Genomic DNA, 144179 nt, shown 5'->3' with positions numbered 1-144179 from the left:
TACCAAAAAACTGCTCAACCAAATAATAGCTATAATTATGTTTACTGTTTTTCTCACTAGATTCTTTTCAGTATCCTGTATTCAAATTTCACCAAATTTCTATTTTCTAAAGAAGCCATGACTCTATCTGAAATGTCTTTTCTCTCTTCCTTACCTGACAAATATTTTCTTTTTAGTAAAGCTTCCAAACCATCATCGATCTCTACACACCCATCCATCTATCTACACCCCACCCATTGTCTAAAACTTCAAGCATTTGTTTATTACTTATCTTTTTTTGTCCAGAGTCTCATTAACATTTCTTAAGTTGGATTAAGGAAGAGAGGGAAAAGTGCTAAAGCCACAAGTTTTCAAAACTCCTGAAAGCTGCACTGGTTTGTTTGGAATGTAAGCATGATAACTGAATGCCAAGTACAATATATGTTAAAAATGCTTCAGTTTTTAAGAAGTAGGATGCTTACTTTTAAGAGCTCATAAAAAGTTGCCACATGAATCTCCAAGGAAGTCCTACCTGTGTGTCTCTAAGGAATGTATCTAAGCTGAGTGTTACAATGGGGAGCAGCATTCTGCCCCCTCTTTTCCTTATTCTCTGCCCCCCACCCATCCAGGAGCCATCCTCCACACCTGGGAGTGCATGCTGTCTGAAGCTCCCAAACACACACATCTGGGTCCACAACCCCACTGTGTCCTTTACACCTCTTTTAGCAAGCGTCACTCTTCTCCATCAAAAATTCCAATCCCAAGGGTCCTGTTCTCATCCATTTTAAATATTAACACCTTGATGACTAACACAACTCACAGTTTTTTCTCTGCATATATCCCCATCACATCATTTCAGCACTTGAATATTTTGAGGTAAGTCCTGGTTTGACTTTATAAATTCCAGCCAGGAATTTTACCTCATCCTTCAAATTACTGCCACCAAATAGACAGTGCCAATGATGAGAATATAAGCTTTAGAGAACACTGAGCCCAACTTTGTATAAACCTGACTTCATTTTGAAAAATAAAACACCAACCTAAACAGGAATCAATTCATATTCATTACATAAGTGAACCAAATAATTCTTAGAGTAAAAAATACCACTCCCAAGGTATATGAATCTACCAAGAATTTTTATTTATTTAATTTTCTGTGTGGTAAAATTTTCTGACAAGATTTTGGCAAATGTTTCTAAATGTTTTTTCCATTGAATTTTTTTCCATACCTCTAATTATCTAGTCCTTTTTTTAAATTAAAGATTAGTCTCTGACCAAAATTGGTCAACAAAGGATTAGAACGCCCTTTCCTCAACTGATTTTAACATTTAATTATTATTTCACATTGACTCCTTATTTCACTGAATCTTGATATCCCCTTTATTCAGGAAGTTGAAACACAATCGAATTTTAAAATCTATGTCTTTGTTTTCTCTGTCTTTATATGTTCAATATTGTATCTGATTATATAAACATATTTTCCAATTGCAACCTGAGTTAACTCCACAGATTCCCCCACTTCTTAACAAAGAACTTCCAGCCCCAGGCCAATTCCATGTTCCCAAACTCCCACCCTCCCAAGTGGCCCCAAGGCCTCTGATCCACAGGTAACCAGGGCTTCTGAGGTGATCTATGGGAGCTCATAAGACAATGCCTCTCTTTTACTTGGGTTAATTTCTAAAGGTTGGAGTATTTAGAGTTGTTTCTCAGACTTCACTATTTAATGAAATAGATTTTTCTATTTTTACTTCTGCTCTTTCCCTGTCAAAAGAGAAACACTCCACTTTTATATTCAGAATCATTTTCCTCTTCAGTGTCTAAGGCTTTATGGCTCAACTAAGCATAGGATCTGACTCTTTTTGGTTTTTGAATGAAGTTTCCACCCCGACCTGTTCAGCCTGTACAAACAGCTCTGTGAACTGCCCCAGGATCACATCAGACATCCACAGTGCCTGAGCCTTAGAAGGAGCAAAGCCCAGGTCCAAGTTGATTCTCCACTAGGGGAATTAAAACTAACTGAAGGAATAGGACAAAATGGGTTGTATTAGACCCTCTTATAGATTCTTCCAGTTTAGAAGAGAACATCTGAAAATGATAATACCTTAACCCCAAGAAATAAATGCTTTAGAGCAAAACTTCCAACAAGGGGACAACAGGTGAGGAAATATTTTGAGAGATTTCTGTCAAATCACAGTCTAAACAGGATCACAGAACAGAGGTAGGCTCCTCTCTTGCTCATACACAGGTTGACTCTTTTCCCTTTTTTTGGCTGTGCTGGGTCTTTGTTGCTGCACACAGGCTACTCTCAAGTTGTGTGCAGGCTTCTCAATGCAGTGGTTTCTCCCATTGTACAGCGTGGGCTCTAGGGCACCTGGGCTCAGTAGTCATGGCACACAGATTTTGCTGCTCTGAGGCATGTGGAATCTTCCTGGACTAGGGAACAAACCCGTGTCTCCTGCATTAGCAGGTGAATTCTTAACCACTGGCCCACCAGGGAAGTCCCCAAAAGATGGCTCTTGATGAGTACTACCAGCCTACCAAACAGCGTCAAGCTCTGAGTCCTGAGTAGTCCAGACGGTATACTTTCCTGTCTCCAAGAAACTCAAATATCTGCACTCAGACCTGGCCAACTGCCACCCACAGAGAAACCTTCACACAGGTTTATTGTGGGAATTTTCAGATCCAAAAACAACTTGACATTTAAGTTCTGCCACTAATTACTCTAACAATCAACCCACTGTTTCCCAGTACCACCTCGAGCTTCTTTCATTTCCATCCAAGCTTTTTTTTTTTTTTTTCGAAACAAAAATCTTTTCTCACTTGACTGCCTTTGCATTCTATCTTCACAGATTTGTAAAAATATTTCCTCTGGACTTATTTTATTTTTGAAGCCAGCTAAGGCTGCTCTCTACCCTACTGTAAGAAGGCTTCTTCTCAAAGTGTATAGACCGTGGTTGGTCATGCCGCTGTTGCATTTGCTTATGTGGAGAGGGGAGAAATGGGGCCTTTGACAGTTACAGAGATTCATACTGGATTCTTTACAGATGGGAAAGCCTCACAACTTTCTTTGAGGATGAATAGTAGTAACTTCATATTACAGATGGAGGAATAGAGGCACCAAGAGGCAAAGTATTATGCCTAAGACCAAGTACAGCTCTTAAGGCACAGAGACTGAGTTTGAGCCCAGGTCTGTCAAACTGTAGCTCCTATTCCTCATCCCCAAAAGCCTCCCATGGATCAGAAAGAGAGTTCCACCAATGGTCCTCTCCACACCAGGCAGGGTCCTGCCTTTAAGTTTAGCATTTCATTTCCCAACAGACCTTTTAATGGACATTTCCGCATTCGTTATGATAGAGGGGGCTTCCCTGGTGGCTCAGTGGTAATGAATCTGCCTGCCAGTGCAGGAGACACAGGTTCAATCCCTGGGTTGGGAAGATTCCCTGGAGAAGGAAATGGCAAACCCACTCCAGTATTCTCACCTAAGAAAATTCCATGGACTGAGGAGCCTGATGGGCTACAGTCTATGGGGTCGCAAAGAGTCAGACTCAACTGAGTGACTAAACAACAACAACATGATAGAGGAATATTTCTGTCTTGTCTTTGTCTCTAAATAGATGTCTCCATTATTTGTCTCATTTTGTGTTTTTTTTTAATATCACAGAGGTACATACTATCCTACAAAATATTAATGCATACTTTCTTACAAAGTCCTAGCCTGTTAATGTTCTCTGTCTCTCCTGTAGACTACACATTTGGATGAAATTACTTAGGGATAGTTAGCCAAATTATGGCTATTAGTAAGATATGAAATTAGACTGAAAGATTTAAATCTGAAGTCTCAAAAATCTTGCTTCTGGTTGATAGAGTTTTTACTTTCTTCAGTTAGTTGTAAAATTTCCTTTCTCCAAAGATGATTTTAGTATGATTGATTGGGGAAAAAATAGTGAGCCTTAAAATCTATAACAGATTGATAAGCTGCAATGAAGTAGAAAATCAATGTTACTACAAACTGGTAAATACTAGACAGATTAGGTGAAGGTTACATAGAGTCAAATATTTATATAGAACATGCCTAGAATTCTCAGTATTTAACTTTCCCTTTAAAGAAAACTTCCCTGAATTTAGATTTGTGTGGGTAGCTTTGCTAAAGAATTCTACATAAAAATGCTTAACAAGTGAGATCAGCTTAGTTAAATATTTGTGAAAAAATGAAATGTGTATGAAAGAATATAAATCCTTGAGTCAATACCACCAAAAGAAAACACAGCAGCTATGTGTAAATGAAGCAATGATTTTGAAATACTAAGAAATTTGCAAAATATTATCTGGTTACAATAGTCGATACCACCATCCTGCATGTAAAGGGCAAAGTGGCCAAGTTTCTTGATTTGGACAAAATTCATGTCACCTGCCTTGGGTGGATCCTCATTTAAAAGGCTGAGTTCTAAAGGTAAATAAGATGATATAAATTCATCTTTTCCTTATATTCAGAGCAGATCTGTGGTTTATCAGCAGAATCTGTTCTTAAAAAGAAAATATTAAACTATAAAACTTTCAGAAGAGCACATATGAAAAAATCTTCAGAATCTAAGACTAGGCAGAAATCTTGGTTCAGTTCAGTCCTTCAGTTGTGTCCAACTCTTTGCGACCCCATGAATTACAGCACACCAGGCCTCCCTGTCCATCACCAACTCCCGGAGTTCACCCAAACTCATGTCTATCGAGTCGGTGATGCCATCCAGCCATCTCATCCTCTGTCCTCCCCTTCTCCTCCTGCCCCCAATCCCTTCCAGCTTCAGAGTCTTTTCCAATGAGTCAACTCTTCGCATGAGGTGGCCAAAGTATTGGAGTTTCAGCTTTAGCATAAGTCCTTCCAAAGAACACCCAGGACTGATCTCCTTTAGAATGGACTGGTTGGATCTCCTTGCAGTCCAAGAGACTCACAAGAGTCTTCTCTAACACCACAGTTCAAAAGCATCAATTCTTCTGCGCTCAGCTTTCTTCTTACATGTAGGCAATTAGTATGCCAATAATAGACTATATAGTTCTAGGAGCAAAGACTGACCATTCATCTTTATAGTTTCCACACCTTGTAACAGTCTGTTATACCCACAGTGGGTGCTCCCTGCAGAGCTGCCAACTTACCTAGTACTGTTTGTTTTTTTTTAAACCAGTGCTATCATCTTCAATAAACATGAAATATTTTCACTAAAATATTCTGCAAATGTGGACAGGTGAATCAGATCAAGTTAATTTTTTAGTTCATGTATAGATATCTTTATCAAAATCTGTATGGACATATAATTAGTGCTGAGAGAGTAATAATTACACAATAAAAATACACAAAATCTAAGCATAAGTATTAAGAAGAGGTGGCAAGAATACACAGAAGAACTATACAAAAAGGATCCTAGTGACCCAGATAACCATGCTGGTGTGATCACTTACCTAGAGCCAGACATCTTGGATATGAAATCAAGTGAGACTTAGGAAGCACCGCTACGAACAAAGCTAGTGGAGGTGATGGAATTCCAGTTGAGCTATTTCAAATCCTAAAGGATGATGCTGTGAAAGTGCTACACTCAATATGCCAACAAATTTGGAAAACTCAGCAGTGGCCACAGGACTGGAGAAGGTCAGTTTTCATTCCAATCCCAAAGAAAGGCAATGCCTAAGAACATTCAAAACACTGCATAATTGCACCTATTTCACATGCTAGCAAAGTAATGCTCAAAATCTCCAAGCTAGGCTTCAACAGTACATGAACCGAGAACTTCCAGATGTTCAAGCTGGACTCAGGAAAGGCAGAGGAACCAGAGGTCAAATTGCTAACATCTGCTGGATCATATAAAAGCAAGAGAATTCCAGAAAAACATCTACTTCTGCTTCCTTGACTATGCTAAAGCTTTGACTGTATGGATTACAACCAACTGTGGAAAATTCTTAAAGAGATGGGAATATCAGACTACCTCACCTGCCTCTTCAGAAATCTGTATGCAAGTCAAGAAGGAACAGTTAGAACTGGATGTGAAACAACACATTGGTTCAAAAGTGGGAAAAAAGTACATCAAGGCTGTACATTGTCAATCTATTATTTAACTTATATGCTGAGTACATCATGCAGAATGCCAGGCTGGATGAAGCACAACCTGGAATCAAGATTGCGTGGAGAAATATCAATAACCTCTAATATGTAGATGACACCACTGTTATGGCAGAAACAAAGAGGAACTAAAGAGCCTCTTGATGAAGGTGAAAGAGGAGAGTGAAAAAGCTGACTTAAAACTCAACATTCAAGAAATGAAGATTATGGCTTCCAGGCCATCACTTCATGGGAAATAGATGGGGAAACAATGGAAACCATAACAGACTTTATTTTCTTGGGCTCCAAAATCACTGAGATAGTGACTGCAGCCATCAAATTAAAAGGCACTTGCTCTTTGAAAGAAAAGCCACAAGAAACCTAGACAGCATGTTAAAAAGCAGAGACATTACTTCGCAACAAGGGTCCGTATAGTCAAACCTATGGTTTTTCCAGTAGTCATGGATGGATGTGATAGTTGAACTATAAAGAAGGCTGAGCACTGAAGAATTGATGCTTTTGAACTGTGATGTTGGAGAAGACTCTTGAGAGTCCCTTGGACTGCAAGGAGATCCAACCAGTTCATCCTAAAGTAAATCAATCCTGAATATTCACTGGAAAGACTTATGCTAAAGCTGAAACTCCAAAACTTTGGCCACCTGATGCAAAGAACTGATGCATTGGCAAAGACCCTGATGCTGGGAAAGATTGAAGGCAGGAGGAGAAGGGGCAACAGAGGACAATATGGTTGGATGGCATCACCAACTCGATGGACATAAATTTGAGCAAGCTCTGGGAAATGGTGAAGGACAGTGAGGCCTGGCATACTGCAGTCCATGGAGTCACTAAGAGTTGGACACAACTGAGCAACTGAAAAACAACAAAACATAAAATTCAAGAATTATTAGAAATAAAATACTAGAACATGCCTTGAGAGATTGTCCATCGTCATTTTACATCAACATTAAATGATCTTTTAGCCATTTTGTATGTAAATGTAGTGTAAATGCTATAATGGTTTTAAACTGTTTAATGTATTATACATGTCATTCCCCAATAACTCTAGCATATTATTTTAGTTGTAATATTTGGGTACATGTTTACCCTTCCATAGTTGCCAGATAACTGCAATATAAACTTTTCTAAAGCTTTGAATCTTTCAGGTATTGGTTCATTTGCTACTTTGGCAGAGCTAACAAATGTTCTCTAATTTTATTATCCCATTTCCTTTCGAATGACCAATTCCTCTTATTTTTTATTTTTATATTTTGATATAGAAATTCACCTTGAAAAATCCATAAAACAAATGTATGATGAAATTGACAAACATTCTGGACCTTACCATGAATTCTGACTCTGGAAGGCAGAGAGGGATAAATACCATATCAGTACAAAAAATCCATGACAAATTAACTGATGATGGTGAAATTTTTCATTTTTTTAAATGTATCAATCTATAACAATGTAAGATTATAAAAAAAACTTCAAAGAAAAGCTGAAAGCCTGCCCCTATCTGTGTCCATTAAAACTTGAACTATATCCAGTCTGGGGAACTTGACCTTTATGCTCACTCAAAGCATAATCTCTAGAGACCAGTCCTAAAACAAACATGGTAGACTCCTAAAGACGAACAGGAAATCCAGCATTCAACCTGGTGACCAAATCCCTGCCCAGGTCTCCAATATTCATTAACCTTGAGTTCAGGCACCACTGCACTGAGAGACATTTAGGAAACTTCTGTCCTGCTGAAAATTCTGAGATAAGCCAGAACTGGAAAGAACATTGTGAGAGAACCTAACAGACAACTCTAAAGAACAAAAACGGCTTTCACAACTGAGCTACCAAGCCCAGGTAAATTGAGATGAGTGACAGGTTTAGCAGAAGAGAAATATCAAGAGAAAATTCCAGTGAGGAGAGGAGTGTAGCATGGGATGGGAAGCAGGAAGTGGAAAAAGGGGAGTAAGAAACTAAAAGGAAAACAACCGCAATGAAGATCAAATCTGAGAACTTTGTAGGACACAGGAGGGCAGAGAATCCCATCTCCCAACTTCCAGAAAGCCATTTCTCACCTCAAACTTTTTCACACACATGTGCACACAAACACACACTGCACACTCTAAAAAGGTTAGATTACAAAAGAAGGTTGATTACAATAAGTTACACTGAGATACCACAGAAAAGTGGCAGGAAAATATCCTTACCCTGCCTGGTGAAGTGGGGTGGGGTGATGGAGGCGGGGTGATCAAGACCAAAGAGGAAAACTCCGAAGGGGAGCTAGAGCGTGTACCAGAGCTCTGTCAGCATCTTCTTACCTGGCATCTGATTCCCTGACAGGTTGGAATAGTCCCAGAGCCCAGTGGTCGCTCAACATGACTGTAAGAAGGAAAGATGTTGGCTAGCAAGTGAAGATGTCTGTTTGAGGGGGAGCTCTTTCCCACCCCTCCTCCAGTTTAGATCAAGAGAGATATACTAGTGGATAGAGCTCTCTTTCTAAAGCCTTACTCAGACTTCTAAGCAAATCTTCCAAAGACTTATTAATATTGCTACTTTTTGTAACATAAAAATTAGAACTGACTTATTCCCAATTTATCTTAAATTATTAAATTTTTATTTCAGCATCCTTCTACCTGAGAAACAATGACTCCCAAACAATAGTGTCAATAACCTCCCTCCAAGGAGAGGATGAGGTGTATCAAGAGAGTAACATGGAAACTTACATTACCATATGTAGAATACAGATAACCAATGGGAATTTGTTGTATGACCCAGAGATCCAAAACAGGGCTCTGAATCAATCTAGAGGGGTGGGATGGGGAGGGAGGTTCAAGAGGGAAGGCACCTACGGCTAATTCATGTTGATGTTTGACAGAAAACAACAAAATTCTGTAAAGCAATTATCCTTCAATTAAAAAATAAATTTTTGAAGAATAAAAAAATAAATAACTTCCCACCAAAAAAAAAATGCTGATTTTAATCCAAATTAGGCGGAAACTTCCGTGGAGAGTGAAATTAAAGAAAAATATATTGCCATTCACGAGACAGAGGCTTTCACAGCTTCTTCAGACAGAATTCTAGGCCTTAATGATTATAGAAGATTTGTGAATAGGGAAGTTCATTAAAATCAAATATATGTGGTGTCACTGTGTGTATGTCTATGTATATGTCCAGAAAAAGAGAAATAAATATGGCAAAATGTTAGCAGTTATTGGATCTAGGTGGAAAACATAAGAATATTTAATATCCTTTCACCTTTTTGTATGCTTAAAAAATTTATAATGGAATGTTGAGAACTTATGTGTATAACCTGAGCACTCCCATTCAAATTATCCTATTATACTATAAGTGTTTTTCTGGTACCTTTTTTCACCAAGTATATCATGGCTACTTCTCCATAGCAATAAAGGTATGTGTGCAGTATTATTTTCAAAAGAAGTCCATTGTATGGCTTTGCTTTAACTTTTTAAGACTAATTCTCAATTACAGATGTTTAGATAGTTTCCATTTGTTGTTATGTTAAATTAATGCTATAAGCATTTTGCATACACATCTTTGCTTGTATATAAAGCTAGTGGAGGTGATGGAATTCCAGTTGAGCTATTTCAAATCCTGAAAGATGATGCTGTCAAAGTGCTGCCCTCAATATGACAACAAATTTGGAGCACTCAGCAGTGGCCACAGGACTGGAAATGTCAGTTTTCATTCCAATCCCAAAGAAAGCCAATGCCAAAGAATACTCAAACTACTGCACAATTGCACTCATCTCACATGCTAGTAAAGTAATGCTCAAAATTCTCCAAGCCAGGCTTCAGCAATACGTGAACTGTGAACTTCCTGATATTCAACCTGGTTTTAGAAAAGGCAGAGGAACCAGAGATCAAATTGCCGACATCCGCTGGATCATGGAAAACGCAAAAGAATTCCAGAAAAACATCTATTTCTGTTTTATTGACTATGTCAAAGCCTTAAACTGTGTGGATCACAATAAACTGTGGAAAATTCTGAGAGAGATGGGAATACCAGACCACCTGACCTGCCCCTTGAGAAATCTGTATGCAGGTCAGGAAGCAACAGTTAGAACTAGACGTGGAACAACAGACTGGTTCCAAATAGGAAAAGGAGTCTGTCAAGGCTGTATATTGTCACCCTGCTTATTTAACTTCTATGCAGAGTACATCATGAGAAACGCTGGGCTGGAAGAATCACAAGCTGGAATCAAGATTGCCAGGAGAAATATCAGTAACCTCAGATATGCAGATGACACCACCCTTATGGCAGAAAGTGAAGAGCAACTAAAAAGCCTCTTGATGAAAGTGAAAGAGGAGAGTGAAAAAGTTGGCTTAAAACTCAACATTCAGAAAACGAAGATCATGGCATCTGGTCCCATCACTTCATGGGAAATAGAAGGGGAAACAGTGGAAACAGTGTCAGACTTTATTTTTCTGGGCTCCAAAATCACTGCAGATGTTGACTGCAGCCATGAAATTAAAAGACGCTTACTCCTTGGAAGAAAAGTTATGACCAGCCTAGATAGCATATTCAAAAGCAGAGACATTACCTTGTCAACAAAGGTCCATCTAGTCAAAGCTGTGGTTTTTCCGGTAGTCATGTATGGATGTGAGTTAGACTATAAAGAAAACTGAGCGCAGAAGAATTGATGCTTTTGAACTGTGGTGTTGGAGAAAACTCTTGAGAGTCCCTTGGACTGCAAGGAGATCCAACCAGTCCATTCTGAAGGACATCAGCCCTGGGATTTCTTTGGAAGGAATGATGCTAAAGCTGAAGCTCCAGTACTTTGGCCACCTCATGTGAAGAGTTGACTCATTGGAAAAGACTCTGATGCTGGGAGGGATTGGGGGCAGGAGGAGAAGGGGACGACAGAGGATGAGATGGCTGGATGGCATCACGGACTTGATGGACGTGAGTCTGAGTGAACTCCGGGAGTTGGTAATGGACAGGGAGGCCTGGCGTGCTGCGATTCATGGGGTCACAAAGAGTCGGACACGACTGAGCAACTGAAATGAACAGAACTGATTTCCATATATAATCCCTAAAAGTAGAAATACCAGGTCAAAGAATGTACGTTTCTTTACATTTTGAGACGCTTGCAAGATTACTCTTAATACAATTGGCAGTTATATAATCCCTTCCATGGGCTTCCCTGGTAGCTTAGCTGGTAAAGGACCTGCCGGCAATGCTGGAGACCTGGTTCAACCCCTCGATTGGGAAGACCCCCTGGAGGAGGGCATGGCAACCAACTCCAGTATTCTTGCCTGGAGAATCCCATGGACACCAGAGCCTAGCGGGCTACAGTCCATGGTGTCACAAATAGTCGGACAGCACAGCATTACCTTCCACAGTGCATGAGTGGGCCCATTTCCTCACAGTCTTGCTGAACACTGGTTACTAATTTTTTAAAGCATTTTCTACTGATAAGGTGGTAAGCATTCTTTTAATTTGCTTTTATTTCATCACTGGTGATTTTAAATTTTATTTCATATGTTTATTGGCCATTTATAATTTGTCTTTTGCTTTTCTGCTGGAGTATTCACAATCCCCTTATTGATTTTATAAACCTCTTGCATAATAATCTCTTTTATAATAAAGCCACGTACTTTTTGTCTTTTAACCTTGTTTATAGTGCTTTCTATATCTCATGGAGATATTTTCACATAACCAATCTGAATTTTTCTTTGGATTTTGGCTCTAAATATCACTTTTAGGGAACATCCTTTTCCATCCCTAGGTTATGAAAATCTTGCCTGTATTTTCTTCCACTACCATTATGCCTTTTTTACATTTAAATGATAATCTATTTAGACTTTAAATTGACATTAAATAGCCATACTTTTTGTTTTGTTCTGGTTTTCACCAAACCAAGTAGAATAAGTACTTTTTTTCCCCAACACCATATTTCCCAAGCATCATTCATCAATAACCTCAGGATGATTAATTCTACATCTTAATTCACTTTCTCTCTACTCCTAAATTGTTTGCCAATCATGGCCATTTGAATTCAGAAAGTACTACTAACACAAATATTCACGCAATGATATTTCAGAACACTCATACACATTTCTGAAGTTCTGAAAAATCACTTCAAAACCATACAAGTTCCCCCAAAGTATCAGCTTTCCTGCCCAGCCACCCCCCAACTCCCATCTTCCAACACCCCCCCCCCACCACTGATAGGAAATGCACTGAGTCTCCACTCATTTAAGAAGTGAGCAAAGTATTCTTACCTGGAAAATCCCATGAACAGAGGAGCCTGGTGGGCTACAGTCTATGGGATAGCAAAGAGTTAGACAACTGAGTGACTAAACAACAACAGCTAAGGAAAAGGTAATATTTTTAGCAGTCTTGAGAGTTTATCAAAGTCTTCAACTCACAGAGGGGCTTCCCTGGTAGCTCAATTAGTAAAGAATCTGCCTGCACTGTAGGAGACCCAAGCTTGATCCTTGGGTCAGGAAGATTCCCTGGAGAAGGAAATGGCAACCCACTTCAATATTCTTGCCTGGGAAATCCCATGGACAGAGGAGCCTGACAGCCTACAGTCCATGGGATCACAAAAGTCAAACACAACTTAGCAACTAAATCACCACCCACTCACAGAGAAGGACGGAATTTTCTCCCAGGCCACTGCTGTTTCACTTGCTCTACACATGTGACAAGTCAGAGTGTAGTGTTTCCTTAAAAAGACTTTTCAGGTATTCTCTGATCACAGATGTGGAAGATAGGGAAACCTGAACCCAAGGGTAAAGAAAAAAAAGTCTGTCCAACAGTTTTTATTCATGTTTGTCTATGAAGTTTTCTTCCTCATTGTGAGTGTGGAGTCTATGTGTGTGTTGGGCAGAAATGTAATGAAAAGAGACATGTTTCTGTTTCTACAGAATAAAGTAGAAGGTCCTTTTATTTTTTTCATAAAATGGTTAATGAAGTACTATAGAAAAATAGATTTCCGTGAATCAGGCAGAATAAGCTTAAAGTGTTTGCTACTTCCAAATCACGTCTCCTCTTTCTCTCTCATCTGAAGCCAATAATCACAGTTTCACATCAATGAATTTGCTTTCTTTTAACACCTAACCTTGTTAGGCCTAAGGTTAAAAATTGCTCCCTGAGTGTTAATCACAACTTTATTTCATCTCTTCCAAGCAGGTCATAACCTGTCCCTCCAAGAATACCACCCTCCCCACCAATTTCTCCAGGGAAATGGGCATCATTCTTGCCTATGTTGGTCTTTTGTTGTCTTTTTTGCCCAACCACTGGAATAAGGATGAAGTCATCTGGTTAAACAGGTTCATTTCTTCCCAATCAAGAAAAACCAGCCCAGTTCCTTCCATAAGATAACACTGTAAGCTGTAGTCATTTAGAGATCTATTACTGAGTATGTGACCTATGAGACTGAACCAGAAGGCACCAGAAATGTAGCCCCATTTACTCACCTGTTATTCAATGATGTAAGCAAGTACTAACTTTGTGAAACTTAAGTACCTACCTTCTACAGTCTATTTGCACTCATGAAGTCACCGTTGGAGGATAGAAAAATTAGCATAAAATAGGGTATTTATGATTATTTTTGGAAGTGTGGGCTATCAGCCAGTCTACCACTGTGCACTTGAATGATTTTTCTCTCTTTGGTCTTTGCCTAAACAATGTCAGTCAGTCCAGATTATACTGAAAGATTGGCAAGATACAGAAGATAGTTGGGAGGTACCATACCTTTGGAAAAGGTATGATTTAGCCATGTGGAATCCACCCTGTTTCAGATAGGGAACATTCAAGCTTTGGCATGTCTCCTTGTGCTGACCTCCACACACTATGTTTTGAAAGCACTTCCTCCAACTGCTGCTGAATTGGCAGGGTGGACCTCCTGTGGATCAGTTTTTCCATTCTCTCAGTCCTACTTAAGCATGGTGATCTGTTGTCTGTCAACCTTCTATTCTAGACCAGGCCCTGCCCTTGGCCTGTTCAGAAATCTGGGAGCTGTTAGAAAAAAGAGCCTTATTAATGGTGTGTACCATAAAGCCAGGCATCTAAGCCTTCCCCACCTCACCAGCCACATACCACTGACTTTCAACAAGCCAAAGGCAGGGGCAGAGCCCAGGATATGTAATCATTTGGTTTGTTTTTAAACCACATTCTTTTACTGAATGCTCCCTGGTCTCACATATCCTGTGTGCATGTGATGTGTGACCAGAAGCCCCTTGGTCTTCATGAAGCCCAGGGGTCATCTCTCTAGACTCAGCCCAGAGCTATCAGTGACATCTCATGACTTGAACTTTTGATCCATTCCAAAGAAGGAATTTTACTTTAATCACCTTCCAAATAGAAAGTGAAATCAACCACTCTTTACTGAGTACCAGAGCTTTGCCCAGCATCATCTAGAACACTCCAAGATGGTACAAATGTGGTAAGTCATTATCCCTGACTTCAAGGTACTTAAAATTCTAATAAAAAGACAAGGCCACACCCAGAGCTATGTGAGAAAAACAAGTAGTGACAGAAGTATGGTTTTGTCTTAGTGACATGGGAGATTGGGATTTCAAAAAGAAAAGATGTGAGATGGAAAGGTCAGGGAAAACTTCATGAAGGAAGTTAACTTCAAAAGATGAACTGATACTGTTTTGCATTGTAGAAAAAAAATCAGAAAGTAGGAAAACAAGTGCATCATAATGAAAGGTTTTTGATGTTTTCAAGGGATGATTGGATAGGAAGTGACTTTTGCCAAAGAATACATCTTAATAATAGGAAGAGGTACCATTTAATGAGTGTATGTGTAAGGTACACAGTATGGTGTCATATCTGACATATATGAAATGGCATTTAATCTACACAATAAGTTCAGATACTATTGTTCAGTTCAGTTCAGCTGCTCAGTCATGTCTGACTCTTTGTGACCCCATGGACTGCAGCACAGCAGGCTTCCCTGTCCATCACCAACTCCTGGAGCTTCCAATGAATATTCAGGACTAATTTACTTTATGATTGTCTGCTTTGATCTGCTTGCAGTCCAAGGAATTCTCAAGAGTCTTCTCCAACACCACAGTTCAAAAGCATCAATTTTTCAGTGCTCAGCTTTCTTTGTGGTCCATGTCTCATATCCATATCTGACTACTGGAAAAACCATAGTTTTGACTAGACAGACCTGTGTCGGCAAAGTGATATTTCTGCTTTTTAATTTGCTGGCTATGTTGGTTATAGCTTTTCTTCCAAGGAGCAAGCATCCTTTTAATTCATGGCTGAAGTCACCATCTGCAGTGATTTTGGAGCCCCAAAGAACAAAGTCTCTCACTATTTTCGTTTCCCCATCTAATTGCCATGAAGTTATGGGTCAGTCAGTTCAGTCCCTCAGTCATATCCAAGTCTTTGAGACCCCATGAACTGCAGCACACCAGGCCTCCCCATCCATCATGAACTCCCAGAGTTTACCCAAACTCATGTCCATTGAGTCGGTGATGCCATCCAACCATCTCATCCTCTGTCATCCCTCTATCCTCCTGACCTCAATCTTTCCCAGCATCAGAGTCTTTTCCAATCAGTCAGCTCTTTGAATCAGGTGGCCAAAGTATTGGAGATTCAGCTTCAACATCCGTCCTTCCAATGAACACCCAGGACTGATCTCCTTTAGGATGGACTGGTTAAATCTCCTTGCAGTCCAGGAGACTCTCAAGAGTCTTCTCCAACACCATGGTTCAAAAGCATCAATTCTTCTGTGCTCAGTTTTCTTTATAGTCTAACTCACATCCATACATGACTACCGGAAAAACCACAGCTTTGACTAGATGGACCTTTGTTGACAAGGTAATGTCTCTGCTTTTGAATATGCTATCTAGGTTGGTCATAACTTTTCTTCCAAGGAGTAAGTGTCTTAATTTCATGGCTGCAGTCACCATCTGCAGTGATTTTGGAGCCCAAAAAAATAAAGTCTGACACTGTTTCCACTGTTTCCCCTTCTATTTGCCACAAAGTGATGGGACCGGATGCCATGATTTTCATTTTCTGAATGTTGAGTTTTAAGCCAACTTTTTCATTCTCCTCTTTCACCTTCATCAAGAGGCTTTTTAGTTGCTCTTCACTTTCTGCCATAAGGGTGGTGTCATCTGCATATCTGAGGTTATTGATATTTCTCCCGGAAATCTTGATTCCAGCTTGTGCTTCTTCCAGTCCAGCTTTTCTCATGATGTACTCTGCATAGAAGTTAAATAAGCAGAGTGACAATATACAGCCTTGACAGACTCCTTTTCCTATTTAGAATCAGTCTGTTGTTCCATGTTCAGTTCTGACTGTTGCTTCCTGACCTGCATATAGGTTTCTCAAGAGGCAGGTCAGGTGGTCTGGTATTCCCATCTCTTTAAGAATTTTCCACAGTTTATTGTGATCCACACAGTCAAAGGCTTTGGCATAGTCAATAAAGCAAAAATAGATGTTTTTCTGGAACTCTCTTGCTTTTTTGATGATCCAGCGATGTTGGCTATTTGATCTCTGGTTCCTCTGCCTCTTCTAAATCCAGCTTAAACATCTGGAAGTTCTCAATTCATGTACTGTTGAAGCCTGGTTTGGAGAATTTTGAGCATTACTTTACTAGCGTGTGAGATGAGTGCAATTGTGCAGTAGTTTTAACATTCTTTGACATTATCTTACCACTGTTAGCCTCATTTAAAGATAATGAAACTAAAGTTTAAGGTGGCTAAGTAGTTTGCTCAAAATCACAGGCAGCAGTAGTGTCAAGATTCAAACACAGTTCTGTTGGACTCCAGAACCAAGGCCTTGGCCAGGTTCACCCAGACTTCTGATGTACTATTATCACTCTAGGTGGCCACAAAATTCCCAGTCAGAGCCCATACTGCTCAAGGTTCCTAGAACCTCCATCCTTGAGTGATATTTGTTTAAAAACCTGTGATAGCAGTCTGCCTAGGAAGAGCATCAAACTATGTCTTCATGTGCTTTTATAATAAACAGACTGCAGTGCCCTGCTGGTGGAGAATGTGGATGCTCGGGCCTACAAGGTTACAGTGCTCCTCACTATAGTCAAAAGTAATCCCAGAGTTTATGACCTATCCTTACATAATTGGCAATCAAAAAATCCCCTGCTTTGTGTATGGACAACACTTTCAGTAGTCTCCCCTTATTCCAAGGATAGGTTTCAAGGCCCCAATGGATGCCCAAAACTGCAGGTAATGCTAGACCCCAAATATACTGGTTTTTTTCCTGTATATACATATTTAAAATAAAATTTAATTTATAAATTAAGTACTCTGAGATTAACAATAGTAGATAATAATCAAATAGGACAACTATATATACTATAATAAAAGCTATGGAAATGTAATTTCTCTCTCTCAAAACATCATACTGTACAAATGCAGTGCCTATTCCATCTTAACTAAGCATTTATCATGCACTGCAGCCATAACTTTGTAGTTTGAGCTGTGACAGCAAAACTAGAGCAAATTTCTTTTTCCTTCTTCACAATTTCAAAGATAGAAGATTTGTTCTTCCTGTAAATCATAGCAACCTCAGAGTACAATTTTTTTCTTTCCTTGTTAAGTCAAGAACTTACACCTTTTCACTTAAAAGAAGCACTTTCTGGCTTCTCTATGGAATATCTGAATTCCCAGCATCCCTGCTCTTACATTTTGAGTCCATTTTTAAGTAAAATAAGTATTACTTGAACACAAGAACTGCAGTGTTGCAACAGTGGATCTGATAACCAAGATGGCTACTAAGCGACCAGCAGGTGGGTAACTTACATGGCGTGGATACACTGGACAAAGGAATGATTCAATTCCCAGGTAAGAAAGGAGTGAGACAACATGGGGCTGCATCACGCAACTTGGAGTGGCATGCAATTGTTTATTTATGAAATTTTTCACTTAATATATTCAGACCATGGTCGACCATAGATAGCTGAAACTATGGGAAGTAAACCTGCAAATAAGTAGAGTAACTACTGCATTTAAAGCCCCCCCAACCCGGCCCGCCCACAGCAGTCTTACAGATTCTTTGACCTGCCTTAGAATAGATGCAAATACTTCAGGCCCACCTAGTCATGTCTAGGCCCAATCTAGATCTCTCAACTCCTCCACTGTGGGGCAGAATCCCTGCACCATCCACTACCTAAACTGTCTTTTACATAAACTGCAATAATGCCCCCCACAAATTCATGTTAGTCTTCTCCTAATGCTTAAGTAATAGTTTAGCAATGTGTCCATTTATTCAGTGTTTTCTTATTAAATGCTCACTAGACAGTAGTCCCTGTTCTGCCACACAAACAGTATCATAAAAAAATTTTTTTCTATTCCCCTTCTTGTTCTTCCCTATCCTACTCCCTAGAGATTAGTTAGCTAACCTTATAACATTAAAGTTATGCTATGAAAGATTATCAGTATTAGTAAATGGGTTGTTGGCTTGTAGGAGCTGCAATCTAATGATTATGGGTCTATATCTTAGTTTTTCTCGGACAGAACCAAAAATGGATTCTACTCGCCTTGAGTATATTTTGATGGGAACAGGATGGAGCCAGGAATGCTGTCAGAGGGATATAAAAGGAAGATAAGGAATTGTGGGGACAGATGGAAGAGGAGATTTCCAGGGTCCACCTGTTATCTGTTGCTACATAAAAAATTACCCAAAAATCTTTGTGACTTAATAATAAGTGGGCTTCTCTGTGGGTTCAGTGGTAAAGAATTCACCTGCCAATGCAGGAGAAATGGGTCTGATCCCTAGTCTGGGAAGATCTCACAAACCACGGAACAACTAAGCCCCCTTGCACCACCACTACTGAGCCTGTGCTCTAGAGCCCAGGAACTACAAAGCCCACGCACAGAAACCAGAGAGTGGCCCCACTCACCAGCACCAGAGAAAAGCCCATGCAGCCGCAAAGACCCGGCAGAGCCAGAAATAAGCAAAATCATTTAAGAAACGATGATTATTATATCTCAGATCTTCTGTGGATAAGCAATGCACAGGGCACTGTGAGGAAATGGCTTGTTTCTGTTCATAATGTCTGAACCTCAGCTGGGAGTTGCAAAGGCCAGGGGATAGATCATCCTGTGGTTTTTCCACATGAGCTTGGCTTCCTCACAACTGGGGGCTAGATTCCAAGAGCAAGTGTCCAGAGAGAGACAGAGGAGAGAGAAAAAAAGAAAAGCAGAAGTTGTATCCTTTTTATGACCTAGCCTCAGAAGTCACAAGGTATCACTTCTGCCATACTTAATCAGAACCTAGATTCATAGGATGGAGACCTAAGATCCACCTCTTGGGAGCCCCACCTCTCAGTGGTGTAAGTCACACTATAAAGAGAGAACAGGGAATTGAATAAACCTATTTGTATGGCCATCTTTATAAAATACAATCTACAGTGCCACTTAGAGGTAAATCTGAATGAACTCCTAGATGATACAATGTGTGTGGTAACTAGATGTTTTTGCAGTCTCCCCTACAGGCATTTCTTGGTAGTAGACTTTATTAACATACCTAATGTTAATATTAACATTATTAAGCTGGAAACCAAGGTCCTCAATATCCCCTTCTTTATATTGTTTCAGGTTGCTGCTGCTGCTGCTGCTAAGTTGCTCCAGTCCTGTCTGACTCTGTGTGACCCCAGAGACAGCAGCCCACCAGGTTAGAGTTGGCCAAAAGAGAAACGAGTATGGGCCCGAAGTGAAGCAGCGGGCATTACTCCATGAAGACCACTGAGGAGAGATACGGTGAGGAACAGTTGCTCAGCAGGTCCTGGCATATCTTTGCTCTCCTCCACCAGGTCTCCAGCTCTTCCTCGTCTGCCCATGCCCACCACCAGGCCTTTGGCTGTGGACCTGTAGAGGCAGCAACTGTACAGATCATCAGCTTTTCATAGACCTTACATAACTTCCTGTTCTCATTCCTGCTTCAGTGGCTGGAAATACTTTGATTCTCAGATTTTTCCCTATGACTCCAACTTATTCACCTGCATCAGTGCCTTGAGAAGATGAGTTAGCCACTTTTCTTATTCTCCAGCTCCCTCTTGTTGAAGTTCAATATCTCAACTAGTCCTACAGTTTTGTAAAGTCTAATTCCTACAATAAATCTGTGATTTGATAACACTCATAGTGTCTCTGTTTTGCTGTCTGGGCCCTGACTAATAGAATTCATATTGAAAAATCTTGGGAGTATCTGGATCAGTCATAGCAGCAAATCCACCTCCTTCCTGTTCAGACAATGTAAATGCTAGGGTGTGAAAAGAGCCCAAACCAAGAAGTCAAGAAGTGGAAGTGACAGCAAACCAAAGTAATAGTCCTCTGGACAAAGCCATTAAGTTACTGTGCCTCTAGCTCCGTGACGGCAACAGGTAGAGAGAGGTAGGGCCCACTTTTTTTTTTTTTTTCCTGTTAATAATGCCTGCATTCTGGAACCTGAGGCCCTATGAAGCTAGGAAATATATAGAATCATGAAGAGAGGAAGTGTTTCTTGGCAACTGACTAATCTATAACAACACTGTCACTCATCAAGCTGAAGTTCACAAAGCCACGCCTTGGTTCACACGGTCATCTAATACCTGAGTAGAAGAACACCCTCCAGACCTTGAGGGAAGGACCTGCCTGACAAAACAAGAACAGTGAGTGTCTGTTAGAAAGAGCTTCCTTTGTAATACCGAGAGAACAGAAACAGAAGGGCTTCTGTTTCAAGGCCAGTATCCCCTGGGGAGAGGACACGTTCCCCTTGGTTTTCCCACCTTCCCAATCTGGCTTTGCTTCTTCAGCCTAACCTCTTTGAGCCCTGCCAGCAGGCATCAATTAAACTGCCACCTACCAGACACCTGCCTGAGCACTCTGTATCATCGTTCCTTCTTATGAGAAGGTAGCAAGGGTCTACCACTCACTCCAACCTTAGTCTAGGACGAGAGGAGGTCATGTCTCAGCCCTTCACCAACAGGAGTAGAACTGCTCTTCTTTACTGCAAAATGTCATGTCAAAGCCAAACCTCAGTCTTAAATTTCCTGAAAGAATGTGTAGAGCTCTCAGGAAGGGCCAGTGAGCCCCTAATGCACTAAGTATGTTGCTTTTCTAGCCCACTCAAGCTGGGAGAAATAAAGAGTCTTTCACACAACAACCTCAGCCTCATGTCTTTTTCCCAAAGCCATAGCTTGACAGAATCATCCTATTAACAATGGGCTGGATATGAGTAGCAATTATTAAATGACACTATTTGTGAAAGTAATATTGTACCTTAGATGCAGTTCTGTCAGAGGAATTAGACAAGAAAATGTCAAGGACAAAGCGCAAGTATTCAAGCTCACTATGTTTTTGTGCTTCTGCTGCCCTCCAGAACATTCTTCCAAGTCACCATGATCTAAAGCCAATTAAGAGCAAAATCAGACAATACCATCTTGAAACTCATTTTAATTGAATGCATTGGAAATCCAGTGCTATAACAATACATACTCTAAAAAGGTAAGCTAAATTTTAAAAATCAGTTTAAATTTTCTTCACATATGTAAAGCATCAAGTATTGATTTTATGTAACCAAGGTTAAGAAGAAGAGAAATTCACAGACAAGAGCAGTAGTTCTCAGCTAGGAGTGATCTTGACCCCAGGGTATATTTGACAAGATCTGAAGATATTTTTGGTCATCACAACTGGCAGGAAGGGGGGATGCTGCCCCTGGCATTTAGTTGGTAGAGGACAAGGGTGCTGCTAAACATTTTATGATGCACAAGACTTCTCCTCTCACACTAATAAATAAGTATCTGGCCCAAAATGTTAATGTCTTAGATGGGAAAATCTTGGACTAGCGACACCAAAAAATGAACTTAAATTCTTTGCAGCAATCATGAATTTTAAATAAAGTGTAACACTTATAATCTAAGTTCACACTTTGAACCCCCTTTACCCTCCTTAAGCCTGTGTACCAATCATAGTACTGATAGATGACCTATGGAATGAGAATTTAAAAAACACAAAACTCTGCTTACAATCAAGATAAGCATCTCCATAGCACAGAACCAGACAGCAATGTGAAATGGAGTGCCTTCCACACTCTGGGTATAGGTGCAGTGGCAGCCGTGAGTTTGGTCCCTGTACACAATGGAGACATGGGAAAAGAAACCAAGTTTCACTGTATGAAAGCAGGTTTTAAGAATAAGTTCAGAAAAGCTCCTACACAGAACTCTCTGAAGCAATGTCTTGCAGGAAGCTGAATGCCCAGGCAGGTAAAGGAAAAATACATAAATATTGACCAGTACCTGAGCCTAGCCACTCAGTGCCTGAATCTGTGATATCCTTAATGTCACCATGAGATGGGGACTTGAGTCACCAACATAAGAACTGCTTCTGGTCTTTGAGCCGAGAGGGTCAGTGGTGGTGACCACAAAAGCACTGGACAGCAGAGAGGGTGAGAGAATAAATCTACACATCAAATTCCAAAATGCATGAAGAAAACTAACACTCAAAAAAGTTACCGTAAAAAATCAGCAGAGCATAAATTTACCGTTAGTTGTTCAGTTGTTTCCAACTCTTTGTGACCCCATGGACTATAGCCCACCAGGCTCCTCTGTCCATGGAATTCTCCAGGCAAGAATACTGGAGTGAGTAGCCATTCCCTTCTTCAGGGGATCTTCCCAACTCAGGGATCAAACCTGGCTCTCCTTCATTGTAGGTAGATTCTTTACCACTGAGTCACCCAACCAAGAGAGATTTGGCAATAGCCAGTGACATTTTTGATCATCTTAACTGGCAGGGTTAAGTGTACTACTGGCATCTAGCAGGTAGAAGCACTGGAAAATTCATCAGAATTCAGAATAGCATGATGAAACAATTATTTCTATGTGAAATAGTAGTTAAAAGACAAAAGACAAATTAACTAACAGTAGTTCCAGGAAGGGTATTAGAAGGAATGCAGTTGATACAATACTCAAAGATAAGGCAGATAAAATGGCTTAAAATGTGAAGAAGTCTATGAGCACTATTAAAAGAGCACTCCAAGTACAAGCAGGATAAACAAAGAGAAGTCTGCATCTAGACATCAGAGTAAATCAACAGAATATCAATATGTAAAGAGAAATTTTTTAAAAACTACCAGGGGAAAGGAGAGAACACCTAAAAGTAATGACAATAAACAAGTTTCTTAATGTTTTCACTATCAGTAGATTTCTCATCAGTAGCAATAGATGCCAGAAAATAACATAATGATATCCTCTAAAACCTTAGGGGAAGAATGCTGAACCTAAAATTCTATACTCAGCCACATAATCTTTCAAGAGAAGAGGCAAAATAAAAGTAATCTCAAACATAATAAAAATACCCATAGACTCTACATAAACAAGGCTCTTTTTGTGTAAATAGAGGCGAAGGTGTTTATGTGTGTAATATACATGTAAAACTGTATATAATCACATATATTTGTATAAAACACATGTTTATTGCATGTATACATGTGTACATGTTTATACAATTTCAGTTTCCAAATCACGAGAGGAACAAAAACAGGGAGTATGTCTAAAACTATCACAACAATAAAGAAAGAGAGAGGAAAAAGAGGAAGAAAGAAGGAAAGAAATGGAGAAAGAGACAGAAGGAGGGAGGGAGAAGGGTAGGGGCAAAGGGAAAGGATGATAACCAGAAAGCAGAGCTGAGATGGTGGAAGCAAATCCAGTAGTGCCAATAATCAAAATAAATGCAAAGAGAGTAACCGAACTGTGGGAGAGTGCTCGGTGGTGTCTGACTCTGCAACTCCATGGACTGCAGCCCACCAGGCTCCTCTGGCCATGGGATTTCCCAGGCAAGAATACTAGAGTAGGTTACCACGCCATCCTCCAGGGGATCTTCCCAACCGAGGGATCAATTCAGTCAGCATCTCCTACATTGACAAGTGGATTCTTTACCACTGAGCCCCTTGGGAAGCCCAAATAACAGAGATTATCAAGAAAGAAAAATATATAGTTTGCAAGAGACTTGTTAAAGTGCATAGAAAGTTTGGAAATAAAGGTCTAGGAAAGATATATCATGAAAATATTAATCGAAAGAACTCTCATGTTTCAAATATAAGTGTCAATTTCCTTTTCTGTAAAATAGCAATGATGGTGCATCATAATGCTAGTCTCTCAAGATTAGATGACATAATGTTCAAGTGTGTCACACAGGCCCAATAATAAATACTCAGTCCCTGTTGGATTTAAATCTCTTATCCTGAAACAGTGTTCTAAGAGCCCCCATACCAGCTAAAGATTGTTCCTCCTCTTATAAACAGACACCTTATCCTGGGAGTTAGCACCGCCTTTTTCTGGTGGCATGAGCTTCTGGACCACTTTACTTTTTCCATACTGGGAAACTGACAGCTTAGATTCAGGAATAAAGACTCTATATTAGGTATTAATGCCTTTCAGGGTAAGGTATTCAGGGAATTTCACAGGTGCATTACAAAGATATAGAGACTAAAATCAGAATTCCAACTTCCTGGGACTCTGGAGGGAAAGAAGTGTGTTTTATGTTCTATTCTCATCAGGGCTTAATACTCCTGGTAGATGAGTACACTAGGAGAAACAACTTCTAAGACTGAAAGAAGTTCTGAAAAGAAGTCTGATCATACTGTTATTTACCAAATGGGGTCAAATTCTAAAATCCTGCTGGATGAAAATGTACAAAATGTAAAATGTTATTATAGCTTTTAGAATTTTCAAACAGCAATAGCTTAAATTCAAAACAGTGTCTTAAAATTTAGTCTGAGGGTTTCAGCTTATAATCTTCAGCATAGCATAATAGTCCTATGATAGTAACATTTTCAGTTACACTTGGAAAGACAAAATTTGACCATAAATATCAGGCAGAGTTTGGTTTTGACTTTAAATTATACAAAAGCTACACCTGCTTAGATATAAGGGGTGCCAGACCTTCTAATAGCTTTTTTCCCCTTTCTTTTGAAAGGTTCCAAATCTTGTACTTTCATATTATACTTAGCAAGAAAATATTTTCAAGCACCTTATCCCAACCCAGTGTCTGAGAAGCTGCCACTCTGAATCAAAATTGCCCTAAATTTTGTAGCTAGTGTGCAGCGAAATGCCAATTCTCACCAAACCTGCGTGAAAATTTTAACAAGATGTCCTCTACTTTTATTTGATGTAGCAAGATAAAAAGACAATTTCTCTGCTAGGAACTGAGAGAAGTCAAAATAATCAAAGGAAATATTTCCAAAAAAAGCAACACATCACATTTGTAATAACTTCTTTCTTGCTAACCATAAGCTCCATAAAGACAAAAAACTATGGCTAAACTGGTAATATTAGTACCTTTGACAGTAAATAATGCCTTTGATATAAAATTAGCTATCATAGAGCATGATCCAAGAAGTGCCAATTGACTAACTCAGATGGGATTCTCTTGGAGCAACCCTTCCTTCTTGATTTTTATAATTGTTCACTTTCCCACTCTGAGTACCCCCCATCCCTCTCCTTATTCCCTCATTCTCCCTTTAAAATGCCCAGTTACCTCTTTATAAATTGAACTTGAATTCATTTCTGGACTCTTTTCTTTATTACAGTTATATATTATTGATGAAAATCTGTCTTTACCACTTTGACTACAGCCTGACTTTGTCTTCAATAGTACTTGTATATTAAAATAAAATGACTTTTAAAACTGCCAACTTTAAGAAATAGAACCATCCCAATTTTTAAGGACTGTTCAATAAAATCTATAAAGAATGGGAAAAATGAAAAGAAGAAGGAGATGATAAAGAAACCCATAATGGTTATTTTGACTTTAAATTGACTGACATGAGTAAGTTTATAAGGGAAATTTTGCTGCTAATAAATATGAATCTTTTTGAGCACCTCTGGAATGGAGAATACTAACATTGTGTCAGAAATAAATACAGAGAACCACTGCAAGCCTTCTTTCCTCCATTTATCCTTTCAACAAATTCTATTGAGCACCTAGTATATCAAGAACCAAGCAAGCAGGCAGAATAACCTGGCAGCCAAAAGCTATATGGAAACTAAAACTCAAGACTAATAAAAGAAAAGGAAAAAACAAAACAGAGTCATGCATGCTGCTGCTGCTGCTGCTGCTGCTGCTAAGTCACTTCAATCATGTCCGACTCTGTGCGACCCCATAGATGGCAGCCCACCCGCCTCCCTTGTCCCTGGGATTCTCTAGGCAAGAACACTGGAGTGGGTTGCCATTTCCTTCTCCAGTGCATGAAAGTGAAAGTGAAATCCTGTCCAACTCTTAGTGACCCCATGGACTGCAGCCTACCAGGCTCCTCCATCCATGGTATTTTCCAGGCAAGAGTACTAGAGTGGGATGCCATTGCCTTCTCTGAGAGTCAGGCATAATTTATTATTTATTATTATTATATCTTATTAATATTTTAGAAACTTGTAAGTACCAGCACTGTGCCAACCACAGACATTTTTTTTTTTAACTTTTAACTTTTTATTTTTTTTTAACACCAAAAACATCTTGTATTGTGGTGTATCCAATTAACAATGTTGTGGTAGTTTCAGGTGAACAGCAAATGGACTCAGCCATACATATACATGTATCCATTCTCCCCCAATAGAAAGACATGCCCAACCCCAGAACATTTTATCAAATGATCTGGGGATGGGCAGATCTGACCACTCAATTCTTACAGTCTTTCACATAGCTTCATACCCTATTGTTGCTCTCTTATCAATGAGAAAAAGAACACAGATTGTTAAATTGTTCCCATTACTGTATATCAAGTCTTGTACCATTCTGATAAAACCTTAGGTTAATCTAAATTTATCTGACCTGGGAAAGTCTTCTAATATTGTCATCAGATTCAAAAAATGAATAGCATGAACCCTCCATCCTCCACAGTTAGCTTTCTCCTGGCTATAATCTTCATTTTTCTTGCTGGACCATGCTCCTAGGAATGACACCACTGGTGCCAGTTTTCTGGAATGACCATCAGAGGCCAGGCAGCTACACAACTGTCCTGTGGTTTCTAATGCCAGAGGGCCACACTGGGGCATGGATCAGCTTTGCCACAGAGGATTCTCCAGTCCCACAACAGAATCTCTGGCTGCCACACTGAGGACCAGCAACTCTTCAAAGTTACTTTTCTGATTGCCCCCAAAACTCTCTTCCCAATAGTGTTTCTTTATATTTTTTGAAAAACATGTGTCAAAATCAATACAGTATAGTAAAGTAAAATAAAGTAAAATTTAAAGAAAAAGAAAAACATTGATATGAGGGATAAAACTAGAGGACCACTTGCTCAAGTTCCTAGGGTTTTCCAAGTTGACTACAAGTTTTAAACCTAAATACTAGACTCTTAAGTAAAATCTAGCATGGAGGTCATTGATCCTGCTGTCAGATCAGTAGTAACATGACACAGGCCACAAGAGAAAGCTTTGCAACATCACTACTTACCTGTCTAATGGGGAAGAAATCCTTGGGAAATCTCTAACTACCCAACATCTGAATTAGTACCACCAAAATAAGAACCCTTAGCAATATTTAGTGGCTTGGAGAAATTTGATTTACCTGAAGAATAAAATTAAGCTTAAAAAAGAAGTTTTTGAATAAAATGGTATTAATAGTATCAGACAGCCAAGTCCTTGGAGACCAAGAGAAATATATTGAGGTTTGAGGTCTGAGAAAGAGAGGCCATTCAAAGAAGAAATTCATGGGGATGTAGAAAGCTGTGACCACAGAGGAAAAATCAATCCAGCCCTCAACTTCAAAGAGGATAACAAACAAAGGGGAAATCTGAGAAGGAAATATGTAAGGGATTGAGAAACTTCACCATAAAAAATGACTGAATATGAAGATGTCAAGGGGAGGGAAAACAGATAAACTAACTCAAAAGAAATTGAGCTTTCTACACAGAGAAAGCACACAATTTTTTGGAGAGGTCCAAAATTTCACAAGGAAAACATTATTATTGTTGTTTGTTCTTTCCTATTGCAGCAGCCTAACTGGAAAGCAATAGAGTCAGCTAGAAAAACACAATGCAGGCTTCTGTTCTAGGGGAAATGGAAAAAAAAAAAGAGGTCCAAGGTTGCCTCCTTCTTACCCACTCTTGAGGCACATTTTTATACCATTGTTGCACTTTGCAGTTTTCCTCTGGTTGCCATGGCATCAGAGAGACAAATGCCCTGCTTCCATTTCAAAACTGAATTCCCTTACAAACAAAATTGTTTCCATTTGAGAATATTCTCACCCTCACACTCCATCAGAGCTGTTTTCAAAAGAACGTGTCTTTTAAAAATATGGATGAAAATTCATTGCATTCTTCTAATTAGGGAAGAAATACATAGCTCTTTTTTAAGAACTAGAAAATACAGAAAAATATTTTCTAAATGAAATTAGATGAGTTTGTGAGCTCTTCACCTACAGGTGACCAATGGCTCACATTAGGGCAAATCTATTTCAGGTATTTTCCCTATGTAAATTTTTTTTTTGTTTTATGTATTACAAAACTGCAGCCCCATTATGTATACAGTTGTGCATGCTTCCTTTTCATCACTTTATATCCTATAGATGTACCCTTCTAAAGCTGGGTTATAAAATTCAGAGGTGGTCTTTATACAACATTAGCATTTTTCTCATTTGCATCTTATATATTCTTATCTAAAGGAGAATTTAATAAGATGGCAGTCTGGCCTTTGTATCCCCATGAATCTAAATGTTTGAGAGAAGTTAGTAGCAGAAAAGGATGAGTTAACTGTGTTAGGAAATTCTTGGAAATTTTTGTTCACTTTCCATTACATCATGTCATTGAAAAGGGAGTAGGGATAGCATCGAATAAGGTTTGTTTGAACCAAAAAGATTTGAGAAAGTAACTATAAAACGTTATGGGTTTGTTTCAACAATACATGTTCTCCACAAGTACCAGAGAAATTTACAATTAGCAATTCTTTAACCTATTCATTCTTGCAAAGCAGATCAAGATTACCAGGCCAGTCCCATAAACCAGGAAACTGGACTCCAAAGGATATAAAAACCCCAACAAAGAAGGTGTAGTAGTGGAAATTACATCAGTTTTGCCTCGAACAAACGTGATTCAAATCCAAGCCCTGCAATTCAGTAGATGTGTGACCTAAAACATGTTGCTTTAATTCCCTAGATCTCAATTTCCTTATCTCTAATAATTTGGATTGAAAAACTACCCAGCCACAGCCCTGCAATAAGGATTAAATGAGATGAAATGGGGGAAATGCTTTAACATCATGCCTGACAGAGGGTAGTTGTCTGGTTCAAATTCATACCCTTCTTTCAATGGCAACCTGAAATAAACTTAAAGCTCTACTTCAGAATTACACCATTTCCGTAAACAATGGTGTTTATGTTTGTTATGTGAGTGATTAGTGATTCTACATTGTTTTTCTTACATTAACATTCTTGTTAACACTGCCTCCATTCTCCTTTCAGTAAAAGTTATGTAATGCAAAAAGTTTTCTGCTGAAATTTTAGAGTCAGGAAGAAAAGGAATGTTCGTATTTCCAACAAGTTTCTTTTTCTGAATTCCCAGCTCGGTAGAGGAAACAAGTTAATTTGTGTACTGTCAAAGTCAAAAGAGAAAAAAAGACTTCCCCTGTTCACTGTTAAGAAATCTCCTTAACTATTCTACCAGGACTTCCAGAATCAAGATTAAAAAGAGGAGAAAAAAAATTATGTTTCCACAGGTTTCATATCAATAGGAGGATGTTGAAATTGTGCCGGTAAACAGAATAAGGAAGCAAAAGCCTCGTTAGGACCTAATTATTTTATAATTAACCTACTGAAAGCAGATGCAATCCAGAGTTTGCTCAAGAGGTTTTTGAAGATTAAGAGATTAAATTAAACCAATTATTTACTAAACCTGAAAATATATGGCAGGCATCAAAAAAAAATTCTCATTTTTTTAATATTCCTAGGGTTAGTCTAAGTCCTAATAAAAAGTAAAAGTGTCATTATTTTTCTTTTGGATATTATCTTTATTTGTTTAGCATGTTTAAAAATCACTTGTATAGGTAAATCAATGTAACATTGGAAACGAATAGCTTACATCCCATATTTATAGTCACCCTAAGTACAAACTACTAATGCTAGTACTAGAAGACTGATGATTAGATAGATAGCAAAATACTACTTCTGAACCATTTTTAAAATTAGTACTTAGATATAAATCTGGCCTATTCTGCTGAGATAGCCTATAAGTTTCTATATAAGTCAATGTCATTTTACAAATGAAAACAATACACAGAAAAGTTTTGTGATTTGGTTAATGATCTAAAAGCTTGAAAAAATACAAAAAATAAAAAAGCTATAAAGACTTGAAAACTAAAATAAACATGTTTGGATTTTTTCCTGGGACAGTGATGAGTTATTGAAACTTTTTGACCATGAGGCTTACATCATCTCTAAGAAGTCTTAGGAAGATCATTCAGAAAATAGTTTGCAGAATAAACTTAAGGAGGAAGAAATTAGTGACAGGAATTTTAAACAAAATTTTTCGGCAAAAGAGAAATTTTAAAAAGAGACAAGTTTGCTTCAACTGAAAGTGGTTTTGTTTCAGTTTGCATTTGGGGTTTTTTGTCTCCCCTACCCCATTAGAAATTCCTTTTCTATTGTCTCCTTTTCTTTAGAGGAAATCTGGTCCCTGTCCCACCCCCTTCCTTCCCCAGTGCTTTCTTGGAAACTCCTGCCTTGTTACATCTCATTGTAGCTTTAGATTCCAGCCTCTGGTTGTAAAACTTCTCTGCTGCTGCTGCTGCTGTTAGGTCGCTTCAGTCGTGTCCAACTCTGTGCGACCTCACAGATGGCAACCCACCAGGCTCCTCTGTCCATGGGATTGTCTAGGCAAGAATACCAGAGTGGGTTGCCATTTCCTTCTCCCAAATCTTCTCTATTTGTAGCTAAAGAAGCAGATTTCATGATTGGGCATCATGTTTCACGTTCACCGCCCCCAGCCTTTCCCTCAGTACATATGTCTGAGTCCCTCAGAGGAGCTGCCTTCATGCACAGCCATAGATTATAAGTCCTTTGTGAGATTACATCTCATCCAAAGAGTTGCAGGACATCTGTCATCCAGCATTCCCAAATAAGTCTTGACTTTGACCCCCACAAAATGTTTCAGTCTGAGATGGATTTCTTTGCAGCGAGAAATCACAAATCCACCAAAAAATATATATATATATATATATTTCTTTTTAAAATACCCATTCCTGAGGGTTTTGAGAACTAAGGTAGGTTGGCAAGGGTTGGCAAGAGCAGAGTCTGTGATTTAGGTGTTGCTTTCAAGGCCCAGCCTTCTTATAAAAGGAACATGTTTTCTCGTTCTCATGTGGTATGCTGCCTACCTAAGGGAATATAGGGTGTTTTTCGTTTTTCTTTTTTTGCTATGAGAATCTTTCTTCTTTGGGATACATGTTTTTACTCGCAATAAACTGAAAAAATAGGAATTTTGATGATAAAAGGAAAATATAATGACATTTATTTTTATGTAATCAATAAGTAAACCTTCATGAACTAGTTAACACTCAAGAAAATGCCACATATTTGACAAAGCTCATTGACTTTTAAATTAAAAGAAATACTTAAGAATGTATCCACTAACTCTTCATTTTGAATACGAAAAAAAGGGAAACATTTCTTCACTTGGTAAGGGCATAATTCCTCGGTGAACGGAGTATAATAAAGAATATCCCAAAATTTATATAATAAAAAAGTCTTCTAAAATACCTGGCAAGTCATTCAGTTTAGGGATTATCTCACATGAAAAATATTCAATAGGGACATTACTTTTGGACTAATAGGTTTTCTATATTCCAGCACCTAGTTAGCATGCCTTACTTATTAACTTTAATATGGGAGCTAAAAATACTTTTTCAATCTCTGGCACTTTCTCAGAGTGCTTATCAAATTACATTTGAACTTGCCTATTGTCTTTATCCACCACTAAGCTGTCAGCTTGGAGAGGACAGGGACAACATCTGACTTGTTCATCATTTTTATCTCACTGACTAAAGATTGTAGGTTTCAGTAGCTCTTTGTTGAATGAAGTTAATGCTTTTAACATCAGAGTTGCTTTTTAAATAAACAGCTTATTTTTAAAATAATTTTGGGTTCAAAGAAAAGTTGCAAAGATAGTACAAAGAATTCTGATAGGCCCTTATCCAGTTTCAGTTTGCCCTAGTGTTATCATCTGACTGAGTATCTGTCTCAAAACTAAAGAACCCAACATCAGTGAATTACTCTGAAGTAAACTTCACTTTTTGCACATCTCAATAAATTTTCCCATTAACATTCTTTTTCTATTCCAGAAACTGATGCAGGATACTACATTGTATATAGTTGTCATCTCACGTTAGTGTGACAGTTTCTCAGTCTTTCCTTATTTTTCATGACTTTGAGAGTTTCAAGGAGTATTAGCTATACATTTTGTAGAGTATCTATAGAATTGGTTTTTTCCGATGTTTTTCTCATAATTAGTCAAAGGTTATGGTTTTTGAAAAGAAAGCTGCAGAAGTGAAGCATCTTTCTCCTTATTTCATATAAAGGACACCTGATAGGCATGTGACAGCATTGGTGATGCTAACCTTGGCCATGAGGTAAAGACAGTGTTTGCCAGGTTTCTCCACAGTAAAGCTACTTTTCTGCTCATTCCTTACCCTACCCTTTGGAAGTGAGTCAGTAAGTCCCAACCACATTCAAAAAGTGGAGTAGGGAAGTCCCCACACAAATTATTAGGAATTCTTCGGTTAGGAGATTTTTCTTTTCTTCCCCATTTACTTTTTTATTCAACCATTGATGTATGTCACTGTGAATGTATTCATATTTTATATTATAATCCTATATTATGATTTATCTTGATGTTCAAACTATTGACATGCTTCTTTGACATGCTCCATCCTTTAATTTTTGGAATATTTCCTTACTCTTTAGTACTAGAAGATGCTCCAGGCTCATCTTATATTTTCCCTAACCAGGCCTAGAGTCAACCATTTTCTAAGGACCCCTCAGTTCAATTCAGTTCAGTCGCTCAGTCATGTCCAACTCTTTGCAACTCCATGAATCGTAGCACACCAGGCCTCCCTGTCCATCACCAGCTTCTGGAGTTCACTCAGATTCACGTCCATCAAGTCCATGATGCCATCCAGCCATCTCATCCTCTGTCGTCCTCTTCTCCTCCTGCCCCCAATCCCTCCCAGCATCAGAGTCTTTTCCAATGAGTCAACTCTTCGCATGAGGTGGCCAAAGTACTGGAGTTTCAGCTTTAGCATCATTCCTTCCAAAGAAATGTCAGGGCTGATCTCCTTCAGAATGGACAGGTTGGATCTCCTTGCAGTCCAAGGGACTCTCAAGAGTCTTCTCCAACACCACACTTCAAAAGCATCAATTCTTTGGCGCTCAGCCTTCTTCACAGTCCAACTCTCACATCCATACATGACCACTGGAAAAACCATAGCCTTGACTAGACAGACCTTTGTCGGCAAAGTAATGTCTCTGCTTTTGAATATGCTATCTAGGTTGGTCATAACTTTTCTTCTAAGAAGTAAGCGTCTTTTAATTTCATGGCTGCAGTCACCATCTGCAGTGATTTTGGAGACCCCCAAATAAAGTCTGACCCCTAAGTGTGTTTATAGCAGAATGTTATTGAGAAATCAAGGTCTGTGCACTGACAGTGCATGTTTCTCCTGAGATGTTATTGCTTCTAGACTCTCCATGGACTCTTGCTTCAGTGGACAGAGCTAGGTGATATATATATATATGTATGTATATGTATATATACACACATATATGTGTATATATATATATGTGTGTGAACCTAAATACACATTTAATTTTTTCTATATTAATTCATCTCTCTGTATATTAAACCACATGTGAGTTCACACTAATGTCTTTGACTCTAATCCAGTACCAGAGGGCTCATTCTAGCATTCCCCTTGTGCTTGCTTGGAACCTTCCACTCCAACAGTGAGAAACATGGCTTCCATTCACTTATTTGTTCATCCCCGGTGTATATGTAAAGCAGGTTCATAACTGTTAACTCATACCTCCATAAGAAACAAATTTACCAACTAGAATACAGTGCTCACATATAGTTCTTTTTGTCTTCAAGCTTACAATTTCAGTCAAAACTCTGTTTTTCAACTCAGCTAGCTCTTTTTTCCCCCTCCTAGACTCTTTAGTGCAGTCATGTTGTACATTTATACTATAGTTGGAATCATTGGCCAAAGTCTGCATTTCATCTTGGGATCTCTAATACCTTCGTTGGATACACTGAGGTTTACTGTACGCGATATACACTCTATACGTTGTGACAAATACATAGCTATGCATCCGCCATCTCAGTGCCATTCAGAATAATTCTGTCACCCTAAACTTCTCCTCTGCATCCCTTTCGTAGTCAACTACTTCTAGACCAACTCCTGGCAACCCCTGATGTTTTGACTCTGCACTGTTATTCTTCCAGAATGTCATATGAATGGAATGATAGCAGTATGTAGCCTTTGTGATCTAGCTCCTTTCACTTAGTATAATGCACTTAAGATTCATCATGTTGTTGGGTAAATCAATTACATATTCTTTTCTATTGATGAAAAATGTACCACTGAATGGATATACCACAATTTATTCATTTTTCTGATGAAAGACATTTGGTTAAATCTAATTTTTTGTGAACATAAAGAAAGCTTCTATAAACATTTATATCTAGTTTGTGTTTGAATAAAGGGTTCAATTCAGTTGGGAAATACCTAGGAGTATGATGACAGAGTCATAGAGTAAATCTGTTTAACTTTATGAGAAATTCCCAAACTGTCTTACAGGGGCCTTTTAAAATGTTATGATATAGATGGCAGAATTCAAATCACTTTTAAACCAGTTCAGCTATAAAGTTAAATTGCAGCATTAACAGTTTATTATTGGGAGAGGAGCCAAGATGGTGACTTGGGAAAACCCTGAGCTCACCTCCTCCCATGGGAGCATATACAGAGCAACTATAAACAAGAATTTACAGAGCAACTATCGACAAGAACAACCTGAAGATTAGCAGAACAGGTATAAAGAAGAAACTAAAATAAGATGGATAAGAGCGGCAGAGACATGGTATAATCAAGACACTCAGGTAGGCAACCCACAAAGGGAAGGAATATGACAATCACACAGGTCCTCCCCATGGAACTAGGGGTCCAAGTTCCACAATGGGCTCCTCAGCCCAGGAGTCCTGAACTGGAAGTTAAGCCCTAGAACATCTGGCTTTGAAGGCCAGCTGGGCTTGCTTTCAGGAGACCCATAGGGTTGTAGGAAACAGACTCCATTCCTAAAGAGTGCACACAAAATCTCACACACTCTAAGACCCAGGATAGAAAGAGTCATTCCAAAGGAGTCTGACTTAGACCTACTTGCTAATCTTCAGGAGCCTACCGGAGAGGCAAGGAGCAACCAGGATTACCTGGGGATATAGATGATGATGCAGCTATTTGGAGGAGCTCATCCTGACACAAAGACATTAGGCAAGTGCCACTTCAGAGTCCTCCCTCTTACTTCTTAGCACTGGGACCTGGCTCCACCCACGAGTCAATCAGCACTTGTCCTGGGACAACCCTTCCCAAAGCCAAGCAGTCAGCCCTGTGGGGACAAAGGCCCGCCCATAAGCAGTAGCTGTAGGCCCCCATTTAATCCCAGCCACCCCAGGACTTCCCTGGTGGCTCAGTTGGTAAAGAATCGACCTGCAGTGCAGGACACAGAGGTTCGATCCCTGGGTTGGGAAGATCCCCTGGAGAAGGGAATGGCAACCTACTGCAGTATTCTTACCTGGGAAATCCCATGGACAGAGGACCCTGGAAGGCTACAGTCCATGGGGTCACAAAGAGTCGGACACGACTAAGTGACTAAACCACCACCACCACCACTACCCTAGGACTAAGTCCCACCTACCAGTAGATTAGCCCTATCCCAGCAGGAGGAAGCAAACTTAGGATCCCCCTGGCTCCAGCTTCACATGTCAGAGAGATATGGTGTATGTATACCATGGAATATTACTCCACCATCAAAAACAATGTTATTTTGCCATTGGCAACAATATGTAGAACTAGAGGGTATTATGCTAAATGAAATAAGTCAGACTGAGAAAGAAATACCATATCATTTCACTAATATGTGAAATCTAAAAAAACAAAACCAATGAAAAGACATAGCAAAACAGAAACAGAGTCACAGGTGAAGAATCAAACAGGTTATTTCCAGAGGGGAGGATGCTGGAGGGAAGAAAGACATAGGTAAAGGAGATTAAGGGGTAAAAACATACAGTTAGAAAGGAAATGAGTTATAGACATGAAATGGGCAGTGTGGGGAATATAGTCAATATGATGTAATATCTTTGTATGGTGACAAGTGGTAACTAGACTTACTGTGGTGCTTATTTTGAAATGCATAGAACTACTGATTCACTAAGATGTGCACCAGAAACTAATATAGTGTTATGGGTCAATTATACTTCAAAAAACACATACAGGGGAGAAGGATTTGGATGAAGGTGGTAAATGGGTACAAACATCCAATTATAAGATAAATAAATACTGAGGATGTAACATTCAATGTAATAAATATAATTACCACTGTTAGATATTATGTATGAAAGTTGGGTTAAGAGTAAATCCTGAGTTCTCATTACCAGGAGAAAATATTTTTTCTATTTAATTTGGTATCTATACAAGATGATGGATGTTCACTAAACTCATTGTGATAATCATTAACTTTAAAACTTAAACTTTAGAAACCATAGTTAAAAGCTCATCTAAGAAGATCTACAACCACTGGTGACTGGAGGATCTCAAGCCAATTATATGCAGTTAACATCATCTGTAAATAGTGTTGTATTACTTATACACAGAATTACCGGGTTAAATGGTCTTTGTCTTGAGGATGTTTATAGCCAAGTTGGAAATTCATAAAGACAACCTAATTTCAGATGAATAATGTGGTAATTCTCTAGAAAGCAATTAAAATTCTATAAATATTAATAAGCAGCCTGTTTGTCCTACTTTAAAGCATCATGCTTCTCAAAGATAAAGGCACTAGGTCATCATTTTAAAAAAAAAGACTAAATAATGGTTTCTCAATGAAACCATTTCAATTATCAATGAAGACCTCTTCTGTAGATCGTATATGTTACATAGCACTTTTCAACTGACCTCCTGATTAAATTATTCCTAAAATATCTGCAAGTTATTCTCATATCATCTTGAATCTTATTTAAGTCTAACCACACACTTTAAGTGTTTTTCTAAATCTATTTGCTGAAACATAAACTAAATCATCATTTCTTTGAAAGGCAAGACCATTTCTTCCGTTTATTTACTTTACTGTACAGTGTCAAAAAGTCCAGTGACAAATAAGCAGACATTTTCAAAAACTCAGCTGTGTAATTTACATGTTGCCTATCTCTTTTGTTGTATCCCTCAAAGAGAGAAGATGAAAAAAAAATTGTAGATTATCAACAGAAATAAAAGGTATTGTCCTCCTCTGTTCTTGAACTCACATGCAGTTTCTGAACATCTGAAATAATAATGGACTTTAATTCTAAATGTATTTATTAAAATATATTTCTCCCACTTTTGTCTCCCCCACCAAGAAAATACAAAATTATAGACCTAACCATTCTAGAACTTGTCTGTGCCTATACATTTTACACAGACTAAAATTTTTAAATTTATAATGGGCACTATGCTCTTCACTCTGTAACTTTATTAATGGGAATAATCTTTTAATCATTATATCAAGCTATCTTCAATGTGGATCAATAAAAACAACTGAGAGGTAATTTCTTCTCTGAAATCAGGATCCAGGACCCACTTCAGAGATGTGCAACCTCATGCAGTCACAAAGTCTCCAGAGTTACAGAGGCCCCATGTTTGGTTTAACCCTCTGCTGTCCCCCTCTTGTAATTCTTAATAATTTTTGAATTATTCAGAGGGCCTTCATTTTCATTTTGCACTGAACCCTGAAAATTATGTTAGAATTATGTTAACCAGTCCTGTTAAAATCATATTTTAATCAATTATCAAGACACTGTAAAGGCATTCTGCAGAACCATCCATACTTCTTCCTTCTACCAGATTCTAGTTTTCAGATCATAGACTCATGAATCAGTGCAAAGACTTGGTTCTGCAAAGACTACAGTTCTATAAATTTCTCTCTCCTTATTTGTCAGGGATCAGGGGAAGGGAGGGAAAAAAGAGGAGAGGGGAGTTATAGCCAAAACACTCCTTTGCAGTGTTTATATTTAGACTGGAACTTTCTAATGGCCCAGATTAATGAAGAGGCTACTGATTTAAGGGGCTATATCTGGCAATCTGTTCCCAGACTTGAAATCAGAGGGAACGAGGTGCAGTGGATGAGATTTGGTGTTAGTAGATTTGAGTGTGAATCCTATATTCGCCATTCACCATAAGTTATTTAAACACTAAAGCTCAGGGTTTTGGTTTTAATTGTATTTTAATAGTAGAGATGATAACTCCCTGCAAATTTTTGTAAAATTACAAAAAAACATGGCTTATACTCCATATTATTTTGGAACTATTCTGTCTATAAAAATATACACTCTTGAGTGATTAAGACTTTAAATATTCCTTAAACCCTCTCTTTCTGGATCATTCTCACTTCAGGGTTCTTTTTGACTTTACCATATTACCATCAAAATTCATCACATATTTATATCCTAGCTGAAAAACACAAAGGCATTGAGAATAGATTCCAGTACATAGGTTCTTTACATTTGGAGGACCTTTATTAAACTGCTTGGAGAACTTCCCCTGGTGGTACAGTGGATAAGAGTCCACCTGCCAGTGCAGGGGACATGGGTTCTATCCCTGGTCTGGGAAGATACCACATGCCTTGGACAACTAAAGCCATGTGCCACAACCTCTGAGCCCCAGTGCTCCAAGTACTGAGACCCACATGCCTAGAGTCCACATTGTGCAATAAGAGAAGCCACCACAATGAGAAGCCTGTGCATCACAACAAGAGATAGCCCTCACTCACCACAATCAGAGAAAGCGCATGTGTAGCAACCAAGACCCAGTATAACCAAAAATCAATCAATAAATAACTTAAATAAATAAGGTGCTTGGAAATGAATAAAAATAGATAGGGGAAGTGCACCAAAAACATGATTTTTCAAGAACTGACCTAATTACCTCACCAAAACCCTATAAATCTACATCTCTCCCTCTTGGACTGATTTTTCTGGCTTTCTCCTTCTGCTCACTATTTAAGATAGTAGAAATAAAAAGAGGCTTTTTAAATCTAACTTTGCTTGTGAATCTTTACTTCTCCTTTGTAAAAGAAAAAGCTATATTTGAATTCATCAATATTCACGGGAATATTAAATTACACGGTTTACTCCATTGGAGAGCATGTGTGCATGCTCAGTCATGTCCAATTCTTTGCAACCCTATGGACAGTACCCCGCCAGGCTTCTCTGTCCAACTTGCATCTCTTATGGCTTCTGCATTGGCAGGCGGATAGCTTACCACTGAGCCACCTGGGAAGCCCCTTACTCCGCTTAAAAATATGAATTTTCAATCTCTCTACACTGAAGAAATCAGGTTAAAATATGTTTCATGCTGTTATCATCACCAAATGATGTAAGTAAATTCCAAAAGGATGCCATCACAGGGTACATTCAATGTCAAATGTGTCCAGAGCTATTTATAATTAAGTTTCAGTTGATGCAGGTTTTAAGTAAACAATCTAAATGCTTTATCAAATTCCACCATCAAAACTTACCCTGCCACAGTCACTTAAGCATTGAAACTTTGACTCAACGACTTTCATTGTGTGTGCCTGATTGTTGACATTGGCCCTTGAGAGGAAATGACATTAAACAAGAGGCTGGTGTGCCAAGGTGCACAGCCTTAGAGCCAGCCCCCTCTCACCCTACCTCAAGAAGTTCAATTCACTTAAAACCAGTTAGAAGATTAGTTTGTCCTATAAGACTCAGATCAAGGTTCTGAAGCTTCAGTAGGTTATTCCAATCTACTTTACAAATTTGTTCCTTTCTATTATGACTCTGTATTACTTCCCAGAATAATGACATCAATCCTGTTACTTGATGAACTGGTTTTCCATTAAAATCATCATTGGATTTTAGCCTTAGTACCTTTGGAATTATCTCATGCATCCCTTTTATTTTACAGTCCAGAAAACTAATACCAGATTATCTGAGTGACTTGCTCAAATGTTACAACATGTTATTTGCAGATTTGGAGCTGGAACTTAGTGTTCTTTTCATTAGACAGTATTCTTTTCATTAAACAGTAAACCTTCTCTAAAGTTTATCATACCTGTCTGTGTCCTTTGCTAAAATCTGCCCCTTACTCACTTGCATCGGAGTATACTATGTTAGAGAAGCAAGATGCTCAAATATAGACAATTTTAGATACAAAAAGAATATTCTTCCCCATATTTGAGTAAAAACTAGGAGAATAATATTTATTTAAAGTATGAAAATTCCCCCCAGGGATTTGCAGTACTTTGAGGACACCACATGTCTAAACACCAACAGACTGCAAGGCCAGGGGTGGGGGTGGGTGGGGTGGGTGCTCATATTAGCTGCCACAAACATGAAATATTGCACAGCAAAGTAATTTCCAGATGGCTACAACAAGATGGCAAGATGTGAATTTCTTTTCCTCATGTCTTCCCATTTCATTAAGGGTCTAGATATGCTTTCATTCAAGTACATCTTATTCTTTGCCAAAACCAAAATACACATGGAATAATCTTCAGCTACTCTTAGAAACCCTATAGCTAATCCTAGCTATAACAGGGTGTGTGACACTAGGCCAAGGGAGCCTACCAAAAGTTTAAAACACATGCTCTTTCCCTCAAATCTCGTTACCATTGTACCATGCTTAGTCCATCCTGGTTCAATCTCTATCCCCCATCCCTAGTTCATAAAGATCTTTGGAGTCTAGCATCCCACGAGAACTTGTTAGAAGTACATTCTTAGGCTTCACCTAGACCTAGTGGATCAGAAATATTGAGAGAGAGGGGGCCTAACAATCTGTCTTAATAAGGCCTCCAGCAAAATCGCAACCACACTAAGGTTTGAAAACCACCAGCCTAGCCTATATCCCTTCACCTTATTTTTCATCAGTAATAAGAGAGAGAAGTATGAGGCAATACTAGTGTTTGAAATATAATAAGGGTTTAGAAAAAGTCTAAGACAGCTGTTGTAATAAATTTACCGAGAGCTAACTGAGTTGAGCAAGTGAAAAAAAATGTCCTGTAATAATATTCAACTATCCAATGAGCAAAAATTGTGCATCTCATTTCAAATTTCCTGCAGTTAAAAATAAATAAAGAATGTATGAGTGCATGCATGCATTCTCAGTTGTGTCTGACTCTTTGTGACCCCATGTACTGTAGCCTGCCAGGTTCCTCTCTCTATGGAATTTTCCAGGGAAGCATATTGGAGCAGGTTGCCATTTCCTGCTCCAGGGGATCTTCCTGACCCAGGGATTGAACACTTGTCTTCTACATCTCCTGCACTGCGGATTCTTTACCACTGGACCACCTGGGAAGACCCAAAGAATGTATAGGGTGGGGAAAAGGTCAAGATAGAGTGTATGGTCAAGTGTATCAGGTTTGCATTTTGTCACTTTAAGTAAATTTCCAAGAATCCCCTTCCTTAGGACAGGTGAGTTTGGAGCACAAAAGATAGTGAATGACATTTGAAAGATGAAAAAGAAAGAGCTGTCATCTTCCTTTTGTGCTGCAAAGGTCAGGGCCAAACTCAAGGCTTTGCTGTGGCACCTGGGCATGTCCTTCTTGTTGCTCCACTCATCAGCACAGGGCAGCAGCCAAGCACACTTCTGCTTCAGCTTCTTCAAATCCTGGGACAGGTGCAGGTTTAGCTCTGTGACAGAAGTTGCCAGCTTCTCTTGCAGGATACACCCATCACCCAAGTTAAAAGCTTAGGGTCAGAAAGTTGGTGCAGATTTGTCTTAAGGACCATTTCATATTTTCATCCCTTTCCGACTGCCCAACATATGAATTTTCAATTCCTCTACCAGACAAAGAAACAAAAACCTACTATAAATTGTGCAATCAGCTCCCAAAATTGCATATGGTCAAATTCCTGAAGTAAATCCCTTTATAATGTGTGCTTATTTTTATATACTAAGAGATATAGAAATAGATATAGATTATATAGATGAGAGAGTGAGAAAGAGAATAGTTCTTTGATCAAACTGTAACTGATACAGATTTAAGTACCTGGAAATGGAATGCTACCGCAGCAAAAATGTAAAATATGGGAGAGTGGCTTGAGATGGGGTGACAGGCAGAAACTGGAAGGATCTTGAGAAAAATTCTGGTGAGAGGCTAAGGGACCTAGAAGAGACTGATAATGAAATCCTAAGGGAGGATTTCAATGAGGGTTTAAAAGAAATTGAACAAATGGATCAACTGTGGAACAGCCAAACAATAAAAATTAAAAATATACATTTTTCCACAGTTTAAAAAAACGAACTATCAAGCCATAGAAAGACATGGAGGGGCCTTAAAGGCATATTACTAAGTGAGAGAAGCCAATCCAAAAAAGCTATGTGTGGTGTGATTCCAGGTGTATGATATTCTGGAAAAGGCAAAACTATGGAGACAGTAAAAAGATTAGTAGTTGCCAGAGGTTAGAGGGGAAGGAGGGATGAGTAGATAGAGCACAGAGGATTTCAGTTCAGTTGTTCAGTCGCTCAGTTATGTCCAACTCTTTGTGACCACATGGACTGCAGCACGCCCTCCACCAACTCCTGAAGTTTACTCAGACTCTTGTCCATGGAGTTGGTGATGCCATCCAACCATCTCATCCTCTGTCATTTACGGACAGTGAAATCCTCTGCCTGATAGGATAGCGGTGGATACATGTTATCATACACTTGTCAAAAACCATAGAATATACAACACCAAGAGTGAATCCTAATATAAACTATGATCTTGGGTGATAAAGTGTCAGTGTAGGTTCCTCAGCTGTAACAAATGTCTCATTGTGGCAGGGGATGCCAATTGTGGGGAAGCTGTGTCTATGTGAGGACAGTGGGGTCATGGGAACTCTCAGTACTTTCCATACAATTCTTCTGGGATTCTAGCCCACTCTAGTATTCTTGCCTGAAGAATCCCATGAACAGAAGAGCCTGGTGGGCTATAGTCCATGGAGTCACAAAGAGTAGGCCGCAACTGAGCACACACACACACAACTGTCTTTTAAAAATAAGGTCTAGTTTAAAAGGAAAAAAAAAAAGTAGAAAAAGTGGAAAATGTTATTGAGAGCTGGGGGAAAGAGTGTCCTTATAATGGAGTGGCAGGTAATTTAGGCGGCTGCTGCCTGCAGTGATGGGCAAAGTAGAAAGTGTACCTGATGAACTCAATAATCTAGCAAAGGAGATTTCTAGGCAGGGTGCTAAAAGTGCCACCCGGCTTCTTTGTGTCCCTCATAGTAAAATGTAACAGGAGAGATGAATGAAGAACAATATTTAACTGTAAAAAGAAGCAAAGACTTGCTGAGTTCAAAAATGAAATCTTATTCTCAGCACTTCCAAGCTTCTCAAATTAAGAAGAGACTTCAGAACAGAGATCAAATACAGTAAAAAAAAAAAAAAAAAATTATGAGATCCTTTCTTAAAAACTTAGAAAGATCTAAGACAGTATCTGGGAAAGTTATTCAGTCAGACAAAAGGTCCTCTAAGGTCTGAGACTAAGTCTCACAAATTCATTTCTTTAAAAAAATCCCTCTAAGACCCTGAAAGGTGATGTCTCTTAGTACGCTCACAGGAAGCTCAAGGTGAAGAGAGTGCTATCTTGAAAAGAAGTGTACATGTGCCTTTTGTCTAATAGAGTGGATTATAGTTGATTCACTAAAAACTCACAAAATTTATAAAGAATTATGTCTTCTTGAATTTAAGGGACTGAGACGGTAAATGAGAGACCTTTGGATCCCTGAACTACTATGGGCAAGAAGCAGGTTGAGAAAACCACTCAAGTGCAAATACCAGCCATTTCTTATGGAAGAGGAAAGAAGGCTCAGAAGACAGAATCCAGGGCCCAGGTAGCAGAGGCAAGAGTCTTGGAGTATCCTTCCAAGGCAGTAGAGCTGAGCAGAGCTGAGCACTCATCAAAGAATTGTCAATGTGTGCCTCAGTTCAGTTCAGTTCAGTCACTCAATCTTTGCTACCCCATGAATCGCAGCACGCCAGGCCTCCCTGTCCATCACCAACTCCCGGAGTTCACTCACACTCACATCCATCGAGTCAGTGATGCCATCCAGCCATCTCATCCTGGGTCGTCCCCTTCTCCTCCTGCCCCCAATCCCTCCCAGCATCAGAGTCTTTTCTAATGAGTCAACTCTTCGCATGAGGTGGCCAAAGTACTGGAGTTTCAGCTTTAGCATCATTCCTTCCAAAGAAATGCCAGGGCTGATCTCCTTCAGAATGGACAGGTTGGATCTCCTTGCAGTCCAAGGGACTCTCAAGAGTCTTCTCCAACACCACACTTCAAAAGCATCAATTCTTTGGCACTCAGCCTTCTTCACAGTCCAACTCTCACATCCATACATGACCACAGGGAAAACCATAGCCTTGACTAGACAGACGTTAGTTGGCAAAGTAATGTCTCTGCTTTTGAATATGCTATCTAGGCTGGTCATAACTTTTCTTCCAAGGAGTAAGCGTCTTTTAATTTCATGGCTGCAGTCACCATCTGCAGTGATTTTGGAGCCCCAAAAAATAAAGTCTGACACTGTTTCCACTGTTTCCCTATCTATTTCCTATGAAGTGATGGGACCGGATGCCATGATCTTCATTTTCTGAATGTTGAGGTTTAAGCCAACTTTTTCACTCTCCACTGATGTAAAAGTGCTATCAACCACTGACTCTGTGTGTGTTTCGTGGTTTTGCCTTTTTTGAAGAGTTTGAATTGCTATTATCCTGTGCCTCTCTAATGACTGTTGGATACTGGGCATTGTAGAGGACAGAAAACTTGTTCATAGGTTTTCAGATCTAGAGGAACAGTGTGAGATATTGAAGGGGTTCAGAATCAGCCTCCCCGAAATATGCCACTTTGACAAGTGGACAGTTTAGATAAGGACCTAGCCCAGAAAGAGAGCTACAGTATTACCAGTTGTTGTTGTTATTGTTTAGTCACTAAGTTGAGTAGCCCACCAGGCCCCTCTGTCCATGGGGTTTCCCAGCCAAGAATACTGAAGCAGGTTGGCATTTCCTTCTCCAGGGGACAGTATCACCAGACAGAACGTCTTATCTGAGTGACCTATCTGGGTGGCCAGACAAATACTCAATTACCAAATGTGCTTTTCTTACTGTCCTGTGAATCATCCTCCTCCGTTTGAAGCCCCAGGCTCCTATCCCACTAAATTCCACAAAACAATGAGGGATAATAAATGATTCTTAATATTTCAAGGCACCGCATTTTGGAGTGATTTATTATGCAGCAATAGAGAACAAACACAGCAAAATTGGAAATGTAGGTGATCAGCAGGGGAAAGAACTTGAAGATGATAGATAGGACACCTCTAGTGTGACTAACCACAGGGGCCAGGCTGCTTAAGAAAACAAATGATGCTTAAAGGAAGGTCATGGTTTTTTCACTGGGAAGTTTAAAATGAAGACAAAGTATTCTAAGATATTCTGCTATCCCTAATAAAGATATTGAAACGGCATAAATTCTTGCAGTTAGAAAAATATGGTTGGGGACTTCCCTGGTGGTCCAGCGACTAAGACTCTATGACCCCAATGCAGGGGCCCCAGGTGTGATCTAGGGACTAGAACCCACATGTTGCCACTAAGACTTGGAGCAGCCAAATTATTTAACTAAATAAAAAAGGAAATATGACTGCATAATAGTCATTCATTTTCAAAAGATTTTATGATCACACATTCTTAATAATTTACATGTGCCTGGTTCTTTCACAGTTACTTTCAGATACCCTATCATGTTTCATTTTCAGAGTAACCCTGTCAGAGAGTGACTATTAAGTCCATTTTATAGATGAAGAAGCTGAGGCTTGAAAACGTCACCTAAGCTCGCAATAGGAAACGGCAGAGGCATCGCTGGAATGCAGATCTTCTGGTTCAATGCATAGCTTTCCTCCCTCTGATCAAGTTGCCACTTGGAGAATACAAAAGAAATGTTAGTTCTGTAGTCTTGTCCTCTCAGAATTTAAAGCTTTGTTAAAAAGAAAAGATAAAGGGCTCCCCTGATGGCTCTGTAGTAGAAGAATCTGCCTGCCAATGCAGGAAACAAGGGTTCAATCCCGCAACTACTGATCCTGTGCTCCAGAGCCCAGGAGGCACAACTGCTGAAGCCTGAGCGCCCTAGAGCCCATGCTCTGTAAAAAGGGAAGCTACCAAGATGAGAAACCCCGGTAGCACAACTAGAGAGTAGTCCCCCTACACCCCACCCCTACCCCCTCATCCAACTCCACCCCACCCTGCTCTCTGCAACTAGAGCAAAGCACGAGAAAAGACCCAGCACAGCCAAAAATAAAGTAAATAAATAAATAAAAATTTTAAACGAAAATATATAAATAAAGTAGGTCATTAATGATAGCTAGCACTTTATTCTCATGGAAACAAAGGACCAGTGTGGATAGTAAAGGCCATAGACATTTAGAGATGGAAGAAATTTGCTTGCAGTAGAGAAAAACTTCACCAAGGACAGGGGGTTTTAGTGGAGGAGTTTAATATGGATTATGAGAGAAGGAGGAACTGTTCCTTTTGAAGATACAGAAAAAATTATGAGCAAAGTTTCAAGTCAGGAAGCACAGCATATTTTGGAAACAGAAGTGAGACTATAGGCCCTAAGGGTGGTTCTACTTGACAATTTTTCAACTTTGTGATGGTGCGAAAGTGATATGCATTCAATAGAAACCACATTTCAAATTGTGAAATCTGCTCTTTTTCCACACTAGCGATATACAGTAGATACCCCGTCCTGTTACTAGGCAGTGTCAGTGAGACACAGCTGTCAGTCAGCCCCATGATCATAAGAATAAACAACCAACACAGTTACCACCATTCTGCACCCATATAGCCCTTCTGTTTCTCACTTTCAGTACAGTAATTCAACAAATTTCATGAGATAGTAACATTTTACTAAAAATTGGCTTTGTGTTAGATGGTTTTAGTGAAAAGTAGACTAATAAAAATATTCTGAGTCCATTTAAGGTAGGCTCAGTTAAGCTATGATGTTTGGTAGATTAGGGTATTAAATCCATTTTCAACTTACAATATTTTCTGTTGACCATGAGTTTATCGTAACCCCATAATAGTGGAAGATCTGTACTTGGATTCAACAGAATATCCATACTGCATCCCAAAAGAACAACTAGAGGCAAAGTACTCTGGCGGCTGGTGGAGGGAATTTAAGTTTGATACCATATGTAACGGAAGGTCACTGGAGATTTCTAGACAAGGCATTGACCCATAGAAATGGATATTCATAGAGGAAAATCCAGCCTCTGGCATAAATATAGTCAGACTTATTTTACCTTTTCAATTTGTTGATAGAAACTGTATCTGCCTTAGCAGGAAGTCTAGCATCTCTCTCCTAAAAATGGCATCCCATCCTAACCCTGAATTATCCAAGAATTCTAAGGGCTTTCACAGTTCAGTTCGGGGGTCATTTGTTCTCCTAATGCTAGGAGAAGGCGAGAATGGAAGGACCCATCAATCTACTAGGCCTATAACTGGGTCCACTGTCGCAGAATCCCTGAACTATCTACAAGATGAGTATCAGGGACTTCCCTGGCAGGCCAGGGGTGAAGATTCTGACCAATGGAAGGGGTTTGGGTTTGATCCCTGGTCTGAGAACTAAGTTCCCACATGCTGTGTGGTGTAGCCAAGAAAATTAAATAAAAAAGGACAAATATCAGTGTGGTGAGCATTTAATTTATTTTATTTTATTAATTAATTAATGTGGGGTCAGTGACATCCATACTGGACCAGATTTCAGTCATGGCCACAGTGTTTCCCACGCTTGCATCTCAATATTATACCTCTTTAATCCTCACATGTTTAGCCATTTTCCCAAGAGCAGAACCTTGTGCCAGGGCAACTAAATCTGAAAAGGCATCCACCACCTGACATTCAGCATCAGTCTGCCCTCCTTTAACACTTGATCCATCTATTAAACCCAGAGCAAGAGCCATTCAGCCCTTCCCTTGAGGTCTTTCTAATAAGACTTAGCTCACTGGGTTGTTCTGAAAATTAAGTGTGTCAACATATGTAAAGAATTTATACCATCTGGTACAAAGCAAGTTCTCACTGAATGTTATTATCACTATTATTACATTCAAGACTACATCTCCAGAGGGTGGAAAACATCTTAGAGATACAGGCTAAGCATAATATTGTTTACAAAATGATTTCGAAAAAAAATGATTTCTAGCTCTTATTAATGCCTTAGAACCAAAATTTGGTCACTGTCCCTTTTCCATAGCAAAGATTGAGCGCTGCCAGTAGGCAAATATTCAGTCTAGGTAATCATTAAAAATGAGAATGGATGAGTCAGAATTTCCAATCCACACTAAGCTATATGTGTTATAAATAGGCTTTCTCTAATGGAGTGAGCAGGTCACAGCAAGGCAACTTTAGTTAAGAAAAAGAATTGTGTTTTTAAAGAAAAAAAAAAGTTGTAGAGTGAAGGATGGAATCACTTTATAAAGAATAAAATACAATTAATATACTATATGGATTTTCTGTGCTGATACTTGAACATATAAGTCCCTTTTCTTATCTCATCTTCCAAACTTCACTCAAGTTTTGCACATTAGTGTACACCAGTGAAACTAAACTCCTCAAGGAATATACCAAGTATCTCTGCCATTAGGAATCATGAACAGGACTCAGATGGGGCAAGTTTCCTCAAAGAAATCTTGATGGGTGAGCACTCAGGGCTACCGAGCTGTGCTATACACGCTGCCTTTGAACCAGACCTTGGTTATTTGTAAATTACCCTCTCACTCAGAGCAGTAATGACCCAAGGAAGCTGCTTCCTGAGGATTAACCATTCAGAGGCGGGGAGAATTTCAGGAACTATTAGCCCTTTTTCTCCTCCTCCTCTTCAGGAAATGCCAGGCCCTTTAACAGGTATTACCTAAGTGAATACTGCCAGTCATTCAAGTTCTGGTAAACCTCAACTCCCCACTTTTATCCTTGCACTGAAACAATAGTTTAACTAAAACATTGTATTCCAAATCCTTTCCCCACTGCCTTCCAATTTCATTCTGTATCCCAAAGACAGCAGTATCTAGTTTTAAACTTTGACCTAAATCATCACCTCTCTTTTATTAAGAATTTATTTTCCTTAATTGGGGCTCTTTAGTGACACATCACAACTATTTTCTTTATAATATTTCACTGGGTTTCAGTAAGAAAGCTGCCTTGGTAACGAAGAAAGTAATACTACAATCAAGCGTGACTGTGGGTGTCTGCCAGTCATACAGAAACAAAAGAAAGCTCTGGAAAAGAACATGAAACTTAATGAGTTTGCTCGGCAGGTAGTCTGCCTGCAAACCCCGAATCCCTCACTGTGACAGCACATTTCCGCCTGTGCCCTGGGTGCCAGCACCTGTTGCCCTTTCCTCTCCCCCTGTGGCTCCACAGGGCTCACTGTGGATTCATGTGTCTGAGGCTGTATGTCTTTCCACCCTCTGGAGACAGCCACTGACCAGCTACAAAGCAGGGATAACTGACAAGAGATGGAAGGTTCCTGTTTCAGAAGGTGTTTTAAATTCCAGAGGAATATCTGTGAGCTGGAAAGGAAACGCTGAGAGGCCCAGCATCTGATGAGCCTCTGATCACACTCTGGATGTCGTCATCATGGTGTGTCCTTTAAGCAACGGGTTTGAAATAGCTAGACTCCCTGAAACTGGAGGGCCAGAACCAGGCAAAATTAGCTCAGCTTTTCATCGGGGTAATGACTGTAATCTTTTGCATTCCCTAGAGTACTTTATATTCATGGATCTTAAGGGGAGTTTGCCGACAATTAATCTCACCAGAGGCCTGTGAGTTTCAGCATGGACAATCCCTCTCATATACTTCTTTCTAAGTCTATGGTGTGCACTCACGTGAATTGCTTGCAAGAACCAAGCTTAGAAAACCATCATAGTAGTAGCAATATTGCACCTTCTAATAAACGATTCTATCGATCACTCAAGTCGTCCACGCTGTCTAAAAATGGAGAAGCACATGCAGAGTGGCTTTAAATCAGAGCCTTTACCAAGAGTGATAAATGCACCACACTGCCCAGCAGTCCCAGTTATGAGCCCTAAACCAGGCCTGGGACTGACCAGTCTTCTATGAAATGTGCTATCAGCAGAATACTCTTTTAGATCCAAATAATATTCCTGAGAGAGAGAGAGATCAACAAAACAAAAAGATAATTTCACAAACATGGTGAAAATGGCAGTTTTCTCAGGAAAGTTTATTATCAGTAGTTTTGACTGTGAACGGAAAAGAAAGGATCACAGAGTCACAGGGTTTTAGAGCAGGAAGGGGTCTTGGTTAGCATCTAGACCAATTTCCTTATTTTACCAAAACAAAAATGTAAACTAACTCCCCCCTCCCCGCCCCCCACCAACTATCAGCCCATGAAGAACACATTTCTGGACTTCCCTGGTGGTATACAGTGGATAGAAATCCTCCTGCCAATGCAGCAAAAACAGGTCTGATCTCTGGTCTGGGAAGATTCTACGTCGCAGAGCGACTAAAGCCCGTGCTTGTAACGACTGAGCGTGTGTGCCTACAGCCTGAGCTCTGCAACAGGGCAGCCACTTCAGTGAGACACCCAGGAAGCACAAGGAAGAACAGCCCCTGCTCATGGTAACTAGAGAAAGCCTGCTCCAGCAACGAAGACCCAGGGCAACCAGAAATGAAATACATTATTAAAAAAAGAAGAAGAAAAAAAGATTTCCGCTGAAGGGGAAAGAGGCAGCAAGTAGGACCAGGACACAAACATTTTCTGGGGAGACCAGAGCTTTGTGGGATTCTTTCATGATGAAACTGGCCACAGGGATCAAGATGCTGAAAGAGAAAATAAGAATAGTGGAAAGGCAGATGGAAGGAAACCAAATCAGTATCATTTCATTTCCCAGATTCTGCTAGCCGTTCCTTGAATCTAGCCTGGAAGGTAACAAACAAAAATGAGGATACCAGGTCTAAAGTGAGTTCAACAAACTATAATCCAATGTCAAATAAAATCGCCACAGGCATTTCTGGGGAACCCGAAAGGTACTCCGTAAAATGTGGCAATAAGTATATGCCTTTTGCCAAATATAGATTTGGCCCTATGTTCCCTCATAATAATGTTAAACAAAATGTGAATGAATAGAGAATTAATAAAACTGGGAGACAGGGTTCTACAAGCTTTCCACAAATTTCCTTACAAATTTAGGACTATAAAATATAAAACTAAAAATATGTTCTATTTGACAATTAAAGTCTGCCATTTTCCAAACTCTTTGACAAGGCTACAGTCTCACACTGCTTCTAAAAATTCCTTTCACAGTTGCCTCTATAGAAGTTTATGCTCTGCACTATTCTTAGCTCTCAGCTAGGTCTCAGCAGTTGGAGAATTCCAGGGAGTCCTCAATGCCAAATTCCAGGACACAAAGCTAATACCACTGTTTTAAACTTCTCTTTTTAAAACAAATGCATGATTTTAGGTTTCAGTTATCAAACGAATACTGCTTTTAAATATAATGTAAGTTAAAACAAATATTTTTCTATAGCAAACTGGAAACAGCAACCATTTCAATGAAAGCTTATGGCAGAGGTGGCAATGTGGGTGATAAATATAATATGTATATTTACATACATCTTTTAAAAATAAGCTTCAGATTTAATATGTGATTCCTGCACCAAACTTTCAAAGAAAAATTGATATTTCACATAATAGAGCAATTTGATCACTAAATTTAATAGGCTATACTAAATTTCTCAACTTCCCAGAATAATTTATGATCAAATATTGATCCAATAATAATTGAGCATCTAAATGCTTATGAATAAAGCAGTCAAAAATCCCAGACTTCATGGAGCTTACATTCTAGTAGAAAAAGATAGACAATAAAAAAAAAAAAAAAAAACATTAAAAAACAGACATTTGGGGACTTCTCTGCCAATCCACTGTTAAGGCTCCATGCTCCCAAGGCAGGGGGCACAGGCTCAATCGCTAGGTGGGAAACTAAGATCCTGAGTGCTACACACAACACAGACAAAAATAATAATTAAAAATGTTTAAAATCAAGTAATTAAATTAAAAACAGTGAAATTATATAATATATAGAAGTAAGAAGGTGGCAAACACTGTGTAAAAATAGAACAGGGTGAGACAATCAGAGTGGAGATGCTTTACAATTTTAAATAGAGGAACCTAGGTGTACGTAATTGAGAAAGCGATGTTTGAAAGGCTCCCAGAAGTGAAACAGCTGGCCATGTGGATTTCTAGAGAAAGAGAATTCCAGGCAGAGGCCTGTATAAAGGTCCTGAGGTAGGGCACATCAGCTGTGTAAGCAGGTGGGGAAAAGGAGAAGATGAGGTCAGAGATTATTAAAGGCTCAATTCATGCAGTGCTGTGTAGGCTGTTGTTAGTATTTTGGCTTTTACACTGAAGGTTATATGCAGAAAAGTGACATGATTTGCCTTATGCTTTACAAGGATCAATCCATGTTGAAACAAATGGTAAGAAGCAAGAATGGAAACGGGGAGACCAATGTGGGGTGAGAGACAACAGAGGGCTTGTATTGGGGTACCAGTGATAGAGATGATAATATTTGATCAGATAAAGCACAAAATTTAAACATAGGGCAAACGAGATTTTCCAACTGATTGGATATAGGGCAAGAGAGAAAAAGATCAAGGGTATCCCTTTTAACTGCTCAGAACGAGCAGTTAAAACAGTGATGTTTCCATCGACTGAGAAGGAGACAAATGGAAAAGTATTGCAGGAGTGAAGACCAGATATTCAATTTTGGATATATTGTTTGTGATATTGATTAGCTCTTTGAGTGGAGATTTCAAGAAGGCAGCAAATAGAGGCAACTATTTCAAAGAGTTTTGCTGCAAAAGAAAGCAAAGAAATGGAGTGGTAACTAGCAAGAAGAGTGGACTGAGTAGAAAGCTTTGGTTTTCATTATTTGTTTTAAGATACAAAATATAATAAATAGTATATTTGTATATTGGTAATAATGTTCTAAGAAAGTGGAAAACTGAGGAAGCAGAGAGAGTGAGAGGGAAGAATTGTTGGGACTCTGATCTTTGGAGTGTTGCAGTCCATGCGGTCTCAAAGAGCCAGACATGAGTTGGTGACTGAACAACAACAGAATGATCTTTGGCAGGAAGAAAAGACGGGATCCATCACACAAATGGGAAGACTAGCTTTCTGTCTGAGAAACAATAGAAACACACATATAGGGTCAAGCTACAGAAGGTAGATGCTGCAGACAGATATAACTGGGGGTTAGAGGCTGGAGAACTTCCCTTCAGATGTGACTGAGGATGATGGGGGAGGTATTTGAGGTTTGAGGAGAGATATGAAAAGAATTCATTTGAATCAGTTCTGATGAGATGGATGAAACTGGAGCCGATTATACAGAGTGAAGTAAGCCAGAAAGAAAAACACCAATACAGTATACTAACACATATATATGGAATTTAGAAAGATGGCAAAGACGACCCTGTATGCAAGACAGCAAAAAAGACACAGAGGTGTATAACGGACTTTTGGACTCAGAGGGAGAGGGAGAGGGTGGGATGATCTGGGAGAATGGCATTCTAACATGTATACTATCATGTAAGAATCGAATCGCCAGTCTATGTCTGATGCAGGATACAGGATGCCTGGGGCTGGTGCATAGGGATGACCCAGAGAGATGTTATGGGGAGAGAGGTGGGAGGGGGATTCATGTTTGAGAACGCATGTACACCCGTGATGGATTCATGTCAAGGTATGGCAAAACCAATACAGTATGGCAAAGTAAAATAAAGTAAAAATAAAAATTAAAAAAAAAAGAAAACTGGGATAGCCAGTAGACTAGGAAAACCATTTCCAGGAATCATTCCATTTCCAGGAAATATCAAGCATCAGAGGCCCACGTGAAGCAGACAGTCAATTTACAGTGGGCCAAATCAGTGCAAATGATATAATGAGGCAAGGTATTTTTTTCTTCTCTTGTCCTGTTGATTCATTGGTGTAAGTATGTAAGAGACAAACGGATTTAGAGGCTTTTGTGAGGAAGAACACTGAAATCAAAACAGGCAGGGAAATAAACACAGGTGTGATATCCTGTTTGCAAATGGAATTCAAGCTTGATCAAGAGTGAAGAGAGGTCAGAGAGAGGGTGACAGTGAAAAAGTTAGTGAGATTCATGGATTGCAGATCTAGGTAAAATCCAATTGTTGGAGTCACAGTTCCAGAAGGAGGGAGGTAGAAGATAGGAAGTAATGGTCATGGGGGGAGGAGATGATGAAAACATTACAATCATGGGTAATGACAAGATTCAGAATAATAATCTTTTTATTCACCCAGGAAAAATTAATATAGAGAAAAAAATAGGACATGACTAGAAGAAAATAAGAAAGGATTAAACGCAGAACTGTTGAAAGAATCTGCAGCTTTTCAGAAACGACTGCTAAACTGCTTCTCTGGGAAATTTGTGGGTGTGGAGAGAACAGTGACAGGTGGCAGACAGTGTGAGAAAGGGGCACTAGGAAGATTCCATTTCTCAGAAAGAACTATCTGCACCTACCTCTTTAATTCAAAACTTACTTGAGTCATAAATGCTCCTCTTTTAAAATGCATCTAGTGCCTCAGTTATCTACCCCTGAGTATGAATTGTAATCATTAGACTATTCTCATGTTTTCCAATCTCCGGACTTAGATATGAGGAAGAAGAAGCTCTGGGAAGAAAAATGAAAAGGTGGGGTAGAAATTTTGAGTGATATGCACACCAGCATTATTTTTAATAACTAAAAGTGGAAACAACTGAAATATCCATCAACTGATGAATAGATAAATAAAATATGGTATGTTCAAACAATGGAATATTATTTGACCACAAAAATATATGAAGTCCTGATATATGCTACAGCATGAATAAACTTAACATTTTGCTAAAGAAAAGTCAGAAACAAAAGGCCATATATTTCATACTTCCATTTACAGAAAATGTCCAGAACAGGCAAATCTATAGAGACAGAAATTGTATCAGTGGTCGCCTAGGGCTACACATACAAGAAGACTGAGGGTGATGAATAAAGGGCATGAGTTTCTTTTTGAAGTAATAAATATGTTCTAAAATTGGTTGCGGTGATGGATAAACAACGGTGAATATACTAAAAATTCTCTTTAATGGGTAAATTATATGATATGTGACTTATATCTCCATAAAGTTGTTTTAGAAAAAAAGAAATTTCAAACAGGTTTTGGTGGGCTTTGCCCAGCTGGAGGACAGAATTAAAATAAATTCCAGGAAAGAAACTTTTGGAAAACATTAAAAGGAGCTTTATCTCTCTTGGAATTTGACCTAGTGAAAAGTGAAGTCACTCAGTGTTTGACTCTTTGCGACCCCGTGGACTGTAGCCTACCAGGCTCCTCCGTCAGTTGGATTTTCCAGGCAAGAATACTGGAGTGGGTTGCCATTTCCTTCTCCAGGAGATCTTCCGGACCCAGGGATTGAACCCAGGTCTCCCACATTGTAAGCAAACGCTTTACCGTCTGAGCCACCAGGGAAGCCTACACCATCTGAATGTGCATGTATGTTCAGTCGTATCCAGCTCTTGCAACCCCCTGGACTACATATATAGCCTGCCAGGCTGCTCTATCCATGGAATTTTCCAGGCAAGAATACTAGAGTAGGTTGCCATTTCATACTCCAGGAAATCTTTCCAATCCAGGGATGGAACCCGAGTCTCTTGGTCTCCTGCATTAGCAGGCAGATTCTTTAGCACTGCATCACCTGGGAAGCCTGTCATAGCACCATGCTTCTACTGCTGCTACTAAGTCGCTTCAGTCGTGTCTGACTCTGTGCAACCCCATAGACAGCAGCCCACCAGGCTCCCCCATCCCTGGGATTCTCCAGGCAAGACCACTGGAGTGGGTTGCCATTTCCTTCTCCAATGCATGAAAGTGAAAAGTGAAAGTGAAGTCACCCAGTTGTGTACGACTCGTAGCGACTCCATGTACTGCAGCCCACCAGGCTCCTCCATCCATGGGATTTTCCAGGCAAGAATACTGGAGTGGGGTACCATTGCCTTCTCCATCATGCACCATGGAGCTCTTTTAAATCAGCTCTGTCTCCACCTTGGGGCTCCCCCGCAGAGACATGGACTGACTGATCAAATGCAGGCTATTTTGGCATGGGACTCCCTTGACCCAGGAACTCCCCATCAGCCTATCCAAGACTCTTTCAAAATTGCAGTGAGCTCTGAAGTCTTTCTACACCATCCTTTCCTTTCCCATCTCCTTTCACAGGTGGCAGACCTGTACCACAGTCTGTTCCCCCTGCCTACTCATGCTCCCTCTCTATAAATATCTGGGAAAGAATGAGTCATAATTGAGCCATACAATTATACACCTGTGTCTCATTCAAATACTATCTTTTATAAACTTTTGAAAGTGTTTCTAAAATTTTCATGTTTTAGACCTATATTTTTATTTAATTCAGTAAGGAGAATGATCAGGACTGGGTGGCCTCCAGAGCAAGCCTCTAGTGGAAATAAACTCATAGCTCTTATCCCTAATGGATGTCTTCTGAAACATCATAGGAAGGACCTTAAAGACAGCAGTTGACTGCTATCTGCCAACAAGGTAAGTCATCATTGATCCAGAACTATGAGGAGAGGGATCTAATTCAAACAGATCCCTGAGTTTTCAACTTAAGACAATTTAAATATTATCTCCTCAGAGAGGCCTTGCTTGACAGCTCAGTCTAAATTAGACAAATACCCTATGACTTCCCCTTAAGAACCTGCTTGCCAGTGCAGGAGGCACAAGAGAGGGGTTCGATCCTTGGGTTGGGAAGATCCCCTGGAGAAGAAACCGGCAATCCACTCCAGTATTCTTATCTGGGAAAGCCCATGGACAGAGGAACCTTGGGGGCTACAGGCCGTGGGACCACAAAGTCAGATACACCTACCATTGCTGCTAACCCCAATCAGTAACTTTACCGAAAGCCCTGAGTTGTTTTCTCTATAGAACTTGACACTATATCAAACTGTGCTTTTAGATAAAGGTAAACCATGTTTACTTTTCTCGTGTCTGTTTTCACCACTGAAATGAAAGGCTCAAGAAAGCAGAGACAGCGTCAGTGCTACAGAGAACCCTCTTGCCAGCCACACGTATAGTGCCCAAGTCACGGCAAATACTCAACAAATACTGGCTGAACACATGAATTTAACCATGCCACAACAGTCATTTCCCTAAGGTGTATAGCATTAAAAAGGTTCACACTTGAACAGACTTTTAAAACTCAAAAGATTTTTAGTCATCATTTGATTTCCATCAACATGTTTGAACCAAGATTTTATTTGTCATTCCAAGTGATTCATCTTTCCAACTCACCACAGAGGCACTGATACAACACCAGCTGACACACACAGGTGATATGCAGGCTGTAATTCGCATAAAGATCCTACTGATGTCCAGCAAGTTGAAGGATTACTTCTTTCTGTACATGAGTTGACCACTCAGTAAAACATGAATGCTTAAGTTCGCATTCCTTTTAGACTCTGGGAAGTGTTTTCATCCCTAAATATATCATTCGGATTGACCTAAACACTTTGAGGGGTGGTAAATTCATAAACATACCTAGGCCCATTTAGGTATGTTTTACCTACAAATAACAATGCTATGGTTAAAAGGGAGGAAGGAGAAAGAGAGAGGGACAGATGAACTTTGAAGATACAGGTAATAATCAAGAGCTCTGTGCACACCTGGATGAGAGAGAGAAAGTAATTCTGGCCATGCTATGAGATTAATTCCACATGCTGCTTGAATCACAATGTTGGCTATAAGCTTCAAATGAGCTAGCACTTGTTTGTTTGGTGGAATGAACCAAGGGCTATTGACAGTAGCAGTAATAAAAGCTGCAGTAAAAGTGTTGTGAGAAGCAAGGATTCTCAACTAGTATTGCAATACCTTATCAAAGTGACTTTGAAAAAATCCTAGTCTCTTTTCAAAAATGTTTTTTCTGTAGAGTGTTGAATTTACATTTTGATATTGGAATAACCACCGTGTGCTAAAAGATCTTCCCCAGGCCATGTCTGTCCTAGAGAGCCAGGGCAACTATCAAGGATATAGTATGCATTGCAATGATTTTTGACACTGGAACTTCCAACCTGTGATGTCACTCCACTCCCCAAAGTTGAAATCCTTCTCATCCTCTTGGATCCCTGAAGTATGAAACACAAAACTGAAAAGAAGGAAGGAAGGGAGAGAGAGAAAGAAAAGAAAAAGAAGAAGGGAAGGAAAGAAGGGAGGGAGGGAAGGAGAGAGGAAGAAAGGAAGGAAGGAAGGAAATGTGGTGGTTTGGGCTGCAGTAAGTATAAAAACAAAACTAACTGTGAATTAGCTAACATTTAGGACTTCTCTATAGGAGTCAAATATTTCTCCCAAATAGAGAAATGAGTGGGCTGCGATGTGATAGCTATTCAATCAGCGAGAACATTGTGCTCTTTAGTGTAATGAAACTTGTAAATAAAGCTAAGCTCTGGATTAGTTCCCAAGGGGAAGATCATGCAATTTGCTTTGGTGGAATGTCAAGACGTAAGGGGAAAAAGTGATCATCAGTAAACAAATGCACAAAACTGAATCACCACATTCTTTTTTGTGGACAAACCCGTCTTTATTTTGAGCCCTATGTTAGGAAGTCAATAACTTGCCATTGGGGGCTACTATTTGTAATGCCCTTAGTGCTTCTCTGCACGTTTCACCCACTGTGTACCCATGGCACACCATTTCTCTGCATTCCATTCATCAGCATGTGCATTTGCACTTGGGAGATTTGTGGGAAGAGAGAGACCAGCAATCACCCAAAGCTTGACACAAAATTGAAAGTGTCTACATCTCACAGTTGGAATTGAGCTGACTACTAGCTCTAGGAAACATAATGCTTATTTCATTAGACCATCATAAAATGCATTTCTGTCTTCTTCACACATGGAGATTTGGTAAATTCAAACAAAGGAAAATGGCTCTGCCACATACCCCAAAAGGATGTGATTTTTATTTCATTTATATCCATTTCCAAAAAAGATATGGAAATAAAAGAGGCAGATAAGAATATAACTTGATAAAAAATCAAATCTCAAATGGGCAAACCATAGTAAGTTAATAAAGCCTTGGACAAAGTTAACTAGAGATACTCATCTGGCTTGACCTTTCTTTCCCAACTGAATTACTATTCTTCTCCTATTCAGGGGCTGCCTTTAGAGGGCTGGTTGCTATTGTGGTACCATAATGGCTTAGAGTTTCATTTTTAAGAATTCCAGTCTTTCAGGAACAGAGTGAACTGCCCTTTGGGATTTCACTTTGAAGGAAAATTTTTATGTAATTTGCTTTTAAATTTCTCTTCTGAAAATATTTTTTATAGAATAAGATTAAAACTAAATGATATATATTGTTGTCAACTACACTTCAATCAAATACATTTTAAAATAAAATCAGATATATACAGAGGGATATTTTTGTTGCTTAGATCTTTTTTTTTTTTTTAAAAAGTGGCTGTTGGACAATTCGTGTAGGTATAACGTGGCAGCTATCTCTGTCACTATTTGGACTAAACTCTTAGAACTTCAAATTTCATAGGAAATAAGGATTCTAATTAACCAGCTCTAAGAGAGGTCCTACAGATCTGTTTGTGGCAACTATATTTCTTGGAACCTAATGTTCTCTTAAATTCTCACCCCACCCACACCACTGCATGACTGCATACCGCAATTCTTTCAGTCTTTGCCCTGGGCGGGCATTAAGCAATCTAACTCCTACAGTTAGAATCTCACCAGAGAGAAGTCGAAAGAGGGAAAGAGGAGAAGAGGGATGAGAGGAGAAAATCTAATGATAACAGATCTAATCACAAAACTGCGATTCTTCATACTGTGCTAAAATAGAGTAAACCTCCTAAATGAAAAGGTTTGGGGATTTTTTGGTTTGGTTTGGTTTGGTTTAGGTTCTTTTTTTAAAGGCCTGTCTAAGGCATGCAGTAATCACTGTCCCTTACATAACATCCATCTCTCCAAAGAGAGACCCATTAAATATTTTAGAAGTAAACTTTCAGTTGGCATCTTTCAAAACACTTTTTTCCAAAAATCTTCAGGCTAGAATTACCATTGTCTGGAATCCAATATGTCAGTAAAAGCCTCAGAGCCTTCACTCTTAATAGCAAAATGGACTGACGGGTAAACACACTGACAGCTGGCTCCTTTCTTGCTTTGCCATGCAAATCCTCTTTAACATAACTGGCTCGCACCCTAGCTTTCAGAGTGATGGCTCTGCCTAGTAGCCAATCTAATTGGATAAGCTTATAACATATTTCCATTACAACAAAGAATCAGACCAAGACCTCCAAGATTTCCATAGACAGCCTAATGGAAAGACTATTGGACAGATAGTGCTACCATTTAGTGAACAGGCTCCCTACTCAAATTAGTCAGTCCATTTAAGCCTCAGTTTCCCCATGTTAGAAATGAACCCATCTGATAGCTTCTTGGCTCACAGAGAAGGATGAGACTCTGGTCTTTCTCCTAAACAAGTCAATCACAGTACTAGGTTATGTGTTGAGAAAGATGCAGTTATGTGGAAGCACTGAAAGAAATAATACTGTGCCTATAAGATTTAGTAAGCCTATCTAAGAAACTGACTTGAACAATAAGAAATTAATACCAACAGTTGCCATTTGTTAAATAACTATTATGCTCCATGATCATATTTAACTAAATATTCATTTAACCTTGACAAAAAAATTTATGAGAACTATTATTACCATCAGTTTACACCTGAAGAAATAGACTCTCTGAGATGGTGATTTTTCCAGGTTCACTCATCTAGTAAGTAGAAAAGTTGGAAATAAGCCCAAGTCTCTCTGATTCCTAAACCACCTATATTTATTAACTTTCTAATTAGGATATCAAGATTTTGATGTATATGAATTAGTTAAGGATCATTAACATTTATAATGAAAGTGAAAGTGTTAGTCACACCGTTGAGTCTGTCTCTTTGTGACCCCATGGATTGTAGCCCGCCCAGGCTCCTCTGTCCATGGAATTCTCCAGGCAAGAATATTGGCGGTGGGTAGCCATTCCCTTCTCCAGGAGATCTTCCCAACCCAGGGACTGAATCCAGGCCTCCTGCATTGCAGGCAAATTCTTTACCATCTGAGCTACCAGGGAAGCCCTAATATTTATAATATATTTGTATATATGTAAACGAACATATTCATAACATGTGTATAAATATGCATAGCCTTTGAATACCACATACCTTACATAATAAACTGGGGTCTTATAAGCCTGTATGTGGACAATTTGGGAAGTAAGTCATTCCATCATCTGCTAAGGAATCAATATCTGGGGAGAATATTCAGTTTGTCTATGATGATCTAGAAAATCAAGGACTGTTTACTGTACAGTTTCCCTTTTACCTTCCCACCCTCCAACCTGACACATTCTCTTGATTAATTAACTCCTAATTGTCTAAATCTAAAAGAGCCAAACATTTGGCTCAGCTCTCATTTTTGCTAGGATGACTTGGCTGAACTCTGGCCTCCCCTCTGTCCAGTGTCTGACTTTGGTGACCCAGCACTTTTCACACAGTGTTTACTTGTCTTTTGTTTACCTCCTGTCTTCTCCACTGAAAAGAGCTCATTGTCTTATTCATCTCTGACTCTAGCAAATAGCATGAAGTTACTTACATAGTCAGTAGATGTTTAACCAATGTGTGATGTATGGATAGGAGAATGAACAAATGATCAGAACTCAGGGTACTTGGGCTTCCATGTAGCAGTGACACCCCTTTACAATTTCATATCCAGTTCCATAATTGATTCCTGTGACAGCCAAACTGATCTTTGAAACTTTTAGGGAATACAGGTATTTAAGAATTAAATATGAAAACCAAGAATTCCCCTGTCTGAATTCAACAGTCTAACAGAATGATGGAATCAGTGACTCCTTTATGGGGAAGATAGTTCCTCAATGATCAATTTCAATTTCTCCATTTGTAATTATGATCTCAATATAGATATAAGGCTATTCATTTTGCTATACCAACAAAACCTGAGACTCAAACTTAAAGAGAAAGTAAGAAGGTAATACAAAAATTCTGAGGCCAGATGGTAGCTTCCCTGGTGGCTCAAACGGTAAAAAATCTGCCTGCAATGCAGGAGACCAGGGGTTAGTACTTGGGTCAGGAAGATCCCCTGGAGAAGAGAATGACTACCCACTCCTTTGAAGGGCCCCCATTCAATAATTCTTTGTGCAAATCTAGAACAAAAACTTCCAACTACACAAATGTTAAAACTTGCAATCACTCTCTAAGCTAAAATCACAAAATTGAGGAAAAACTACAAAATAATTTTTCAAAACAAAACAGTTCAAACTTTTCAAGTTTAAAGAGTAGCTAAGTACACACAGAGGCAAACTAGACAGTTTCAGTATCCAGTTCAGTATGTGTAGTATCACATATTGTGGACACCATTCAAAATACTTACAACTTCAAGAAAATTCTTGATCCAAATATTTTAAATATTGTCTTGAATTGACTGAAAATGAAAGCCTCAAGCAAAGGTATCACAGTGGAACAGCACGTTTGAAAACACCCAATCCCGAAAACAATGCCAAGGGAAGGGCAGCTTCCTTACACTGTTAACAAAGGCAGGAAAATGAATAAGGTAAATGTCCTCACCAAAAGCTCTGACTCAAAACAATACTCTCAGAGTTCAACTCAGATGGTCCTTTTATCCTCTCTATGGTGCACACTGTACACGGTTATGAAAGCCACTAGGTCTGGATGTGTGAGTGGTGAATTGAATTTATTTTGTTGAGACACCTATAGCCCTTGATCATGATGGAACAGTAATTGTAGACTCTAGACTCTTGCTTTTCTATGATTTAAATCATGCTAACTCTTTTTTACAATGCTAATTATATTCATGTCTATTTGTAAACTGAGTCAAAGGAAACTAAAATATAAGATTCTAAATATGTTAAACATTAACTTCTCATTTTATGTGCACATGAGAAAAGAAATAAATTATGGAGCACTGGAATTTTGTTTGATGGGTGCTTGGAGAATTATTTTGCTATGTATGTTTCATTTGTTAATAGGTTTGTTTGTTTTCCTGTGGCTATTTTGGACAGGCTATTAGATAACTGAAGCTGAGTTCAGAAAATGCAAGTTTTCTTCATCTCCAAAAAGCCCAACAATTATTCTAAATATTCTTTCTCACTAAATTAAGTAGTTGTTTTAATTCTAGGAAACTCAGCGTGAAAGAACTTTAAGTTGCTCAAAGAGAAAACAGAATGCTTAACCACACACACTCTTCGAATATCCACTAGTCGAACTTTGGTACAAGTATACCTCTGGTGTGCTTCGATTCATGGGGTCACAAAGAGTCGGATGTGACTGAGTGACTGAACTGAACTGATACCTCTGAATACTTCACTTACAGAAAAGTTGCAATCTTTAAACAAATTCCTAAGGAAAAATAGTTATAAACTGTGTGCAGTTTTTAAAACTCAGTTCCACAAATTACCAAAATGATTGAGTTGGCTTGTCATGCATAGTATGCTATTCTAGGCATGTATTAATATATGTAGTTAAACGTGGTGTTATGGTGTCTCATTACAACTGAGGGAAAATAGAGGTAGGATGATGTAATGGGCTGGGGTGGAACTATGGGTCTAGACAAGCCCAGATTTAAATCCTGGTCTCACTGCACACTGAATATGTGATTCCCTGATAGGTTACTGAATCTTTTCCAATGTTGATGTCCAAATACAGACAAAACGCTTCACTATGTGGGAGTTGCACCCTCTTGTGAAAGAAGACAATAATCCAACCAACCAACAATCAAAAAGAGTGCACTATATAACATTGTAAAAATGATAAGGGCTATGGCAAAAAATCCTAGAGAAGGAAATGGCAATCCATTCCAGTATTCTTCCTTAGATCCCATGGACAGAGAGGCCTGGAGGGCAAAAGTCCATGGGGTCACAAACAGCTGAACACGACTGAGCAACAAATACACAGCAAAAAAAATACAGCAAGGTGAGGGGGGTTGCTAGAATCAGATAGAGAGGAGTGTGGTTTTCCAAATATCTTGCCTTGAGAACCCCATGAACAGTATGAAAAGGCAAAATGATAGGATACTGAAAGAGGAACTCCCCAGGTCAGTAGGTGCCCAATATGCTACTGGAGATCAGTGGAGAAATAACTCCAGAGAGAATGAAGGGATGCAGCCAAAGCAAAAACAATACCCAGCTGTGGATGTGACTGGTGATAGAAGCAAGGTCCAATGCTGTAAAGAGCAACATTGCATAGCAACCTGGAATGTCAGGTCCATGAATCAAGGCAAATTGGAAGTGGTCAAACAGAGATGGCAAGAGTGAACGTCAACATTCTAGGAATCAGTGAATTAAAATGGACTGGAATGGGTGAATTTAACTCAGATGACCATTATATCTACTACTGTGGGCAGGAATCCCTCAGAAGAAATGGAGTAGCCATCATGGTCAACAAAAGAGTCCGAAATGCAGTACTTGGATGCAATCTCAAAAATGACAGAATGATCTCTGTTCGTCTCCAAGGCAAACCATTCAATATCAGGGTAACCCAAGTCTATGCCCCAACCAGTAATGCTGAAGAAGCTGAAGTTGAACGGTTCTATGAAGACCTACAAGACCTTCTAGAACTAACACCCAAAAAAGATGTCCTTTGCATTATAGGGGACTGGAATGCAAAAGTAGGAAGTCAAGAAACAGCTGGAGTAACAGACAAATTTGGCCTTGGAATGCAGAATGAAGCAGGGCAAAGACTAATAGAGTTCTGCCAAGAGAACGCACTGGTCATAGCAAACACCCTCTTCCAACAACACAAGAGAAGACTCTACACATGAACAACACCAGATGGTCAACACCGAAATCAGATTGATTAATTCTTTGCAGCCAAAGATGGAGAAGCTCTATACTGTCAACAAAAACAAGACCAGGAGCTGACTGTTGCTCAGATCATGAACTCCTTATTGCCAAATTCAGACTCAAATTGAAGAAAGTAGGGAAAACCACTAGACCATTCAGGGCGACCTAAATCAAATCCCTGATGGTTATACAGTGGAAGTGAGAAATAGATTTAAGGGCCTAGGACTGATAGATAGAGTGCCTGATGAACTATGGACTGAGGTTCATGACATTGTACAGGAGACAGGGATCAAGACCATCTCCATGGAAAAGAAATGCAAAAAAGCAAAATGGCTGTCTGGGGAGGCCTTACAAATAGCTGTGAAGAGAAGAGAAATGAAAAGCAAAGGAAGGAAAGATGTAAGCATCTGAATGCAGAGTTCCAAAGAATAGCAAGAAGCGATAAGAAAGCCTTCTTCAGTGATCAATGCAAAGAAATAGAGGAAAACAACAGAATGGGAAAGACTAGAGATCTCTTCAAGAAAATTAGAGATACCAAGGGAACATTTCATGCAAAGATGGGCTCGATAAAGGACAGAAATGGTGTGGACCTAAAAGAAACAGAAGATATTAAGAAGAGATGGCAAGAATATACAGAAGAACTGTACAAAAAAGATCTTCACGACCCAGATAATCACAATGGTGTGATCACTCATCTAGAGCCAGACATCCTGGAATGTGAAGTCAAGTGGGCCTTAGAAAGCATCATTATAAACAAAGCTAGTGGAGGTGATGGAATTCCAGTAGAGTTATTTCAAATCCTGAAAGATGATGCTGTGAAAGTGCTCCACTCAAGATACCAGCAAATTGGGAAAACTCAGCAGTGGCCACAGGACTGGAAAAGGTCAATTTTAATTCCAATCCCAAAGAAAGGCAATGCCAAAGAATCTCAAACTACTGCACAATTGCACTCATCTCACATGCTAGTAAATGCTCAAAATTCTCCAAGCCAGGCTTGAGCAATACGCAAACCGTGAACTTCCTGACGTTCAAGCTGGTTTTAGAAAAGGCAGAGGAACCAGAGATCAAATTCCCAACATCTGCTGGATCATCAAAAAAGCAAGAGAGTTCCAGAAAAACATCTATTTCTGCTTTATTGACTATGCCAAAGCCTTGACTGTGTGGATCACAATAAACTGTGGAAAATACTGAAAGAGATGGGAATACCAGACCACCTGACCTGCCTCTTGAGAAACTGGTATACAGGTCAGAAAGCAACAGTTAGAACTGGACATGGAACAACAGACTGGTTCCAAATAGGAAAAGGAGTACATCAAGGCTGTATATTGTTACCCTGCTTATTTAACTTCTACGCAGAGTACATCATGAGAAATGCTGGACTGGAAGAAACACAAGCTGGAATCAAGATTGGCAGAAGAAATATCAATAACCTCAGATATGCAGATGACAGCACCCTTATGGCAGAAAGTGAAGAGGAACTCAAAAGCCTCTTGATGAAAGTGAAAGAGGAGAGCAAAAAAGCTGGCTTAAAGCTCAACATTCAGAAAACGAAGATCATGGCATCTGGTCTCATCACTTCATGGGAAATAGATTGGGAAACAGTGGAAACCATGGCTGACTTTATTTTTTGGTCTCCAAAATCATTGCATATGGTGACAGCAGCCATGAAATTAAAAGCCGCTTACTCCTTGGAAGAAAAGTTATGACCAACCTAGATAGCATATTCAAAAGCAGAGACATTACTTTGCTGACTAAGGTCCGTCTAGTCAACGCTATGGTTTTTCCAGTAGTCATGTATGGATGCGAGAGTTGGACTGTGAAGAAGGCTGAGCACCAAAGAATTGATGCTTTTGAACTGTGGTGTTGGAGAAGACTCTTGAGAGTCCCTTGGACTGCAAGGAGATCCAACCAGTCCATTCTGAAGGAGATCAGCCCTGGGATTTCTTTGGAAGGAATGATGCTAAAGCTGAAGCTCCAGTACTTTGGCCACCTCATGCAAAGAGTTGACTCATTAGAAAAGACTCATGCTGGGAGGAATTGGGGGCAGGAGGAGAAGGGGATGACAAAGGATGAGATGGCTGGATGGCATCACTGACTCGATGGGCGTGAATCTGAGTGAACTCTGGGAGTTGGTGATGGACAGAGAGGCCTGGTGTTCTGCAATTCATGGGGTCGCAAAGAGTTGGACACAACTGAGCAACTGAACTGAACTGAACTGATAGTATGGTCAGGGGAGACCTTATTGAGAAGGTGATATCTTGGCAAAGACTTAAAAGAAGGTGAGAGAATGAGCCATATAGGTATTTGGAGTAAGTGAGTTCCTAAGAGCCTAGGGCGGAAGGGGAGAGTCTAAGCTGTAGATACAAATAAATGCATGCATGCATGCTCAGTCACTTTAGCCATGTCTGACTCTTTGTGACCCTATGGACTGTAGCCCACCAGGCTCCTCTAGGTGTCCATGGAATTCTCCAGGCCGGAACACTGGAGTGGATGGTCATGCCCTCCTCCAGGGGATCTTTCCAACCCAGAGATCGAACTTATATCTCCTGTGTCTCCTGCATTGGCAGGCAGATTCTTTACCCACTGAGCCACCTGGGAAGCCCCATAAATAAATGCAGTCTTGGCATATAAAAGGCATTAGAATGAGATGAAATGAGATCCCTAGGGAGTGAGTAGAGAATAATAGAAAAGGAAAAAGCACCAACAACAGAACCCTGGTGTTCAGGTTGGGGAAAAGAGAAAGAATCTGCAAAGAAGGCTAAGAAGGAGAGACCAGTAAGGTAGGAGTAAAATCAAGAGAGCGCATATCCTGGAGGCCAAGTGAAGAAAGACAGAAAGAGGAATCAACTGTGCCCAATGCCATGAATAGTTCAGGTAAGATGAACACCTACCCTTTCAGTTCAGTCACTCAGTCGTGTCCAACTCTTTGCGACCCCATGAATCGCAGCACGCCAGGCCTCCCTGTCCATCGCCATCTCCCGGAGTTCACTCAGACTCATGTCCATCGAGTCCATGATGCCATCCAGCCATCTCATCCTCAGTTGTCCCCTTCTCCTCCTGCCCCCAATCTCTCCCAGCATCAGAGTCTTTTCCAATGAGTCAGCTCCTCGCATGAGGTGTCCAAAGTACTGGAGTTTCAGCTTTAGCATCATCCCTTCCAAAGAAATCCCAGGGTTGATCTCCTTCAGAATGGACTGGTTGGATCTTCTTGCAGTCCAAGGGACCCTCAAGAGTCTTCTTCAACACCCACCCTTTAGATGGTCTTAAAGCCTATTGTATTTCCCTCACTCAGCCTCTAAATCATAAAGCTCAAATTACCTATCAAAGAAATAGGTATATTGTCAACTCAACTATATAGAAAATCCTAGCATGACTATAAAGCAGTATCTGGAATCTTTGGAATTTATATGATCACCCCATTTATTAACACATGTGTGTGTGCTAAGTCACTTCTGTAGTGTCTGATTCTATGTGGTCCCATGGACTGTAGCCCACTAGGCTCCTCTGAACATGGGATTCTCCAGGCAAGAATACTGGAGTGGGTTGCCATGCCCTCCTCCAGGGGATCTGCCTGACCCAGGGATCAAATCACATCTCTTGCATCTTCTGCATTGGCAGGCAGGTTCTTTACCACTAGCACCACTTGGGAAGCCCTTAATACATACCTGTTTCTTACTTGTGTATAGCAATTAAATCCCACCCCATATTAGAGACTGAAAGGATGTGAAAAAACTCACATGGCCCAGTGATATGGGAGAGTAAGCGTCAAGAGCAAGAAGAATAGAAATGGACTGGTCCATGGGGTCACAAAGAGTCGGACACAACTGAGCAACTGAACTGAACTGAACTGAACTGAACTGATCACATAATAAATCTGAGGGCCAAGATGCTTTTAATGATTCTACCAGAAATAAAGAGTTTTCAAATAGCAGTTTGGATATCAGTCCAGTTTAGTCGATCAGTCGTGTCTGACTCTTTGTGACCCCATGGACTACAGCAGGCCAGGCTTTCCTGTCCATCACCAACTCCCAGAGTGTACTCAAAAACACGACCATCAAGTCGGTGATTCCATCCAATCATCTCATCTTCTGTCGTCCCCCTCTCCTCCCACCTTCAATCTTTGTCAGCGTCAGGGTCTTTTCCAATGAGTCAGTTCTTCACATCACATGACCAAAGTATTGGCATTTCAGCTTCGGCATCAGTCCTTCCTTCAGGACTGATTTCCTTTAGGATGGACTGGTTGGATCTCCTTGCAGTCCAAGGGACTCTCACGAGTCTTCTCCAACAACACAGTTCAAAAGCATCAATTCTTTGCTGCTCAGGTTTCTTTATAGTCCAACTCTCACATCAATACATGACTACTGGAAAAACCAGAGCTTGGACTAGACAGACTCTTGTTGGCAAAGTAATGTCTCTGCTTTTTAATATGCTGTCTAGGTTGGTCTCCAGTGTTCTTGCCTGGAAAATCCCAGGGACAGGGGAGCCTGGTGGGCTGCCATCCATAGGGTTGCACAGAGTCAGACATGACTGAAGCTACTTAGCAGCTTAGCAGGTTAGTCTTAGCTTTTCTTCCAAGGAGAAAGTGTCTTCTAATTTCATGGCTGCAGTCACCATCTGCAGTGGTTTTGGAGCCCAAAAAAATAAAGTCTCTCACTGTTTCCATTGTTCCTCATCTATTTGCCATGAAGTGATGGGACAGGATGCTATGATCTTAGTTTTCTGAATGCTGAGTTTTATGTCAACTTTTTCACTCTCCTCTTTCACTTTCATCAAAAGCCTCTTTAGTTCTTCTTTGCTTTCTTCCATGAGAATGGTGTCATCTGCATATCTGAGGTTATTGATATTTCTTTCGGCAATCTGATTCCAGCTTGTCCTTCATCCAGCCTGGCATTTCACATGATATACTCTGCATTTAAGTTAAATAAGCAGGGTGACAATATACAGCCTTGACGTACTCCTTTCCTTATTTGGAATCAGTCTGCTGTTCCATGTCCAGTTCTAACTGTTGCTTCTTGATCTGCATACAGATTTCTCAGAAGACAGGTCAGGTGGTCTGGTATTCCCATCTCTTTCAGAATTTTCCACAGTTTGTTGTGATCCACACAGTCAAAGGTTTTGGTGTCAGCCATTAGAGATCGTCATTCTCCTCCTTTGCTCTATTTGCTTTCCACAGCATTTATCACAGTGGCTGTCATGAGAATGTGCCTCTAAGACATCCAACTATTGGAAAATAATTGACCACAGGGTCCCAGCTGTTGTACTCTGAAATCCATCCCTGTATTTGCTCTAAGACCATGCCTTACTCCCAGCCGTTGATTGAATCTGGCAAGAATGCTAAAGTAGGCTCATTCCTGGGAGACACAGGACATCTTGGTGGCTGACTTTGGCTCCAGTGCTCTCTGATGGACTTGCCAATCTTCCTTGAACTGCACGATAAATTGGGCTGTTTCCACCTGATTTTCCTTCACTCTTACCTTCACTCTAGCCAGATTTGCACCATGTTCTGACCACTCTCCCAGACCTCCCCATCTCCAGCCTTTGCTGTCTACCTCCCCATTCTCTCTCACACTGTCAGTCTCCTAATAAAATCAAACATATTTAATGCATCTTGGCATTTGGACTCAGACCAACATAGTCATCTTCTCACGTCCTATGTTTTGCTTGTTTGTTATATTTTATGTTTTACTGCCCATTAGAATGTAAGTTCCAGCAGAGCAGGAATTTTGTTTATCCATGTATGTCAAACGTCTAGTAGAATGCCTGGTACATTGTTGGCGTTCAACAGATATGTGCAGAATAAATGGACAGCAAAGGCTTACGATTAGCAAATTAGCCAATTCATATTATCAGTGAAATAACTGAATAGACACATGACGATCCCAATCAGTTATCACAACTTTGTTCCCTGATCCTCTTATTTAATCTAGCCCTTCCCTTACACTAGAAAATACTTGGGTTTTCCCATTACAGAAATGAGATTTGAGAGGTAAATTGTTTTTAGGCAAAGATCCAGGTTAATAATTGGATGACTGCCATCTGTCCTGGGAAGCCAATATGCAATTTTGACTGAGATATTTATCATTCTCTTCTTTAATTTCAGCCAGGATCTGCAGATAAACAAAACTGAAATTTTTGATGGTTAAATATTCATCCAATAGCAATCAAACTTGGTCCATACCTGATCATTTCTCCCATTCTCTAGTCTCCCTAAATGTCTCTTGAAGATGGATGAGTAAGGACAAACTATTCTCAAATATAACTCCAGATTCTAGAAACAGGGTTCTATGGTGGGATGGCTTTAAATGACAATATGGGGAAGTCTTTTCTCACTGGGGCCACTAAGTTTACTTAAGGAGATCCCTACAGGCTTCCAGCTAAGGGGTTTAAGCCTAGCTCTAAGTGTTCTGGAAGCTAGATGGAGGAGGAGGCTGGGGGCTATTTCTTGGGCAGACCTGACGAATGACTGTTAGAAAATCCAGGTTCCAATCCTGGCTTTGCTGCTTATTATCTGTATGGCAAATGACCTCTCTGATCCTCGGCTCCCTCATTTTTAAAATAGGGCTAAAATCTTCCAGCCTCTTGTAAGATAAATCTAATGTAAAGCATTTGCCTATGGAGGGTACTCAACAAATATTAGCCATTATTATTAATGATATCAATAAGGCAAAGGAAAGTAAACCATTTGTTCAATGTTTGGGTTGTCCTTTTAACTTCTTTAGCTGAATGTTAATATGAAAGTGCTTGACAGCATCTACACATATAACAATGAGGTAGATGGTAATTAGGATTTATTGCATCAAAATGTAATTAAAGAAAGGGTAGGGGAAAGAAAATAGACAAAGTCAATCATAAAGCTTCCAAGATTGCTTTGAGCTTAGAGTTTCACTGGGCTTGACTTCTATTTTCCAAAGGGCCAGGGAACTCTCACATGGTGTCAGACTACATGAGTTGTCTCATCACACTTTCAAAGTCTCCACACTCCTTTCTCCTGTGTAACTGGTGAGGTCAAAATGGCTACCTTCCTGAGTGTCATTGCTGAACAAGGTGCAAGAAAGAAATGCATCCCATAGAAGTCCAAGACAGAAATAACAGAGAGTGGTCTTGACATTTAAACCACACTGAACACAGCTGATGGACCAAGTTCTTAATAGAGTCACGTCACTGTCTTTAATTTCTCCATGACCTAAAGGTTCCAAACTTTGAAACAAACTGCTGGAGTAGGAGAAGGAAGAGGTGAGGACAGCCTGATGTAAATTTACCACTAGATTAAATTCTAAAGTTGCTCCAGAATTTTGTATTATTATCTGAAAGCAATCAAAGGAAGAAAAGCAAGCAAGTGACTTGGCCTAGTCAAGGTAAGGCTCTGTCTGGTAGAGAGAGTAGGGGTCAACAACTTTGTACAAACACACACAGAGGTCTGGTTGTGTGGCTAGAGCAGAGGCTGGTGAAACACAAAGCGTGGGCTCCCGGTGCTACTCCTAGAGAAGAATGAATTGGGTAAGGAACAGTTAATAAGAAAATGTGCCTTGCTCACTGTGCACATTGCAACAAAGAGCTGGCAGCTCCTGAAGGAAAAGGGCTTGTGCCGCTGCCGTTCAAACTTGTCAGTCAGCCTGTGCCAGCAGCCTCAGCGTCTGCCTCCCCGGCACACCCTCATTACATGTGTCTGTCTGGGCTGATCTGTGCATCTGCTCAGAGACGCTCCTGCCGAGTCGGGGATTTCTGCTTTTCTCCACCGGTGCAGGAGTGGGTCTCTCCTGGCTTCTCTTCTGTCACCTCCCCTCCTCTCCCCAAGGAGGCTCCTGCTTTATGGTAGCTTTGGACTTCCCTCACTGGCAGCCTGTCCCCGACTTCTAGAATGGAAGAAGCTGAGCTGGTGAAGGAGAGACTCCAGGCCATCACAGTAAGTCTGCCTAGTTATAACTCATGGAGGTGCTTGCTTACAGGGACGACAGACACGTTGCTTGCTGCCCCTGCTGCTGAGCCCCGTTAGTGAAAAAACAGAACTGTCACCTTTCATGGGCAAGTCTCTGCCGCTGTCTTAACCCTGGTGACCCTCTGTAACTCTTGGGCTTCCGAACCTAAGTAGAGAGCAAATGTTCTTGATTTTTTCACAAAAATTGTACCTATGTTTTAAATAGCAGTCAGAAGCTTTAAAGGCAGTTTGGTTACACTACCATGTACCTGAAAAACATAGATTTTCCTTACATTTATATTTGACAAATACTAGATCAAGAAACTGATCTTAACTTGGAAACTTTTTAAAACAATTAACTCACCAAAAAGTGAAAATCTTTTAAAAGGAGAAGAAAAAAGAAATTAAGAAAACAACTCGAAGCTTTTTATTTGTAGTTGTGGTAGTGTGTTCCACAAAGCCTTCAGAATTAAAATGAATGTCGTACTTTAGCTAAGGATTAAACAAGAGAAAAGTAGGTAAAAGCACATATCAGATTAATTCTAAGATATCAGTTTCCAGCAGAGTCACAAACTGAATAAGATCCTGATAAAGGAATGTAATGCATGCAATGCAATGGATTTGGAAAATATTTTGTTAATACCAGGAAGGAGAATAGTGCATTTTTTATGTTTGTTCTGGGAAAGAGTCAAAGTATGAAATGAATTACTTTCCTTAAGTGATCCAGCTTTTTTTCAATTTTACAAAGTCCTCTATTTGGCAGTCACCTGGAAATCTCTGGCACAATCATTTATCATTGGCTACAACTTACCATATAATTTTTTTTTAAAGAAAAAACACTTTAGAAATCAACATTCCATTTTTTCAGCATTTTCTGACACTGAAATTAGCTGTCAAGAGTACTGTTTAAAACCTGATGCATAATATCACAGATGTGGGTTTATTAATTTAAATATATGTTGGACATTATTATTGATAAAAATAACTCTTTACTGTCTTGTGAAAAGAAAACTGATGCAAAACTAGAGTGAATAGAAAGATATTATTCTTTGCTCTTCAAATTCTCATAGCATAAATTATTATTATGCTAAGCCCAATTTAGAATTTTTATTAAACAGATACAAAGTTTCAGTTCCCCCCAGAAAGCATTCAGTAACTTGAAATATTTTCTCAGCCAATGGTTTAGGAACCAAAAGTCCACAGATAAAGTTGGCACTTTTCCATAAGGCAGTGCTCTCGAAATGTCCAACTCCTAATTAGTACATTTTCCTTTCTTCAGAAAACCTTGGTTTGGATTATTGTTTGTTTTGCTTTGTTCTTTTTGTTGTTAAACTCAGCCACTGTTTCAGCTGTCTTGCTTTAAGGGACAGGAACTGGGCCCTGCTCTGTTGTTTTTGGCGTGGGCCTTTTACATTACAGCTGTTGTCTAAAGGTTACTTTATCAGGCTGTGTGAGTTGTGTGGGCACAAGCTCTGCTTTTCCTGACCCTTCTGTCTCCTAATTAACTAAATTAAATCATATATCCGATGAAATCCACCCGTAGCTCCTTCTTCCACATTTCCCTTTTTGAATCGCAGCCTACCCTTACTTCAGCCCTATTACACGTGCTGCACTTTATAACTCATACTGAAGCAGCGCATGTTCTAAGGGTAAGACCGCACTCAGGAAAACTAGGCATTTTCACTGAGGGTTCCAACTTCAAATAAAACTAGGACAAAAGTCATAATGCTTTAAATATCTTACAAGCAGACCAGAGAGTAAATAGGTTCCTGAATATGCTGGTGTGTACTTTTATGATGATTAAAAAATAATAATAATAACAACTAGTTTTTGGATTATTTCATTAGCTTAACTACATCCCATTAGAAAGAATAAGAATATCTAGGAAGTAAAATTGCAAAATAATTATATTTTGTATATATAAAATTGTAGAGAAAAAATTGAGAAAAGTTTATGGGGACAAATTTCTCCTAGTCTATACCTCACTGGACCAAGTCCAGTCACATAGGTCACCACTGAAGATGAAAAAATGGAGCATTAGTGTGTCCATGGAAACAACACATCCACTCATCTCCCTCCCGGACACCCTGGGAAATGCCAGCTCTCTCCACCCTTGCCTTACCCAGGAAGCCACCTCAACTATTCCCCTTCCCCCTAGAGAAATGAAAACACACAGTGTCCAGAGAGTTTTCAGGGATTGTCTTGCTTTTAGAAGCACTTAAAATCTTCAGACTCTCAGACCTAGACCAAAACTCAGAGACAATAATCTCATTTTAACTGTTTTCATTCTATTTCCCTACACTGAAATACGTTTTATATTTTAAGAACAAAATTTTATACTTTAAGAACAAAATCAAAAGACAGTTGCCCAATGTAACCAAACACAGTGATTCAGAGACTTCACTTTATTAGAAAACAAAACTTTCAACATTCTAAGATCTATTTGATTTTCATACTAAAATTTATTCCTCTAATTCCTATCTGAGAAATGAAATAATCTTCACTGTATTATTTATTCCACATGATTTTGAGGGTCCAAAAAGTCATTATTTCTACTGCAAGAAATTTTTAAAAATAAATGTATATGCCTAAAACTTGGTAAAACCAAGTGCCAGTCTTCTCCCTCTTTTGAAAAGAAACAGATTAAACACAGCAAGTAGATGGAATGGGACATTAGACTCTCAAAATTGAAAACTAAATTACTGTGATGGTGCCTTTACTTCTCATACCAGTAAGTTGCATTTTAGATTATTCAGAAGGCTTCTCAAATACTTAAAGGGAATAAAAGAAAAAATTATGAAAGTACACAGAAACAATTGTTTAAGTAGGGTACTTCATTTGGTTGGAGAAGGAAAGAGCAACCCAGTCCAGTATTTTTTCTGGAAAATTTCATGGACAGAGGAGCCTGGAGGGCTGAAATCCGGGGGGATCACAAATAATCCAACACAACTGAGCAATTGAACATACACCCCATTTGGGTATACCAAGTATGGATTCTATTTTGTATACTTACTCTCACGTTTCTCCTTTGTTACCTTATCCAGGTACAGACATACCTCAGAGATACTGCAGATTTGGTCCTAGATCACTTTGATAAAGCAAATATCACAATAAAGTGAGTCACATGAATTTTTCAGTTCTCAGTGCAGACAAAATTTATGTTTCAGCTATGTAATATAATGCAGTATTACTATGTCTAAAAAATAACACACATGCGTGAGTGCTAAGTTTCTTCCATCATGTCCTACTCTCTTCTGCCCTATGAACTCCAGGCTCCTCTGTCCATGGGATTCTCCAGGCAAGAATACTAGAGTGGATTGCCATCCCCTCCTCTAGGAGATCTTCCTGACCCAGGGATCGAAGCCACATCTCTTAAGCTTCCTGCATTAGGAGGCAGGATCTTTACCACTAAGCACCAGCTGGGAAGTCCACAATTTAAGAAATACTTTACTGCTAAAAAATGCTCACCATCATCTGAGTCTTCTGAGAGTTGTAATCTTTTTGCAGTAGTAGCATCAAAGATCACTGATTACAAAGACAAACAGTGTATGTTCTCACTTGTATGTGAAGCCTAAAAAAATAAAGCAAATGAACAATTATAACATAGCAGAAGCAGATTCACAGATACAGAGGAAAAACTAGTGGTTACCAGAATAGGGAAAGGGGTGGGGTAGGGGGCAACCCACTCCAGCACTCTTGCCTGGAGAATCCCATAGAGGGAGGAGCCTGGCAGGCTACAGTCCATGGGGTCGCAAAGAGTTGGACACAACTGAGCGACTTCACTCACTCAGGGGCAAAGTAAGTAAACGGGATTAAAGGTACAAACTATTAATTATAAAATAAATGTTATAAGGATCATAATGTACAGCACAAGGAACATAGTCAATATTTTATATACCTTTGCATGGGGTACAATCTATAAAAATATTGAATTGCTAGGTTGTACACCTGAAACTAATATAATATTGTAGGCTAACTATGTTGTTGTTGCTTAGTCATTAATTCGTATCCAACTCTTTTGTGACCCATTGACCTAGCCCACCAGGCTTCTCTGTCCATGGGATTTCCCAGGCAAGAACATTGGAGTGGGCTGCCATTTCCTTCTCCAGGAGATCTTCCCAGACACAGGCATCTCCTGTGTCTCCTGCATTATCAGGCAGAATTCTTCACCACTGAGCCACCAGGGCAGCCCTCAAGTCACTATACCTCAATTTAAAAAAAAAAAAAGACTGCTCACAAAGGGAAAAAAACAAGAACAAAGATCACCAATCATACATCACCATAACAAATATAATAATGAAAAAGTCTGAAATATGGCAACAAGTGAATTTGCTTAGTTGTGTCTGATTCTTCACGATCCCATGGACTATAGCCTACCAGGCTCCTCTATCCATAGAATTTTCCAGGCAAGAATACTGGAGTGGGTTGCCATTGAAATATGGCAAGAATTACCAAAATGTAAAAGTGATCAAATGCTGTTTTAAAAAAATGGTGCCAATAGACTTACTCTGTGCAGAGTTGTCACAAACTGTCAAACTATTTAAAAAAAGCAGTATCTATGGAAATAAATACTATATATCTAGTGAAATAAAAGTGAAGCACAATAAAACGAGGTGCATCTGTGTCAACTCTTAACTTACTAAATTAATAAGTTAATTAATCTCTTAGTATCTCTTAGCCAAAGAGTTTAAGTTTTCAATTATAAGTGGAAAACAGAATATTTCAAGCTAAGTAAATATAATATTGATTAAAACGTCTCTTGAGGCTTAAGTTAGTACACAGTATTTTAACAAATAGCTGATTTTTATACAAAAGGAGAACTATTAAAGTAGGCTAGCAAATAGAAATGCACTTTAAATATTATCAGAACTGAGGCTACCAATGTCTCCAGTGTTCTCTGAAAGAATGACCTGAAGGACTGAGTTATGTCTACAGAGTCCTTCTCTGGAAGTAGATATGGTACACATTAAAGAATGATGAAATGGCCCAAGTGGAATTTCCCACAAAAACAGAAATATCTCCCGATAATCAGTAATATCCTACATACTTTTCATACCCTCCTTCCCAAGCAACACATTTTCTTATTTCCATTCCCATGGTGGCATTAGGAAAATATTGTTACTAAATAACAGGGGATACTCAGGCTGGAGAATTCATGGATCTTAAACTGCAGGAGATCATCAGTTCAGTTCAGTTCAGTCGCTCAGTCCTGTCCGACTCTTTGCGACCCCATGAATCGCAGCATGCCAGGCCTCCCTGTCCATCACCAACTCCCGGAGTTCACTCAGACTCATGTCCATCGAGTCCGTGATGCCATCCAGCCATTTCATCCTCTGTCGTCCCCTTCTCCTCCTGCCCCCAATCCCTCCCAGCATCAGAGTCTTTTCCAATGAGACAACTCTTCGCATGAGGTGGCCAAAGTACTGGAGTTTCAGCTTTAGCATCGTTCCTTCCAAAGAAATCCCAGGGCTGATCTTGGGGGTGACAGTTAGTGAGCTCAAAAAAATCCTGAGAACTAGAATCAACGTATAGAGAACAAACCCAGCTAAGGAGAAAATGGGTAAGAATAACATTTTTACTTTCATTCACTTTCATTTTTACTTTCATTTACTTTCATTACTGACATTTTTACTTTCATCCAGGTTTAACTTTTAGCTGTTAGAAATACACATTATCCACTCATTCTCTCATTCCTTTTTTCAATTAAAGGTTATGCTAAGTGCCAAACCTCTTTCATTTTTCACTTCAACAATATATGTACTCAGTCTCTTAGCCATGTCTGACTCTTTGCAACCCCATGAACTGGAGCCTGCCAGACTCCTCTATCTGTGGGATTATCTCAGCATGAATATTTCCTCTTCCAGGGAATCTTCCCAACCCATTTATCAAACCCACATCTCTTGTGGCTCTTGCATTGGCAGGCGGGATTCTTTACCACTGAGCCACCTGGGAAACCCTCGACAACATGCAATATTTATTTAAGTCTCGTGCTTTTAAATGAAAAGAAGTGAAATAAGAGGAATTAGGAGTGTCAGAGGGGCTTCCCTGATAGCTGAGTTGGTAAAGAATCTGCCTGCAGTGCAGGAGACCCCAGTTATATTCCTGGGTCAGGAAGATAGCCTGTAGAAGGGAAAGGCTACCCACTCCAGTATTCTGGCCTGGAGAATTCCATGAAGTATATAGCCCACGGGGTCGCAAAGAGTTGGACACAAATGAGCGATTTGCACTTTCACTTTCAGGAGTGTAAGAAGTAGGATGGGATGGGTTTCAATTTGTAGTAAAATGGCCAGGAAGGGCCTCAAGGAGAGGGTGACATTTGAACATGGATGAAGGAGGTGAGCTTGTCAAAAGTTAGACAATGGCAATAATCACAAGAACAAGCACCTGCCTAGGACTGACTCCATTTGGTAATGAGCCATATAAAGTCCTGACACTGGAATTTGAGCAACAGAGCCAGATTTGCCAGCCAAAGCTGCTCATGACGCAAAATAATCAAGAGCTCTACATTTCCCCAGATCCACTCCCTATTTTGTTCCACTCCCAAGGAATTTTTTCTAGACTTGTAAACATAGGAATGTAGGAGGCAGAAAGTTCTTTGTATAAAACAGAAATCTAGTCAATACAAGTGAAAGTGAAGTCGCTAAGTTGTGTCCGACTCTTTGCAACCCCATGGACACCAGGCTCCTCTGTCTATGGGATTTTCTAGGCAAGAGTACTGGAGTGGGTTGCCATTTCCTTCTCCAGGAGTCAATACAAAGATCACTATTAAAACAGTAAGATAAATACACAGAGATCCTAGTTACTTCTCTTTTTTAATTCATTGATTCTGTTTTTGGCTATGCTGGGCATTGTTGCTACCTTTGGACTTTCTCTAGTTGCAGCACATGGGCTTAGTGTTTAGGCTCTTGACTATAGAGCTTAGGCTCGGTGGTTGTGGCACACGGGCTTAGTTACTCCTTGGCATGTGGGATCCTTCCAGGTCAGGGGTCAAGCCTGTGTCCCCTGCATTGGCAGGCAGATTCTTAACCACTGGACCACCAGGGAAGTCCCTCTAGTTACTTCTTTAGCACATGCTTCCCCTCACTGGACACCCCACCTCATCGCATTCACCTTTTTCCCAATATCTGATATTTTCTAACAGTTAATATGACAGTTAATGACCTCAAAGCAGGATCTTCCACCTAATTTGTGAGGCCCAATACAAAATGAACATGTGGGGACCCTGTTCAAAAAGTATTCAGAATTTCAAGGTGGTAACAGCAGAAGTTTAAAAGCATTCACATGAAGCTCTAGGCCCCTCTGAGAGTGGTGCCGCCATGTCTGACTTCCCAGGTCACATGTCCAAGAAGCCCAGTCCTGCCATGGACATCTCTCTCCTATTCATTCCTTCTGTACAAATGAGAGCTTGAAAACGAGTGCAAACCAGCCTGGATCTCAACAGAAGTTAGACCTTAACATGTATTTGGATCATTGTGTTGTTTAGAATTCTAAGGACACCTTAAAGTAATAATGACTAAAAGAAGCATAGTGAACCATTGTTTCACTGCACCTCATGGTTAAGACACCTATGGAAAGAACTCCCAATTTGTCATGACCATCCCAAGATATTCACATAAAGATGGTACGTGGAGATGTAGGAATCTCCTAAGCAGAAACGTCCTGTGCCAGTATATTCAATATAAAGCCTCTGCACAATTTTCCACAGCGCTATGCTAAGATGACATGTTTCTTCCAGAGAGGGAAAGGTTTCTTAAAACAAAAGTGCTATGCCACATCTCTTTGCCAAACACAATAGCCCACCCACAAAGGAGACTGTGTGATGAGGTATAATAATTTTGATGCCTTGTAAAGGAAACTACTTTTTGATAGTCAGAGATGGTTTTTCCAGTGTGCTGTGGAGTGATAATGCTACTCCGCCAAGCCCTCTACTGACAAGGATCCCCACGAACTTCCTCAACATTTGCTTCTTTAGAAAACTGTGATTAAAACAAGCCAGAGACTAGGTGACTAAATCTAACAAGAGTCTAAACAATACAGTGTAGTTCAGGCTAGAACAAAGGCAGAGTTTCCATTTCCTAATCGACAGACAAATTACCTCAGTTCAGTTCAGTCGCTCAGTCGTGTCCAGCTCTTTGCGACCCCATGAATCACAGCACACCAGGCCTCCTTGTCCATCACCAACTCCCGGAGTTCACTCACACTCATGTCCATCGAGTCAGTGATGCCATCCAGCCATCTCATCCTCTGTCGTCCCCTTCTCCTCCTGCCCCCAATCCCTCCCAGCATCAGAGTCTTTTCCAAGGAGTCAACTCTTTGCATGAGGTGGCCAAAGTACTGGAGCTTCAGCTTTAGCATCATTCCAAAAAAATCCCAGGGCTAATCTCCTTCAGAATGGACTGGTTGTATACCCTTGCAGTCCAAGGGACTCTCAAGAGTCTTCTCCAACACCACAGTTCAAAAGCATCAATTCTTCGGCACTCAGCCTTCTTCACAATCCAACTCTCACATCCATACATGACTACTGGAAAAATCATAGCCTTGACTAGACGGACTTTAGTCAGCAAAGTAATGTCTCTGCTTTTGAATATACTATCTAGGTTGGTCATAAAAATAAGATAAGAATATTTTAATTTATTCAACTTATTTAAATGGCAGTGGTGTTATTCTGGGAAACTCAAGAAGTTTCCTCACCAGGAGCCCTGTGATATGTCAACTTTCCTAAGACGTCATAGGAATAATTTGAATGAGATGCATACTTATAGTTTTTTATGTAAAACCTCAGTGACTGAGTGAAATTCACTCAAACCATTTTAGACATAGAGCCAGGTAATTTTCTGAACCTCTAGCTTCTGTCTTAAGCATGAAGTTTTCACTGTGTAACTGCATCAATAATTGACATGGAGTGATACAATATGTTAAAAGGAGACATAACAGCTACTCAAAATCAATCTATGCTACCAAATCTAGATATAAAGACATCTCAAGTACAAGAATTCTGCAATTAAAAATAATAATAACACCAAACTCCGAGTCCATCTCTTCTCTACCCAACCCCTCTTGGCAGCCACAAGTCTGTTTTCTATATTGTGAGCCTATTTCTGTTTTCATTTGTGTCATATTTTAGATTCTGCAAATGAGTGGTACCATATGGTATTGTCTTTCTCTTCCTGACTTACTTCACTTTGTGTGATAATCTCTAGGTATATCCATGTTGCTGCAAATGGCATTATTTCATTCCTTTTTACGGCTAAGTATCTGTATATACCACATTTCTTTATTCATTCATCTGTCAATGGACACTTAGGTTGCTTCTGTGTCTTAGCTATTGTGAATAGTGCTGCTCTGAACATGGCCTTCTCTGGTGGCTCAGTGGTAACTAACCCACCTGCCAATGCAGGAGACACTGGGTTCAATTCCTAGGTCAGGAAGATCCCCTGGAGAAGGAAATGGCAACCCACCCCAATATTCTTGCCTGGGAAATCTCATGGACAGAGGTGCCTGGTAGGCTACAGCCCATGGGTCACGAAAGAGAGTCAGAATGACATTGACTAAACAACAATGAACATGGGGTGCATGTATCTTTATTTTTTTATCTTTTTGATTATATAGTTTTGAGAGTTCGGGGTTAGTAGATGAAAACCATTACATATAGAGTGGATAAGCAACCAGGTCTTACTGTATAGCACAGAGTACTGTTCAATATCCTGAGAAAAACCATGATAGAAAAGAATATTTTTAAAATGTATACATGTATGTATAACTGAATCTCTTTGCTGTACAGCAGAAATTAACACAACTTTGCAAATCAACTATACTTCAATTTTTTTTAAATGGAAAAAATAATAACTTTGGGGATTAATATATACATACTACTATATATAAAATAGATAAACAACAAAGACTTACTGTATTGCACAGGGAACTATACTCCATACCTTGTAACAACCTATAATGGAAAAGAATATGAAAAAGAATACATATACATATACACGGATATGTATATATATATAACTTTATATGTATAACATATATATGTATATAATTGAATCACTTTGCTGTATACTTGAAACTGACGCAACATTGTTAATTAACTATATTTAAATTTTAAAAAGATAAAATAACAATAACAGCACCTATTCTTGTATACCATTTAGGCTTAAAAAATAAAGATAAAAGATTCATATTCATTATCTCATTTGTCCAAACAGTCTTATGAATATTTTCAAAAGTAGATGTTACCATCTCCATTTTATAGGTGAAAAACCTAAGATTGAGGAAAGTTAAGCAATTAGTTAAATAGTGGAAAATAGCAGAGTCTCTGCTCATAACATCACAATAAATTCTAAAAAACATCAAAACCACAATCTTCAACCTTGTTCAGAACTCCCTCTGTTTTTCACTCTTAATAAAAGTTGGAAATGGAGCAAAGAGAAGATTATTTGGAGGTTCTTCTTCATTCAATCACATTTTCTAACCCAAACTTTCTTCATTTAATCACATTTTTTAACCCAATCCTACAGTCTCTTATCCTCATCCCCAAGCTATTAGAAGTAGAAGTGGGAAAGGAAAGAATGTAATGCCATTTCAGAAGCATTTGTTATCACTTTAACAGTGTTGAAAGAACCACTTTTCAGAGTACCTCATATTCTAAGCCTCTGTTACTTTCTCCCCACCCCACTGTCGTAACGTAGTCTCTTCCCTTCCAACCAGGATTTCTTAAGGCAAAGACACTGTTGCATCTCTCATAGCCCCTCAACACTAGCGGAAGCACAAAAAACCATCATGAATGAATAAGTGAGTGAATAAAGATCATCAGGCTGAAAAGGGGGGAGAAACCTAATGACTGCCTGCCCAGCTAACAGATTGTTTTTATTGAAGACATGGTCACACCCTTTGATTATTCAGGGGCTTATTTTGTGTTTGTTGTGTATTCTTATTTTATTTTGTCACTGTTCACTAGAACAAACAGGAAAAGATAGACAAATGAATAAAAGAGTAGAACTTTAACTGGATTCTATTTGAGATCTGTCAGAATTTGTTGTAAAGCCGGGAAACAAGAATAAGATTACTAAATGAAATGAGGTTTGGAAATTTTGTGGTTTTTAATTCACCACATGAGTAGTAATGATAACTACATCCAAATCCCATGGCTAACATAAGAGTTAGAGATTTTCAAAGTAAATTCAGAAATAATCACAGGACCAGGAGAAAACAGGGATTTCTTGGTCCACATTCCCATCCCCATTACAACATGCTCAAGACATGCTCATCCAGCTTCTCCTTGAGCACTTCCAAAATCAGGCAGATTAATATCTCTCAAAATACCCTATTCCATTTAAGAAAAACTCTCTGTGCTGTGTTCTGACATATGTGCCAGAATCCAGTTTCCTTTAACTTCTTCCCAATCATCTTGACTCTAGTCGCTGAAGCTGTATACCTTCATTTTCTTGATTTCAATCATTCCTCATATCACAGGCTCATTCTAGAAAGTGAAAGTGAATGTTGCTCAGTCATGTCCAACTCTTTGTGACCCCATGGTCTGTATAGTCCATGGAATTCTCCAGGCCAGAACACTGGAGTGGGAGAGCTTTTCCCTTCTCCAGGGGATCTTCCCAACCTAGGGATCAAACCCAATTCCTCAGCATTGCAGGCAGATTCTTTACCAGTCCATGTCACTCTTAAAATTTGGGGCTGAGCGTTGACTAGAACACTGACCTGTACAAAGTGTTTAATGCTGTATATAATCTCCCTTGTTTGGCGAATTGAATTTCTACAGATATATTTGGGAAGTGATATGGGGTGTTATAAAAAGCATTATCTTTGGAATTTATAGAAAATTAGGCTTGATACCAATTCCAACATTAGACCAACCTTATGATTTGGGGACACTGATAAACTCTCTGGTCCTAGCATCAGTGTCTCTAAAATTAATAGCAATTAAATTGAAAACTCAATATTCAAATATACAATGAACATACAAAAGTCAAAAGCTTCTTGAAAAACAACAGTCAGAAATTGTAATGTAAAAAAGTAAGACATGACCAAGCATGCACGATGTAATGTGAAAGTAATCCATTCTTGATAGCTACATTTAAAAAAAAAAAAAACAGTTAAAGCCTAAAAATAATTTTATTTAGGAAATGTGAAGAATTTATATGAAGAAATCTTTATGTTTTATACCTACTAAGGAACTGTGCAGGATATATATAATGAAATTTTACTAAGTGATATATATGCCTAGAGAGACACACTGTTTCTTGAGGTAAAGTCTGAAGACAAAAAGTGTTGTCACATATTTTCAAGTTTATTTTAAGTTTAATGCAATTCCAACCAAAATCTCTAAGGAGGCATTCTTATTCACTTCTGGTGGCACCATGAAATTGTTAAAACAGGATAATTCAGCAATCAGTAAAAGAAAACTCAGAAACTATTTTACCATTTGACCAAGAATATTATTAACAAGGAAACATACAAATACTAAAGAAAAATAAGAGATGCATACAAGATGTATTCTTAAGACAGTCATAAGATAGCAAAACCATTTCTTAGAGTATTTAGTAAAAAGTGGAATCCAGTTCAATGTCCAAAAGTAGGGATTAGCTGAATAAATACAGTGCACATATACAGGTTTGTAAATATACTCGCATATGTGTATATATATATATATGATGGAATAATAAGTATCCATCAAAAATAATTTAGAAGACTAATGACATGGTATATCATCATTTCATGATATATTAAGAGAAATAAGATTACGAAATGTGTAACAAACAATCCCAGCTTTATATGAGGTATAACATATCATGCAGATGTAAACCATATATAACAGTATCAATCTCTGATTATCTCTGGATCATGATAGTTATTATTAGGAGTAACTTTTAAAATTCTACCAGTGTATGTGAGTTTTTATTTGCTTCTTTGGCTGTTTGCTTGGTTGGCTAGTTTGTTGGTTGGTAATTTTGGTTTGATAGAAAGTGATGAAGCGTAAGGAACCAGCTGAATTTTCCATTTAGTTTCTATCAGAATTTAACAAAATGATTGCAAAACTCAATGGGAAAAATAAAGTACTGCTACTAATCAAGACATTTTAGAGAAAAGCAATGAAGCAAAACTTGTCCAATAAAATGTTAATTTATCTCATTGGTGGTACATAGTATTAGTACCAAAATCTGTAACTAAACACACACACAGATAAACTGGAGCCAGACCCTAGTGTACAATTTTTAAATGTAAATGATAAAATTAGCAAATAAAAAGGTAAACCAATAAGAAAGAATTATTTGATTAAGTTTCAAATTTAGTTAAAATTTGGGGGGGAAATAATTAGACCCTCAGCATTTACCATAAGTCAAAATCAATTCAGCCGGATTTAAGAGTGTTTAAAAAACTCTTTAGAAAACTAGAAGAAAAAAAAGGAGGAGCTTCCCAGGTGGCACTAGTGATAAAGCACCCACCTGCCAATGAAGGAGACATAGGGACAAGGGTTCATCCCTGGCTCAGGAAGATCCCAAGGAGTGGGGCATGGCAACACACTCCAGTATTCTTGCCTGGAGAATCCCCACGGACAGAGGAGCCTGGCAGGCTATGGTGCATAGGGTCTCAAGGAGCTGGACAGGACTGAAATGACTTAGCACAGCACAGCACAGCACATAGGAAAAATAACTTTCAGTACTTCTAGAAACAACATAAATTTTTTTTTTTAATTAAAGGAAGCTAGGTGACATTATTTACAACTAAGTATGGCAAACAAAGAGGGCTTCCCAGGTGGTGCCAGTGGTAAAGAATCTGCCTGCCAATGCAGGAGAGGCAAGAGATGGCAAACAAAAGGCTGCTATTCTTAATTCAAAGAACCCGTGTGTGAGTGTGTGTGTGTGTGTTCAGTCACTTCAGACTCTTTGTGATGCCATAGAGTGTAGCCTGCTAAGCTCCTCAGTCCATAGGATTCTCCAGGCAAGAATATTGGGTTGGGTTGCCTTTTCCTTCTCCCAAAGAACTCTTTCAAATTGTTAATTAAAAAATTAATAAGCTTTACCAAAAAAATGGACTTCTCTAGTAGCTCAGCTGGTAAAGAATCCGCTTCCAATGCGGGAGACTCCAGTTTGATTCCTGGGTCAGGAAGATCCACTGGAGAAGTATTCTTGGGCTTCCCTGGTGGCTTAGTTGGCAAAGAATCCGCCTGCAGTGGGGGGCACCTAGGTTCGATCCCTGGGTTGGGAAGATCTCCTGGCAAAGGGAATGGCTATCCACTCCAGTACTCTGGCCTGAAGAATGCCATGGACTATCCATGGGATTGCAAAGAGTCCGACACGACTGAGGGACTTTTTCACTTTACCAAAAAATAGGTGGACACCACGGCTTCCCTGGTGGGAAGAATCAGCCTGCAATGTGAGAAATGTGGGTTCAATCCCTGGGTCAAGATGATCCCCTGAAGAAGGAACTGGCAACCCACTCCAGTATTCTTTCCTGGGATATCCCACAGAGGAACCTGGTGGGCTATAGTCCCTGGGGTTGCAAAAGGGTCAGACATGACTTAGCAACTAAACCATCATTGCCAGGTAGTCATCACAAAAAGTTTTTACATAATTAGTACAAATAGCCAAGAAAATTATACACAATATAATATTTGACCACAGTAGTCTTATAAATCTCATTAAGAGATCAAAATTAGACTAATTTTTATCTATTTATCCTGCTTAAGGATCTTTCACATATAATATTCCTACTTAATAAGAGTGAGGTAATTTACAACCGCTTTGCAGAAATGTAACTTAAAATAACTTTTCACTGAAGCTTTTTACCAATCTGGAAACATCCATACCCTTTGACTAGGTAACTACGTTCTAGGGACCTATTCTGAGGAAATAACTAGACAAAAGTGGTCGAAATTTTATAAACAAGGAATTTCATCATACAGCTACTTATAACAGCAAACGATTAAAAACAACCTAATGGGCGGGAAAAGGGAAACTGATTAAGCAAGTTATGCTCTTCTGAATAAAGCTGAGCTATTTTATTAATAAAATTCAATTACATGAGGAATGTTCATGACACAGTATTAGGTGCAAAAGGTAAAAAAAAAAAAACTGCATAGGGGCCTCCTTGTGTGGTTTGTGCATGTGTTTTTATAAACACAGTTATTGAAAAAATATTAGAATAAGATATACCAAAACGTAGATAGTAGTTATTTCTAAAGTAGTGGGATTATGGGAGATTTTTATATTTTTCTTTAAAGTTGTCTAGATTTTTCAAACATTCAAACATGCAATTAACATCCTATAAGTTTCATAGTTCACCTTTATTAATAATAAAATTAATCATTAATTTGGGTTCCTCGTTCCTAACAGACAAGATGTTTGAAATCTTGCCTTGGTCATCTTTTATTTCATTTCTTCCCAAACCTGGTTGTTCGTTAAAGTCATCTGGAGCAGTTTTTAGCAACAAGTTATCCAGTGCACCCTCACTTGAAACCTCTGGCTCAGTGAATTAGCTTAATATGTTTATGTTTACTTGCTTATTGGGCTTGGTTTTATTTTTCTATCTCTGTAGTTTAAAAAAAATGTTAGGACAATCACTTTCAAATAAGTATTTCTCTCTGTTCACATTTACACAATTTTAGCAAAGAAAAAAATAAGATATGTTGTCCAAAGTCATGCTGAAACCAAGATATACTGAATTCTCATGGTCCTCAGTTGCTTTACCTGCATAACAGAAATAAACATGGTCCCTACTTCCTGGAAATTTAGGGAAAATTATGCTGGAAAAATCATAGCCTTGACTAGATGGACCTTTGTTGACAAAGTAATGCCTCTGGTTTTGAATATGCTGTCTAATAAAGTCAGTGGTACCCCACTCCAGTACTCTTGCCTGGAAAATCCTGTGGACAGAGGAGCCTGGTAGGCTGTAGTCCATGGGGTCATTAAGAGTAGGATACGACTGAGCGACTTCACTTTCACTTTTCACTTCCATGCATTGGAGAAGGAAATGGCAACCCACTCCAGTGTTCTTGCCTGGAGAATCCCAGGGACGGGGGAGCCTGGTGGGCTGCCGTCTATGGGGTTGCACAGAGTCGGACACAACTGAAGTGACTTAGCAGCAGCAAAATAAAGTCAGCCACTGTTTCCACTGTTTCCGCATGTATTGGCATGAAGTGATGGGACCGGATGTCATGATCTTAGCTTTCTGAATGTTGAGATTTAAGACAACTTTTCACTCTCCTCTTTCACTTTCATCAAGAAGCTCTTTAGTTCTTCTTCACTTTCTGTCACCTTGCTTATTTAACTTATATGCACAGTACATCCTGAGAAATGCTGAGCTGGAGGAAGCACAAGCTGGAATCAAGATTGCTGAGAGAAATATCAATAACCTCAGATATGCAGATGACACCACCCTTATGGCAGAAAGTGAAGAAGAACTAAAGAGCCTCTTGAAGAAAGTGAAAGAGGAGAGTGAAAAAGTTGGCTTAAAACTCAATAAACAGCTAATCATCATCATCTGCAGATCTTAAAAATTTAAGCAAAAGAAATACTTTTAAATGTTTTTTTAATAATCAAATATTATCTCTTAGATGTTCCTTGTCTAAATACAAGACTGTTTAATAATTCATTCTACAACTTTGAAAAAGGATTAATCAATACATTTAACAGTCTTTAAATATTCCTAATTCACCTTTTCGAGAAGGAAATGGCAATCCACTCCAGTACTATTGCCTGGAAAATCCCATGGACAGAGGATCTTGGTAGGCTACAGTCCATGTGGTCACAAAGAGTCAGACACGACTGAGCGACTTCACTCACTCACTAACTCAATTCACCTTTGTCTCTGTTCAAAAAACTGAGTCATGTATGCCTATGACTAACTCATGTTGATGCATGGCATAGGCCAACATAATATTGTGATACAATTTTCCTTCAATTAAAAATAAATATGTTTGGGGAAAAAAATAGGTCATGTGCCACCTTCAGCCTTCTGATGTCTCTTCACTTCACCTAGATTCCAAGACTATTTGACATTTTCCTGTTGTGTCTATAAATGTTTCTGCTCCCTGAATTGAAACCCATCAGAGTCTGGGCAGCTGTGTCTTCAGTGGTTTATTTCCTCTTGGGCTTTGAGTTTCCTTTAAGCATATTTATTCTATAATTTTCAGGATCAAGATTATTCTCCTTAGTCAAAAAAAAAAATGTAGTAAAATAGGAGTGAAGTAGTTCTAGTTTATCTCTGTCTTGCTAATATTACACTGTGTATCTCAGCAGTAGTCTTTTTGCTCTCAACATAACTTTTTATATAATTTATTTTTACACACATGCTTTCTGTACCCTTAGTGTTTCCCACATGCTTCACATCTTCTCATCCCTCTGCATCTGAATCTTATTTACACTGTTACAAATGGGTAACCACCTGTTCATCTGTATTCTTGGTTTCATGAACTTTGGGGAAGCTCCCAGTAAAAAAAGTATTTGGTTTTGTTTAGTTTTCTTTCTACTTGAGATCATTTTTAATTGTGTATCAATATTTCCATTTGTAAATTGCCTAGGCTTCATGGTCTATGGCTCCTCCTGAAATGTTTGACTCATTTTCAACAAATTTTTACAACAATTTTTCAAGAATTTTTTTCAAGATTTTTAAAAATCTACTTTCACTGAAGTGTAGTAAACCTGTAACTATGCCCAGTATTCTTTTCTGTGAATATTGGGTTAGGGCATCTCTTTCCTTCAAGGTTACTATTATCTGCACTTCACCAGTAAGTTCTGCATTGTTGATAGCATTTAAATCCAAACAATTAGCTTCTATTATTGTTCTTTGAGACCTTAAACAATGAAAATATCAGCAAAGATAGTCATGAAGTTATAAGATACTGCTACCAGAATGTGTCTGAAACCATTTGCCTAACTGAATTGGCCCAATTCGCCAAGTTCTATTATCAATAATATCTCACTGGACCCCAAATAAACTTCCATATGGATTCCATTCCTCCAACACCCCTAAATGTAGATGCTTCGTAAGGTTCTGTCTTTAGCTGTCCCTTACTTTTCATAAATATATCTCTTGTCATGCTTTGAGATAGTCTCCTAGTCTCAGCTATCCCTTCCAAAACTCTGGCATATTTATCTCTGTTTCTCACTTCTGATCTCTCTTCATCTAACATTTCAACTACCAGCCATATTACTCCACCTAGTTTTCCCAAAGACACCTCAGACTTGCTGTGAAGCACCATCTTTCCTCCCAAACTCTCTTTTCCAGAAGTACCTATTTCAGTGAATGATTCTATTCTCCTCTCAGTCACCTGGGCATCAAAGACTTGTACTCCCATTTGACCTCTTCCTCTCCTGCATCCATGCATTATCAGTTGCCAAGTCCTGCTAATTTTAACTCCTTGGTATCTCTGACATCCACACCTCCTGTTACCTCTTGTTCCAGCCCTCTTGATTTTATGTATGAGTTGTAAATGATTATCCCCTTCAAGTTGTCCTCCTTCAATATCTACACAATCAGGCTATTTTAAACTTCTTAAAATGTAGTTTAAACTCTATTATTCCTCTCCCTCTGAAAATCTTTCATTACTCTCTATCTCAACATGTAAATTAACTCTAAACTTCATGCCCTGCCTTTCAGTATTTTCTATTGAGGATTTATCTTCATGTCATTTTCTTATTTTATTTCCCACTACTCTCTGTTCAGCAATTTAGATTCCAGACTTTTTATTTCAAATAAAGTCCCAATTTTCTACATCAGGCCTTTGCTCACAATGAGCTTGAATGCCTTTTCTCCCTGCCCTGCAGTGCCCTGGCAACTACCCAAAGTATTATTTTATTTGGATGCTTCTTCAAAGCCTCTCCTAACCATATCATGATCTAGATAGCATGATCTAGAGTGCATCTAGATAGCATCGCTTCTTGTCTCACCTCGACTCTCACCATACCTCACTTGTGCCTTAGTGATGACATTTATCACTTTATTTCTTATAGGTCCCTGCACAAATGATTTTCCTTCTTTAGGACAAGTAACTTCCTTGGTGAAAGTATTTACTTCTGAGTAATCTTCAAACATTGAACAACTCTTGCATTGCCTTGACAAAAGGATTTGTACAGAAGTCACTAACTATTGAATAAATTAAAAATTTAATAACTCAGGACCAATCCTGCCATCTTGATAGATTCAAGCATTTTTGAATATTAGCTAATTGTTAATCAGTAATACTTCTAAAATACTCACACTCTTATGTATCAGGATACTTTTATCAAGTATGTGATTGCAATAATATCAATGCATCATAGACGGTTGCAACAGCTATATAGCTGTACACGCTAAATAAATTTTCAAAACAGTTAAGATGTAGGCCTTTATAGATTTAAAATTTGTGGGTGTCAGCTGCTAAAATATTCCAGTTTAGACAGCCAAACATCTAGGCAATTGGTCATTGAACAAATGTCTTTATTAGTTGAACACTGGAGAAGTAAACAGTAATATAAGTTATTCATATTGGTTAACATCAATAAATATTGATGTGTTGGATTATGATAGGTGTATATAGAGATGCTTAAGTTTCTGGGGAAATTCTTGGAAGCAGATGGCATTTCACATCTATTAATGTTTGTTCCATGATAATCTGAGAAGCAATTGGCTGACTGTAATAACTTTTGGTATACTAACAATAAAACTACATGACATCTTAAGCTTAACTTATAGTTTCAGTTCAGTTCAGTTCAGTCACTCAGTCATGGCAGACTCTGTGACCCCATGAACCACAGCACGCCAGGCCATCCTGTCCATCACCAACTCGCAGAGTTTATGCAAACTCATCTCCATTGAGTTGGTGATGCCATCCAACCATCTTATCCTCTGTCGTCCCCTTCTCCTCCTGCCCTCAATCTTTCCCAGCATCAGGGTTTTTCAAATGAGTCAGTTCTTCGCATCAAGTGGGCAAAGTATTGGAGTTTCAGCTTCAACTTCAGTCCTTCCAATGAACACCCAGTACTGATCTCCTTTAGGATGGACTGGTTGGATCTCCTTGCAGTCCAAGGGACTCTCATGAGTCTTCTCCATCACCATGGTTCAAAAGCATCAATTCTTCAGTGCTCAGTTTTCTTCATAGTCCAACTCTCACATCCATCCATGACCACTGGAAAAACCACAGCCTTGACTAGATGGACCTTTGTTGACAAAGTAATGTCTCTGCTTTTGAATATGCTGTCTAGGTTGGTCATAAATTTCCTTCCAAGGAGTATGCATCTTTTAATTTCATGGCTGCAATCACCATCTGCAGTGATTTTGGAGCCCCCCCAAATGAAGTCAGCCACTGTTTCCACTGTTTTCCATCTATTTTCCATGAAGTGATGGGACCGCATGCCATGATCTTAGTTTTCTGAATGTTGAGTTTTAAGCCAACTTTTTCACTCTCCTCTTTCACTTTCATCAATAGGCTCTTTAGTTCTTCACTTTCTGCCATAAGGGTAATGTCATCTGCATATCTGAGGTTATTGATGTTTCTCCTGGCAGTCTTGATTCCAGCTTGCACTTCATCCAGCCCAGCATTTCTCATGATGTACTCTGCATGTAGGTTAAACATGCAGGGTGACAATATACAGCCCTGATGTTCTCCTTATCCTATTTGGAACCAGTCGGTTGTTCCATGTACAGTTCTAACTGTTGCTTCCTGACCTGCATGTAGGTTTCTCAAGAGGGAGGTCAGGTGGTCTGGTATTATAGTTTACCCTGCCATAATGAAACTAAACTGTTACCGTATTAGTTTTCAGTAATGCTTATAGATCTTCATGAAGTTTGGCAAAAGGACAATAATTTGCAGTTGATGAATATCTTACGAAGAAAATGTACTCATATCTTAAAATAGAATCATGCGTATAACATTAGAAAATTACCTTCTTAACTACCTACACTGACATGAGAAAGGCATCACATTATCTCTGAGTGACAAAACATTGGGATTCCTTAGCAAACCTTCTATAAGCATCCTGTTGCCAAAACACTTCAGATGCCCTGTCTCTACACACAGCTTTCATTACGTTGTTACTAACCCAGGATGAAACGACCAGCACAAACTGGCTACCAGCAGGGGTGGGCAATCATTGCTGGGTTCAGTAGTCATGGTCACACATACCTAGTGTGCTCTTCTCTAGGGCTGTCCGTGGAGAGAGGGGGACAGCTCCACACCAGCACGCAGGGAACTGAAAGTGTATGTACGCCTTTCTAATGAGAAGCCCCTCCAGGACTGGCTGTTCTGGCACTGCCAACACACCTTAGTGGTTCACAATAGACAGGACTACCAGGGAAGCTGACTAATTTCCCACTCAGGGAAATAACGTAGTGAATTAGCTAAGAGGCTGAACTCTAAATTGCCTGGGTTCAAATCCTGGCTCTGCCACGGTGGTATTTTTAGTCATTAAGTCATGTCCAGCTCTTTGTGACAGCACAGACTGTAGATTGCCAGTTTCCTCTGTGGAAGGGATTCCCAGCAAAAATACTGCAGTAGGTTGCCATTTCCTTCTCCAGGGGATCTTCCCCACCCAGGGATCAAACCTGCATCTCATGCATTGGCAGGCAGATTCTTTACCACTGAGCCACCAGGCACCAGCTGTGAGAACTTGGATTGGTTAATTAATCTCTGGAAACTTCCATTTCCTCTTCTATAAAATGAAAATTATTACACTATGTCTTTGTTATCATAACTAGTAAGTGTAATATTATTATATCTCTGTTATTATGACTATTAAGTGAAATAGTGCCTGAAAAATACTTACCCAAATGTTTAGCACAATAAGTTTAAAATATTACTAAGATTTGCTCAATAACAGTTTCAAGATATAGTGAAGAATTGACTTAAAGAGATCTTCACAGTTTTTACTCCTAAACAACCAGATTTCATCCAAATAAACAAGTGAATCTGAAAACCCAGGCTTGTTGCCAAGCTCTTTTTTTTCCTTCAAAAGAACTGTTCATGAAATTAAAAAAAAAAAAAAACTGATAAGGTCATATACGCTTCTTACACACAAAGAGAAACATGACATATATTTGGACAGCAATGTACATTCAAATGAATTCTGTTACATTCAATAAATGTACCTGAATTTATACACCAAAAAGGAGTTTTTATCTTCAAAGGAGTTACACCAGGAAGCCATGCACTTGTTTCCATATTGCTGCCAAATATTTTTGGAGCTCTTTCTAAATTACCTTCTCAGCCTGTTTCAAATTCCTTTAGAGGTCTTTATTGGCAACAAATGTTTACCTTTGGGAGTTTTCCATTTTGAAAGCAGATTTAGCACCAATTTTTATAAGTAAGATGGAGGATAATGTCACCTCTGGTCAAAAAATAAGGAAATATGGGCCTTTTTGCATGGCTTGTAAAATGTCTCAAACAATTCCAGACAGGAAAGTTCTAAAGCATTTCAAACCAGTGGAACCATTATCAGAGTTAATGTGTTGCTTTCTGTGTGATTAATAGGTTATGTGTTTATTTACTTAATTTTATTAAACAAATACTCATGGAACACTATGTGTCAAGCATTGTTCTTGGAGCTTTCGCATATATTTACTCCATTAAGGCTCATGTCTAGGCCATAGGTACCCTCCCTACCTCCATTTTACAGATAAAGGTAATGAGGCACTAAGTTAAGGATTTTGTCCCAGGATGCATAGCTAGTAAACGGCAGAGCCAGAAACTGAAGCCAGGCTTTCTTAGTATCAGGCTATATCTTTTAAAAAGTACAACTTCTGTGTATCAACAGTTTTGCTCTCTGGGGTTTTAAGGTATTGTAGTTTAAACTTGTGACTTGCATTTCTCTAATAATTAGAGATGTTGAGCATCTTTTCATGTGCTTTTTAACCAACTGTGTGGCTGCTTTGGAGAAATATCTATTTAGATCTGCCCATTTTTCGGTTGGGTTGTTTGTGTCTTTTTAATCCTGCATTAGCTGTTTTGTATATTTTGGAGATTAATTCTTTGTTAATTGCTTTGTTTGCAAATAGTTTCTCCCATTCTAAGGGCTGTCTATTTGTTTTATTTATTATTTCCTTTGCTGTGCAAAAGCTTTTAAGTTTAATTAGGTCCCATTTGTTTGGTTTTATTTGTATTACTTTAAGGGGGGATCAAAAAGATCATGCTGTGATTTATACAGAGTTCTACCTATGCTTTCCTCTAATAGTTTTTATGGTCTTACCTTTATATCTTTAATCCATTTTGAGTTTATTTTGTGTATGATATTGCTGCTGCTGCTGCTAAGTCGCTTCAGTCATGTCCAACTCTGTGTGACCCCACAGACAGCAGCCCACCAGGCTCCCCCGTCCCTGGGATTCTCCAGGCAAGAACACTGGAGTGGGTTGCCATTTCCTTCTCCAATGCATGAAAGTGAAAAGTGAAAGTCAAGTCACTCAGTCATGCCCGACTTCGCGACCTCATGGACTGCAGCCTACCAGGCTCCTCCATCCATGGGATTTTCCAGGCAAGAGTACTGGAGTGGGTTGCCATTGCCTTCTCCAGTATGATGTTAGGGTATGTTCTAAACTGGTACAGCCACCATACACCAAAACAGTATGGAGGTTCCTTAAAAAACTAAAAAGAGCTACCATATGACCCAGCAATGTCACTCCTGGGCATGTATCTGGAGAAAATCATAATTTAAAAAGATACATGCACCCCAATGTTCATTGCAGCACTATTTACAATAGCAAGGTTATAGAAGCAACCTACATGTCCATCAGCAGAGAAATGGATAAAGAAGATGTGGTACATACATACAATGGAATATTACTCAGCTAGTAAAAGGAGCATTATAATGCCATTTGCTGCAACATGGATGGACCTAGACACTGTTATACTGAGCGAAGTAAGACAGATAGAGAAATAAAAATATGATATCGCTTGTATGCAGAGTCTAAAATAACCCTACAGATGAACTTATCTACAAAACACAAATAGAGGTACAGATGTAGAAAATAATCTTATGGTTACCAGCTATAAGGAAGTAGGGACAAACTCTCCTTTGGGATTGGGATTGACACATACACACAACTATATATAAAACAGAACTAATAAGGGATCTACTGTGTAGCACAAGAAACTCTGTTGAATACTCTGTAATGATCTACATAGGAAAAGAATCTAAAAAACAAAAGAGTGGGCATATACATATACATATATAACAGATTCACTTTGCTGTACACATGAAACTAACACAACACTGTACATCAATTATACCCAATAAAAATTAAAAATGATAAACTAATAAATAAAATAAATACTAAATAAACTAATAATAAAATAATAAAAAGATACTATATCTCTCCATGTTTTTTTGACCTCTGCTAGAAGTCCTCTTAGTGTTAACATGCATTATCTGATCTTTTTTTCTCTCTCTTCCCATAGCAACGTTTACAGGAGGAAACCGTCACATTTTCTAGCTCCCTAGTGTTCTAATGCTCTGTAGGCTATCCTGTTTTCACACATAAGCAGCTCTTTTACCCAGCAGCTTCTTCAGTCTTGCGCCAAGAACACTCTCTCTCCTCACAATATTTCCTCATGCTTATTTCAAAACTCCCACCTTAAAATTCACAGTTTCCATTGCATCATTCAGTAGCTCAATCTTGCTAGACTCAATGGGGAAGATAGAAAAGATGAAGGGGGAAGGAAAGTCATTAAAATATTTTTAAATTCTCTTTGAAAAAGCTCTTTATATCATTTTCCATCAGTAAGATGCTTTGCATATCCCACTTCACTTTCTTTTGCTTTGAAATAAGGGTTTCCAAAGCAGCTTCATACCAATGCCAAGAGCATACCACTGGCCAGCCATTCAATAATGACAACATCCCCAGGAAACATACTTAAGCAAATTAGAAAAACTGATCATGCTGGAATATTTTTTATTTCAGGATAAAAGAAAAATACAGGAAGAAATCTCACAGAAGCGTCTGAAAATAGAGGAAGAAAAATTAAAGCACCAGCATTTGAAGGTAACCCATGACTTTAACTTCATTTCAGTGATTCTGATTCAAATATTCTAATTGCACTCAAATTTCAATAGTAAAGATGCTTTAAGGAAGGAAAAAAATCCCAACAGACTTATACTAACACCTTAAGAACCATAGGGGAAGAATAACAAGCTAGTATTATTTGCATAGGAGACTAACACCTGGCAAACGTGGAAAATTGAAAATATGGCTTTATTACTTTTATCCTTTATTACTGCATTTCCTCATTTTCTTGGTAACCTGAAGAATTCAGTCTTAACACTTTGGCCCTAAGTACAGTCTTGCTTATTATCCATTGGGAGTGGATGCAGCTGGGAAGTTCCTTTTGAAATCAATGAAAGGCCAGCCTTTACCCAGGAGGTGTAAAGAATAACTGACCTGCTCAAGGACATTCACATTTAAGAGTTCAGTGCAGAGGACTCAGTGTTGTCTGAATGTGGTTCAAGGTACTGTTTATTTCGTTTTGACAAAACATGAGATCATAACCAAAAATAAATCTCCATTTTTAAAATCAGACCTTACATCTTTCATGGGTGTGGTCATTTTGTAATAAAAGCACATTGAGTCTCAACATTTTATTATGTAGCTTAGTCACAGGATGCAACCCAATGACAAACAGGAGCTCCTTGTGAACAGGCCTAAGCAGGAAACTATTTATCTGGCAGGACTTCTATCAGTGGACATAAGTCCCTCAGTGAAACAGTGCCACATATTCATGGGGTCTACAGTCTTTTGCTAAGCTTGTTGAATTCTGCTAAATCCATCTTTCTGATGGATCAAGTAATCACCTCTTGAGAGAAGAGATACAATTTAAGATTCCAGTTAGCTTCATTTCTCTGGATTCTGTTTGCTTCTTCACTCCTATACAAATTAACATTTCCAATGTTTGATGAATAATTTCAAAGTATAGTCAGCCTGCTATCCTTACAGTATGACACATTGAATTTACCTGAGTAAGAGATATAGTCAAGAAATTCAATGTGTACTCCCAGAAAACTCAATGAAATAACAGATTTTACCAAGTTAACTTGGTATAAGTCAAACGAAGTCGAAAATATATATACACCAATATTTGAGATAGGCAATTTCTAACTGCAAAATCTTTTTTCCTCTCTCTCTCCCTCTCTCTCTCTCTCTCTCTCTCTTTCTCAAACACACACACACGCGTATTTCGTATCTTACAGTGAACTAATTACTGTTTCTGAGTAATTTCTATCCTTGCAGAATGGGTAGCCAAACATCAGAAGAGTTCACATTAGGAGAAAAGGTTAATATATCTCCTCTGTTCATTGTAGGAAGTAAATTTCACACAGGAAAACTCAAACACACTGAGAGGTCCATTTCTGAGCTGATGCTTCATTTCAATACTTAACCCCTCCCAAAAAAACAGTCTGAAAAGTAATCTATAATCTTCTCTATAGGTTTGCCTTCTGGAACCCAGGAGATCTCCTCTAATACAATTCAGTCATCAAAGCATGTTTTTTGCTTTGGACTGCAGTACACAGCTGTGCAGATTGTATACTGTGTAAAGATACCCGAGAGACGGGGGTGCTGAAATCCTGCACGGTTCCTTGGAACTGTGCACCCTAGCATAGGGCTGCTTCTGTCTGGGCAAAGTTTCTTTCTCTCTGCACAAAACTGCAGTCCACCTTCCCAAGCCGTGCACTGACCTGGCCAGGGAAGAGTGGGGAGCTGTACCGTCTCCTAATTTGCATGTTCATGCCTTAGAGAACAGCAGTGGCCCTGAGAGTTTCAGCCCTTCTGCTTGCAACTTAGTGGGAAACTCAAGGTTAAATAAATAATTAGGACAAGTTAAATGATGTTTTTTTAAATTTAAACATAAGTATAAACAGAAATTTTTTAATCTGGGGTGGTCAAAACATGTTCTGTTAAAGGTATGGGATTTAACCTGAGTCTTAACAGATAAATAAAAAGTCTTTTGGTCAATAAGCATTTATTAAACAATCACTTATTACATGCAAAGCACTAAGCTGAGCATTAAGAATATAAAATATGTTTGATCTGCACCCTTAAAATGGTAACAGACACCTGAACTGATAATGACATTTATAATTTATACTGTGATGAGCGCTATATTTGAGGCGTCAACTGCAAAGGGAACATAGAGAGGGTGGCTGTTCCAGTAATCATATTCTTCCAAGTTCTGCAGAAAATGGTTGGCTATTCCAAACAGCAACTAGGCATAATTCCACAACAGGATTCAAAAATGTGCAGAAGTATTTTAAAAATTGATTCTAAAATATGTTCACCAAGTCAAAAAAGCTCTGTTTGCTTCCGCAATTAAGAGTCTTTCATTTTCTTCTTCATCTACTTGTCTCCATTCCAGTGACCATCCTCAGCACTTTCCTGGTTGCAAATTATTTCATTAGACCTCAGCAACCCATTTTAAAAAAGACAGATGTAAATATTTTCAAAGTGCTCCTTCTGTATCAACAGCACACACACACTTCAAAAGAGTTGTGGGAATTCACTCTAATATCCTATAGGTCCGGAACTTGACATTCATACCAATGACTTTCTTGGAAAGGAGTTTCCAGGGCCATTATCAGCATTCTCACATTCAAACACTCCTGAGGCTTGTTCACTATGTATCATCTTGCTTAGTATCACGATCACAATCTCATGCCACCTAGAAACACACTAACCTAAGCATACTCAACCTAGAAAACTTTTCTTATCTGGAAGTCTATTTAAATCGTGGTATAAAAAACTAATTTATTCCTAAAGTCTCTGTAACTGCTGTGTAGAATATAGAAGTGCTGGGAAAAAATTGCCAAAAGATTTACTACACGCATGTCACTTATATTTTCATTTAGTTACTATAGATTTTGATCCTGAATGTCATTGCTGTGAAATAGATTCTGTTCTATTCATCAGCCTCACAGACTGAAGTGTAAGTCTAAATTGTGACATAAAAGAAAAAAAACTGTTGTGATTACAATTTGTACCATATCATGTTGATTGCCCATCCAAATTACATATTTTATATTTAGATGCAAAAAATTATCTGCCAGAGTTAAATAATTCCTGAATTATGAGTGAAGTTTTTAAGGGTAAAATTAAAATTACTTTTAGTCCTAACCAGACTGAGAACCATGAATGAAGCCCAAGATAACCTAATTCTGTCACAGGAACCATTCACCACCCTCTGTAACTTGGCATCATGAGACCATCCCATCTGAGTATTTCTTATAGTGATGTGGAGGTAATTGACTGAAACTATCCTTATAGGTGGTTTGTAGGAACTGTAATTTACTTTGATGATTGTCATCTATCTTCTTTACTGTGCATTAGCTATCATCATACTTCATCAAATAAAAATAAACTAAAATCAAGGTAAATTCTTAAGTGCTTATATACTCAGATTTTCTTGACATATTATCAGGAGATAAATCTTGACCTTTATTAATAATACTTACTGTGTCTGTGGGAACATATTTTTATAAACAACTAAACAACTATAATTAAGGGAAAAGATAACATTGGGAGGAAGAATCTGGCTACAAATTGCAATAATACAAACTGCTCTTACAGGGTGTGCTGTCCACATGCAGTTGCTTGAAACTTTGAAAAAGCCAACACAAATATGTTGATCTGGGCTGAGGTTATTATTGATTTAATAATAGGCTCTATCGGCTATTAGAACCTCTATAGGCTTCCAGGCCCTCTCACTGTTTCAACTAGAACAGACCACATTTCATCTACTCTATAAATTGTAATTCCAAATAATCTGTATTTGCAATCAGTATAATTTTTTAATGTCCTTTGGTAACTATATAACCCAATCGACTTGTTTAACTTTCTTTTAAATTCAGAGATATTTGTAATCCAGTTGTATTAATTCTAGTATTAAAAAAAATTATTCTTACTTGCTTTCATTCTAATCGTGGTGTTAGAGAAAGAAGTCTCAAAATAATAAGGAAAATTCTCATTTTTCTCTCCTCACCATTTTAGACACAGTACGTTCCCAGGGAACAATCATTGAACAAATAATTTTAAAGTGGATTACATATATAGTGATAACACTTTTCTTCAGGGAGAAAAAGAGAAACTGAAACTCTTTGAAAATAATATTTAACAGGTTTTGCTTGAGACATGGACAAGAAGCTAGCTAAAACTTCTCTGAAATGTATAGGTCCTCTTCATTTGCTTTGTCTTCTGAAGCTCAAGTCCAGGAATGTAATTCTTTCATGTAAATTCAAGGAGACTTTTTTCCATCTGATGAAACATAAATCTTTTTTGTTTTGTTCAAGTTGACAGGAGTTCAACTCACCAATATTTAAACATATTGATGAATTTTGTGGATTATATTATTGGGACAAGTAGGGAGCTGAACTGAAGGGATATCTAGAACCTAAAGAGGTTCTCAGAAAAAAAAAAAAAAGGATGCTGGGTAGGTAAAACAATAAATCTCAACCACAGAGACTATCACTGAATTAGTTTAAGATACAATAAAGGAAAGGAAACTGAAATCACTCAGTCATGTCCGACTCTTTGCCACCCCATGGACTGTAGCCTACCAGGCTCCTCAATCCATGGAATTTTCCAGGCAAGAGTACTGGAGTGGGTTGCCATTTCCTTCTCCAGGGGATCTTCCCAACCCAGGGATTGAACCCAGTTCTCCTGCATTGCAGGCAGATACTTTACCATTTGAGCCACCAGGGAAGTCCTTTTAAGATACAAAGCCATCTCTTGTTTTGCCCACCAATTAAATTAATTCCACAAAAGTTTTAGATTTTTGTTTTTTGTTTTTTTGAACAGTCACTGTGTGTTGTCACTGGGATACATAGCAAATGGCTTCAAGGAACTTGTTACTTTGACATCAGATATGCATCCATCAACCCAACAAATAATATTAAGGCACTACCATGATAAGTTTCCTATATAATGTTAAACACACAGTAAACATAGAGTAGATGTAAATATTGGAGAAGGCAATGGCACTCCACTCCAGTACTATTGCCTGGAAAATCCTGTGGACGGAGGAGCCTGGCAGGCTGCAGTCCATGGAGTTGCTAAGAGTTGGACACGACTGAGCAACTTCACTTTCACTTTTCACTTTCCTGCATTGGAGAAGGAAATGGCAACCCACTCCACTGTTCTTGCCTGGAGAATCCCAGGGACGGGGGAGCCTGGTGGGCTGCCGTCTATGGGGTCGCACAGAGTCGGACACGACTGAAGCAACTTAGCAGCAGCAGCAGCATGTGATTCTGAAGAAAGAGTTCTCTGAGGGTGAAGTGGGTCTGTCAGAGAGGGAGGGATGCAGGGGTAGGAAAGAGATCTCCATAAAGAAATAGGACCTGAGCTAGACCTTAGAATATGCATAGGACTTAGATACATAAACACTGGCTTTATAAGAGGATCAAGAAGGGTGCGAAGTAGGAAACTATCAGATTTATTCAGGCAAGGCAGTGAGAGAAAAAAGTTCTCTTTAACATTTCCACTATTAAAAATAATAAGTTTGAAAACATTTGGAATTTGCTTTTGGAGATTTTGGAATGTTTGATTGATATAAGAACATTTCTTTATGTTTCCTGATATCAGAAAAAGGCTTTGAGGGAGAAATGGCTTCTAGATGGAATCAGCAGTGGAAAAGAGCAGGAAGAGATGAAGAAGCAAAATCAACAAGACCAGCACCAGATCCAGGTTCTAGAACAAAGTATCCTCAGGTATGGCCCTCTCTGAGATTCTCCACAACTACCTTTAACTTGACTTTGTCCCAGATTGAATGTATAAAAGCCCTTCTCTTTTGTAGGTGCATAATCAGATCTTCCAATTGAAATTCTGATATAGACTATGAAAACACACCACAAAGCAACAACATATATTTTGCTGTAAATGTCCCAAACACATAGCACCACGAAACTTATTTTTTAAATACATATGGGTGACTTACTCATAGCTCTCAGCCCATTTTGTCATCTACAAAATGGTATTAATGACATCTATCTTTCAGAATTATTGAACAGATGAAAAATGCATGTGCTAAACTATTAGCAGCTACTTGAACTCAGCAAAAGATCAAAAAACAATTCTTCACAGCCTCAACCTTCTTTCTCTCTCACCTCAGGATAGGTGATGGTTATAAAGGCGTGTGCACACACGCTCCGCCTTATCACCTCTTCCCAGGCCCTCCCCAGTCACAACCATGCTACTTGGGAAGAGAAGAGACTACAAGACTGCTTCACTACCGTTTTCTCTCTTCTACTTCCCTGGTTGGTCATGGGGCTTGACTTCACTTCTCAATGTCTTTCCCTGCCCATAATTTACAATTATCAATAGTAAAGTGTCAGCAACTTCCGATATAGCGAATAAAGTTTTTAATTGGCATGGTTTCAAATGAGGTGTTGGACATGAAAAAAAACTGGAGAGCTCAAATAAAAGATGGGATTATTAATATTATTACAAAATATAAATAAGATAAAGGAAAGAGATGTAAGAAATGTCAAAAATCATTTTTTAACCCACACATAGAAAAAAGATGGAATTTTTTTGGTGGTATAATAATGACAATAATTTAAAGCCTAGACATCTTTAAAACATAAGTAACTTTCAAAACTTTACACACTACAAATTTGTTATCTTTAGTGAGGACCATAGGAAAGATCTAGAAAATAAAAATATCCAGTATTTGTGCTATAACCACTTTTTGTCCAAACGCACCACACTGTGCAATCAGATTGCATTAGGCCTAAAACTGACAACTTGGAAAAGGACTTTCTTTTCTCAACTGATTTTTATTTTACTAGCTTAATTTCATACACTTGTGAGTTTAATAGCTAAAATCATTTACGGTTCATTCTTATTCAGATGTTTTTTAAATTAAAAATTCTTTTAAAGTTATATCTTGTCACTGAAATGTTTATATTTATAAACCTCTTAGCTGTTTGTTCAAATATACATCTGCTTCTGAATGGCAGATAGGATATACTTCAAAAAATAATTCAATAAATGAATTCTACAGTTTGGAAAACTTGATTATTCATAAAGCATCTCTTAGCAAAAGCTTCCTAACAAAGTCTGGTTTCACTGATGATTGCTTTCCTCATTCCTCCATACACAATTCTTATCTCTGAAGGAACCCTGAATTTAATCCCCGTAAACCCTCATCCTGTACAGATACGTCCTTGCTTTCCCTCAGAGCCCCTTCTTTGAAGTCTTTCCACATACTGAACACCTCCAACTTTCTCTGCATCTGATGAAATTGAAGTGGCTACGTATACTCAAACTCCATTAACAAGTTTGGCTGCTTTCTGAGTAATCCCAGAGAATTTACTAGGACTCTCCTGATTGCTTTCAGGCCTTGCCTGAATGCTCTGAGAAGCACATAAGCTTCTAGTAGTTTTGGTAGTGACTTGCCTAGTTACAGTTCCTATGTGACCAAAAAAGGAAGGAAGGAAGTGGAGAGAAGGGAGAAGAGGGAGAAAGGAAGAAAAGAATAAGAAAAAGAAGGAAGAGGGAGAGAACTGAGAGGCATGAGAAGGAAAATGTATTTGCTGAGTCATGTTATGCACCAGGCCCTTTGCATATATCATCCCATTTAATTCTCATAACCCTGTAAGGCAGGTATTATAATCTTCACTTTTGAAAGAGAGACTAAAGAACTCACACTGTTAGGAAGTGGCAAAATAAGAAACCATCCAATGCTGCCTATAAGATAATGGCACACAGCAACCTCTGTGAACTGAAAAGGCGTGATCTTATTGGAAGTTTTTGAAGCATGTAATGTCCCTTGGTTCTCCTTTCTCTACAAAGCCTTTACAACACTCGGGACCTTCTTCTGCACCCAGTTAATGTTTTTGTTGAATTACCAATTAAATGTCTGTTTATTATCCAATTTCTGGCATCTCATTGAGGCTTTATTTTAGATCTTTAGAATGTCATTAACCCATCAGTGCTCCTTTATTGGAGAAGACAATGGTAACCCACTTCAGTACTCTTGCCTGGAAAATCCCATGGACAGAGGAGCCTGGTGGACTGCAGTCCGTGGGGTCACTAAAAGTCAGACACGACTGAACGACTTCACTTTCACTTTCCACTTTCATGCATTGGAGAGGGAAATGGCAGCCCACTCCAGTGTTCTTGCCTGGAGAATCCCAGGGATGGGGCAACCTGGTGGGCTGCCGTCTATGGGGTAGCACAGAGTCGGACACGACTGAAGCAACATAGCAGCAGTAACAGCAGCAGCTCCTTTATTAACACCAAATGATTTTAATCCTCAAGTATAAATAATAATAGCAGTAATTGTTGGCTCTTAAATAGCCTTGTATAATTTATAAAGCAGTTGGACTTCCATTAAGTCATTTAATATCCACAGCAATCCTAGAATGAAAGCATCAACACCTCCATTTACTAGATTAGGAAATAGGCTCAGAGAGGATAAGGGACTTCTTTAAGATCACAGAGCCAGTAGAGGATAGATTTGGGTCTCAATACAAGTCGGGTTCAATGCTCTCCAGCTGTAAAATTAATAGGGAGCTGTAGGAATAAATGCTCAGAAAGCAGTAAAACACCTAACAGCAGACTGCATTGTTTAAGGAATAGGCTTAAAAAGATGTATTTGCAAAGATCTAGTAATGAATTTACATCGTTGTGACCCATAATGGCATGTCTATCTTATTTAAAATCTTCAGGGAACAGAACATTCTAAGGCAACATACAGAGACAAAAAATACCTATCTGTGCTTTGACAGTATTAAGCAGCCTCCGCTACTGCCCAGCATTATAGAAATCACGTTCCAAAGCAGCTTTACCTGGTAACTGAACAATTTCTTCACAGATATTTCCAAAGCTGCTAAATAATCAGGTGCATGCTTTAAAATTCATTCTTTTTCAGAAACAACCACCCACAGTACTTAAGGAGCTTTTATTACTGCTAAATACAGCACATTTTACTGTAAGCTCTGAATGGCAACCAACTGATGAGGCTGAACTAGGCAGAGCCGTCTTCTTTCCTTAAGCAGAGGAGGTATCTCCATCCCTGGATGTGATTTATCACTAACTTAGGTGCCTGCTTAAGGGTAACATTTGCCATCTGCCAGGTCTCTCGGCTACAGGATAAGATTTTAATAGGAACATCAAAATAGAAATGTTGCTATTACCTCAGAGACTGTAGCAAAGCCAAACTACCCATGAAGTGTGCATTTGTTTTACATCCATGGTTTCATGAGATCAGCTGAAAAAGCATGGTCTTTGACATTCAAATCCCTGTTCTGCCAACCATAGTTCACAAGCCTGGCCACGTTCTTTCATCCCTTCAGGCCTCAGTTTCCTCTTCTGTAATAGCAGACCATCATAAGCCACTTCACAGGGCTGAGGTGAATGAAGCAACTTCAAGAGTGCCTGATTCATGGTAGGTGTGCAAAAAACATTAGATACTATTTCTCACTAGGAAAAAAAATAATTTAAATAAGGACAGTGCCTGGAGCGTTGGAGATTTTCATCTTATGGCCAAGACTTATTTCTTTGCACTTGGCTGGTGGCTCAGTGCAATGCAGGAGACTTGGGTTCAATCCCTGGGTCAGGAAGATCCCCTGGAGAAGGAAATGGCAACCCACACCTTTCTTTATGCTAAGACAAAGAATCTTTTTCTTTGAGTAGTCTAAGGTTATCCCCCAACTACGATTCTTTCCATTTGGAAAATAATTAATTGGTTTTCTTTACGGTTTGAAGACTAAAATGTTAATATCAGATAATTTTTACAGAACATTTGTTGTAGACTAGGCACTGTACTATGCACTTCATTTATATTATTTCATGGATTCTCACAATCATCTTATGAGATAGATAACATTTAACAGGTGAGATTTATAGAGGTTAGCTTGCTCCATGTCATACAGCTAAAAATTTAAGAGCCAGAATATAAAATCAAATTAACAGTCCTAATCATAAAAACAAACAGTGTTCAGGATCCACAGCGAAATTTTCCAAAAGTTAAATCCTGTAAAAGCTATTCTCTATAGTATTTTTGGTCTTCTCAGGTGATGTTAGCAGTAGTAAAGAGCCCGCCTGTCAATGCAGGAAACCTAATGAGGCATGGGTTCGATCCCTGGGTCAGGAAGATCCCTTGGAGAAGGGCACAGCAACCTACTCCAGTATTACTGCCTGGAGAATCCCATGGACAAGCAGGCTACAGTCCATAAGGTTGCAAAGAGTTGGACATGACTGAAGCAATTTAGCACGCATGCACAGAATTAATTTCCAATCCATGCTATGACTTCACTCGTATATGCATCATTTTATAGAGATTTATATGATTTTATCATATTAAAAACACTCATAGGTTCCCTGACTCACACATAACCTTTAAGTAAAGTATGTCTGCACATTTATCCTCTCGCTTTTCTTTTCAGAGAGAGGCAACATTTCAGAAACTAAGTGGGTTTCCATGGTTTTTGTTTCTGAGTCACACTTCAGCTCTGGAACAATATTCATGAGCACTCTGCCTGGTGCCCTGATTAATACCTCAGGAGGAAATGTTCCCAGGAGAAAAACTATATTGAACATCTTCTGAATCACTTTGTTCAAATTAGGGTTTCAATTTGCCTCCCCAATCAGCCCTTAGGGTGACCACTGAACCATTTACTTCCTGACTGTAGGCACAGGTGCAAGTCCAGCACTGACTTCTCAATCCAAACATCCATGTGCACAGATTGTTGGTGGCTTAGAAATCCTGTTTTGTCACTTCTGCTGCTTTCCTCCATAAAATACCTACAGCCAAAAGACACCACAAGCACCAAAAAGAGTCCACAGGAACTATGTCATTCACTTGCCAGGTTCTTCTTTGCTATCCGGCTACCCTGAGGTTCTCCAGGACTCCCTCTGCCAAACTGCCTTGCACCAAGCTCCCTACCAGACACTAGCTATTTTCTGAACTGTGTCCAAAGACTCCTGACTTCAACTGGAGCACACAGAGTGCCTGACAGAAATGTCATAAGCATAAAATGCAAAAGGTTAACTGTCAAGGAAAATGATACAAACACATTGCATTCCCTTTGAGAAAGATTATCTACTTGTGATTAAATGTTCCCGAGTAAGAATTTTTGTTTTGATATTCCAAAGTACCCTTCTGACCGTCTGCCTTTCCTTAATGCACTTTCATTTGTCTCCAGATAGATAGAAACTGCCTTCCATGTATAGTGCTGATAGGAAGGTGCATGTGAAGCATTGGATTTCTCTGGGATTTGCATATCATGAGAAAACCTGGAAAGCGGGCTGTTACAGTAGCTATAGGCATCCCACAGGACTTCCACAAGAAGTCTTTTTTCCATAAGAAAAATTCTTCCACAAGTGGAGACAGAAGAGTAGAAAATGCATTCTGCTCAACAGTATATAAAGCAATAATCTACTCATTTAACTCAAAAGATGGCAGGTGAGATTCAGTTTCAAAAGGAACCCAAGCATTAATGCAGTAATATAAGTTAAATGGCTTTGTTGCTGGTTCAGTTCAGTTCAGTTCAGTCACTCTGACATGTCTGACTTTTTGGGACCCCATGGACTGCAGCTCACCAGGCCTCCTTGTCCATCACCAACTCCCAAAGTTTACTCAAACTCACGTCCATTGAGTCAGTGATGCCATCCAACCATCTCATCCTCTGCCGTCCCCTTCTCCTCCTGCCTTCAACCTTTCCCAGCATCAGGGTCTTTTCCAAAGAGTCAGTTCTTCACATCTGACTCAAAGTATTGGAGTGGCCAAAGTACTGGAGTTTCAGCTTCAGCATCAGTCCTTCCAATGAATATTCAGGACTGATTCCCTTTAGGATGGACCGGTTGGATCTCCTTGCAATCCAAGGGACTCTTGAGACTCTTCTCCAACACCACAATTCAAAAGCATCAATTCTTCGGTGCTGAGCTTTCTTTATGGTCCAACTCTCACATCCACACATGACTACTGGAGAAACCATAACTTTGACTAGATGGATGTTTGTTGGCAAAGTAATGTCTCTGCTTTTGAATATGCTGTCTAGGTTGGTCATAACTTTCCTTCCAAGGAGTAAGCATCTTTTAATTTCATGGCTGCAGTCACCATCTGCAGTGATTTGGGAGCCCCAAAAAATAAAGTCTGACACTGTTTACATTGTTTCCCCATCTATTTATCATGAAGTGATGGGACCGATGCCATGATCTTAGTTTTCTGAATGTTGAGCTTTAAGCCAACTTTTTCACTCTCCTCTTTCACTTTCATCAAGAAGCTCTTTAGTTCTTCTTCACTTTCTCCCATAAGGGTGGTGTCATCTGCATATCTGAGGTTATTGATATTTCTCCCAGCAATCTTGATTCCAGCCTGTTCTTCATCCAGCCCAGCGTTTCTCATGATGTACTCTGCATATGAGTGACAATACATAGCCTTGACGTGATTCTTTCCCGATTTAGAATCAGTCTATTGTTTCATGTCCAGTTCTAACTGATGCTTCCTGACCTGCATACAGATTTCTCAAGAGGCATGTCAGGTGGTCTGGTATTTCCATCTCTTTCAGAGTTTTCCGCAATTTGTTGTGGTCCACGTGGTCAAAGGCTTTGACATAGTTAATAAAGCAGAAGTAGATGTTTTTCTGGAACTCTTGCTTTTTCAATGATCCAGCAAATATTGGCAATTTGATCTCTGGTTCCTCTGCCTTTTCTAAATCCAGCTTGAACATCTGGAAGTTCATAGTTCACATACTGTAGAAGCCTGGCTTGGAGAATTTTGAGCATTATTTTACTAGTGTATGAGATGAGTGCAAATGTTGCTGGTTATGGTTTATCAAAGCTTAGCTCATTATTATTTCTATCCAAATTTAACCCCTACCTAATGCTCTTGTTTCCCTGTGCAAACCAGTTATCCCTTAATGAAATGAATGTCTCATCAACACACTGATACATGCTACATGGAAAATATTGCCTGCTAAATATCTCTGCCTTCCTGCTCTGACCTAGCCAGCCACATCTAACATCACAGTGCAGGGAGACAGACAAGCCGCTCTTCTGTGACAACATAAGAGCGGAATTAAAGAGAAAAAATTGGCAAAAAGGGAGGAAAAAAATCCCCACCATTTGTTTCTTCTTAAATTTGCTGTAGCCTGGAAACACTCAAGAAATTATTCTGAGGCAATTATTTGAGTTGAAATCATTCCAAGCATGTTTTTCACTCCACATATTTGACTAACTGGCTTACAGATTTGTAATAGTTCATCTGTTGTTGTTTTCAATTTCCCAGATATTCTGATTATTTTTAACTCAAAAGCTTTTTAAATTTAACAAAAGAAGCTATTAACCAAATTTTCAGCAAAAAAAAAAGAGGGAAAAATCTATCTCTCCCACAAAAAAGTACAACTCCTAGCTATGACTACATAGCTTAATGAAGGAATGATGGATGATGGATGGATGGATGGACTTGAAAATACTACATATATGAGAAGACCATCTCAAGACTAGACAATAACTTGGACATCAATAAACTAAAAAGGAAAACTCTGAATTAAAAAAAAATAGTGTCCTTGGATCTGAGACTCCTGTTGATGGCATGTTTTACCATCTTGTCATCATTTTACCTTCTTACCTTTCCCCCTTTTTAATGCGCCTTTTTATTGTCTTATATTCACTTCCCAGCATTCTCTTTTGCTCATACTTGCCAATCTCATGTATATGTTAGTAGAAATAAGAATTTAATGTTCACCTAAAATAAACACTCCCCCACAACAATGGTAGGCTAAAAGGCAGATTAGAGTCACCTCTGAGAGTGCTCCCATCACCCGATTGCAATTCAATAATAACAACTATCCTTTACGGAGTACATATTACATAATAAGCATTATTTTGAGAATGACAATTCTTTGGGGAAAATCTAATTAAGCTTGTTTTACACATAAGATCACTAAAGCACAGAAAGCCATGAACCTTATAACAGATGACCTAGAAGTCACATACAGTCACACACAGATCTTTCTGACTCCAGACCTTGTCCATCATGTTTCACATTGCTTATTCCTTATTTAATAAATAATGAGCATTTATTAAAAACCTGCCACATATGTCTTTATTCTTCCAGAAGCAATTCAAGAATCATAAACTCCTCAAAGCAAATTTTTATGTGTGTTTACCTCTGTTTACATTCTTTAACTTTTCAAAGAACTCTGACATTAATTATCCCATTCAAAATAATTTTCAGTAACTTGAAACACAAATTTAAGGCTGTTATCAGGGATGTCATAGAACTATGACTGTAAATAAAGAAAGAACCAACAACTGAACAATCTGGAAAGTGGGAAGAGCGTTTCAGTTATCCATCTTCCAGGTGGTGGGCATGAGGAAAGAAGGTTCAGAAGCAGAGACTCATGTGAGAGAAAGGCTCTATGTTACCATGGAGCCTAGGCCTCCCCATTCCCCAGGAGAGTCCCCAGAGACTAAATTTACAGCTCGGAAAACTTCCACACCACCCCCTTGCAATGCCTCTTTTGTCTGACATAAAGCAAATGTCACTTAGTTCATTTAGACCACCCAAGGCTAACTTGTCTTTGTTGGTTATTCTATGTTATATTGAGCTTGGGTTTTATATTTTTGGTGTTCAAATAATAAGAGTCCTGTTCTTGGCATCAAGTATGAACAATTAACACTAGGAGCAAAGTAAAAATGAAGTGAATAGAAGTGAAAAATACAGTGCCTTCTCTATAATACTTTTAGAGATAAATGTTAAGGGTTACAAGACACAAAGCCAGTAATTATTTCTGAATGGAGACAGTCACTAGCTGTATATATCACTGAATATGTTTTGTTATTTTATAATATACAAGTAGTATATTCACTAAAATATTTTTCCCTTATGACTTATTTTTTTAAGGAAAAAAACTTTCCAAAATCATGGATAAGTGTATCTGCAGTTAACTTCCCATGACCTAGCTACAACAGTATTTGAAGGTCACTCAGGGAATTCATGCCACCTATGTAGAGGTCAATTTGAATTATTATTATAGTTCTTCAGCTCTTAATAAGTGTTTGGCATGTCCTGCAAGGTTCTCTCCAGGCTCTAATTAAAACCACACACCCTGCTTCTGTCTGGCAGAACATTTGAGAAAGCTCAAAAGTAGCCAATTTGCCGTATCACACCAACATCCAGGGTGTGGGTTTATTTGCGTTCATTTGAAAATTACATTTGTAACTTGGACATAAAAGCACCTGATTCTCTGAAAACCAGTTTGGTGTCTTGTTTTTCATGGCACATGCAACCCTTAATTTACAAAATATTCTGAGTAAGAGGGTTTGCTTTTCTGCTAAGTCATTCTCTTTTGACATTACCTGCCTACCAGGCAGTTTCAAATCATGGGAGTATTGTCTGCCCATAAGATAATTGTTAACATTTATAGAGTTATATTAGGAGATGATATTCACCCATGCAAAAACTGCCCCCATGTGAGTATAAGTTATTCAGTTTTTCTAAATATCTACTCTGTTCCCAATTATCAGAGCAAACTGACACTTGTTTCAATGTCCCTGTCAGGCCAGCTCTCCGCCTGGAGTTATCTTGAAGCTATTGTGCTGTATTTGCTCATCCTGTTCTTCAGTGCTCAGGATTAGAGGCAGTAGATCTGGCTTGGGGAAAACAGTGTTTGCTGTAGGCCAAATGCCCTTTAACTCTCTGGCAGACTTACCCATGGCATGTGATTATTTGCACGGGTGGGTTAGAGCTTTCTTGTTATACCCATGCTCTTGAGCAGGGGCTGATTGTAAGGCAATTCTTCTCCTATGTCCATGCAGAGGGGTAATCTCCATCTTTTTTGATATATTTTTATTTCAGCTTGGTGAATAAAATGTGCCTGACATTTAAAAGTTTGTTAAATGTTTGATGAAATTTATTGGACCTCAACTTTAAAAATAAAACAGCCTATATTCATCTGGATTACATACCTTTAATTTTATTGAGAAAATACAGCTTGACATTCTCATTGGCCACGTTATCTATAAAGATAAAATATCTATAATCTCTGACCCATTATAACAATGTAGCTGCCCATGATACGTGATCAACATACTATAGTCAAGAATATCTGACTGAAGTCATCAGCTGTATATACTCAACAGTATCCATTGCAATTTGAGCTATTTTTAGATCAGTTATGATTAAAAGATAAAATAAGATTTCCTTTTTTCATTGCAAACCTTAGCCTTTCAGTATTAACTAGTTATTGCCAACACAAACCATGTCAGATTTGATGTGTCATTTAGAAACACATAAATTCTTTAACTACCAGGAGCAAAAACTGATTTATTTTCTATTTTTACTGGTAACTACCTAAAGTGTAATATACTAATGACTAATTCTGCAAATCAACAAAAAAGTTCTGAAAACAATTCATAAAATTTGTCTCATCAAGATTCATCCTCCATAAGGTTATGTAATAATTTGCACACTGGTTTTATTGCTTAAAAGACTCTAGAAGAACAGTGGCTTAAACAATATTAGAAAGGTTCATTTTCCTCCTACACATACCAATCCTAGCTGGAAGAAATTCAAGGGAGGGGAGCAGCAACGTTACATAAGATGATCAAGAAACCCTGTTTCTCTCTGTCTTGTTGTTTTGCTACCCTCTAAGAGATGCCCTTGGTCAAGATCAAAGGAAGCTGACCTCACCACGTCTGCATTTCAGCTTAGGAAGGGAAAGATAAATGGAGGGCAAACAGCTCTATTTTAAGGATATGACCTGAAAATTGCAGAGGTCACTCCTGCTAGTATCTTATTGGCCAGAATTTAGTCACATGATATCATTTAAATGCAAAGAATGGGAAATATAATCTGCAGCAGAGCAGCAGAGAGACAAATAAAACTCAGGGAGTTTTATTACTAAAAAGAACAGGAGGAATGGACTTGGGGTGAGCGTATGGAATCAGCAGGTTGTCAAGGCAGACTAGGACATTCTTTCATGAATTAGACATCATTTATTAAACAGACACTATCTCATAAATATTATGAATATTCTAATAACGCTGAAGCACTGTTATTGTTTTCTGACTAGAACCGTATTTTCAAGAATGGATGTGTCCCTGAAGCTACAGTAGCACAATGCTTGCTCTAAAATAATTGATATTAAGGTTGAAGATCAAATCTAAAAACGGACCTGGTAGATTTTCTCTTTCACTAGATTTGTCAGAGATGGCCCTCCTCTCCTTAGAAAACTGAGGAGGAGACAGGGGTAACTAATCCTTATTGAAGAATTTCTCTATGTCAAACCCTGTGCTGCTGCTGCTGCTGTTGCTAAGTCACTTCAGTCATGTCTGACTCTTTGAGAACCTATGGACTGTTTCCCGCCTGCCTCTTTTGTCCGTGGGATCCTCCAGACAAGAATTCTGAAGTAGCTTGCCATGCCTTCTTCCGGGGGGTCTTCCCCACCGAGAGGTCAATCCTGCGTCTTTTACATCTCCTGCATTGGCAGGCAGGTTCTTTACCACAAGCGCCATCTGAGGCCCTATTGAGGAACTTCTCTACGCCAAGCCCTGTGCTGAAAACTTACAGACATTATCTCATTTACGTCCTTAAGACAACCCTTTGTGCATACTATTATTATTCCCCAAATGAGAAAACTGAAGTTTGGAGGGGTTTAATATTTAAGCCAAGTGTGTTCGTTTTGATAAGAGCTCACTTTCTATTTCCACGAGTAGGGCTGGAAGAGAAAAAGTGGAGCTTCACACACAAAAAACTCCAAAGCGTAGGTGAACCGGCAGCCACCTCCTGTTTTCCCAAGATTCAGCGCGGAGGAAAGGAAAGAACCTATGGCCCAACGGAAGAGTCAACGGTTAAAATTGCTCACCCCTCCTCACTGAATTCAATACCTTGTTGGAGGCAAACTTATCTGAGAGCCTGTGACTCTCCAGAGAAACTAGATTCTTCCTTATCCAGCTTGGGGTAGGGTTGGAGAGGTGGTCCTAGCACTTCTATCAGCTATTCTCAGAGGTACATCAGTAGTGGCCTGGCCTGGATCTAAGACCTGCTGGCTCAGGCCATCCCAGAGAAGTGTAAATTGGGACCTCTCTTTGGGTATAGTCCTGCCTTTAATAATAGAGCTTGTGATACCAAGACACAGGTAATTCATCAGTCCTTTCAAAGTAAATAGCTAAAGCCAGTCATAAATTTAATCTCAAACATAGCATTGGTGATTACATTCAAACTGTGGTATTCTAATCAAATTGCATAACTGGTTTTATATTTAAGACCTAAAGCTTCCATTACTTTGAACAATAATCTTATGACCAAGCAAATAAAGTATCTCTATAAAGTAGAACTAGTTTATGAAACCTCAGACTCTTTGAAAAAGGATATTCTAAGCACTCTTACCAAAAACCAAACTCAAGCAACTAAAGAGAAAAATGATGAAGCCTGGACTTTAATCCTGGTTGTACTGACTGGACCACTAAGCAGAGACATTCTCAGCACAGCAAAATCATTCTAATGAAGATCAGGAAAGAAATATTACCTTTAGAGGTAATGAGTCAACATTGTTACATGTTGGTAGACTCCAGCTAGCATTTCAATCCTCACTTTATTATTATGAAAAGTAAAAAATCCTTTCATACTGATTAGCAAATGAATGTTGCTTGTAAGTTCATAAGAATCCATTTTTTTTAAAGTTTTGTTCCCACAGTGGCTAATTAGCAAGGAGTTAAGAGCTCAGGCTCTACTGGCAGAGATTTGATTGCAAATTCCATCCTGCCACAGGCTGTCTGAAACGATCAGTTGCCTTTCTAGAGGCTCAGCTTGCTCATCTGTCAAATGGAACTAATAACAGTACTCATGGGGGCTGTTATGAGGACTAATTAGGCCAGTGCCTGGTAAAGTATAAATACTCAATACATATTAAATGTTATTATAATTGCTAACAAGTGAAGTGCTGTAAGGTAGGGCACAGATTCTTAAATTTTTTTTTCTCTGAATTCTCCTTTGGCCCCTAATAGCAAACTCTATCAGGTTGTTAGTCCTTGCTAATGCCACCAAAAACTGAAAGAGATAAATGGACTCCTTAGCAGCAGAAAAAATTGCCCTCTGAAATAACCCTTTCTTGGCACATCTAGCATTTCTGTGCTGTCCTTTTTCTAAGACAAAAAAATCGCACATTGGAACTGGACTGGGGACATTATCTCACGATGATTAAGGGAAGTTATTACTAGAACAGTGCATGAAACGAAAGCTACCTGCTTTCACCTAGGGAGTTCTTGAAAATAACCCTATTTTTCTCCAACAAATAGGGAGAGGAAAAATTCCAATAATGGATAGCATTACAAATCCTTTTTCGGGTAGTTTGCTTATCTAAACTGGCACAGGATACCTGCTTAACATCTCTCAGAAACTGAGGGAGAAAGGTACTAACTCATCCATCAGACCCCACCTAACAGTTCAGGAGGACCAGGAAGGACATTTCTCTTTCTCTGCTTCCTGTTTCTCACCAAACTGAATCAGCATTTCTAGGAACTCAGTTCCCACTGAGAAAAGTAATACCTTCTAAAGATGGGAATGGCAGCGCTTATGGAAATTCTAACCCATCAGCTGAAAGATAAGCCAGTGAAGGTTAGACTTATCCCCCCCAAGTCAAAAAAAAAATCAGTTTTACATATACATGTGTATATACCATAGATTTATATTTATATGTAAAACTAAAATTGTATGCACACATAAAAAATACAGGCATAGATGCACACATAAACGTGCATATACAAATGTATCTACACGTACATACAGATATAGACACGTATATCACTCCACTACTTCACTTATACTTGCTAAATTTTCTCTCCACCAAAATCTTTGGAAAAGTATTGGATGTGAGGCCCTAATGTAAGCCTTGCATTTTTGGAGCTTCAAATCAGAGTTACGTATCCACTTAACTATGAATAGTCACTGAGTCAGGAAATAAATAAGTATATATTTATATGTACATATATATATATATATATTGGAGTGGAAAATGGAAACCCACTCCAGTATTCTTGTCTGGAAAATTCCATGGACAGAGTGGCCTAGAGGGCAGAGGAACCTGGCAGGCTACAGTCCGTGGGGCTGCAAAAAGTCAGACACGACTGAGCACAAACACACAGACTAATTTATATATATAGACAGAAAGAGACTTGAAAAGCAAGTTAACCCAATTAATAATTTTAAATAAAAATAGGATGATCAAATTCTTTTCAACAAGTAATAAATTTGGATCCTATATTATGGCTAAGTGGAAGAGAAAAATAGTGAGGAAAAAGTAAAAGTATCCCAAAGACAAATACTTCAACATCCTTTATAAAGCATGTATCAAGCACCTATACTAGACTAGGCAATGTATGACGTGTCATAGGCTTGTCTACCTCAACACTACTGACAATCTGAATGAGATAAATCCTTGTTGTGGGGGTCTGTGCCCTGTATTATAGGATGTTCAGCAGCATCCCCAGCCTCTACTCACTAGATGCCAGTAGCACTTCTTAAGTTGTGAGAACCAAAACTGTCTCCAGACATTGCCAAATGACCTCAGGAAAGAAATCGCCCTCAGTTGAGACCCACTGTACTGGCTATACAAAATAGCACCTACCTACCAGGTGTAATTTGTATATTCCTTAAGAATCCTCATTCCTCAAAAGCTTGATCCTTTATCTGATATGGAGCTTGTGAGACCTCCTCTTTACTGCTGGGCTACTGCAGCACCTGCCCCTCAGAGCTCTGATCTTGTGAGAAGAACCATGGGAGAGAAGCCAATTCCCTACCCTGGGCCTCCCATTACTCCCACTGACATCCTAATCTTTTAGAAAGCTGTTTCGAAAGAAAAAACACTCTAACATTTATCCCTTAATTATATTTATGTTGTCTACAAATAATATACAGAAGTGTCAGAGCAACAGATAAAAATAAAATATTAAAGTGAGAATTTTAAGAAATTTGCTGTAAAAGTAAGCATCTACTACAGAATTTTGCAATTCCAAGTAATTAGCACCAAGATGCTTCCTTATTATTCTATTTACAGAGAGTTGGTTGTAGCTAAGTGATAAAGGAGAGAAAAGTGCGTGTGTTTGCATCTATTTTGTTTTCACGCATGCATCTGATAGGTCATTTGACAGCAGCCTCATATTAATGCAGTTTTTACCAAAGACTTGAAAGCCTCCAGAAACATTCATTAGCAGTTATTCTGATGATGTTGACAGGCTTTCAACCTCATATTCTTACAGTAACAATCTAAAGATATTCATGAGTACTGCCTGACATTACATTATCCATGGGCTTCTTTACAGAGGAAAGCAACTACAAACACCAGTGCCTTTCATACTCCCCTGAGATGTGACTGCACAGGCAGAGCGAGAGCTCTATCTCTGTACCCCTGGAATAGAAAGGAACAATGGCAGGAGAAAACCCGCATTAGCCAAGTGTTCACTATTTCTTTTATTCCTTATTAAACCCTACAAATCTGCCTGCAATGCAGGAGATCCAGCTTCAATCCCTGGGTTGGGAAGATCCTCTAGAAAAGGACAAGGCAATCCACTCTAATATTCTTGCCCAGAGAATTCCATGGACAGAAGAGTCTGGTAGGCTACAGTCCGTGGGGTCACAAAGAGTTGGACATGACTGAGTGACTAACGCACACACACACATGAACCCTACTTAACATTGCCCAGGTGGCTAAATGTTTAATTGCCCCAGGATTCAGTCCGTGGAATCCCTAACTTTCTAGAAGATTTCATCCACTCCTATGGCTATAAATACCAACTCCTAAATTTATATCTTCAAACCCAGGCTTAGTTAACCTCCCAACTTTTATACCTGTCTTCTCCAGGTCACCATTTGACTGTCTCAAATTCAACACGTCCCCCACCAATCTCCTTCCTTCTCCTTCCCAGATTACTATTTGACTACTTGCATTCACAGTTTTCCAATTGTTCAGATCATAAACATTCCAATCACTCTGGACATTTCTCTTTTTTCACATCTCACATGTAATCTATCAACATATCCTGGCAGTTCTTTCTTTGAAATGGTTCCAGAATCCAATTACTTTTCACTCTTCAACCAGCAAGGACCCTGGATTAAGCCATCTTTATCTGAATTATTACAACTGAGACCTCCATGTTTGCTTGCTCCAGTTTATTCTCCACACAGCAGCCAATGTAATTGTTTAAATTTCAAGTCCTGGCAGGTTTTTCCTCTTCTCAGAATTCCCAAAGGCATTACCATGCAGAAAACCCTGTATGATCTGGTGGCCACCCCATCTCTGACTTCATTTCTCATCATTTGCCTCCTTAATCCCTCAGCTATTATTTCAAGTTTTGAAGTGACTTTTCCTCTCTGTGCAGTACACTCCCTTTAACACTCCTGTGTGTCTCTCCCTCATTTCCTTTATGTCTCTGCCTAAATGACACCTTGTCAGAGATTCTCTATCACCACACTATCTAAAATAGAACACCCTTCCTAGGCACCCTCTGTCTCTTATATTCTTCTTCTGTTTATAACCCTTAGCTTCTTTTTTCAAGGAAATATTTCTCTTTATAAATAAATTTATGTGTGTATATATACACATTTGTTTATTATGTATATATATGTGTATATGTGTATTTGTAAGTAAATATATGAGGGGTGTGTGTGTGTGTGTAAAGTTCAGGGCTAGATTTAATCCGGGCCCATACATATATACATTTTAATGAGTTAGCAAATTTAGCCATGGCCAACTTTTTGTATAGCCATGAGCTAGAAATGGTTTTTACACTATTAAAATATTATAAAAGTTAAAAAAAATAAAGATGAATAAGCAATATAAACCATATGTGGCCTGCAAAACCTAAAGTATTTACTATCCGGCCTTTACAGGAAAAGGTTGCCAGCTCCTGTATTCATATACTATCCACTAGAATGTAGTCCTTGAGGGCAGGAACAGCTGTGTTCACCATTATGTCTCAGCATGCAGGATGGTGCCTGGTACAAAGTAAATGCTAAACAAACATTTTTAAAAGAATGGAAACAATGAGCCTTAGTGAGGTCTGGTGACTTGTCCAGGGTCACCCAGGACCTTGATAGATGAACCAGAATTCAAGCCCAGGTCCACCTGATTCCACAGCTGGAGCCTGAGAGCTTTATGCAGCAATGACTTGAGCCTTCTTCTTTTCTACCCAAAGGCTCCCCATTAGATTATCTCTAACACGCTATCAGATAATGGAACCTGCAGAACAAGACAACGGAAGAGAGACATGATGTATTGCAGAAAAACTTTGATAATAACACCAAAATAACATTTACATCCGATATCAATTATATTTACTTTTAAATATTTATTTGCCTGTGGGACTTCATTGCGACATACGGGATCTTCCATCTTTATTATGGCATGCGAGATCTTTAGTCGTGGCATACAGATCCAGTTCCCTGAGCAAGGATTGAACTCCAGACTGGATCACAGAGTCTTAGCCACTGGACCATCAGGGATGTCCCTCAACTATGTTTAATGTGCTTTCAAAGACATCACCTCTTCTTAGCTTTACCAAGTTTCTGCATCAAGTAAGGTATATACTATATCCTCATTTACATATTGCAAAACTGAGTTTCAGGAAAGTTTAAAGAATTGGCTTTTACAAGTAGTGAGTAGCAGAGACAGAACAGTCCAGATCTATCACTTGTAGTATTCAACTTTCCATGCTACCAACCGACATATAGCCCCACAACTCTACCGAAGGGCAACTGTACTACTGTGGACATGGAGGGATTTTAAGAGATTGGCATCACACATTACTAACTTCTAAGAAACCAGAAGTACTGCATTTTACTTGGAGTTTTATGATATGCAAGAGCACCTCAGCTATAAGCAGCCAACTACCAACAGTTATAGGCAGCAGGCAAGGCAGAACTTTGAAATGAAAGCAATAAGTAGAATGATCTGCTTGACCATATCTTGGACTTTTATTGGTGTGACAATAGCACAGGGATTTTGAGCTGCCAGATGCATGATCATCTTAAAGAAAGAAGTCAAGAAAACTGACAATTATCTTAGCTGACTCTAATACCCACAGCTGTCATCTCCTGAACTAGCTGCTATGTCTAAGCAGCCATCCATTGAGGCAGCTGATTTTAGAGCTCAGAGTATTTGCCTGAGAAATTATGTGTGTTTCATGGATGCCAAGGGCCAGCTTTCCTAACTTTGTGAATGCCAGTGGTAGTGTCCTTTTATTCCGGAGAGAGGTCATGATGCCACACCCTGGAATTAACTTGAATCTGACACACAGCTCTAAACTAGTCAAGATACCAGCTCAGGATGTGACAATCCAGTTTCAAATGTCTGTTTCTGTCCCTATGAGTTCCCTTACACTTTGTTAGACCATGTGATAATTTTTTTTTTCAATCTAGGAAACGTAGCCTCTATAAACAACAGCAACTGAAGCCACTGTATTAGATTTTGTCCATTTCTCACCTCTTCACTCACTATAATAGAACACTACTCACTATAATACAGCAACTTTTAGAAAACTAAAATTAAAATGAAGTGTTATTTTCAGTGTTAGGATATGCAGGGGTTTTAAGTGTTAAATAGTTACGATTTTTAAATCAAATATAATGATTATAATGTTATAAAGTGTTGCTTGGCTAGAAAATAAAATTACAATGTTTCTCCAAGTAATTTCTATGAAAACTTGGGTAAGAAAAATTGGCAATCTACAGTATTAATGACAGATGGACCATTCCTTTTGGTCCAACTTTAAACTTATGTCTCTTTGTAAAAGAAATCTCTCGATTTCATTTGGAAGTAACATTAGTAGTTGTAATGAAGAAAATAGGACCAAGGGGTCAAATATTTTACCTGAGAATCCCCCTTGTCAAAAACAAACAACTTGAAAAGTAAGTCAAAGTCAGGTATTGGGTATCTTCTATGTACTTAATGTGATGTTTGGTATAATGCTAAGTTCTTATATGGTATCTGGATACTTACATGCAATATTCCAAGTAAAGTTGATATATGGGAACTATATCCTTGTGGGCTTTGTATTTGTATTGTTTTAAACAATATAAAGTATATCTTTGTTCAGACTCAAGAAAGAGATCCAAGATCTTGAAAAGGCTGAACTGCAAATCTCAACCAATGAAGAAGCAATTTTAAAGAAACTGAAATCAGTTGAGAAGACGACAGAAGACATAATAAGGGTGAGCATTAGCTGATTTGAAAATTATGACTCCCTCCCAAAATGATTCCACAAATAGTATATAATTCTTCAAAGTATATTCACATTTAGAATTTATTTTTAAACTGTATTAATCATGGAGAATTCTTTTCTCTTATAGTCTGTGAAGGTGGAAAAGGAAGAAACATCAGGAGGTATGTCTTGAACAGTCCATGTTATGTCAAACTAAGATATTTTTTGATTAGCCTGCTGAAATTTTTCTCTATTGTAAGTATACTCTAAATGTATTTTGAATTAATATGAATTTTACAGAGTCGGTTGAAGACATCTATGCTAATATCCCCGATCTTCCAAAATCCTACATACCTTCCAGGTTAAGGAAGGAAAGAAACGAAGGAATAGAAGATGATGAACAAAACAGAAAAGGTATATAAAAACTTTGTCTTCAATGGTAGGTTCTCAAATTCATATTTTACAATATCAAATATTAGCACCTTGCTGTAATATCCTATCCTTCCAGGTTAAGTAATGGTCCATTTTACAAAGTTCCATGAGGTAAGTCACTTGTATTAGTAGCATCAATGGGGTTACAGTATTTCTTCCATGCATTTTATTCCTCAGCAAACTAGGTAAGGACAGGGAAGATAAAGACCTAAAGGAGGCAAGAAGCTCTTGAAACAAAGCTCTCTTGCTCAAAAATATTTCTCCCAACATATTCTGTGTAGTAGACATTAGAATAAGATTAAATGAATGAACAAAAGTATTCTCCCTGAGGTCAGGCATTATTTACCCCTATGTGAGAATGGTTGCGTGAAACTAATGTCAATGGCCCAGGGAAAATTAAGGCTTGTATAGGGGCAGAGAGGGAACCTTTGAATTTTAGAGTGAAAGAGAAGTGACACTTCACCTTCAGGGAGCAATCATTCATTCATTCAACAAATACTCAGTGCCAAGTTCAATACCAAGCTCAGTTTTCACACTGGGAATACAGTAGTGAATAAAACGGCAAAAATCTCTGCCCTCATTCTAAGGGAGAATAAAAGCTGACATTGTAAGGGAGACAACAGATTAAAAAATAGGTAAATAAATGAAATATATTAGGAAGCAAAAATGCTAAAGAGAAGAATAATGCAGAGAAGGTGGAAAGGGCACATGTGGGTGAGTGTATTACAATTTTAGTTGGGTAGCCAGGGAAGGCCAAGAACCACCAGGCTGGGGGGAGAGATGAAATGCAAGATGTCTCCAAAGAGGAAGATGGGGGACACAAAAACAGTCAGTGCCACATTGTAATGTTGCCCAGGATCCCATTAGCTTTACTCTGCCAGTCACAATCCTGGCCATTAGGATCCTCCCTGAAGGAGGAAACGGCAACCCGCTCTAGTATTCTTGCCTGGATAATCCCATGGAAAAGGAGCCTGGTGGGCTGCCGTACATGCGGTCACTGAAAGTCAGCACAGCTGAGCAACTGAGCATGTATACGTGCATCGAGATCTTGCCAGGGCCATGAGACAGATTGCAGCTTCCCCCAAACAGCCATTTCTCCCCAGTTCAGTTGTTTTAATACAGCTGATACTGCTCTATTTTTAGCCCTTCTTCTTAAAAGTGGGAGTGAAAATGAAAAGAAACATAAGGCATGTGATTCTAGCCTTCTTCTTGCCTCTTCAGTACCAGTTCAACATTTAACCACCTCCCAGCTATGAAAACTTTAGAACACACCTCTCCAATTTCAACACATTGCAGGGCTGTACAGCAAGGATGTAGCATAATAACATATACCTTGCTCAGCCTTTACCAACAGTAATGCACAGAGTACCATATTCTTCCTTATTAAAAAGAAAACTCTGATTCTTCCTACTGAGCAATATAAAAGAATATAAATCTGTTGTGTCAGATTTTCTCATTAGAAAGGGAACATCTTTTGGTTTCCTAGTGAAAATCCTTACCATTTGGAACAATCAGCTTCCCTTCTTCAGTCTTTCCCATTTTTTAGTAATTTCATACATCCTTGCACAAAATTCCATGTCATTAAAGTTTTAGTCTTTATATATTTAATGAATAAATCAGAAATTTTAAAAAGATTTCTCATAAAAGATTATCAACATGTATACTGGACATAAACACTATGAAAGCAAGTTACTTTACAATAGGAAAAATTGACTAAATTGGAGATCAAATCTGTCTCTCAACAGCTTTGTATGCCATGGAAATCAAAGTTGAAAAAGACTTGAAGACCGGAGAAAGTACAGTCCTGTCTTCAATACCTCTCCCATCAGATGACTTTAAAGGTACAGGGATAAAAGTTTATGACGACGGGCAAAAGTCAGTCTATGCAGTAAGCTCTAATCACAGTGCAGCATACAATGGCACCGATGGCCTGGCACCAGTTGAAGTGGAGGAACTTTTAAGACAGGCTTCAGAGAGAAATTCTAAATCCCCAACAGAGTACCACGAACCTGTATATGCCAATCCATTTTGCAGACCTACAACTCCGCAGAGAGAGAAGGTAACTCCTGGACCAAACTTTCAAGAAAGAATAAAAATTAAAGCGAATGGACTGGGTAATGATGTGAATGGATCCATACACAACATGGACAATGGACTTGCAGAGGAGAGAGGTAACAATGTCAATCACATCAGCCCAGTTCGGCCGATACCTCATCCCCGATCAATGATTCAACCAGCAGAGGAGATGCCCCACATCCAACAAAAGAGGCTGATGACTCCTTGGGAAGAACCAAATGTAATGCAGGACAAGTATACTCCCTCTCCAAAGGCAGGACTGAGTCCCAGCAGAGAACTAGTTGAGAAGTCAGAACGCCAGGGTTCTTCACCCCCTTGCCAGGAGGATGAGACAGACATTAGATATAACATTGTTCATTCCCTGCCTTCTGACCTGGATGAGAAAGAGCCCGTGACAATGATTTTCATGGGGTATCAGCAAGCAGAAGACAATGAGGAAGAAAAGAAGCTTCTGACTGGGTATGATGGGATCATCCATGCTGAGCTGGTTGTGATTGATGACGAGGAGGAGGGTGAAGGAGAAGCTGAGAAACCAGCCTACCATCCCATAGCTCCCCACAGTCAGGTTTTCCAGCCTGCCAAGCCAACACCGCTCCCGAGAAAGAGACCAGAAGTCAATCCTCATGAAAACACAAACCATAAATCTCCCCATAAAAACTCCATATCTCTGAAGGAACAAGAAGAAAGCTTAGGGAGCCCCATCCATCATTCTCCACTGGACGTTCAAATAGCAGGCGATGGGACTGAGGATCCATCCTTAACAGGTAACAAACATGACAAGGCTTGTCACTGCTGTTTAGTCATGTGACAATCGTCTCTTTGTGTTGTTACCAAGCCTTCTTGCTCTCAGCTTTTTCTGACACTTCATAGACTAGCAGATGCTAAGATTTTTTTTAATTAATGTTGATATGAGTTATTATCATCATAAGCGAAGTGAATAAGTCACTTCAAAAGAGAAAGAAGGTGAAACAAGAATCTGTTGCCTTATTTAGGTATTGCATTGATTGACCTTAGTAACTTGAAATTCGCCTTCTGCCATGGTATGGTACTGTGTATGGATGTGTTTGAATCACTATCACGTTGTCATCAATATCAGATCTTTTCCCAGAAGAAATGAAGCCAGCCCTTTTTCTGTGCCTCTTCGTGGTTTAGATTTCCTACTTAAGTTAACAAATTGCCTTAATTTTGCAAGAAAAAACACAAAATAAATTTTATTTTTAGCATGATATTTTATTACTTTGCTATATCTTGTTTCTCTACACTTTTATAATTTTAAGAACTTTATGTCCTTCATTTTTCTACATTTCACAAAAGGTATCAGTTTATTCTACATTATAATATTTATGTCACATAATCTTCCCTAACTTAGACATTTTATTTTTTTATTTTCTAAATATTTGCATCCCATACGTTCTCATTCCCTGTAAAGTTTTATAGCTATCTAATTTTTTTAGTATTGAATAGAAAATAACACTTTTTCTACAAAAGTGATAGCTCATCAATTTTATATTCTTTATTATCACTTGAATATTGTATTCTACTTATTTATGAACAATAAATAAAAACATAATCAAACTAATTATAATAGCTGTACTTACCATGCCTAAAGACATAAATCAAATTATCCAGACGTAAGTACTGGATCTGTGAAAGGGATAGTCATTTTAAATGTTCTAATGAGAGTATTCTCATTAAAAAGCAGTAACTATTAAGTCCCAGCTTATCCAGCAATCAAAGAACCTGATAATCTTGTAGAACTGTGGTACAATTAATTGGTAGGACAATTCAGAAAGGATTTTTCCTCTGTAACCCAGGAACCTAGTCTTAGGTTGTCAATGATACAATAAAATGGACCTCTTCCCTTTCTATTAAGTAGTTAAATTAGGCATACCAATTGTAAATTTGATTATCTGAAGAATTTCTAACCTATTGGTAAGTGTACACTTACATTATATGACTTCCCTGGTGGCTCAGACAGTAAAGCGTCTGTCTACAATGTGGGAGACCTGGGTTCCATCCCTGGGTCAGGAAGATCTGCTGGAGAAGGAAATGGCAATCCACTCCAGTACTATTGCCTGGAAAACCCCATGGACATGGGGTCGCAAAGAATCGGACACGACTGAGCGACTTCACTTTCCTTTCCTTTTACATTATCTACCTAAATCAGAGTTTAATGGTGTGTCCCCACAAAAGAAACCTACTAAAACTAAAAGTTCCTCTGTTTTGAGAATGAGCTTTGTTTATTGATCACATTTTGCATCTTAAATCCATTTTTTCAAGAATAACACAGAAAACTTAGAAAAGAGGCACACACTCTTTATGGTCAAGAGCAGTGGCATTACCCACTATAAAACCTCCTATTTTTTAACTTGGATGTTAGCCAGCTCCTCCTGAACACCCTTATTCCTTCTCCCCTACTCGTGTCAACACATTTACCACAGAGAAAAATATAGGAAGTGACTAATGTTTCCAGACAACACTAATCATGCCGCGGAGCTAAAATAATGAAAACAGGAAGACTTTTCCAGACAAAGTAACAATACAAAGTTATGTTCTATCAATCAAAGCATCTTATAAACAGAATCCTCCAAATTCCTTGCTTTCTATCATAATACTGTTTTACGTTCTTGTTTTCTAATTCAGCGTGTGGATTACAGAACTGATATTTTTAAATGGGTGTTAAAAATAAGTATATCATATTGACCTCAGGGTCATCCATATGCATAGAATTTATAGCCACCCATGCATTTTAATTTCACAAGCACCAAGTAGGTTAAGCTCCTCTCTATCCCCCTTCCCCCAAAATGCATATTGATACTTGGAAATCCACCATTTAATTCAATTCCTTTATTTGTGGTATAGGTGCCCTACTAAATATAAACATTCCTAGTAGGCACAGTAATAGTTAAGAACTATAAGTCTCTTTCATTTGTGCAAATATTATTATCAAAGTCTTATCTAATTTTTAACTTGGAAAGAGCATGAAGGAGAAAGAAAGATGGAGAAAAGTGGAACCCAGGGATCCTAAAGACCCGATTTAGTTAAAACTTTGAACAGGATGAGACATGACAAGAAAATTTAGGAAAAGTTACGTCCATTTGCTAAAGTAAGTATAACGGGTCATGTTCAAAATATCTGGTTCAATGCCAGATACATCCACCAATGTGTGGCCATGTCCCGCTTTACTGGGACTTTATTACTATCCCCACCAACTGAACAACTGGCTCCCTTTGGTAATCCTCACCTACCTACTTTTGTACTTCTAGCTCTGTTCTCCCCTCTTATAGATGTCAGTGGCATTTCAGAATAAATAGGTAGGGAACCACAGCTCCAGGGGATTCACAAGCTATTTGTGCCAGAATTGCCAACCTGTGGCAATGATTAGAAGCCAAGGGATACTGAAAGTAAGGAAGCAAGCTCTCTTCTGTCAAGTTAAAAACAATCAAAACTGTGTCTGGATTGCCATAGGGAGAGGAAATAGAGATCAGAGAAGAATAGAAAGGAAAAGTAAAAAGAGAGGTGATAACTCAGGTTTTTTAGCTGCTATACCAATGGGCTTTCTCATTGCCTGTCCCCACACAGCTACTTGGAACTCAACACCGTCTACTAACCATAAGCCTAAAGAAAGAAATAGCAGCCTCTAACAATCTAGAATTCTTTTTTTTAACCTTAAGAAATGGGACAGTGAGTTACTGGATTGTTTCACTCCTGAGGATGCAGACATCCAGGATGTCCTTTCACAATTCATTGAAGGTCTATAGCAACTGGGTAGGCCTGCTTTACTGAATCTAAGTTGAGTAGTAGTTGTAGGGAGGAGACTTTGCCCTTGCCTTAAAAGAGACCTTCAAAAAGTCCCTTAAAATGGACTTTGCCCCTGCTCTTATTTTGGTACGGGAAAGGTAATGGTACAGGAGAGGTAATGGTCCAAAGGCTCAGAGTAAACACTATAAAGACTTGCCTTCTGCCTTCAGTTTGCTTCTTGATGTGGAGGTACACTCCTGTCATTAGGTTTCACCATCCAACATCTCCCAGCAACTGGGACCATCTTCCTGGCTACAGAGCAGAGGAAAATTATCTCAGCTGGTCCTTAAGTCAAGGAAATAGTCTTGATCCTGCCACTGAAAATAATCCTTTCCCTTAAAGTTCCCAGGCAAATAAAGCTCTTTGGCTTCATTTAATGACAACATTTCATGTAAGTATAGCGACAACAAAATTGACCATGGTCTCGTTATAGTGTTGGATCCCGAACTTTCCCGTATTTGTGAAAAAGAGCTTCTTAGAAGTAGGGTCACTTCATTTTTCAATACAGAACTAATATATAACTATGAAATGAGAGAATATGATTTCCTTTTTGCTTTTTTTTATTAAACAAAATTTTTCAAACAGCTAAACACCTAGTTCTTGGGCAATATTACACATGAATGTAATGACTGGTGCCTTGAAAGCATCTCTCAACTTTTGGAACATGACTGAGGCAGCTATAATCAGGTCTTAACTATTAAGAGCAGTGTTAAGAATTTTAAATCTTATATTTTTTAAATGGCTTATATATCTAATACATCATTAGCAGTGAAATATTCTCAAAACGATAAATTTGCCATTTGAAAGTACTTATATCTTGACAAAGACATTTCATAATGACTCCAACTCCTAATTACTAGTTCACAGTGTTTCATTATTTAAAAAATTTGTTCTTGCCATTCTATACCTAAGGTTGAAGCCCCTTTCGACAACTAGATTTGATAAGTTAAAAAACAACCCACCCATCATGAATTAGGGCTTATATCAATGCCTTTTTCTCTTTAGTAGTACGTAGCTCAGATGCACAAAACACAGTTGTTGACCCATAGCTATTTATCTATGGCTAATAGTTTTAATGTGCACTAGTCCTGTATTTACTCAATTTATGCTGTGTTTGCTTTATTAATATTTGTAGAAATAGGTTCCTTCTAGTTCTGAACCTGCTTCTTCCCTAAGTTAACCATAGCTTATTATTTCTACTATCTTTTTATGCTACTAAAACAATGCTCACATTGTTGGATAAAATCATCTGAGGTATGTTTCAAACTTTCCTGCAATCTATGAAATGGTCATTTAGAGTAAAAATTAAAGCTTTTTATAACTCTCTATTTTTTTCTTTATTTTACAGCATTAAGGATGAGAATGGCAAAGCTGGGGAAAAAGGTTATCTAAGAGGTGTACCATCTACATAAACATCCACTGAAGAAGAAACTAAGAAACATTTGCAGATTTCTCTTCTGGATATTTTGTTTCTTTTTCCTAAGATACAAAAAATTATAATTATAGCCATATTATGCCATGTGGATAAGCAGAAGTCATTATTTGAAAAAATTCCAAAAAATGCTGGGGAGAACAAAAGCTTAACTTTTCCAGTTACTTGATATGCTTCAGTGGAGGGGAAACCAACGTATTTTTATTGTATTGATACCAAAGCATTTCTAATAAGAGCTTGTTAAATTTACAAATAAAGTTATTTAAAATAGCCCAACTATATTTTATTAATTGACATTGTAATTTTGCTAACACAAAGACTGAGGGATTATAGGAGGTCACTGTGCCTTATCACAGAAATATTCATCTTCAACTCTGACAAGTAAACATGCCATCCCAAGTCAACAAGGACTCAGGCAACTACATCCCCTATCAAGGAACAATTCAATTGAGACTTAAAGTTCTTTGCATACATTTCAAAGCTGCATGCAATAATTATCCTCTTATTTGGGGACTGGACTTGGATTATCTTATTCGTGTACATGACTTTAAAGTTGATAACCAATATGTTTATTCTTCTTGAAATATCTTCTTTCATTCATTTCGATGTGAATTCCAGGGTACAGTGACTGATTATGGCCCAAGGCTGTTGGATGGAGGACTTCTTAAATTCTCAACACAAATCTGGTTTAATGTTCAACCAGTCCTTATAAATAAGTCAGAATCCTAATGCTAAAACCTACTAGTAGAGTGTACAACACTTAATTCCTAAGTATTTTTGCCAAGATGTTAAATCATGATTTGGAGGATACTCCCATAACAGTTCTCTCCTACTCTACCTTCTTATTCTGTCTTCCATCCAACAAGCCTCCAAAATCCACTCAAACACATCTTCCCTTGGATTGCCAGTGCAAATTACCCAGGTCCTGCCAAGTCTTTCAGTGAATAGTCTGTTTTTCTCTCTCAGGGAAAACACTGAATTTCCCTGGTAAGTCCATGATGAAATTATCTGAGCTACTGATGTGGAGGTAATGAGCAGTAAAAGAAGCAGATCCTGATGAGGACAAGAATTTACCTGGGGAGCATCAGCCTCAGATGATTTGTTTGCAAAGGGCAGTTTTTCTCTAAGAGGAGAGAGCTCCTCAGCTGGCCTGAAATGTTCTGGGAAACCTGAAGGGTCAAATTTCAGAAGCACTTTCACAGAAACACCCCTATCCCAGGTCCAAGGGTACCATTCCTTCTCTTTCATGCCTTTGGCTTTAGCATAAATAACCTGTCAAATCTGCACATTCTTTCGTAGCTCTGTCATCCTCGTGAATAAATCACTGGGTTTTGCTTTTGTACACAAAAATTTATTAGAACAGTGCTTAGCACCAAGGAAGTGGTCAACAAACAAATGAATGAGTAAATAGTTCAGAAGGGGAAAGATGTAATCTCCAAGGGAGGCTTTGTAACACCAGTTGGTCACAGGCAACATGAGCCAGAATCTGACTGGCAGATCATCTAGCCACTCACCGTGAGTCATGGACCAGGGCTTGTACGTAGAAGTGGCCCAGCATAGCCAGAAGGTGTGGGAGGCAGGAGCTGGCCTTTGGCCTGGGGATGAAGCTGGAGCTGCTGTGAAACTGGCTGCCAGGTGAGCAGGATGGGGCTTGAGTGCAAACCTGGAGCTAGTCGGTCAGAGCTGCTGAGGTGAGACTGGGCCATTCACATACCAATCCACTGGTCCCTGTACTCAGTGAGAAGGAAGGAAAGCTGGAAAATGGAAGTGAGGTGCCTTCTTGCCCTTGCAGCATCCCTCCAGTACTCTCTATTGACAAAGTGTAACATTGGGCTGCCCTGGTGGCTCAGACAACAAGGAATCTGCCTGCAATGCAGGAGACTCAAGTTCAATCCCTGGGTTGGGAAGATCCCCTGGGGAAGAGAACGGCAACCCACTCCAGTGCTCTTGCCTAGAAAATCCCTTGGACAGAAGAGCCTGGGGCACTACAGTCCATAGGGTAGCAACGCGTCAGACACGACTGAGCGACTTTCACGCCTTCTACAATTGCTTCAGCTAGCAAAGGAGAAATGCTTACATAACAAAGCAAGACAAAGAAGGTGGATGTGGAGATGAGGCATGAAATAATGAAAATAAAGATGAGGCATTAAACTGGCACCATCCAGCCATTTTTCTATTCAGCTTCCATATTTATCCTTCTACATGTATTCAACCATTCAAGCAACTAAAAAAACAACTGTTTCCATCTAATAAGAGGCAGTTATCCTTTATACAAAGAGCTCACCTTCTCCCCGAGATGAGGAGACACATGCTCGAGTTGTTTTATCTACAGTCAACCATATTCAACATTATTTCAAAGAACAGCTTTGGATTAAGAGAAAAATTCAGAGGATGATATAAAGTTCCCATATACTCCTCACCCAGTTTCCCCTATTATTAACATCCTACATTCATATGGTACATTTATTATAATTAATGAACCAAAAACAATACATTATTATTAATTAAGGTCTCATAGTTTATTCCAGAGGAGGCAATGGCGACCCACTCCAGTACTCTTGCCTGGAAAATCCCATGGACGGAGGAGCCTGGTAGGCTGCAGTCCATGGAGTCATGAAGAGTCGGACACGACTAAGTGACTTCACTTTCACTTTTACTTTCATGCATTGGAGAAGGAAATGGCAACCCACTCCAGTGTTCTTGCCTGGAGAATCCCAGGGACGGGGAGCCTGGTCGGCTGCAGTCTCTGGGGTCGCACAGAGTCAGACACGACTGAAGTGACTTAGCAGCAGCAGCATAATTTATTCAGATTTCCATAGTTTTTACCTAATGTACTTTATCAATTCCAGGACCATATATGGAAAACCACATTACTTTTAGTTGTCATATCTCCTTAGGCTCCACTTGGCTATGACTGTTTCTCAGACTTTCCTCGTTTTTGATAAGTTTAACAATTTTGAAAATTGCCAACCAGGTATTGTATAAGATGTCTCTCTACCACAAATGATCTGATGTTACTTTCCTGATTAAACTGAGGTCATAAGTTTGTGAAAGGAAGACTAAAGAGGTAAAGTGCCATTTTTATCAGATCATATCAATGATACATACTTTCAACATGATTTATCACTGTTAATGTTGACCTTGATAAACTGGCTAATATAATTTAGTCAGATTTCTTCACTGTAAAATCATTCTTTTTTGCTGTCTGCATTGGCAGGAAGTCACTACGCAGAGCCCACACTTAAGTAATAGGAAGTTAGGCTCACTTTCCTTGAGGACAGAGTATCTGTATTAGTTATTTCAAATTCTTCTGTATAGATTTGTCTGTTCTCCTTCATTTGTTGATTTATTCAATCATTAATTTAAATCAGTATGGGTTCATGGATGTTTACACTACTCGAGTTACTTATTGAGTTCTCAATATATTAATGCTATAATCAATTAAGAAGAGTCTAACTCAAAAAAAAAAAGTAAAGTCTATCTCTGATGCTACTCTTTGGCTGAAAACAGACATTTTTCCTTCTCAAGATTATTATTTCATGCTATGCTTTTTTTCCATTTCTTTACTTTCAACCTATTCGTCCCTTTATATTTTAATAAATCATATCATGGGTTTTACTTTTTTATCCATCTGACCTTCTCTGCTTTAACTGGAGTTTTTAGCTCATTAACATTTAATGTAATTATTAATGTGGTTGAGTTTTGGCCTACAATATTATTATTTGTTCTCTCTTTATCCTCACTATGTTGTTTTGTTTTGTTTTTGCTTTTTTGCTCTTGTATTTTTCTTTTCTAGCCTTTAAATTAAATTATCTTATGGAGAAGGAAATGGCAACCCACTCCAGTACTCCTGCCTGGAAAATCCCATGGACGGAGAAGCCTGGTGGGCTGCAGCCCACGGGGTCCCGAAGAGTCAGACACAACTGAGCGACTTCAATTTCACTTTTCACTCTCACTTTTCACTCTCATGCATTGGAGAAGGAAATGGAAACCCACTCCAGTGTTCTTGCCTGGAGAATCCCAGGGACAGAGGAGCCTGGTAGGCTCCCGTCTCTGGGGTCGCACAGAGTCAGACATGACTGAAGTGACTTAGCAGCAGCAAATAATTTTAAGATTTTATATCATTTTTTCTGCTGGCTTCTTATATATGTCTTATTTTTTATTTCTGTAAGAATTACAATATACATCTTGAACTTTTCACTTAGAACTAACATTGTATAACTTCATATAAAATGCAGACACCTTTCAACTGTATGAGGCCATTATCTCTTGCCATCCTTTATGAACTTGTTATATGCATTATATCTGCATACATTATAAACCCCACAAAACAATGTAGATTCTGTTTTTTGCTTTAATCTGACATATTTTTCATAAAGAACTTAGGTTGTAAAAGTCCAAAAGGGACTTTTTATTTACTAACTGTTTATCATTTTGAGTTTTCTTCATTTCTTTCCCAGGATCCAGCTGTCATTTCTTTTCAGTCTGAAGAACTTTTGACATCTTGTAGTGCATACGTGCTAACAAATTCTCTTAAATGTCCTCTCATTTCTGTTTCATTCTTGAAGGATATTTTTTCTGCAACTAGAATTCTTACTCTTTTTCTCTTTTGAATGTTATTCCACTCTGTCTGGGCTCCATAAGATCCCTGTGCTGTGTTTGTGCTTAGTTGCTCAGTTGTGTCCAGCTCTTTGTGACCCCACGGACTGTAGCCCACCAGGCACTTCTGTCCATGGATTCTCCAGGCAAGAATACTGGAGTGGGTTCCCATGCTCTCCTCCAGGGGATCTTCCCAACCCAGGGACTGAACCCAGGTCCCCTGCATTGCAGGAAGATTCTTCACCGTCTGAGCACCAGGGAATTCAAATGTTAACCAAATCATTGTTCCCCTTTCTGGAATGCTTAATTTTTCTCTCTCTGCTTTCTAGACTTGCTCTGTAATTTTTGCTTTCAAGAGTTTGACTATGACTTGTATAAGCATGACTGTCAACATTCTCCTGCTTGAGTTGTTTTCCTGCATCATGAACCAGTAAAGTTAGGCCTTTAGTAAATTTGGGGATTTTCCAGTCATTATTAACTTAGATTCTCCTCTCCTGAGAGAATACTAAGGATGCTATCATTAACAGGCCTTGGTATTCTGGCCATTTCTCTTTCAAAAATTTTTCCTTATTCCGTTAATTTCCATTGATCTATCTTCAAGTTCATTGGCTCTTATTTCCTGACATCTTCATTCTAACATTCTCTCCTGAACTATTTGAAATACTGTAAATTTTTAGCTTCTCTATTTTCATATGGTCCTTTTGTATTGTTTCTATTTCTATGGATTTTTATTTATAGCAAACAAGTTTCTTTTTAGATAGCCTGAGAGTAGTTATAATACATACATTAAAGTTCTTATCTCCTGAAACTAATCATGTAAGGAATATCAAAAATTGGTCTCCGTTGATTGCTCTTTCTTTAGAGCAAGGGTTGACAAACTATGGCCCAAAGGCTAAGTCCATCCCATAACTTGTTTTTGTATGGCCCAGAAACTAAAAACGATTTCTCACATTTTTTGAAGGACTGTTTTAAAAAAAAAAAATGCGTATGCTACAGAGACCATAGGTGGGCCACAAAACCCAGAATATTTTCTATCAATCCCCTTAAAGAAAAAGTTAGCAAACCCTTTCTTTGGAGAATGGGCCAGAGTTTCTTGATTCTTCTTATATCAAGTAACTTTGGATTATCTGTATATCATACAGTAAAATTCTGGATCCTCTTTATTTTTCCCCAGTGAAAGTTGCTTCTTTGTTTAGCAGGCAATAGCTGGGTTGGACTGCACTATCTTGCTACTTGCGTTACAGCTCCAGTCTCGTCAGCCTTTCCCATCTGATCTAGCAGCTTTGCATCGGCTTTATGCACGTGAACATACTCAAGGATTCATCGGCGCTGTGGGCAAACAGGGTTTGGGATTCCCTCTCTAGCGTTTTCCTTTTCAGGAAAGGAGCCCTCCTCCTCTCACCCCACTCCCTGACAGCTACAACTGGGCCAGCCATCAATCCTCCGGATTTCTATGCCAGGGACTCTGTGGTTTCCCCTGCCATTCAACACCACACACACAACTGACTTCAACTGTTCTAAGGCTAGAAACAGTGAAAACAGGGAACTCCAGACAATTCTCCTCCTCCGAGTGTGGACACCTCATCCAAATCTTCCTACTTCTCACCACTCCCTGGGGCTTTTAGATAGCTGCTTTTTGAAGTTTACCCTAGTTTTCTGAAGGAGAGTCTATTTTGCAGGATCTTAGCCATTACTGGCAGTAGAAATCACATATTTAGAATATATGGGTTCAGGAAATTCTTATTCCCAGAACTTGATTACTATGTCTTAGCATCTGACTGGGAATCAAAAAATTTCTTTAGGTTCTTGCAAGAAATCCAGTTCAGTTCAGTTCAGTTGCTCAGTTGTGTCCAACTCTTTGCGACCCCATGGACTGCAGCCCACCAGGCTTCCCTGTCCATCACCAACTCAGAAACCCAGAGTACAGTACAATTTATTTTACATGTGAATAAGAAGACATATTAATGTGAATTCTTTTACATGTGAATGTAATATGAATTTCTTTTACACGTGAATAAGAAGAATATCATATGAAGACAATATACTTCTAAAGATATGTTCTAGGAACTACCTCTCCTTTAAACTAAAGCTATATAACCAGGCACAATATAAAATTACATTAACTTCTTTGATAATGAAATAAGAAATTAAGCTGATACCAAATTTAAGGCCAGCAAAAGGTACAATCCAAGAGTTGTAATTAGATAAATTATCTGTTTTACTGGGGAGAAATTCACAAAAGATAGAGTAAGCATTTTAAAGTAGCATTTCTTATATTCACAGTGTTGTACAACCACCACCTCTATCTATCTCCGAAACCTTTTCCTCACCCCAAAATAAAACCTTATATCCATTAGGCGTTTACTCCCACTTCCTCCTCTATTCCCTCCCCTCAAGGCCCTGGCCATCACTACTCTGCCGTCTCCATGCATTTACCTGTTTTGGATATTTCATACAATCATAATATGTGACATTTTGTGTCTGATTCACTTAGCATAACAGTTTTTTGTTTGTTTGTTGTTCCTCTTATTCTAGTCCTTCGATGTCTCTGGTAGCCAATGGAGAAGCATATGTTTTGAGGGTTCATCCATGTGACAGCACATATCAGTATTTCATATATTTTTTATGGCTGAATACTATTTCTTTGAATGTATGTATCACAACTTCCTTATTCATTTATCTCCAGATGGGCTGTTTTTATCATTTGACAATTATGAATAGCATTCCTATAAACATCAATTTTTTTATTGTGATAAAATATATATGTAACACAAAGTTTTCCATTTTAACTACTTGCATGGATACTATTCACAATGTCATCATCACAAGTAAGCATCATCACCGTAAATCTCCAAAACAATTTCATCGTCAACAGAAAATCTGTATCCATTAAACAATAAGCCCCCTTTCCTCCATCCCCACAACCCAGCCCCTGGCAGTCACCATTCTACTTTATATCTCTATGAATATGATTAGTCTAGATACTCCAAGTAAATAAATTACATAATAGCTGTCCTTTCTTGTCTGGCTATTTCACTTAGCATTATGCTTTCAAAGTAAACATCAAATCTTTTACCAAATAAAAACTACACATTTCATAGCTTAAAAGCTACCAAAGTTTAACACTGTAATCAATAGCAATGACATCATCAACAACCTGTTCAAAGTATCTTTTGCTGGCACCACTTCATTTCTTCCTCACAACTTCCCTGTGAGATGGGCCTTACAGATGAAGGCATGAGGCTCAGAGATGAGTGACTTGCTCAACGACATAAGTCCCATAAACCAAACGTATATATTCAGGTCTTCCAATTCCACTCTCAAACTCCCAGTCATTTGTAGTTACAGGATTAGCTGCCTTCCAACCCACCCTTTATAAGGATGGTCAGGAGAGATTTATGTAGAAGAAACAGTCAAGAAGGCTCCAAAAACAAGAAAGATTTTGAGCCACAAGTTAATAAATTAGTTTTTTCTAGGAAGAGGGGAACAGAAGGGGCATTCCAGGCAGGTGGCCATCTGACCTGGGTGTAGAGATGAGCCCGGTGGATATTGGGCAAGGAGGAAAGAAACAGGATATGCAGAGTGACAGGATGTAACCTAATCTGATTTGAAAAGAGTTTAGAAGAAATCTTTCTTTCATTCCCATCTACAATGGATTATCTTAAACAAGGACCTTTGTTTTGTTTTTTCTTGTTTCACCAGAATACACAGATACATAGAACTTCAGTCAGAAATTCCATGCCCCCAGGGCTTCCTAGCTGGCATCTGCTGCATCTGCCTTCTCCCGCTGCAGCCGGTACTGGGGCAGGAGGTGGGTGGGACGAATATCACTTAACACACGTTTGAGCCAAAATCCTGATAACCAAGTAAGAATTACAGTGAGTTTGAATCATTTATTCAAAAACTTATGCCATAGGTTACCTATGTCCCCAAGAATGATTTTCAAAGATAGGAAAGCAATAAAAAAAAATAGTATCAGTTATGAATGTTACCCCAACCACAACATTCCAGAATTTGTTTCTTAAAAAAATACCTTATTTTTATTTTATAGAAGAATCCATCTTGAAGAACAAAATTCAGGCTTTGCTATTAGGGGCAACATAGTTTAAGATACAAAGGCATCTAGTTTAATAATCACTCTTATAAAAAGATATCTTTTTAAAAAAAACAGATTGTTTGTTATAAAAACATGAAGGAAAATTGAGAGGAGTAAAGATTAGGCATTTTGGAGACTTCCTTGGTGGCTAAGACTTTATGCTCCTGAAGTAAGGGCCCCAGGTTCAATCCCTGGTCAGGGAGCTATATCCCTCATGCCACAACTAAAAAAAAAAAAAAAAGTCCCCCATTCCACAATGAAGATCAAAATCCTGTGTGCTACAACAAAGACCCTGTGCACCCAAATAAATAAATAAATAAAAATAATATGTGTTAGATTATTGGAACACAAAGATACCATACTTACTTTAAAAAAAAAGAATAGGCATTTTCAACTTGTAGATATCAACCATTCATAAGCAGAAGAATCATAAATTTGATATTAATGAAAAGGTTTGTTGGTCTACTAAAATTAAATGATAAAGACTTCTTTGGACAACTCTGTTTATCAATTGATATATCCAGGGTCAACAGACAAAATTAGTGAAAAAGAAAAGTAAAACAGGTTACCCTCAGCAATGGAAATCCAGTAAGATTATGTAGTTGAAAACCAAACACACCAAGGTTCATCTTTTCCTTAAACAAATCTTTCCTTGTCAAATGTAATTTATTAACCTTTAAGCCCCTCATAATTGAAAATTACAGGAAAACATTTTAGCATACATTTAACTTTCTATGTGTGTGCGCTCAGTTGCTCAGTCGTGTCCAACTCTGTGATCTATATATTTTTTTTAATGCTTTAAATGTGTATGCATGCGTGCTCAGTCACTTTAGTCATGTCCAACTCTGCAACCATATGGACAGTAGCCCACCAGGCTCTTCTGTCCATGGGATTTTCCAGACAAGAATATTGGAGTGGGTTGCCATCCCTCCTCCTGGGGATCTTCCTGACCCAGGAATCAAACCTAAATCTCCTGCATTGCAGGCAAATTCCTTACCACTGAGCCAATAAAAAGGGATGCTCACTCAGTCGTGTCCAACTCTTTGCGGTCCCATGGACTGTAGCCCACCAGGCTCTTCTGCCCACAGAATTCTCTAGGCAAGAATACCGGAGTGGATTGCCATTTTTTTAACTCCAGGGGATCTTCCAACCCAGGGTTCAGATGCAAGTCTCTTGTATCTCCTGCACTGCATGCAGATTCTTTACCACTGAGTCACCTGGGAAGCCCTATGCTTTTATATAAAGACATTCAAAAAGAAAGCTTAGACTGTAAGTAGCCTGGCACTTATAGAACATGAACATGTAAACATCACATCTCAAACCCTAAGCTACTTATGACAAACACCTACAAAAAGGACAAAAACATATCATTTTACCCAGAAAAAGGTGTAAGATACATCTCTGAGGCTATTACTTATACCAGATAGAATTTAGGTCCTTGGACTAATCGTATTTTTTTTTAACATAAAACAGTTTAGAAAGTGAGAAATAGATTTAAGGGACTAGATCTGATAGATAAGTGCCTGATGAACTATGGAATGAGGTTCCTGACATTGTACAGAAGACAGGGATCAAGACCATCTCCATGGAAAAGAAATGCAAAAAAGCAAAATGGCTGTCTGGGGAGGCCTTACAAATAGCTGTGAAAAGAAGTGAAAAACAAAGGAGAAAAGGAAAGATATAAGCATCTGAATGCAGAGTTCCAAAGAATAACAAGAAGAGATAAGAAAGCCTTCTTCAGTGATCAATGCAAAGAAATAGAGGAAAACAACAGAATGGGAAAGACTAGAGATCTCTTCAAGAAAATTAGAGATACCAAGGGAACATTTCATGCAAAGATGGGCTCGATAAAGGACAGAAATGGTATGGACCTAACAGAAACAGAAGATATTAAGAAGAGGTGGCAAGAATACACAGAAGAACTGTACAAAAACGATCTTCACGATCCAGATAATCATGATGATGTGATCACTAATCTAGAGCCAGACATCTTGGAATGTGAAGTCAAGTGGGCCTTAGAAAGCATCACTACGAACAAAGCTAGTGGAGGTGATGGAATTCCAGTTGAGCTATTTCAAATCCTGAAAGATGCTGTGAAAGTGCTGCACTCAATACGACAGCAAATTGGGAAAACTCAGCAGTGGCCACAGGACTGGAAAAGGTCAGTTTTCATTCCAATCCCAAAGAAAGGCAATGCCAAAGAATGCTCAAACTACCGCACAATTGCACTCATCTCACACGCTAGTAAAGTAATGCTCAAAATTCTCCAAGCCAGGCTTCAGCAATACGTGAACCATGAACTCCCTGATATTCAAGCTGGTTTTAGAAAAGGCAGAGGAACCAGAGATCAAATTGCCAACATCCGGTGGATCATCGAAAAAGCAAGAGAGTTCCAGAAAAACATCTATTTCTGCTTTATTGACTATGCCAAAGCCTTTGACTGTGTGGATCACAGTAAACTGTGGAAAATTCTGAGAGAGATGGGAATACCAGACCACCTGACCTGCCTCTTGAGAAATCTGTATGCAGGTCAGGAAGCAACAGTTAGAACTGGACATGGAACAACAGACTGGTTCCAACAACAGACTGGTTCCAAATAGGAAAAGGAGTTCGTCAAGGCTGTATATTGTTAGCCTGCTTATTTAACTTCTATGCAGAGTACATCATGAGAAACGCTGGACTGGAAGAAACACAAGCTGGAATCAAGATTGCAGGGAGAAATATCAATAACCTCCGATACGCAGATGACACCACCCTTATGGCAGAAAGTGAAGAGGAGCTAAAAAGCCTCTTGATGAAAGTGGAAGAGGAGAGCAAAAAAATTGGCTTAAACGTCAACATTCAGAAAACGAAGATCATGGCATCCGGTCCCATCACTTCATGGGAAATAGATGGGGAAACAGTGGAAACAGTGTCAGACTTTATTTTGGGGGCTCCAAAATCACTGCAGATGTTGACTGCAGCCATGAAATTAAAAGCCACTTACTCCTTGGAAGAAAAGTTATGACCAACCTAGATAGCATATTCAAAAGCAGAGACATTACTTTGCCGACTAAGGTCCGTTTAGTCAAGGCTATGGTTTTTCCTGTGGTCATGTATGGATGTGACTTGGACTGTGAAGAAGGCTGAGCACCGAAGAATTGATGCTTTTGAACTGTGCTGTTGGAGAAGACTCTTGAGAGTCCCTTGGAGATCCAACCAGTCCATTCTGAAGGAGATCAGCCCTGGGATTTCTTTGGAAGGAATGATGCTAAAGCTGAAGCTCCAGTACTTTGGACACTTCATGCGAAGAGTTGACTCGTTGGAAAAGACTCTGATGCTGGGAGGGATTGGGGGCAGGAGGAGAAGGGGACGACAGAGGATGAGATGGCTGGATGGCATCACGGACTCGATGGACATGAGTCTGAGTGAACTCCAGGAGATGGTGATGGACAGGGAGGCCTGGTGTGCTGCGATTCATGGGGTCACAAAGAGTCGGATACGACTGAGCGACTGAACTGAACTGAACTGATGCTTCCTTAAACTTTTTATTTTAAGAATATAGTTTTGCTTGTTTTATCTATCTAAGATAGTTGTGTTCATTTGTTACCAGGTCACAGAAATGTAAACAGAAGTATCAAACAATGGTTTATTAAATAACATGGTTAGAAAACAGATAGAACCAGAAAATAACATTGGTCCCTAATTTCAGTTCTAACCTATAACTGTGATCATTCCCTCAAAGGCAGAAAATTTTCAAATAAATATTAAGAGCTAGTGAATTTTAAGGGGTATGCCACCCCAAGATATTAAATACTGAAAATGAATCAGCACAAGGAAACAGGAGCAAAGTAGTAGTGTTACGGTGCCACCCACTGGCTAGAAATCCCCATAGCAAATTGAGAGCCAATCATAAAAGACAAATTAATGAAATAGGAAGGAAAATAATACTGATGATTCTAATTCATTGTAGTATCAGCAACTTCTAACAAAACAGAATCATCCATATTATTTTATTAGCACAAAAGAAGAGAGTAACTCTTAAAATGCTCACAAGAATGAATTTTATTAATTTTGAAATGCAAATCTACAATCTCCAAAGGCTAAGACTTTATCTCATAGTCAAAACAATTAACATATAAAATGTCATTTTAGCTCTGTAGCTAAATATATGAAGACACTGAATCAAAGATGCACACGTGCATTTCACTGTTAAGAAAGAAATTATAATATTAATAATATATTCAAATGTTAATGAAATGGTGTTAACCCCACTTTTACCTTTATCAGGGAAGTAACAAAATACATAAAACAAAGGACATGTCTAAAAAACTGGGCTGAAAAATACGTTTCTCAAAAATTCTTAGGAAAGGGGAAAGGGAAAAAGTCCTAAGAAAGACCATTCATAGAAACTAGTAAAAAATAAATGTTTTCTTTAAAGTACAACAGCACCTTTAAGTCCAAAAGATATTTACCTTAATACAGTCTCCATTTTATCCTAATGACATCCTTTTGTTTTTCTAAAACAGTTTTCTT

The 144179-nt window shown here is 38.8% G+C and overlaps 1 protein-coding gene across 1 annotated transcript; it reads left to right on the top strand.

The window, feature by feature from the left end:
• Positions 1-72891: 72891 nt before the first annotated feature.
• On the top strand, positions 72892-131150 carry PALMD (palmdelphin). The gene is made up of 8 exons (XM_068965795.1): positions 72892-73104; positions 98002-98082; positions 103666-103790; positions 123124-123238; positions 123377-123410; positions 123529-123642; positions 125406-126500; positions 130886-131150. The coding sequence occupies exons 1-8, from the start codon at positions 73060-73062 to the stop codon at positions 130927-130929; spliced, it is 1653 nt and encodes a 550-aa protein (XP_068821896.1). The 5' UTR covers positions 72892-73059; the 3' UTR covers positions 130930-131150.
• The last annotated feature ends 13029 nt before the right edge of the window (positions 131151-144179 follow it).

Source organism: Capricornis sumatraensis, chromosome 2, assembly GCF_032405125.1.
Source record: "Capricornis sumatraensis isolate serow.1 chromosome 2, serow.2, whole genome shotgun sequence".
Lineage (NCBI taxonomy): Eukaryota > Metazoa > Chordata > Mammalia > Artiodactyla > Bovidae > Capricornis > Capricornis sumatraensis.
The sequence above is the reverse complement of the archived record's forward strand: the minus strand, read 5'-3'. Positions and strand labels throughout refer to the sequence as shown.

Coding starts and splice junctions, on each gene's coding strand:
- PALMD (XM_068965795.1), top strand. CDS start 73,060: ATGGAAGAAGCTGAGCTGGTGAAGGAGAGACTCCAGGCCATCACA. Junction 123,643..125,405: donor TGATGAACAAAACAGAAAAG/GTATATAAAAAC, acceptor GTCTCTCAACAG/CTTTGTATGCCATGGAAATC. Junction 126,501..130,885: donor TGAGGATCCATCCTTAACAG/GTAACAAACATG, acceptor TTTATTTTACAG/CATTAAGGATGAGAATGGCA.